Consider the following 118,886-nt stretch of genomic DNA (forward strand, 5'->3'; position numbering starts at 1 on the left):
TTATTGAATTCATTCAATAGATACATTTAAACCTAAAAATTGTTTTTTTTGACATTGCTTATTAATTTTTGCTCTACTGCAAAATAACACTTGCCAACTTATGGCATGGTTTCATACACCGCATCACGTATGTATAAAACTGAAGTATCACAATATATTAATTCTGATAAAAGTCTATTCATAAAGAGTGGATATTACACATTAAACCTGTTTTTATAAAAACAATAAACAACACTCTTTTGATACAAACCCAATAAAAAAAACACGACAACTCGAAGTAGTATTCTTAAATTAATATATATATATTTTACTATTATTATTAGTTTAATATTATTTCTAACAACTCTATGTAGCAAAAATAATATAGTTAAATATGGTTATATATAAAACAAAACATAGTTTAAGGTAAATGAATTATATAAATAAAAAAAATAAATATATTTATAAGTTAAATATACACATCGTAATTTCATTTTCATAAGTATTGAGCTAAACTAAGATAATAGAATATTTAAAAACAAACGATAAATAAAATTAATTTAATGACCAGAAGATGACAAAGATTCTTAAGTAAACATTATATGTAAGTAATAAAATTAAAAATAAAACGAGATTACTATATGTGTGTTACTGGTAGCTTACAGGTGGAGGTGCGAGCAAAGTAGATCCACTTCGTAACTGTCTCTGTAATAAGTAATTAATGCATAACAACATAAGTTTACTGAAAGTGTATAAAATAAAACATTTAATTTACTAATAGAGAATTTGTAAAATTATACTGAAAATAAAAAAAAAAAAAAAAATCAGTGTTAAAATATATTTTGAAAGTAAAAATTGTTTGATTTTAACAATTTTTAAAAATAACTCTTTTTAACAAAAGTACACATCTTAGTCTACTTTTCTACATAATAGCTATCAACATGAAACCCAATTTAACATAGTGAGCTTCAAAATAATCTATACACTTCTGCAGTCAGTTCATTCAATTATTAATTGAAAGCTTCTTAATTCATCACTTGCAAATCACTCAACATCTGAAAATGTCCCATTTGAATTTCCCAGCAAATGGTGTGTCGTAGTTGCAGAGTGTATATGATGCTGGTTATATCTGACAATATAATCCCTTTTGTCAGCCAGCCCAATGCTGATTTTAGGCAGTGCAGTGCAACTTCTGGAGTATATAACAGCAGATTTGTACAATAAGCATTATTTCATGAGATATGTAACAGATCAATAGAGTATTCAACTGATCTCCAAAAACACTGCAACTATAACTTATGAGTAGAAGAAATTTGCTTATATTTTTGTTGTTTTATCATAGTCCTGCCATTCAAGTAACTGGCACTTCATCTCAAGAATGCTGTATAATACACATTTCATTTCTAGTAACAATCAAATTGAGAAATTCAAAATTCAACAACTTTTACTAAAAACATTTTAATATGGAAAAAATTCCCATTTGTTTGCAGCCTTTGGTTAACATGTATAGCACTCAAAACATAGAAATCTTGTATTATAAATCTTGGTGGATAATCTTATAAAAAAACTGTCTTCTAGAAATATCCAGAAAAATCAATGAAAAATCTAAAATGGTGACAATTTCTTTCATCACTATCAAACGTTTTCTGTCCAAGATAGTTAAAAGTCACTCAGAACAAACTTGCATGTTCATTCTTATGTTCAAAATATTTTATTCCATTTTTCTACACTTCTTTTCATTCATCACATTAAATGTAATAAAAATCAACTGTTTATGAATTTCAGCCAGTGTATAATATATTCAGCTAATATAATATGACTTTTTACCTATAATTTTGGGTGCTATATGGTTCTTGTAATTAAAACACTTGCAGAGAGTAATATGATATTAAAGTAGGTTCAAAAAAAAAAATCTGCATATTAGTCTATTATGAATGAGTGAACACCACGTATTCACTTAAGATGATGAAACATCATTATAATAAAAATAATAATTTTCAGTTATAGGAAATATGGCATGTTGTTACTTATTAGGTCTTGTCTTAGTTAGTCTATGAACATGTCCAGATGTTTGAAATATAATCTCATCAATGAACAGAAATTTGTTTAACAATTGTTAGTCACCATCGATTTTACTGAACATGTCCACAACAAAAGTACATCTTTTGGAGTTATCATCTAGCTGAGTATGTGTAACTGAAATTTGTAATTTATAAAACAAGAAATTTTTTCAGAAATTTATGAACAGTGGTTTATTTTTTTAAAGTTAAGTTTATAGCACAATCCACAGTGATTTCTTTGGATTTCTTATATAGCTCTCATATAGTTTCAACTAATTCATCTCTAAAATTGCCAGTTATAATGATTTTAATTTGACAATTTCATTAACTTTAGATCTCAATGGGAAATTCTACTTTCATGCAATGACTCTATTATGACAATATTCATGTTAAATAATAGTCAACAATTCAAATTTAACAAGTCAAAAACACAGTGAACCTTCTTAACTGTCTACATCTCAGCTAAGCAGCATGATGTATCATTGTCACTAATTAGCTGTACACATATCTCAAGCAACTTCACAACTCTACTATGTGAGCTTCTCTTCAATGCAGTGTCAATATTATGCTGTACCATGTTTTGTTCAGATGTTTAAAGAATATGAAACTTTATAACCTTACAGACTATATTATATCATCTGCTTTCACATTTCATTATATTTTTCACATGATGTAAAAATAAATAAAAAAATATATCAACTCTTTTTCCTGATTTAAAAACAGGAGTTAAAATTTGAATTTTTATCTGAATTTCACTGATAGAAACTCCAAAATCCAAGATTTGGTATAAATTTGATGCAGTTATACCAAATTTACCAAATGCGATCTGGTCAGATTTAAAATAAGCTTGATGAACGTAATCTGATGTTAATTATAAATTCTGGAAATATTATAAAGCCCTAAATTTTCAGGAGGATTCAGCTAATTTATGAACTAAACTATGATAATATGGTTCCTTCACTTTTAACAATTCAAATTTAAACAATTTGCTATCTGACAAATTTTATGATAGTACTCATATTTTAAAATGTTGCCTCATACTGAAGAACATGGAGTATCATTCAGAGAATGATTGCTTTCTTTAACAGTTGGGAATATGATTAATACAAATGGCACTAGGAAAGTTTTGCAAAATAACTTTATTACAATTTTTCAAAATAATTTCCGCCACATATTATACATTTCTCCATCTTTTGAATCTAATCCAATGTCAAATTTAAGAAACCCTAACATGTTTTGTCAGAGATCTGGGCACACTCATCATCCCAAGCCCTTAGAAGGTCATCATCGCTTTTAAAATGCCTCCCTTTCAGTCTGTTCTTCATCTGGGGGAACAGTGTAAAGCCATACGGAGTGAGATCAGGTCTGCAGGGAGGGTGCTCTAACAGTTTTACTCCATACTGGCCAAATACTCAGAGCAAACTTTGGAGCAGTGCACAAGAGCATAATCGTGGTGAAGAAATCATGTGTCCATGCTTGGGTTTGGGTGCAGCTTCTGGAGAGTTTTGACAACTTTAGACAAGCATTGCTCAGTATACGACTTCCCTGTAACTGTCTTCTGAGTTTCCAACACAACTCAATACTCCTCCCACACTAAAAAATACAGCTGCTGTTCTCTTATTCACTGATCTGGATTTTCAAACAGTCACAGGGATTTCCTCATCTTTGAACAGCCTCAGTTCATTCTGAACCCTGGTTGGAGTGTCATAGTTGTACAGCCAAGTTTCATCATCTGTTGAAATATTGCTTACAAAGGGAAATTTTCCATTTTCAAACTTTTTCAGCATTTCACCATGAAACATAATGTGCCATCTGATCATCAATCAAGTTATGTGGCGCTCAAAGACTACAAAGCTCTGTAACGTGAACGTGATCATGCAGAATAGCACAGCACAAACTGGTGGTGCATTAATGACAAAGGATACCTCTATTCGGTGGTAGGTCACACACCTGACTGTCTCAAGCATTTTTTGTACTGCAACAATGTTTTCATCAGTTAGACTAAGATAGTTGATTTGACCTTGGAGAATCCTTAAAGGCAAAATTTCCTCTTTCAAACTCTTTGGATTCCACCTAAATATTGTTGTACAATGAGGACAATCCTTTCCAAGCACAGGAGTCTTTCCTCAAAACACTGATCAACACTTAATCTACATGTAAAATTGCCAGTATTCAGTTTTTGACCATGAAAATATCAATTCTTCTTTTCACTAACTCGGCTAAAAAGGAAATGACAGTGAGACAGTGACTAGAGCGGGTACAGTCCAGATTAGAAGCTGTCTAAACACATGTTAACTTGTAATTGCCTGTAATAATCTGTTCTGTCGTATAGCAAATATTCTGTAATGCACTTTGCAGATGTGCGTACTCTGGGCATCTAGAATGTTAGCTTGTGATAATAATACTGTAATACTGATATAATTTACTTCAACCCACATTAAAAAAAAAATCTATAAAACTTACCTTATATTTAAGAGCTTGTTTAGATTGATAATTTATACGAGCAAGCTGTATTCTGACCCAGTCTGGTTTATCTGGAATAGCGTAATGAAGTATCTGCCGCAAACCTAACAGTATATGTTCCAATCCAATAAACATGAAAAACCATTCAGTGGGGCTCATATCTGGTGCTAAACTACGTAATGAAGGTTGTAAACTTAAGAGCCCACAGTTTGTGATCACAGACATTGCACACAATGCTTGAAATGCCCTCTAAAATAAAAAAATAATAAAAACATTACATTTTGCAATCCATATCACTCTTCAAAAAAAATTTTAAAAAGTAAATGTATTAAAAAAGTAAATACTGAGCAATCATCTATGAATATCAAATTCAAAAAGAAAGACCAGGAAAACATTTTCCAAACTTCCCCACAGATGGTTCAAAATGATGGATTTCATAACTAAAAATGTAAAACTTTTGATCTAATTTTACAAAATTTACCCTTTGTAAATGCTGCTTATCTGGGCTTCTAGAATGCAATTTTAGAGTCCACACATAATTACAAATTAATTTAGAATTTCAATCATCAATCGATTTACAATTAAAACTACTGAATAAAAAACAAAAGATAAAAAATACTCTTTATTGGTATTTTATGTAAGTTTTGTAATTTCATACATCTTATTATAAATTACATGATATTTTTTAAACCTTGATTACTGAATATTAAAAAGGGCTGTTTTAAACAAGTTGTAAAAATCTGTATAATCAATGGATGAAACTATAGTTGATGATCCATCATAACAAAAGAAAATAAACAAATATGTTATTTGTTATTAACCTTATATTCCTTATTTTTATTTGTTAACCTTATTTTCTGAAAATAAGGTTAATTTTAAAAAGGATATTTTGTTTCAAGAAATAAATTCTACTTTGGCTACAAAAAGTAAAAATCATGAGAATGGTAATTATAATGTTAGAAACCTAGTTTTAATTAAGTCTATAAAAAATAAGGTGTTACAGAGTGATATAGTTTTTAGACAAGCACATAAAGAGAAAATTAAATTGCTTTGGAAAAAAGTAATTATTCGAGGGACAATCAGAAAGTAAGTTATACCCCCTCTATGAAACAAACACATATTTATGGAACAATTTTTTTTTAATGAACAAAAACTACTTATTTTTTGACATAATCACCAAGTTTTTGTAAACATTTTTCATTCCGTATGACAAGTTTTTAAATTCCATTCTCATAAAAATTTTGTCCAATTTCCTTCAAACATTTAAGGACCGCTTTCTTAAGTTCATCATCATTAGCGAAACCCTCCCACGTTTGAGAGAACCAAACAAGTGGTCATTGCAGGGTGCTAGGAAAGAGCTGTTAGGTGGATGAGACTACACTTACCACTTCAATTTTTGCAGTAACTCCTTTGTTAAATGAGGCTGAATGAGGAGCAGCATTGTCGTGAAGAAAAACAACCCCATCGCTCAATCTTCCAGATCATTGATCTCTAATGGCTTTACGCAATCTTTTTAAAGCCTCACAGTAACATTTGGCATTGATTGTTGCTCCTTGGAGCATAAATTCACTGTAAACAACTTCTTCAGATTCAAAAAAGACTATCAGCATAACGTTTCAAACATTTGAGGATGTTTTCACTTTTTTTGGCGTGAATTTTTATGTCTCCATTCATGTGATACTCGTTTGGTCTCAGAAGTGTAATGAAGCACCCAGCTCTCATCCCCTATGATGATTTGTCTCAAAAACTGTGGACCAGTCCTGGAATAATGTTGAAGAAAAGAAATAGCAGATGCAAAATGTTGATGTATGTGGTTATTGGTCAACAGACGTGGCACCTGTTGTGCACACATCTTACGGTAAAAAAAGCTGATTGTGAATAATTGCAAATACATTACCATAACTAATATTAAGTTCACTTGCAATCTCTCTCATTTTAATGAGCTGGTTACTCAAGATCATTTCATTCATGCGTTCCGTGTTACCCATTGTGTTTGCAGTTGAAGGATGCCCAGCAAGCAGTTCGTCATTCACACTTGTTCTTCTGTTTCTGAATGTTTGGCATCATTTTGTGATCATCAGGTGTGACACTGCATTCTCACCATATACCTCAACAATTTGGTGATGAATTTCACAACAACTGTAATTTTTTTCCCACAAAAATCGGATTACTGAACGCACTTCTATGCTCGAAAAAACCTCTACAGGACATGCCATATTGACAACGATGCTACACATGTACCGAATCGCATACAGAATTACTGCTGGGGGAGCGTGTAGACAACAACACAACCAGTGCTGCTATCACAAGACATTAATATATCCCTTTCAGTTCAAGGGCATGGCAAGGGTGTAACTTCCTTTTTGATCCACTTCTCGTACCTCAAAAACTCTTGAATTATTATATCCTAACAAATTTGATTTTACTAAGGCAGATCCTACAGATAAATTTCAAACAGAAGTTAAGAGAGTTATTAAGAAGTGTTATATTTTTAGGGAAAGTAATGGTTTTATGTTTAAAACTAACGAACAAACAAAAAAATAATGTTTATGTAATGGTTTTATGAGTAATGAATCCATAACAGATTCATAAGAGAGTAAATTATACTCTCTTATTAAAATACATAAGAAACTCATCCTGTTAGACCAGTAGTTTCATATGTTAATGCTCCTGCTATTAAACTGTCTAGGAGGATGATTAATATTATCCAATCTCATTGTAAATTTCAACCAAAATTTAGTATTAAAAACTAAACTATGCTTGTAATTGTATTAAAATTTCTTGTGTTTGTTAATTCTATTCTGCTTTCTTTTAATGCAAAAAATCTATTTCCTAGTATTCAATTACAAGAGTATTCCACTACAAACATTAACAAATTACTGATTACCCAGAAAACTAAGGAAGTTACAAGAATTGAAATAGTTGAGGCACTGAATGTTTGTTTTAATCAAATTATTTCAAGTTTAATGATAACATTTACAAACCGAAGGAGAGATTTTTCTTTTTTTTCCCTTCCCACCACTGTAGCTGAGTGATATAGCCATTTATGTAGGAGGAGGTAGAATCTTGCATAACAAATCTGGAGATCCGTGTCGTATTCCTACCAACTAAACCACCCTCCCCCACGACAACGCTCCCTGGAATTACCTTTGGGAATAACATCAGGGAGTGCATGCACCTGGACATGACAGAACTCTCTCACAAAATAACACTCCCAACAAAAAACTAACATATCAACTCACCTGAAGAGTGCATCTAACACTTGCTGCCCAGCCCCACCCCATAAGCATCGCATACCTGTACAGTGTTATTGCACATGGCACCATGCTGCATAATGTGCTGTGCAACACACCTTGTGCAGACACAACTGGAGGCCCCAACATGGGGGGGGGGGGGCAATGGGGACAGGCAAAAAGCAACCTGGACCAACAATCCAACCACACACATGCCACACAGCCACAACTCACACCATACAATGACGAGGTTACAACCATTACACAAAACAATCTTCTTTCTTACGTTTTTCTTTCATGATCTTCCTAATAAATTCTGAGATATGCACCTACAACCATTCACCGCTCATCATTAAATTAATCACATTATCTGGTGTAATCAGGCCAACCTCCAAGACCAGGCTCCTCCTACTTGACTCCCACCTGGGGCATTTAAACACTATGTGTTCTACCGACTCCACTTTCTCTTCACAGCAGAAACACTCATGCATTGTCCTCTACCCCCTGTGAAACAGATAGGAGTTAAAAAAACCGTGACCGGTGATGAACTGGGTGAGGAAGTAGTCAAGTTCTCCCCCCCCCCCCAATATCCACCCAGCCACCCACATCCGGTATTAGTCGCTTGGTCCAGTGGCCTTTACAGATGGCATCCCACCTGCTCTGCCAACACGTCAATATTTCCTGCCTAGCTTTGCTCCTATCCAGGCCCCGGTACCTGTCACTTCTCTCTGCAGCCACCAGATCCAGGGATGGAATTCTCCAGAATGAATGCTGCCATATATGACACTGTTTGATAAGCAGAGATGATGCGAATGGCCAGTCTCCTCCTCACTCTCTCTAGCATGCCCCTCCATTTGGATACTTGAAGCCCCTTCACCCAAGCTGGCTCAGCATACAAGAAAAAACCTCAGAAAAGGAATCAACCACAGAAGCGAGCAGCCTTTTTTTGGACTGGCCAGCTCATGATGTTCATCATGAGCTGGCTCACTGCCAGAACCAACCTATCTGCCTTCTCCACCATCTCCAATATGAGTACCTGGAAAGTCAGCCTCTTGTTGAGCCAGACCCCCAGCAGGTACTTAACAGCAGAGGCGGGTGCGATGGATATGCCCCCTGTAACGAATGTCACCTTCTCGACCCGCCTGCTGCCCGAGAACACAGAAAAATTTATGAATGATTTAGAAAACAAAATTTGTGCTCATCATTTCTTTAAACATTTCAAATTCTGGTATAGATGCATAGACAATATTTTTGGGTGTTTTTTGAGTAGCTTGAGACAATTAGGAATATTATTGATTTTCATTAACACATTACACAAAAATGTAGCTTTAACTTTGAGGATTGAACAAAATAGTTTTATTGTCTTTTTTGATTTGAATATCACTAATATCAATAACAAATTGACATAAATTGTAAACATATATAAGAACACATCAAATAGCATACATCACAAACCCTCACATACTGATGCTGTCATTCATAGTACATCACTACATTCATTTGTACATAAATTGGCAGCTTTTAATAGTTATATCTGTAAATTATTAAATGTTATGATGTCAGATGATAATTTTGAGAAAGAGGTTAATATTATAAGACACGTGGTGGTGAAACCATTTTGAATAATGATTTCAAACTGAGTCCAACTGATCAACTGCTTCGGAATAAATAATACAAAAGTGCAATTAGCAAATTTTTCAATCATCAAAAGTCATTTCATCAAAATAAATTCCAAATGCTCACTTATTTAGAAATCCATAGAGAAAATATTATTAGAAAATATTTTAGAAACAGAAATGTTGATACTGCTTTCAAATCTGATAATTCTCTAGTAAATGTATTAAGAATAATAAAAAATAAAACTGATAAACTTAAAACATCGGGGGTTACAAACTTTAATGTGATTCTTGTGATAAAGTTTATATTCGACAGACTGGTAGATCTTTTGAAAAACATGTAAGGGACCACAAATTCTTGTTTTTCCAAAAACAAGAAGGTTTTTAATTATGTCTGTCATGCAATTGCTGAAAATAATGTTTTTAATGCTAACATCAAAGTACTTCATTTTAATAGCAAAAACTTGAAACCAAACCTTTTAGAGTCATTGGAAATTAATAAACTTAGAAATTCTATCTACTTTTAAATAATCAATTTAACAGTTCGCTATTGTTGAACTTATGCATGTAAGATTGGCTTATCTTTTTGTTCTATCTTACTGCCCCTTTTTTGAATTGACCAATAGTATTTACTCTACTAGTTAAATTTATATATTACTGATACATGTGTACACAGTGTATAGTTGCTCTTCATCTCTGTGCATTTTATCCCTTTTGGTTTTTGTATTTACCTTTTTAATTCTATGCACTTTTAGCTTTAGTATTCTGTTTCTTTTACCTGATAAAGGTACTGTGTACCACAACAGTTGCTGTGATTTTTAAATAAAAAAATAAATGCATATTTTTTGAGAGGGTAAAAAAAATATATACCATGGATATATCTAATTCAAACCCTTATTTTAATTTAAAAAACATTTAAATTTAATAAAAATGATAACAGTGACAGTTTAAACATTTTTTATCATTATTTTTATTAAAAAAACGAATAGACAAAAATGATGCCAGTATAAAAAAAGGCCATTTTAAAAAAAACACAGTTAAGAAACTGCTGCTGAGCATCAGCAAAGCCTTTCTGTGAAATGTGGGAAGATATTTTATTTTCTCTCTTTTTTTTCTTTAAAAAACCTAAAACTGTAATTTAATATTAAGGAAAAGATTAATAAATATCTTTAATATTTTTGTAGACATTTTAATTTTTTTTTTAAATCTTTCACACAAACTATCTAGAAAAAACTTACATTGGATCACCACAGAACTTCCTCTACAAAATAAGAAATGGGTCATCAAAAATAATAATATTATAATATGTTATACAAGTAATTATTAAAACAATGGAGTATTAACATGTTCATAATATAATAAAATTGAAATATATGAAGTTATATTATAAAAACATTTGGTGTGATTTCATAAATCAATTCTTTATTCAGACACTTCAAGTGGTAAGATTACCAGGTGTATAAATATGAAACTGGAATATTTGTATAGAAAATACATGTTATTGTATAAAAATGATAAAAAAATATTTTATTTGAAATACTGTCCATCCCTAGCTATAAATTTTTCACATCTCTCTGACAATTTATGAATGCCACGCCAAAAAAACTGTTGCACTTTTGAGGCAAAACAGTCATTGAGCCCTTTTCGTACATTTTCATAAGAACTGAAGCGCTTCTCAGCAAGTGCGTTCCATCGATGCAAATAAATAGTCGGGCGGAGCCAAATCTGATGAGTAAGCCACATGTGAAAGTATTTCCCAACTGAACGCCTCAATCGTTTCCTTGACCGGTTTTGCTGTGTGTGATGGTGCATTATCATGAAGCAAAATCACTTTGTGTTGCCTTTTCTGATATTCTGGCCATTTTTCATGCAATGCTTGATTCAAATCGATCATTTGTTGTTGGTAGCGTTTAGTATTAACAGTTTCCAGGTTTTAGCAGCTCATAATAGATCCCTTCTGATCCCACCCTTCTGATCCCACCAACCACAGAACATTGTCTTCTTTCCATAGCAATTTGGCCTTGAAATCGATGTTGATGGTTTGCCTGGAGTTACCCATGATCTTTTACACTTGGGATTTTCAAAATATACCCACTTTTCATCACCTGTCACAATTTGATGGAGAAATGACTTTCTTTTGTACCTGGCAGACAGCATTTCGCAAGTGGTTTCTCACATCAAAATCACCAGTTTTGAATTTTTTTTTTAAACCAGTTAAAGCACTGTGTTTTACCAAGAGCATGCTCACCAAAAGCTTTGACAAGCATTCAATGCAATTCTGCAGCAGTTTTCTTTAAATTGTAACAGAAAATCAATGCTGTCTGCAAATTGTAGTTTGCACATACAAAACTCAACATGATCAACACTAATTAAAAATATGCTGTAATGTGAAACTTATATTGTTTTGAGTTGAAAATCTTTGTCAGTTGTCAAAGAAAGAAAATGGCGCCAATGATGTGGTTTGATGGTAACCACACTGACAGCTAGGGCCATTTATGGGCAAATTCTGGTTTCACATTTACACACCTGATATTTACAGTTCATATTTAGAATTGATTGTATAGTATTAATTCTTTTTCAGATATACAAGTAATTACAGTGAGTTACTGGTCATAATTAGTCAAGAAGTATCAACTTGCTGATTTGATTCTATTTTTTCAGTTACCATAAGGCAAGGCTGCCCATACCTTATGGCAGTTCAACTGTGTGGAGTCCAAGGTTATGGTTTGACACACCTATGTGACCCTACATTAAAGGAAAAATGATACATGAAGGAAGAAAGAGGCACATACTGTAATGGAACAGCAGTCTAGGTATGGATTGGATTGATGAGGTGTCCCTAACAGCAGGCATTTCCCCCTTTGAATTACAGATAGATAAAGATTAAGCTTATGTAATATATGTTTACTATTATACAAAGTCACATAATTTGTTGACTTGTTTAGGGTAATTTGATGAACTAGTAAACAGGTTAGAAAAATTTCATCACTGATTGAAAACTTATTCTTTCCTGAGTGACAAAAGTTTAAATAAGAATTATGTAGATTTATTTGTCCACTCTCATGGCTAATATAAGATTGTTCCTTTACTGTGCTCCCTAGTTTGTTTATTTTATAAATGAAAAATAAATCAGGTAATTACAACTAACAAGTAACTAAAAAAAATTATTCTGTATTTAAGAATTAATTTAAAAAAAACAGTGAAAATAAAAGAAAATATTCTTAAACTTTATTATTTTTAACTGAACTTAATTAAAGGAGATGAGGAGAATTTTTCATGTATGTTCATGAAAATATCTTCTCTTCACCAAAGGGATCAATTCTGAAGATTTTCTTATTTTGTAGAGGAAGTTTCTTGGTAGTCCTGCCATAAGTTTTTTCTAAATAACATGAGTGGAAGATTTTTAAACAAAGAATTAGAATATCTACAAAGATATTTTTTCTTTAGTATTACAGTTTTTAATTATACATTTTTGGTTATAGTTTTTGGTTTTTTTAAAGTAAAAAAATAAATCAAATAAAAATATCTTTCCAAATTCCACAGAGAGACTTAGCTAACACTCATCAGCAGTTTCTTAAGAGTTCTTCAAAATTTTAATTATAATTTTTATAAAGGTACAACAGCTTTCTAACATTTGTATTTCTTACAAATGTTTTTTTTATATTGAGAACATTTTTGTTAGTCTATTATTATTTTTAATAAAAAAAATGTAAACAGAAATAAAATTTTCAAAAATGGAAAAACAATTATCAATGAAAAATCTAATAAGACTTTCCTGAATGAACATTCTTCTTCTTCTTCTTCTTCTTCTTATTATTATTATTACTGTTCTCTCAATTATTAATTCATTTCTTACAAAGTCACTGTCTACTTCAACTCATCCATTCTTATCTGTCCACCTCAGAATCTACTTAACTCAGATTACAAATTAGTATAATATATTAGAGTATTACTATTTACAGATTTTATATGTATGTATAGTATATCAGAATATTACTGTATGATTGGTCACATGAGCAATATTTGGTGGCTGATCAAATTAGTACTCATATGAGGTTTGTCCCAAAAGTAAGTGTAGTGATTTTTTATTTAATTATCTACTGTTGTTACCTGAAATTACAAGTTATCCCATTTGACTATGACCTTTGGAAAGTTACACAGCGGTTCTAATGTTTCTTCCACTGTTCATAGCAGTCCCAGAAGTTATTTTCCTTAAGTGGGTGTAGCTCATAGGTTACAGTTTTTTTTTATGTTCCCATCGTCCCAAAATGATGATCCTTCAACTTCAATTTCAATGCAGGAAAAAAGTAAAAGTTGCATGGAACTAGATCTAGGCTGTAGGGAGGCTGTGGAAGTAAGGGAATGTTTTCTTCATCAGAAATTCTTTAATTAAAAGAGAAGTGTGAGCTGGCGTGTTATCATGGTGGAGCACCCAATCATGTGCAATGTTTGCTCAGATTCACTGGACTCATTTTCGAAGTCTTTCTGAGACATTGTTGTAAACGGCAATATTAACTGTTTGTCCTGGAGGTACAAATTCTTTGTGCACAATGCCATGGCTGTCGTAAAAACATAATCATTGTTGGTCTTCCAGAACAAGGGTCGTATTCAACATTTTCTCGGCCCTCTTTGAAAGCTTTGTGCCACTTAAAAACCATAATTCTTGATAGAGTGGAACCTGACAACTGATCGTGTTGACCATTCATGTATTTTGTAATCCTCTAACGATGCTTAATCTGAATCTGAAATCAAAATCCTAGACAAAATGTGTTCATGCATATATATATATATATATATATATATATATACATGAGTTGCTACCCAAAAGTTCAGGGAATTTGAATTTTGTACCATTGCTGGTACGACCTGCTTCCGCTAGATATGGCTAACATTACTCTTTGTGAATTAGTGTTCCAACAGCTGTGACGGTGAGAGGCTGCATTGTTAACTTTCGTGTGGTTGTGTAACATGTTTTACTGCTTCGGCGAAGTTCTAAATGGCAGATTTTAAAGAGCAAAGAACCTGCATCAAATTTTGCTTCATGCTTAAAAAAACTGGTGCAGAAACCCATCGCATACTTGTGGAAGCATTTGGTGACAATGCTATGAGTAAAAGTAAAACTTTTTTGTGGTACAAACGATTCAAAGATGGACGAACAACAGTCGATGATGATGAGTGTTCAGGAAGACCATCAACAAGCGCAACACTGGAAAACATCGTGAAAGTGTGAGAGGCTATTGTTGCAGATCGTAGACAAACAATCCATGATGGTTGTGCAGTCGTACAAACGTCATATGGGTTCGTGCAACGCATCTTGTCAGACAATTTGAACATGAGACGCATTGCTGCAAAATTTGTATCGAGACTGTTGAACAGCGACCAGAAACAAAATCGCATAGCTGTCTGTAGTGAATCGAAAAATTCAGCAAGAGATGACCCTAACTTCATCTCCAACATCATAACCGGTGATGAGACATAGGTGTACGGGTATGACCCTGAAACTAAGCAACAGTCGTTGCAGTGGAAGTCGCCAAGTTCACTGCGGCCAAAAAAAGCACGCCAAGTTCGCAGCAACGTGAAGTCTATGATGATTGTTTTTTCGATATCAAAGGCATTATCCATAAGGAATTTGTTCCTCTTGGTCAAACTGTCAATGGGATCTTCTATTGTGAAGTTTTGAAGCGGTTAAGTGAAAGCATTAGGTGCAAACACTCAGAACTGTGGGGAAACAACAGCTGGGTTCTGCACAATGACAATGCACCTGCGCACACATTGCTAGCTGTTCGAAATTTCTTGGCTTCCAAAAAGACGGTAGTGATTCCCCACCCACCCTATTTGCCTGACCTTGCCCCGTGTGACTTTTTTCTCTTTCCGAAAATAAAATTTCAATTGAAAGGCTGTCGTTTTAACACAATTGAGGAGATTCAGGAAGAAACGCAGAACGTGCTTCGAACACTTACACCTGCAGACTTCCAGGGATGCATGGAATCATGGGAAAAACGCTGGGATCACTGTATAAATGCCCAAGGGGATTACTTTGAAGGAGACAGTGGAAATTATAAGTTATGGTAAGCTTTTTTATTTTTATGGTAAAATTCCCCGAACTTTTGGGTAGCACCTTGTATATTGAAATCGATAATGAACGTTCATTCATTGAAAATAACAAATGTAATGTTTTTTTAATTCTTCTCTAAATTTTGACTTTTTGAAAATTAAGAGTTAGTAACGCTTTGATCGCTGTTTTTATTGATCATTCCACTTTTCCAAAAAGTCAAATTTTATAGATGAATTGGGAAAGCATTAATTTATCTTTAGTATGGGTTTTTTAAAGTGCAAAATTTTTTTTAATGTTATTATTTTATGAGACATAATTATTACCTGCCAAGCTCCAGTATCTTTGACACGTCTTGCCATTGGACGCTGATAAAGACAACACAGTTTAAAAGCATCAGATCTTATCTCAACAAAGTTATTAACAACTGCCCAAAATGCAGCCATTGGATACACAGAAGAAAAAAGGAAGACATATCCAAATTGTACAAATAATTCCAAATAATCATCGTAAGGGTCCTGAATTAAAAAAAAAACAGAATTAATAAAATAAACTGTTAAAAATAATTACACAACATATAAATATGTATATTTTTTTAAAAAACAAGTCAAAAAATAACCCACATACAGGTGAAATTCAAAGATAGCTAGAATGTAAAATCTTTATAAATGCGTTGAGTTATCATATTTATAACCAGAAATATTAATTTATTTACAAATTCAAAGATAAATCACTTTTTTAGATAAATCACTTAATTGTACCTATTTTAACATAGATCAAGCATCTATGGGGTAAATAACTCCCTGCATAATACACTGTTTCAGAAAATGTTAATTTTGAGAAAGATGTAAAAAAAAATAATCTGAAGTAAACATGACTAGGTCAGGAGTTACTCATAATTGTATTAAATGCTGACAATAAAGACATTGAACTTTATTTAAAAAATTCATTTGATAACTTACTTGGTTATTCTGGCTATCTCTTTTTAAGTACTCTCAAATATTTTTAATGTACTGCCCACAGCATTTTCTCTACTTCTGGAACACTTCCTGGAATTTCACTTATTAGAAAATAGTAACCTTTTAAGGTTAATTTTAATCTTTCAAACAACGAAAAGTCAACAGGAGCCAGGCTAGGTGAGTAGGTTGATTGCGAAAAAAGAGTAATGCATGCTTTACCAAGAATTCATTGATATATAATAACAAGTGTGTATGTGCATAGTCATTGTTTAGCATCCACGCTTTCTTAGCTCATATTATAATCAATTCTTTAACTATCCTTCAGAATGCTGTAACAGCATCAATTAAAATTTCTTGTTTACTGTTTGATCTTGTAAGATGAACTCATGACGATGAATGCTTTTCCAATCAAAAAAAGATAAATAAGGTTATCTTAATATTACAGTGATTTTGCCATACGAGAGGTTATTGGAAAGTTTTAAGACAGGTGCCATTACTGCTCAATAGGAGGGGATAGGTTTGATCGTGGGTGTGGAATGGGAAGTTTGTTTTGTCCCTGAAACATCCTAAAAAGATCATCATGACATCTTTGTTCAGTAGAGTGGCATCCTATGATTGAAGACATATTTTTGGTTCTCAGTGGACTATTGATTTTGCAAAATGGATTAAAAAACAGAACGAGTTTGTGTTAAATTTTGTTTGAAAACCAGGAAATCAGCTTTATAGACTTATTAACTTTTGGTGACTTTTGGGGATAAATGTCTGAGCCAGTTAAATGTTTTTATCTGATTCAACAGTTTCAAAGAAGGCTGTGAATCAGTCGAAGGTGAACCCTGGTCCGGGCAGCCTTCTAATTCAAAGATAATAAAAAACCAACAAAAACATTGTGAAAGTTAGCAATTTAGTGGTCTTTAACCATAGAGTTACAATTAGGGAGATGGCTGATGAACTGACTTTTCTATATGAAGTTTCTATCTGGTTCAGTCAATTTTAACTGAAAATTTGAACATGCATTGACTGTCAGTGAAATTCATTCTGAAATTATTATCAGACCAGCAGTTGAAGTGTCCCAAGAACTGATTAATTGAGCTGAAGTTAACTCAGATTTGTTAAACAGGGTAATTACAGGTGACGAATCAAGGTTTATAGATGTGACTCGGAAACAAAGGCCTTGCAGTGAAAGGGTCCAAGTTTGCCACAATCAAAAAACCCAACAAAGTTGGGTGAGTGTGAAGACAATGTTGGTGGTTCTCTTTGATTCTACAGGTATCATGCATCATGAATTTGACCCTAGATGTTTGCATGAAAATGTGCAGGAGAAAATAAATCAATTGAAGACTTCCAGGCAAATAAGGAGAGGGTTCATATAACCCTTAAGAAAGAGAATTTTCAGGAATGCTTCCAATAGTGGAAACACTGTTGTTGTCAGTGTGTTCAATCAGAAGGGGAATACTTTGATACTTTGAAGGAGATTCATCATAATAGCCTGAAAATATTGCCAGTAAGAAATTACAAGCTCAGTCTTAAAATTTTCCAATCATACCTTGTGTGTATGTACATATATATATACACATACACGCAATATACAAGTATGTATATATGAATGTATACATATACATACAAGTGTGTGTGTGTGTGTGTGTATATATATATATATTTTGGATGTTTCATTTTATCCCCCAGGTGATTTTCTCATAAACTACACAAAATATGAAAAAGATGACCTAAACAAAAGTTACTTGAACTGGAGGGGGAATCTCGTGATGACCTGGAACTTGCCTTTACCATTATTTCAAGTTAACATGATTTTTTCAAACAGAATGAAAATTTTACATTGGAATATGTGGTCACACATATGACCTTGGAATGTCATACAACTAACCATAAGAGTTAGTGTTATATGGATGCTGGATTCTTTTCGTAGATATTTACAAATATTGGTTTCTAAATTGTGAGAAGAGGATTGCCACCTGATACTGTCTTTGAAAGTGAGTAAATTGTGTTAATCGGATACCATATGTCATTAAATCCTAAACCATGAATGTCAAAAGGCTGGCAAAAATAAAACCATCACAAAATGCCATGACTACATTCAAGTACGGTCAATATGACATTTTTCACGCTTTTCATTGATGCTAACAAAAAAAGTAATTCCATTTGAAAAAACCTTGATGGCCTTGGAACAACCTCCAAAGGGGGGACCTCATGGTCATAGTCAATGTCGGATGTCCCTCTCCTATCCACATACCTTCTGTACTCATTTTTGTTTTTTTCAGTAATCTGCGAAATAAATGTCCTGGAATATGAATATTATGTTGTATGACCCTCAAAATGTGTATTAACCATCTAACACTATCTCTGAAGGTTAGCTGTTTCTCCTTCAAAAAAGTTCCAAGGTAATATGTGTGACCACATATTCAATGTAAAAGTTTCTGCTCTTTTCATTGGTGGGGTCAAAAATTGGTCAGTTTCATTTAAAAATTTGTGTCAAACTTGAAATAAATGTCAAGGTCATCAAGAGGTGTCCCTCTCCAGTCCGAGTAACTTTTGTTTAGATAATTTTTTTGTATTGTGTGTAATTTATGAGAAAATCGCTGAGGGGAGGGGGATTAAAATGAAATATATATACATATATATATATCACATACATAGATGTATCATGAAGTTCTCCCAGGACTTTTATAACCTATTCTAACTGTTAAAATAATGGAAAATTTCATATAAACATATATCCTAAAATGCTTTGTTTGTGAGTTATAGGTAGTAAAAGATTTCACTTGGATTTCAGCTATCCTGGTGAAATGAGGTTGAACTGAAATTTTTGGGACATTAATTAAGGGGCAGAATTAGTGATCCTTATGGTTTTTGACCTGAAAATCAAATAAAATAAGTCCCAGAATTGTATCTACAGTAGTTTTTGAGAAATCTGTGGTAAAAACCAATAAATTGGGGTAAAAGCCCTGTTTTTTTTGTTTGATGTATAATAATTTTGTTAAAAGGGTAATAAACAAAAATTTTAAACAAAACTTGTAGAAAATTTAATTTTGAACAACATAGTGTAATATAAGTTGAATAAAACAAAGAAATGTTAGAAAAATTCAAATTTTATTTAGAAACAGTACATTACTATATTTTTCTGAATAGTACTTATTTAATGTAAACAAAACCCAGATTTTCTTTTTTTGGTGACCTGAATAATTTATAAAAACAAAATTTATTGTTAAAAAATGTTAAAAAACTCTGGAAATTACACAACAATAATTAAATAAAAATTAGATAATTTTTTTTTATGAATGACATAAATACAATAAATTATTTAAAAAAATATTATTTCAATGTTGGTAATAAAATAACAACAGCTGATCAACAATGCACAATATTGTATTAGTGCTTAAATCATTCTGTAGGTTACATTAAGTATACTAGGTACTGTAAACTGTGCTGTTGTCAGCAAAGGTTTTCTGTGGTTTTTAGTTTGAACGTGATTACCCCAATGGGAGTCTTACTCTTTAAGACTTAGGGGGTTGGTGTCCCCACAGCTCTAACCTGTGTAGCTTTCCTTCTCATTACACACTGAGCTGCTGAACCTTTTACACATACACCATACCATAAACACTACACAAATTATAACATATCCTTACACAGCAACACAACATCTTACACTGTTTCTTCTTACATATACAATCTGTGGTGTTGTGACACCTTATGAAATGCAACCATAATCCAAGGTGAAAACTTATGCCGATGGGTGGATGGCTCTATATAGTGAGTCAATGTGTATAGTGGAACAATGTTGCCTGGGGACCTGGGTGAACCGCGGTATTTAGCTTTAGCCTCTGTACACCTCTGCAGAGGTGGTCCTGTATTTATCCAATACTTTTGAGACCAACATTACTAGTACTGAAAAAACCCCTATGATAGTTGGTGGTCCATCTGAAAAATCATTTAACCATTTAAAATCATTTTCAAATTAAAATCAATTTAATCATTTAAAATCATTTAAACCATTTAAAATCATTTAGTTGATCTCTCTTACATCTTGCCAACATGGGTGGTATAACATAAGTATAATATGTCACAAAACCTTAAATACAAGCCATGGAGTAATTTTTTGTCGGGACCGTCTAGAGATTGACATTACTGAAGTGGCAGATGAGCTTCATCCACAAGGTGTTGTAGAGGTGAAGTGAATAATGAAACTGCAGAGTGGAATGTAAGAACCTACACCTTCCCTTATATTAACATTCAGCTTTTTGATACCACTGGAGAAGAACAAAGTAGGTTACCTTTTGGTTCGGGTACACCTTTCATCCCCAGTCCATAGCAATGTTTCAAATGTTATGTATATGACCACACTACATCTTGCTCGAAAACTGAAAGATGTGCTAAAGAATGTCACAATGATACTAACTGCGAAAGATGAAAAATGTGCGAACTGCAGTGGATCACATTCAGCTTCCTCCTGAGATTGCCCAACCTTTAAAGATGAGAAGGGAATTCTAAAGAATTGTACTGAGCAGAAGCTATCTTTTTGGCCACACGAAGAGAGTATAAAGAGTCGTTAAACTCTTGTAATCTGGTTAAACCAGACGTCTCATTAGCCACTGCTACATCAAGACGAGCTCCTGAAAATGTGGGTAATCAACAATGAAGATCCTGCAGCAAGTTAAAAAAGCTTGTTCAAATATTATTTGATCAAGCTACCTAAGATTAACAAGAAGTCAGTAGTTGCAGGCAGCAAAAACAATGCTAGTGGGATCCCTCTGAAATCTGTGCCTTTACATACATAAGTAAATACAGCTGGGAAAAAGTCATATAATAAGCTCCCTGTTAAGGGAGTCCACAAAAATACCCCGTCTGGGTTGTCGACTGTGATTTCCCATTTTTCAAAATCTTTCTCACCATCACCTTGTGTACTAGAGGATATAGTTGAGGAACTGCCCAACTCGGAGGTTATAAAAATTAAAAATTCTAAAAATAAAAACCAAATCACCTATAATTAATTTTTTATACATCTGTAATTCTATATCTTACTATAATAATTTACTATATATATATATAAAACTATATCTATAATTACCTTCATTTTGAACATTATACAGTGGAATGTTCGAGATCTTCAGTCCCGCACTGAAGATGTTAAGAGTATTGGTGCGTGTAAAAGAACCTTTAATAATGTGCTTCCAAGAAATGCACCTTCTTTAGCAAGATGCAGAAAAATACTCACTGGTTATTTGTTTGAGAGATACGACTGTCTTGTAGACAGTAGAGAGTGTTGTGGGGTTGCTATTTTTATGCAGGATAGGTTATCAGCTACAAGGATACCACTAGCTACCCTCATACATGCAGTCGCCATAAAAATCTGTCTCTTTCAAACTGTACATCTGCAACCTATATCTCTTGCTGAACTCTGAGTTTGATCCACTAGTTATTAAAAATTTCCTCATCCAAATTCCATCTCTGTTGTTAATAGTAGAAGACTTTAATGCCCACCATATTTCACAGGGCTGAATAGTAAGTTTCCCTCGAGGAAATATCATAAACAGAATGAGACAAGACTTGGACTTCTGCTGCTGAATGATGGATCATTCACATTTATGTCATCATCTACTTTGCCTGACATCGACCTCTCCTTATGCTCACCCAGTTTACTACCTGGTCTTAATTGGTCTGTTTGTGATAACTTTTATGACAGTGACCATAAACTAATTATTATTGGTTTGGTGCTGACTGTGTGGTGAACAAAAGACCACAGAGATGGACTGTTGAAAGAGCAAATTGGAATGGTTACCATATGCCTCCATCACAGTATGATGGTAATGCTGACACCCTAGATCAAATTACCTCTTTTATCTACCTGGTATTTGAAAATGAAGTAGATTCATCCCACAAACATCAGGAAATCCAAGCCTCCCTCCATTCCCTGGTGGAATGATGACTACTAATACATGATAAAGAAATGATGGCAGGCACACCTACAAATGAACATCTAAATTTTTATTGTAAAGCAGTAGTAGTAGTATGGTGTCATATATTCATAGATGCTAGGAGAAAGTCATAACAGAATTATGTAGATATCATCTCACGCACTACTCCCATGTCTACTGTGTGGAAGAAGCTTCATGCAATTTGCGAATCTCAGAAACAGTCTATCCTTGGACTTATTCATAAAAGAGCATTATGTCATCTTCTGCAACCACAACTAACTGGCAGATTGTTTTCATTTGCTGTACCTAACTTGGTCATATACTAATGAATTTCATACATACAAGATACAGATGGAAATAATACTGTTAAAAGTTGGTGATTCGAATTAATCCTTTACATTCAATTAGTTATCGCATGCAAAAGAATTGCTGCAGCTGCTTGAAGATGCTCCTCTAGTGCTGAGATACAACATATACTTAATGGCACGCCTACCCTCCCCAATGCTCTAGCGGCATTTCACACACTTAAATCGTCTGCCTGAGACAGATGGATAGTTTGTGCAGATCCACATTCCTGGACATCAAGATCACCTGATCTTACATCTTTAGATTTTTATGTCTGGGGATGAATGAAAAATATTGTATATAAAACAAAAATTTGTTCTTGTGAGGAATTAATTGTCTGCATTGTGGATGCAGCTTAGCAACTTAAGGGCAGCCCTAAAGAACTAAAAAGAGCAACAAAAGCAGTACAGAAGTGCACCAAGAAATATGTAGAAAATGGTGGGCTCATTTTCAAAAATTTGCTATAAAACTGGTACATAAAATGCAATTTGGTATAGAGAACAGTTTCTAAATAAAATTCAAAGTTTTCTAACATTCCTTTTTTTGTTCAACTTGCATCATTTTGTTCAGAATTAAATTCTCTACAAATTTTGTTTAAAAAATTTGTGTTTATTACACATTTAAAAAAATTATTCTATATCAAACATAAAAAAACAGGTATTTTTATTCTACTTTATTGGGTTTCATACCCACATTTCTCATAAACTACTGCAGATATAGTTCTGTAATATTCGATTCTTTTATTATTCGATTTTTTATTTCAAAAACTACAAGAAATGATTAATTCTTCCCCTTGATTAACGTCCTAAAAATGTCATACGACCTCATTTTACCAGCGTAACTGAAATTCTAGCAAAATCATTCACTAGCCGTAACTCGCAAAAAATTTTAGGACATATGTTTATATGAACTTTTTCAATTATTTTCATGAGTAGAATAGGTTGTAAAAGTCTCAGGAGAACTTTGAGATACTCCTATATATATATATATATGAATTGTATGTATAATCCAACTTGATCCACCTAAGTACAGAAATTAAAAAGTAAATAAGATGATACTTTCATATTTTTTTTTCATAACTTTACAATAGCACTTTCATGGCAACCCTCACATCTCAGTTGTAATTTTTGTTTTCTAATTTTTATATCAAACTACATATTGAACTTGAAGACATTTAAAATATATATAAACATTTTTTGATAATATATGTAATTTCATTTTTTTTTTCAAATTAAAATATTAACATTTTTTTTTTAAATCACAATTTAAAACCTTTTTTAAATATATAAAATTAAAACGTGGAAATTAAAAACTACAAACATAAAATACCATTTCAGAATTGATAAAATTAGAATTAAAATAAATAAATAAATAGGATAAAATATAAAATATACTATGTGTCTTGACTAGCCAATGTTATAGTACTGTATGAATTTAAATTAAATTAAATTGGATTTATGTACCATCATTATTTTTATTTGAATAAGTGCTGCCATCTACTGCAGACCTTATAAGTATGTAATTTTCATATTCTGTTTGCAAGTTTATCAAGCTGAATATATACATATATATATATATATATATATGTAATATTTCTCCAAAATGTCTAAACTTGTATTACTATTTATATTATATTTCTTAATTTCCAATATTTCCAAATTGGTTTGAATATCAGAAATAGTATATTTATTGTTGACAAGGTGATCAGCAAGATTAGATAAACCCAATTTTCCATTTTTATAATGTCTAATATGTTCATTAAATCTGGTTTTAAAAGACGTGTGTGTGTGTGTGTGTGTGTGTATATATATATAACACACACACACACACACACTCTCTCTCTCTCTCTCTCTCTCTCTATATATATATATATATATATATATATATATATATAGTGTTTCATGAGTTATACATTGCCATAAAAAAACTTCAAATGAATTAAACAGTAATTAATTTAAATAATCATACTTAAACTAGACTTGCCTTGGAGATGAATTTCAACCCCAACATAATTTCAAACTCTTAGAGGGTAGGCTGGTTGATCTGGTAAGTCTACGTGAACTTATGTTACAAACTAATAGTATAGGAACAAAATTTTGCTAACTTGTAGCAAAAGACTAAATTCTGTTAAAATCAAATTAATACAATAAAAATATCTATAAATAAATGTGTATACCTCATATATATCCATTTGTGATTCTTGTAAAGCTTGAAGGACACGACTATCATCTGAAGCCAACTCTTCTATTCCTAAATCTTTACCAAAATCATTCTGTTCATTATTTTTTGATTTTCTTTTTACAATATTTTTTATTTCTGAAACCTGAAATAGTAAAACTTCAAATACAAAAAAGAAAAATGTTTTTAAATATCAAGATATATTTTTGAATATAAAATGCTTTTAATCTGAGAAATATTCTCCAAAATTTTCACACTCAACAAATGAAAAAAATTATATTTAAATAAAATATTACATTCTTTTTTCTTCTTGGGTGCAGAATAAAGTGTCATTATCAATCCCTAGAGATGATATTTATATAATATATAAATAAATATTAAAAAGTAATAATTAAAAATGAATTTAAAGTTTTAACAACAACAATATAAAAACACGGCATAGATGGAAAACATCTATGATATATGCTAAAAGGGAAATAAAACCACTATGAAATATAACATTAAAAATGTAACTTAAAAGAAATAAATTATTAACTAGCATAAGCCAAATAGTTTAAATAAACAATAAAGATTATATGAAAAATCAAATTTTTGAATCCAACAGCACGACCTAAAAATTTGACATTAGATAGACATTACAGAGACATTCGATAACATTGTTTTATTGTTCCCTGACATACTTCAGATGTTAGCCCCTAGTTTAAACTTCTGACGCAATGCCACATAACAGACACAGCCCACAAGGATGTGGTATACAATCAGTTGGCAGTCACATCGAACACAAACAGGTGCATCAGTCTGATTCAGAGTAAATTTAATGTGCCCTATTCACAGATAATAACCTCCTCTCAATGATTATTACTGCATGAGGAGCTCCATGGAGACACAGTGTTCTTAATTAGAGGAAGTTATTGATGATGGGGTAGCATTAAATTCACTTTGCCACTCATCAAGTACCACTCTCTGAAGAAAACAGACAATGTCTTCAGAAACAATGTGATTAGTGAAAGGAGGCTGCAAATAAGCCTCTATTGCTACACTATCTTCATGCTCACTGCCTAAAATTCTGATATGATGGGGATCCAGCAGAAGCTCACAGTTGTGTAATGCAGTCATCTCCGAAATGATAAAGTGAATCTCACAGAAAAGGTGTCTGGAGTACATGTCACTAATCATGATATTAGGCTAATTATATTTAAAGCTTTATTAAAAGCATACAACTCTGTGATGAAAACATTAATGAAGCTGGGAAGGTCAAACATGTACATCTGTTGCCAACCACAACTAACAGAATTAGTGTTTAGAATCACCTATATAAACTATAGCATCAGAATTCATGTTCTTGATAATATAAAATCTTTCTTGCAAGATAACAGGATTCGTACAGTTTTTATGATATCTAAAAAGACTAAAGCAATAATTTACGAGAAAAGGCTGCCAAGGGGGTTAATAACTTTGAGTAACAATAAGAACAGGAGGTAATTGTATATTTAACGTTATGCGCTGATGCCTAGTGAAGCAGAAGATCTTGGCTGTTCCTGATATTGATTAAGATGCAGGTTAGAGAACACTGCATCAAAAGTTGGATGATTTGGTTGCACTTTAATGTGAGCTATATACAGAGATTATTTGATATCGTCTATTCCAAATAGATGGCTCACCCTGTTCATCAGTAGACTGATCAGTGGTCTTGAATGAAACACACCTTTATAAAGAGAGATAAATGAATGATGGACTATGAGCATAAAATGATAATGATGAGCATTCTAAGAGGGTTATGGATGAACCAGAGCTCAGTAGAAGTGCAATGTGCATAGTCAATCAGCTCCAATGAGTATTGGTTAGAACGCTCAGCATGTCTAGCATTTTTAATTTTTTTACCTTTAGTTTCTTTAAATGTGTTGCCCATGTTAATCGTTGGTCAAATCACAATCTCAAAAATGTAACCTGCTTGTATAGTTCAACTGGTTCACCATGTAAAAACAGTTGAGGGTCAACATGTTCCCTCAAGCAGGAAAGTATGGGTTATTGTGTTTTGGAGCAGCTATCAAGTATCAGGTGTGTAAACTTGGAAAGTTGGTGGATCACACTTTCATTCTTGTCATACTAGTCAAAAGAATCCTTGTATCTGATTCAGTCTGCTTTCCAAACCACCCATGTGCATGGCTGACTCAGAGGCAAATCACGACTACCGACTGAGATATCAACCGGTCTGTGATTGCTTTCAAAGAAATTTTTTGGAAATGCAGCACGCAAGATGTGGGTGTAGGGATGATGGACAAAATGACAGATTGATGGATGAAAATGTAGCTGATTGAAGATGGTATAAATGGCTGCTGCCCATTGTTCAATAAGCAGAGATCTAAGCTCTACCTCAGCCGATCAACTATAGTGCGTCCCAAAGAACATGATGATGAGTCCCATGAATAGTGATGGGCATTGAAATCACCAATTACACAAGCCCGCAAAATTTGGGCTGTAGAATGTTATTTAACTTTTGAAAATTGATTCCTATGTAATTTTTATCACTGAATTCGAAAATAACCTTCATTTTTTCACAACATGTCACGATATTTCACAAATCGCAATGTCAAAATTTATAAAAAGTTAAAAAATTGCAAAAATGTGATACTATAAAATAGACATAAAACATTCTTTTTTTAATAAATTAATATAATATATTCCCTTTTTTGGCTTATACTATAAGCCAAACAATATTATATTATTTATTCTTATAGCTAAACAACTGAGTGGATAGGGGTGGGTGGGTTGAAGATGATGAGATGGTAGAGCTTGGCCGACAGGTTATGACAAGACTTAACAAGATGTAACATGTTTATTGGCAGCTAACCGTACCATTCACTGTACTTACATTCACCATTGCACTGTGCAATTACTATTAATGCCAGGATTGCCAATGTATGGGATTTTTCCTGAAAAACAGGATTTTTTCGTGGTTGCAGGATTGGTTTGGGAATTCAAATTTTTGTCGGGATTTTTAGAATTTTTGCATCTCAAGAATTAGATTATTTATCAAATTACATTGACATATGGAGTTGTTGATTTTTTTTTATAATGGCAGCACCGAGTAGTAACAATGGTAGGTTTGTTTAATAATTCATAATAATTAATTACTGATAGATTATTTTGTTGAAAAAGAATTAAATTTATGTATAAAAAAATTAAATATTTTTGTAATTTGATTTTTGAACTGAAATTATTAATTTGTTATTTACGTTCCTATGTATTTTGTTAGTATGGCTGATACATTCAATTCAGTATTCTATTTTTAATTATTTTGAGGTTCAAATCCTAATAAAGGGTAGTTATTTTTATACGGATTCAAATACTAGACAGTGGATACCTGTGTACTTTGATTAAATTAACCACAGATCTCAGGAGTGGTCAGCCTGAGTCTGTACAAGATTAAACTTCATTTACATGTCATACAAATGATATTCATCTCATTGGGCCATTGGGGGGGAGGGGGTCGCTTATTGTTCACTAGTTGAACAGATTGCAATGTACACATTAAGAAAATAAATAAAAATGATAATATATAAAGATTAAAATCTAGTAGAAATACATTTTTATTAAGTTTGTGGTGGGTGCTTTGTTGGTGTACAATATCACATAGTTAGGCACATTAATAGAAGAAAGGAAATGTGAAGGCCTAACAAGATGAAAGAAGTTCTATTCATATGCAGATAACAGTGACCTGAAGACCTAAAGGAAGGACTTAAAAAAAAATAATTTTTAAACATAACAAACTAAAGCTATGCATTCTTCTACTTCCTTCTCGTTAATGCACCATACATTAGTAACAATCAAATGCTTATTGGGATCTGATTAAAGAAGAGATTAAAAAACCTGCTAACATATGATCTTGGAAGAAATAAATGGTGCTGGGAATTTATTTTGGCTATAACATGCTGCATTTAGGTTCTATATTTTATAAATATTGATTATATTTTCCAAGCTAAATATGCAAACAATAAATCAACTAAAAATACTGTTTTTTATTCATGCTAAACTTGTAATACTTCAAAAATTTTGAAAATTCAAAATGTATTAAAAAAAATCATTTTAAAGTAGTTTCTCTTTATAAAAATGTATTATTTCAGTACAATCTGAACTGTGATGAAAGCAATTTCTTTAGCTTTTGGGTGTCCTTGCTTAGAACAACTATCTCAAAAAACAGTCTTTATAACTGCAGTAATCTTTCTCTTTTAATAAAAAGCTAATAGTCATCATATAATATGGGTTAAACTACAATCAACCCGGATTTCACATTTTCATATCGTTGAAATAAAGTTAAAAAATCATCATATCTAAGCTAAAAAAGAAAATTATCAATAATCACATCATACCTTATTAGAAGAATATCGCAGAATTAATGGTAAAACAGATTCCTGAATATTGTTTAACAACTGAAGTATAATAAGTAACACAGCCAATTGCTAAGGAAAAAATACATTAATAATAAAAAATAGTACAATAAAAGTAAATGAAAATAATATCAATGTGTTCTTAAATAATCTTACAAAAAAATAAAAATAAATAAATGAATAAAATTTCAAAATTTAGTAATACCTATGTACTAAAGAAAAAGTAACAAAGTGTACTTGCTTTTTACCTATGTTCTCAATTCTTTCTCTCTTTTAGCCAGAAAATTTTGAATAAAATTATACATAAAATAATACTTACATTCTATTAAATCATCTAGTATAGAATATTGAGATAAGACATATCTTACCTTAATTTTTCATGCTACTTTTGTGGAATCCTGCATCCTCAGTCATGATTGAAATAATTCTGTTACTGCATAACAAAAATTTAAAAATAAAATACTAAAATAATGAAAACTGTGCGTTAATTTACATAAGTGGTGCTATCTGTTGCTGTTTTTATAAGACCGTCTCGTAACACTGTCTGATGGTTTATCAAATAGAAATTTTGAATATTTTCCTGATACATTTAATTTTATGTTATCTTTATTAATTTCTAATATTTCTAAATTTATGTTAATATCAAAAATAAAATGTTTAATGTTTCTAATATGGTCTGCCGTATCAGATAAACCTAATTTATTATTTTTGTAATTTCTATGATGTTTAAGAAATCTAGTCTTAAAGGATCTATTTGTTTTTCCTACATAAATATCATAACAATCATTATATTTAAATGGTTACTAATTACTAAATAAATGAAATAGTTTACATATAAATAAAGACATAAATGGTTAGTTATGACATAACTAACATGTATCCTAGTGTACCTATAAACCATAACATAAAAATTTATCAACATCCAAATTTATTAAAGGTATCTCACTATTATAAGACATACATGTCCACAAAACTATTTTGAATTTAATACTACATATTATACACAAGAAAATACCTTACATATGGGATTTCCACTATCAGCAATTATGTCAGAAATATATTTACAGGAATATGAGAGTAAATTATAACATACGCATAAAATTCTTAAATATGGACACATTATGTTGATGATATTCTCAATATATATAAAACCCAGTAATAAACAATGTATGTATGTATGTATTAAACAAATTGAATTCTTATAATAAAAATTTAAAATTCACATTTTGAAAAAGATATAATTAAAATGTTAAATTAGCTAGATCTCAAAATAAACAAGGACAACCAAATTGAAACATCAGTATATAGAAAACCTACATCTCTATATATAACAATTCATAAAAAATCAATCACCCTTGGCCTCATAAAACTAACACTTAATAATAAATATGATTTATAGAGTAATCAAGTACACACATAATACATAATAAAGTTAAATAATGAAATAAACATCATAAACATCATTTAGCAGTAAAAAGTGGATATGATATTATTTTAATTAATAACATATATAAAAAACAACTATCAAAGCAAAATACCTTATAACAAATACATAATAAGGGAAAAAAGCGTGAAAAAATAAACATAAGTGTTTATATACTAATATTATCACTGAAAACATTAATAAAACTTATAAAGAAATATTTAAACCAGCATATAAATCTAATAACCACATAATAAAATATTTAAGAAACAAAAATAATAATAAAATAAACAATCTGTATGTAATTTATAAAATTAAATGTAATGATTAAGATGGTTATTTATATAGGAAAAACAAATAGATGATTTAAAACTAGATTTCTTGAACTTAAAAATTACAAAAATAATAAATTAGGTTTATCAAATATGGCAGTACATCTAATAAACAATAAACATTTTATTTCTAATATTAACATAAGTTTAGAAATATTAGAAATTAATAAAGATGATATAAAATTAAATACATTAGAAAAATATTACATATGTAAATACAAACAAAATTCCAATTTGATAAACCATCAGACAGTGTTTGAGGGAGACGGTCTTATAAAAACAGATTGCAGCATTCATGTAAATTAATACGTGTTTTTCATATTTTAGTATTTTCATTCTTGAATATTTTTTATGCAGTAATAAGATTATTTCAGTCATGACTGAGGTTGCAGGATTCTGCAAAAGTTTTTTCATGAAAAATTAAGGTTTAGATATATCTTATCTCAATATTCTGTATTAGGTGGTTTATTTAATCTAACATAAATGTAGTTTAACAGTACAAAGAAATAATATGAATCTTAATAAAATTAAATTCATTAAAATAAAAATAATCTGACTGTATACAGATACTTGCTCATAGTACCCATACTTGCCTTAGATATTTGCCCATAATTACATGTAAATAATTAAATGACCATAAATAACTTTCTTATTCTTAATACCACACAAAAAATTAGTCAAGTAACCCAAACAGTAATCAGATTTTACAAAATTATACTTTTTAAAGTAGATTTTGAAACACAATTACTGGAAGTAACTGCCATATACCACAATGCATTCACTGAAAAACGTTTCAATCTAGTTGAAAATTCTCTAGTGCTTCGTTTGAAATGGTGGGAATAAAATGTTGAATATTTATTTCAATTCATCAAGTTATGGATATTACTTGAATATACATGTTTTAAAAACCAATACAATTGAACATCAGAAGGAGAAAAGTCTTAAGATCTATATTTTATCACATTTGTAACAAATTAACAGGTTCCCAATAAGTCATATAATACTTGTATTGTTGAGTTTGCTACATGTGCTGTTGCTCCATTCATTGTATCTAAAGTTTCATTCATCAAACAATAGTAATGTTCTTCTTCATGATAAAGCTCAAACAAGGTTAATTCAAATATAAACATGGAGTGAGAAATAGCACTGAATGTGGTGGAGCGTTGCAGATAGTTAGTAGGATATGTATGGAGGGGAGCAACTGGCCAGTCATGCCGATAGGTCATGTCCCCACACCAGAATCAGAATGTCTGAGCAAGGGATACTATGTCCATTTTGCAACAAATTATAATCTGATTTCTTGCCAATGAAGGCGTCAGTCAAATCCTCTGAAATTTTGACTTGACTCCAAGCACAATTCAGAAATGCTACACTGTCAAAAACTCAACTGTCTGATTGGGCCAAAAAATTATGAAGTGGCTGCAATGTAATAGAGAATGAAAATCATGAACATCACTTCACTGATGAAGTTTCTAAGACAATGTCGCAGTCTAACATTTTGGGTGCAATTGGTTGTTGGGGATCAGGAAGCTACCTACACTAGGCCCAACCAATGTATGAGGTTGTGACGTCGCAAGCAAACTGTGTATTAGTACTCGGCCTGAAAACATTAACTTGGATATTAAATCAAAGTATCACTTATTATCATATTGTTCGCAGTAATAACTATCATATTTACATTTACTTATTATAAACAATATGTAATTAATTCTTTATAATCCTTATATGTAATAATTAATTTTTAATAATAAACAAGAGCTTACTTGAATTTTCTTCATGCATCTAATTCAAACTTCTAGCAAGTTCACCATCCTCGGTAAATAAATCACTGCCACTGTCACTCTCATTTTCACTTTCACTATCAAAGTCTACAGATATAATATAACATTCTGTCATTTCATCTATCAGTGGTTCCAGTTTTTCATACTCTTTTTCAATATTTTTTACTTTTTCACAATAGGATTTCCAGTCTTCTTCATTCGTGGAATTAATTTTTTCCGTAGTTAATTTTTCAACATTTGTTAAAAAAAAATGTGTTATGACTCGCCACATGTCTTTTTACGGTTGACCATACCATCTCAACTGGATTCAAATAAGGATGGTATAGTGGGAGTCTAAGAACACGATGCCCATGTTTTTTAAAAAGTTCATCCACGTGATATTTTTGTACTTTAGTTTTATGTAACTTTACTAATTCATATAACTGTGGTTTCAGCATTTTTGAACTATACGGAATATGGGTTTTCTCCAGCCAATCGATCTTTTTTTTCTTCAGAAAAGTATTTGTGCTTTATCAAAACCTGTATTGTGATAAGGGGCATTTTATTAACAATTACTACTGATATTGGTGGAAGATTTGGAATTCATTTTTTCACACACCCATTTCATGAAATTGCCTGTATTTATGTTGTCATGATAGTCGCCACTTTTCGAACTGGCGTTACAAGTTAGTAATGAGTTTGGAATATAACCGATTTCTCCTTCAGCATGAATTAATATTAAATGGTCACCTTTATTAATTGGCACATGGTCTCTCAACAATACCATCCGATCACGACTTTGTCAAATAATGTGAACTTAAAATGTATGTTTCATCCAGATAAACAATTGTAATGTTGCTTTGTCTGTACTTAGCCATTGCCTGCAAACATTCAATTCTCTTACACCTGATATCAGATTTCTCATTAGAAGTTTTCTGTTATTTTCAGTTTTACAACACTTGAAACCTAACTCTTTCAAAATAACAGCTAAAGTTGATTCACTGCCTTTAAAATTTATAGATGACTTACGCTCTTGCCTTATTTTTTTTAAAGTAGGTAATTCATTCTTCTTTGAATGAAATTCATTAACTGTTCTTTTAACTATACCTAAATCAAAACTGTCCAGTCCACTGACAGATTTTGAATGTTATTTATACGTTTTCGGCGTGCTGAAAGAACACGATTGGGATTCTGATTGAAGAATCATGTCTTTTTTCTCTTCTGAGTTTTTGGACCTATGTTCTTGATATCCCACAAGTAGCAGCAGTTCTTTCTTTGCATTTCTGAATGCCAATTATATGTTTGTCGTCAGTTAATTTACCTACTTTTACAGCTTATTTTTTCATAAAATCATAAACATTATTGATAATTTCACATGCTTGACTCCTAAGCGTTTTTTTCTTAACTATGAATTTAAATTCTGTTATAACAAACCGCACTAATAACACAAGAACAAAAATAAAACAAAAAATAATATATTACAAAAAAAAAGCAAAAAACAATCAGTAATTATAAAATAATATGACCGCACAAAAACGTTATCCAAATACCTTCACTGAACACGATATAAACTGGATTAAAGTTTATTTCTTTATACTGTCGCCGAATGGCTTCGATGGCATGTAATTCATAACCTTGTGGTGGCCCTGAAAAGGGCCATTTTTTTGGTGTTAGCTCTGAGAAGAGCTGTTGATTCCAGAAACTGGTCTTCGGTGAAGTCGGGTAGTTGTGGCTCGTCCACTGAAGTAAGACCAGGCTTCACGTCAGTTAGTGGCAATTGGATCCCCACTACAGCATGGCAGTGGTGGCCCCCAAAGCCCCGCAGTGTTGGGTCTGCATCGGACATCTTTCGCCGGTGCGGTTCTCCCTGAGCGATCCCACACTGGGCCAGCTCCTTCTGCTAAGCGTGGCAAGCTGGAGTTGGAGCAGGAAAGTAGCGTCTGCGTGCAGTTGCTCCCTCAGCAGGCCGGCCAGGGCGATTGAAGCCTGGAGAGCTGAAGCCGGAGTGGGAATGTAGTGTCCACATCCAGCGGCTCTCTCGGCAGGCCATCCATCTTCTTCTCCTTGGTCTTCTCCAGGTGGTGGTCGACAATGAATTGCTAATTTACTCTTGTGCCCACTCTTTTATTGCAGCCTGATAGTGGTGGGGCTGCAGTGCTGCTATGGTGGGAGAACTGCGTAGTCATCTGCGCGGTGGTAGTGATGCTTGTATCAGCACGTCTGTATACTGTGCAACAGTTCACATCGTTGCTACAATGTTTGCCCGTCTATATAAATTAGGCATATATGTGGTAACAATATATACATTGTGTACTACGAATGACAGATCTATATAATCGTGACGAAAGACATCATTTCTAACTGCATGCATAAATTTTGATAGGCCTGTACATAATACCATAATGCATTTGCAGAGCATTAAATATTGGTTAAGGAATTGTTATTGTTGCAATCAACATGCAATCAACTCAAGTGGAAAGAATTGAACACACAACACATAAATGTATTGTTTGGGAGCCCATATTGTTGAAAAATTTGTAAGTTTGTAAGTTGAAAAATGAAATAATAATATGTAGTAATAATTATGCACAAAAATAATGTTTTGGAAAACAATAATATGAGATGTCAGCATGTGACGTCTCAAGCTCGTAGTTTCGCTGGGGCAACTACATCTGGTGGAGAAAATATATTTCTATTGAAGGAAACTATGCAGAAAAATAAGGAAATTTTATCTAATATAAGGGTCAAATAAAAATTGATTTGTAAACAAATTCCAGTTTATATTTGCATCACCCTCATAGGTCTGCATGTGAAGGCATGCTCATCTCAGAACACAAAATTTTACTACAAGGTGTTCAACTTAAAAAGTGGCTTCATCACTTAGTTTAGTCTATAAATAATAATCTATTGGCAAACACTTACACCATAATTTAGAGAAGTTGTTAAAAATATATCTATCCACTTCTATACACTTGTCAACGTGTTTGACCATGTCTCTGGCAACTATTTTTAGCTGTACATTCTGTCTACTTCCTGGATGTCATTGGTAATGTTTGTCTTTAATTCTTGCAGGGTGTGTAGATTGCTCCTATAAAAACTTTCTTTTAACTAACCCCACGGAAAGAAGCCTGGACTAGTCAGATTAGGGTATCTTGGTGGCCAAATCCTGTAGAAATGATTCTTCACTGAAAAAATCATGTAGCATCCCCATAGTAGAGTGAGCTGTATAGGAAGTGGCACTGTCCTGTTGCAACCAGCAGTCACGCTTGTCCTCTTGCAGTAAGGCTATGAACATTGGATAATTTCTTGGTAGAGGGCAGTAACCACAGTTTTAAAAAAAAAACAAGGGTTTTGTTTTTATTCATTTTATTCATCGCCTTCACAAATTGTACAACATATCCCTATTTTTTGCAGGTGTAGGGGAGATTCAAAGAAAATGAGCAGGTTTTCAGAACCCCCAGATCTGGTAGTTCTAACTATTAACATACACACCAGGTAAAACCATGCTTCATCTGTGGAACATTTGATCTAAAATGCAAATGTTACCTCTAATGAAGTTCTTGAACCATTGAAGTAGTGAACCTATTTAGCATAATCAGCATTAGTTAGCTCATCCATTTGATAAGAATAACATTTTAGTATTCTCCTCAGTGCAGTGTGGGCTGAATCTGGTGAAATTTCTTTTTCTGGCTTAATCTTTGCAATGTTTTATGAGATTTTGTAACTGCGCTTCAGTGTCTGGTATGATCTGCATGTTTAAAACTGACCTGTGTCAAGCACGTTTCTGGTCTAACACTGAACCTGTTTCAAAAATTTTTTAACCAACTTCTTAATAACACTTTTTACTGGTGCTTCCTTTTCAAATTTCTCCCAGAACTTTTGCCAACACACATGAGATTTCATCTCTAAATAAGTTTACATCATGAATACACATTCTTTAACAGTTAACCGCATTTTAACAAACAAACACATACAATTACGCAATCTTGTTTAAAAGCCAGCTTGATACAGACTGGCAATACTCAAATATGCAAGCAATAAACAGTCCTCCCCACTCCAGCTCCAGTCATACCAACATCTTCTTCATTATTTTATCCAGCTCACTCCAATATGTGCATTTAGTATAAAGAACTGAGTAATGGGCCCTCTTTTAAGTTGAACACCTGAATTTTGATTGAAAATTTATTCACTGAACCAGAACATGCTTTATCAGTAAAATAAACTTTATCCTAAATAGTCATATTATTTTTAATAAAATATGTGAACCATTAGAAGAACATATTGTAATTTTTTCTCTTAGTCTAGTTCTTGTAATGCATTCATTATGTGAATAATGAATATGTAATGTGTGGGGATACACCACACACAGAGTTCAGTAGTTTTGTTACAGGCTGTCTAAAATGTTTTCAGTTATTTTTTAGGTGAATGTTCCAATGAGTACTGGATTCCAAATAACTTTCTTTAGTCAAATCACTTGGTTGCCCAGAAAAAAGTGTTCTAAATAAACACAGGAAAGTTTATTTGACGTTTTGTATAAGATTGCAATTTTTACACAAGGCTCAACTAAAACCAACTTCCTGGGGCTGTATAAAAAAAATCCCTTTTGGCACGCCGGAAGGCGGTATTTTTCACTGGTGTTAAATAGGGGATAAAAAAGATTTCCACCTTAAAATTAAGAAAAACTTCAAATTTACTCAATATGACAATGGTTGCATGTGAAAAAAGTTTCACATGTTAAGCATATGACAAGCCATCTTACAATTCCAGCTACATTTTGGCCATCCCTTCCTGTAACGGTTGGTCATATCAAAAATTGTTTTAGACAAAAGTTTTAGGTACTGTTTAGAGGACTAACGACCACTTTAAACTGATTCAATACTGTGCTAATTAAGGGAGGTATGTTTTGTTTTGTCTTCGAAACCTCAGTTTTTCCTCCCCTGGGCCAATGGTTGGTGATATCAAAAAACTTTACTTAGATACGTTTTAGGCCCATATCCAAAGAATAGTAAGAAAGTCATGGGTTCTTCATCAGGACAATGCACTGGTTCACACTGCATTGTCTGTCAAGATGCTTCTAGCCAAATATAACATCCCTCCCACTGTTAGATCATCTGCCGTATTCAGCTAACTTGGCACCATGTGACTTTTATCTATTCCCCAAGGTCTAATCTGCATTAAAAGGAACAAGATTTCAGACCGTTGTAACTGTGAAAGAAAAAGCAACACGTGTCATGAAAGAGCTCACAAAAGAAGGCTTCCAGCACTGTTTTGAACAACGGAAAATTTGCATGGAGTGTTGTAGGGATAGAGGAGGGATTATATTGAAGAGGGTAATAACTAAATATGTATAAATTTAAGATAAAATATTTTACACCATTGGTCTCATTATTTAATAGCCACATCTCGTATACTTACAAGTATACGAGATGTTACTTGACAAGTAACATCAGTTACCTAACAAAACTGAGAGAATACATTTTCTTTCATTATAAACAACTGCTACATTTGTAGACAAAAATTTCCCATTAATAGTAATTATTTGAATACCTATTTTTAAAGAAGACTAATTGTCTTCTTTAAAAATAGATATCAGGTTGCAGTTTGCAAAAGCTTTTGATCACTCTGCATATAAAAATCACTTAAAACATAAATGTTGGCAACAGAAAGCACATATAAACATAATGAAGAGTGTATACACATATGAACACTATATAAATGAAATTATAATAAGAATAAATGATTATAACCGATGTCTAATCTATATATTATTTTCAGATTTGAATTCAATTCAGATTGGTTAAAACCAGTTCATGTCACTGTTGAAATTCCAATCAGTAATGAAGTTCTTGTCTTCATTGCTTGAGAGTGGTGCTAGTTCACCACAACTAAGTATCAATGGCTACTGAATGAAACTCTTGGTGATTTTATTCACTAGATAGAACTTTGACTATGACAATTACATTAAATTTGCCAGTCATTTTTAAAAATATAAAAACACTAGATTTATGAAATGTAAATAAAAGAGCCACTCTTTTATTTAACTATTACTAGTGTACACAAAGAAAGTGAAAAACAATCAATACTCACACTACGTAACATTTCCATATCTTGAATAACAAATGCAATGTAAAAAAGAGACATAAAATTGTTTACAAATTCAAAAAGGACCAATTTAGTGACACGATGCCTATCAAATTGAGATTGTGTTCTATGATTTTCTGTAAAAAAAAAAAACCATATTAACATATTATTTTTATAGCACTTAATTTTTTTAATTCTGACACTGAAAAAATATGACTACCACATTTATATAAAAAGAATGATATAAAACTGGGTTCTATGAACAGTAAACAGTAATACACTTATGTGTCTGAAATAATGAGTATTATTCAAAGTTTAAAAATTCCAAACTAGAACTGTTTACATGTACCTAAGCAATTTTATATTCTTGATATAAAATTCAATCAATGAAACATCAATCAAATTCTTCATGACAGCCAACATTTTGAAACCATACAATATAGTACTCAATAAATTAACATGCAGACTGATAAATAGTATTCAGATAAATCTATATTATTATGTAAAGAGGGAGAGGGTTTTTGTTTGTCCAGAATAAATAAAAAAAAAACTACTTGATCAATTGCAACCAGATTTTTACCCATGTTTCTTGGCATAACTGAGAAGGTTTTTAGATATTACATCTTGAAAAAAATATCTATATCTATAAGTAGTAATGAAGATTCGCTGGTTAAAGTATCAACTTTAATGAATTGAATTAGTGAACTGTGAACTGTAGCTAGAATCACTGTGTGCTAGAATGGTGAGGTATGAGAGCACCTCATGGGAGGCTACACCAATTATCACCTCAACTGGTAGCAAACACGGCGTCCCTGGGATGATGTTTTGGGTGCTGCTCTTACAAACAATCGTCTGTTTTTAAAATTCAAACGGGGTATTTGTTAGTAGGTTGAAGGCTGACTTACGCATGCATCAAGTACTCTCCATCTAACAGATCATGATTATTTGGAAATTTTATCTAAAAATGAAAAATTACTTTAACAAAAGATTATAAATTAAAACTTGTAAATAATAAATAATCCATTACTATGGTGCTGCACTTCTCATTCGGTATGCTAAGTGGCAAGCTGCTAATTCATGCTTCTTTCTTACAGTGAGCCCCGCTCAAGAAATTTTCCAGTAAAGATATTTTCAATAGAAGTCATATTGAAACTGAAGACAAAATATTTTGAGTGATTCATAATCAATGCCAAGCAAAAACTACTAAAGATAAATTGATTAAAATTTTTATACATGTTCTTCTTAAAGTATAACTGCACACTAAGAAAGGGTTTTTAAAATTCAGAGTTTGAAGGGGTAAAATGGAGTAACAATGAAATTTACTATTTTTTTAATTTCTCGTTAACAAATGAGGATATCAGCTTGATCTTTCTGTGTGTATAATCTTCATGTAAATATTTATAAACCAATTTCTAGATTTTTTGAAATTCGAGTTTCAAGGTTAATATGGCTATTTGATTTTTTTTTTAGATCAGCTACATTTATAATTTAACGTTAAGATATGAAGAAATCAATCTGATTTTTGGTGAGTGCAATCTTCATGTAAATAAACAAATTTCTAGATTTTTGAAATTCAACCTTGGAAAGAATTGAAGAAAAACGATATAGTGCAGGCGAAGCTGTGACGGGGAGTTAGTATAATTATAAGAAACATATATACAGTTTAGTGTTCTGTTTTTGTATTATATGTAAGATTATACCAATCTACTAAATGGTTATCTTAGTGGAGAAAACAAATTATAAATAATTTTAAGAAATTAAACACATACAATCAAGAAGTACACAAATAATTGATCACTCCAGGTTAAAAATCAATTACAGTAAGAAAAATTCCTGAAAATATAAAAACGAAACAATAAACAAATACCTACAACCCTAACCAAATTGAGAGCCATTTAATATTTTTTACAGCTAGTTTCCAATGTACATCCCAGTTAGCAGCTAGGGCCTACAGTACACCCCAAGTAGTAGACTTAAACTGAAAAATAATTGTTTCAAGGTAGGAGCTTTGCTAAACTAAATTTTTTTTAGTACTTCACTGATGAGTAATTATTCAAGAGATACTGTAGACCACTCTTTAGACATATTAATCATGACAAATATTATAAAGAGAAAGCTAAGATGGATGAAATGATATAAGAAAAAGGAAGTTTTTTTCTAAGAATCAGACCTGATAAAATGTGATATGGTAGCCATCATTTATAAATTCCTAACTAATGACATATAATACAAAATTTCTATCAAATTTTGAATAAACACATCACATAATAAACACCTGAACCATATGCTATTGAATGAGGGCAAAATAATTAGCTTTAAGTTCTATTAGGGAATGTTTTATGTGGTCTGTATTAATTAATTATACTCTTGATTGAACTAGAATTAAAAATAATAAAACTACAAAAGCATTTTAATAATAAATAAACATTTTGAATTATAGGGATGAAATTTAAAAATAAAAAAAAATGTAATGCATCTTGAGTTACATATTTTAGTCCCTTATAATCATTTTCTTAAGATTAAAATAATTAGATTACATTAGCTACCACTATCTTTACAGAAAAAGAAAGAACTTTGTGAAAAGAATTAAAGGATTTTTTTGTAATAATCTTTAAATGCCTTTTTTTTACTAATCTCACATAAACTGGTGTTGTATATTTTCATGTCTGATAAACTTTTTATAACACATGAACAGACATAATAATAACAAATATGTTCACAATATAAAATACTGTGTAGATATGTTGATATCACCTTGCACCAAGGCAACATAACACTATGTGAACAAATACTGACATACATAAACCAAATGAAACACAAATTAAACTTTATAGCCAAGTACAAACATAATAAACAAGTATTGACATCAAATGAAGCAGCCAACAAAATGTAATTTTAAAATATAAAAAATCTAAGAATGACAGACACTCTTCTTCATAATACTTCAAACTACACAACCTCACATAAACTATCTGTGTTTAGAAGTAAGATCCACAACTACTCAACAGATACATATCATCTGAAGATCGTACAGAAAAATCAACAGTATAAAATATCCAGAGCACATAAAGATACACATTCAATATCTAAAGTTCTGTTGTATACAATATCTACACTCACACACACATACCAACACACTCAAAGAAAAAATAAATGAAATAAAGATAAATCATTAAGTTAACATATATAAACAGAAAAATATTTTCAGAGAAATTGCTCACAGATTAAAAAAAATCTGAACAACATAACTCAGAATAAGAAGCAAAAGCAAATCATTTTATACAGAACACTGTTGCCAACACAAATTCATTAAATTGACAATGACTTTAATATCACACACACACACACACACACCCACACCCAATTACATTTTAACACACTTAAAAAATACAGCATAGATAAAAAAAACCATGTACTAAACGCACAAAAACATTTTAACTACAACATACTTTTGAGCACAATCTACATGAAGTGTCAGTCTAACACAAAAAATCTTATAACAATAACATCAGCAAAATATTGCCTGTGATGTAATATTTGATCACTTGTTGCCAAGTGAAATATTACAGTATGAATTTTAAAAACGTTATAGTTATTAAATCTGCTTTGGTTTGTCAATTAAAAATTTATGGTATTAAGCAAGACTATAACACAAATCTAACCACTAAAAAGTTTTAAATTTATGAACCATAAGAATTCTATTAAAAAATACCTGATGACTTTTGTTTTACAAACAATAACTAATGAACTAACCATCAGGAATACATGCAATTTTGTATCTATATTCATGATTTTAGACAAAGAATATATTTAATAAATATAAATTTTCATAAAATTCTATATTACCTTTGAGGTAACAGAGGTATTTCTTTCCCAATGTTCAGTTTGGTATTCAGGCTATGAAAAATAGTCATATCACAAGAGACTCTTTGGCCATAATAAATTTTTACATTTTTTATATTCATAAAAAAAGGTTAATTCTATGATAATTAATATAATTTGAAAACTAAAAAAAATAGGAATAGAAGACTAATGACAAAGAATAGAGGTAAAGAGAATGTAATTACAAATAGCCCAGTGAATGTATTATTTTAGTCAGGAAAGATTCAAAGCCCAACATCAATAGTAAATGTTTATACGTTAACCTCTTCAACAGAAGATGATGAATTAGTAAAATGGATACATGAATTAATAAATTATTATTTAACTAAATATGAAAAAATAAATAACACAGGTAGTACAAAAGACTGGGAATGGTAGGAAAGAGAAATAGAAAATATAGGGGAGATGTATATTTTCTCCAACTACATAAATAAAATGAAAGAGGATGTTAGAATTCTGCACTAAATATTAACTGGGGATTGTAAATAACCTTTTTACAAATCACAAAGAATATGCACAAGGGTGAGATGAGATACAAAAAGGTGTTAGACAGAGGTAAGGTTAAACAAGATAGAGGTTAAAACGGTTAAGCGGAGATTTTGAAACTTAGTTATGGACTTTAAAATGTATCCAAGAGCAAATATTTATTCTGACTACACTCCAATTATGATGAAGTGTGGGTTGCAGTTCCAGAAACTAAGAAAAAATGAGATTAAAATACAATAATGCAATTAAAATTAAACAAAAATATGTAAGTGAAAAAGTAATTGCTTAGAATTTGTAATTAGATAGAAATTAAAAAGTATGAGCTAAACTAGAGAAGGGAGAGGTGAAAAAGACAAATAAAAGAGATTTAACAAAAAAATAAGAAATAGAACAGGATTTTTCATAAAGGTAAGGCTGGTTGTATAAATATAGTGGTAATTGTGAGCTTGAACATCCTCAACTTAAATATCTCTTATATTGGAATATGATAGACAATCAAACTAGTACAAAACAGAAAAACATATAGTAGTTGTCAGAAAGTAATCTTTATCTGTGTAGGCTTCATAACTGATAAAGCGCTCAAAGGTTGTTCGCGATATTATTATAATTGTAGTGCACTGAGTTACGGTTAGCTATTCGGAACTACTGTGGCATTTTTGTGATAACTGCGAATTAACCATAATTATCGACACCGAACTTTTGCAATCGATTGATAGGTTAGGTTAGGTTAGGTTAGTCGAGTTGGAGATTCCACTTTGTTAAGATGTGTTTTTGCGCTGTAGTGTTACAGTTTTGGTTCAGTTTTTTGTAGTATTTGGTTCGTGATTTGGTTTCTTGTTGATTGGTGATTTCTAGACATGTTTGTGAATTTTCTTGAGTTTTAGACACTGATTTCTACTGTTTTTTCAAGTTTTTGTGTTTTGCCATTAAGGCTACAGTTAAATAGGATGACTCTAACCTACAAAGTGGTTGAATTTATTCTAAGGCTTTGCACAAGATCGAACACGTTGTTGATGTCATTGCCAAACATGTAAACAAGGACTTGGAATATTTCTGGTCTTAGTTGTCAGAAATTTTTGAAATGGTTGGACGAATTTACGTCCCACTCAATATCTGGATGAATTGGGGATCCCAAAATATCTCCTTGTTTCTGAGTCAATAAATTTTATTGACTCCCCACCCCTCCGAAAATCATTGAGTGGGTTGTCATTGCAACTGGAATTTGGCATTGATCACAATAGTGACATATGCAAAGGCGTAGGTCTCTTCTGCTGGCGAAGCCAGTGGTACAGAGCACATCTAGGGTTGTGGCAGATGGTCAATCCAAGAATGAGGAAGGCAAGGGGATAAAGCGCTTCAGACCAGTGCCCTATTCCTGGAAGTCTTGATGATTTAACTTATCAGCTCAGCATGGCAATGCTGACATTAAAGCAAAATCTGGGGTCTGATCTTTCCAATTCCATAGCCAAACATGATAAGGAGTTGGCCAGAATTTTGAAAGGACTCAAAATTCGGAGGTCTCCCCACCTCTGGTGGTCATCACGCAGGCCACTCAAACTGAGGCCAGTTTTAGAGATTTTCTTCCCAAGGACCTGTCAGACAAGGAGTTGATTAAATTGATCCCTCAAAAGTGGCCCATCAAAGTTATCAACAGCGTTAGGCAGGTTAAGGACCTGTCTGCTGAATCAGGAGATAGATGCACTTTCCTGGATCTGGCCTGTTCACAGTGTGTGGGGGCCACTTAGACATTAGACCCTGCTATAAAACCAGGAGATATAGTCTGAGATGTGCCCATGATTTTGGGGAAGGACTCAGCAGACACTCAGAAGAGCCGATACCCAATTTATTATAACTCAGTGAAGGGAGAGCAGAGCTTCCTCATGGTGTTTCTTCGGGCACTAAGGAGAGTGCTGGACAGTGTCATCACTCTGGTCTTCGTCCTGCCTGGTGGAGGCTGGGGTACCTCCATTCGAAAAGCATTAATATACCTGTGTAAACAAAAGGCTGAATTAGTGAAGGTTAGTGTTCTGGTTCTGCACTAGTGAAGCAGCTTTCAGGCCTGACGGGCATCAAAAGATCAACGTCCAAGTGAGTGAAAGCAGAACCGTGGTGGTGAAGACGGTGGGCAAATCTTACTCTGGACAATGAAGTCTAATGTTTCCTGTGAGGAGTCTGGTGATGTCCTTTCGCTTAGGAAAGGAAATGGGGAAGAACTCTATGTTTGAGTCAAGAGAGTACAGAATGCCGAACAACTAACGATGGTTCTGAGAACAAGGGAGCTGACCTAAAGTCCCGTGGTGGCCAGAGGGCACTGGTACCATGAAAGATGTGGACTCCAACAGGTCAGAACAGGAGGTCAAGGATGTGATTGCACATACTTTGAGGGATGCGGAGGACTTCAAGATCTCCTCAATTAGACCGGCGTTTCGGTCTAAACACCAAACACATTACTTTCATCACCTCCCTTCGTGCTGCCACTGTTTCAGGTGTTGGAACTTTGGACACAGAAGTTCAGAGTGTCGTGGGCCCAATAAGTCTGAGTTTTGTTTCAATTGTGGTGGCAGAGGTCACAAAATTGCCAATTGCAAGGAGCCCAGGAGATGCTTGGTCTGTGGCAAGGAGATCATCGCACTGGAGGCTCTGAGTGCAGAAAGAACAAAAATGATTAAAGTCCTTCTTACAAATGCCAACAGAAGTTCACTAACTCACGATTAGGCAAGTGTAGTGGACATGCAGTGTGAGGCTAATTTCGTGGTTCAACGGAGCTGAATAGATATGTAGCTGCTGGGAACAGCTAGTGTGCTGATTCAAGTGGCGATCTGTGATTTTAGTAAGAGACTGAGCTGGCAGCTTTTTGAGATGAGTGGTTTCACATTAGAGCGGGCAGAATCAGTAATTATCAGAGCATATGTTTCCCTGAACTGTGCCCTAGTGAAATTTGAGGCCTTCATTAACGACCTCCAAGAGCTGATATCTAGGTCATCCAAGAAAATAATCTTGATGGGCGACTTCAATTGTAAGTCTGTTGCGACTGGAAACAATTATATGAACCGCAGGGGAGAATTTCTGATGGACATGGTGGTGGTGAATGGCCTCTGCTGCACCAACAATGCTACCCCTAAATATGAAGCCAGAGGATACACTTCGGTGCTTGATCAAACCATGTTAGACAGTAGATGGGATCATTATTTGTGCAACTGGCAAGTATTGTCGCATGACATTGTTAGCGATCACTTTGCAACACTGCTGGAGGTCTGTGACTCATCATTCAGAAGAATAGACAAGGGACTATCTTCTACACTGTCCCAAAACCAGGCGGAGATGGTCACAGTTAACATCGTAGAGCAAATTAAGGATATAGTTCAATTGACCCCAGCATCCTTGCAGACTATTATGAGTGAGGAGATGGCCAGGATTCCAACTGGTCACAGGGATATCAAGTCAGCCTATTGGTGGACACCTAGGGTCGCAGAGCTGTGTCAAGATTTAAAACACAACTGGAGGTAAAGACTGCCACTTTGCTGTTTTACATTATAAGGAGTGCAGGAAGGTTCTTAACTATGAAGTCAAAAAGAATAAGCGTCAGAAATGGCAGGATTTATGCAAGAAGCTGGATAATGATCCTTGGGAGTGGGCATTTCAAATTATCAGAAAGAGATTTGGGAGATGCCTGCACGTGCTCACAGAGGAACGAACTAGGTGTGTGATAGCAAGGCTTTTTCCTTGTCCTGAGCAAGTAAACATGGATCCAATGTGTTTGATAGGAGGTGTTTTAGTAGCTATCTGGTGTATTAGTAGTAGTAGTAGTAGTATTATCAGGTGTATTAGTAGCTATCTGTGGCAGCAAATTAGCGCATACTTGAATGACAGATGGGTATCCGCAGACACATAGCAGGGTACCTTCCGCTTCAGGATGTTCGGAGGCGTTCCGCAGGGGTTGGTGACCCCTAGCACCGCTGAAGTGCTATGGTAAAGCCAAATGGACAACGACGGCATTAAACTGTCTCAGGTCATCACAAGTGGCAGCCAAATGGAAAGTAATCATGGCGATGGTGTCATCCATACTGCTGAATGTGGCCCTTACATGGGGTAGAACTGTTGGGATCCAGCGGAACCTTTGCAGGCTACAAAAGGTGCATTGTAGGTCTCTACTGGGAGTAGTGGCTGCCTACAGAACCTTATCCTACAAGGTAGCTTGCGTTTTGTCAGGTGTTCCTCCCACTGATCTCCTGATTCAGGAAAGATCAGACAGATTCACTGGTATTAGCAAGACAAATGCGAGATTGCCCCTTGTTTGTGAATGGCAGGACCGAAGGAGTTCCAGCAATAGAGCACAGTGGACAAGACAGTTGGTTCCCGACTTAGAACGATGGATCAGCACAAGGGATGGCGATTTAAATTTTTACCAGTCACGACTAATGTCTGGATGAGGTAAGTTCAAGGATTATTTGTACAAGATAGGAAGGCAGGACTTCCCCACATGTATGTACTGTCACAAATAGAATTCTGTCGATCACACCTTTTTCCACTGTTTGGAATGGAACAAGGTGCGTGATCAAACAGGAACCACTGGGTTAGTTTCAGAGAACCTAATTGATTATATGCTGGTCTCACGTGAAAATTGAGAATGAATGGCCAGGAGGATTCTGCGTACCAAGGACAAAGAAGGATGGCAAAGAGGGTTTTAGCTGTAGGGAAGGACGGATAGCCCCAGCTGTGAGAGCCAGCATACTGAGGTGTGTCGGTACTGAGGATCAGCTGGGGACTCCTAGGGAGTGTTAGGTAGGAGGGTAATTAATGTAAAGACCTGAGATCTGTGAGGGAATCCTATTTTGGAGGACCTCACTAAATTCAAACAAAAGATCTGACCCGTCATGCCAGACATAATGTTGGTAAATGGGAAGGCTTGTTAAAGTAAAGGACACTTTCCTGGGCTGTGTTTTATTTAATTGTTGATCCAGCCCAGGGATGTAGGGATGGAAAAAATAAGTCAGGTTAGGTTAGATCAGGGACTTGACTACACATGGTTCGGAGTTCTGTAGGTCTGACAGAACATTGTTGATGCCTGGATGACTGATGTCTTCCCAACCGGCCACAAGGGCTTTGAAGCACCAGACCATTACGACAGCGATATCATCAATTCTGTTATATGTGACCTCTATTTGGGGAAAAGCTATATGTATTAAAAATTATCTGGCATGATTGATATGGATTCAACGGAGGTCACTTTTAGGAATGGTTGCGGCTTACGGAGCCATGTTGTATGAGGCAGTCTGTATTTTGGTGGGGATCCCCCCATTGACCAGCTGGTGCTGGAGTGGTGCAGCAGATATGAAGGAGTAACCAAGGATGAGGTGAGAGCTGTTACTTTCCGTACCTGGCAGAAGAGGTGGAATGCGGGACAAAGGCAGTCTGGACAAGGAGGCTAATCCCTGACTTGCAGAGATGGACCAACAGAGGTTTTGGTGTGGTGAATCTTCACCTGTCAGAAATGCTATCAGGGCATGGCAATTTTGAAGCCTAATTGCACAGACTATATGATGGAGTTGCCCAAAACAGCTGATAACAACGCTACTGCCATTACAGATTCTGAGGAAAAATACTAATGTAATTTAAATTTAATGTAATTTCACTTTTCCAACTATTGAAACTTGTATTTTTATTAATTATATAACATATTTTTCAACATAGTTCAATTTGAAAAAGATTAAGGTTGAGGACATTCAGGCTCACAATTACCAATATAGTTAATTACTATAAAAAAATATTTGTGTGGAGTGTAGAATTCTAGGGTAGCATCATGGATGATAGGGAAAGCAGAAATGAAAAAATATAAGCCTTTGAAAAGTGGTGTTGCTACAGGGGGTTGTTGAAAATTACATTGGCACAATGTATTGCAATGAAGAGGTCTTAAGATCTATAGAAGAGAATAGAAATTGCGACAAAATCTTGAGAAAAAGGTGATGTAAATTAGTTGGTCTTATTAAAAATATAGGTTGAATTAGTTTGTAATGGAGGAGTGGTAATAAAGGGTTCACAGAAAAAAAGATTGAAATTCACAGCACATAACTGAGGTTGTATGATATATTACAAAAGAGGTTATACAATTAGCACCTGACTGGAATGAATGGCGAATCACATAAAACCAGTCAAATGATTGATGATTAAACAAATGTACAAGAACACACACACATATACACACACACAAAACACTTTTATTATAAGTTACAAATAAATTTAAAAAAAAAAAAAATTTAAACATAAGAAAATATTAATTACCCCATTCTGTAAGGAAGTTGGCAAATTGTCTATAAAGCAAGTTCATTATGTAGATGAGGGCTGCATAGGCAACACTAGGTAGCATATGAAGATAATTAGGTACTTCTGGATTAGATCGAAGCTGTTCCTCAGCCCAAAATGAAATTAACATCACAATGAATGCACCCAACATGCAGAGAACAACAAGTGGCAGTGATACGCAATACATCTGATGACACACAATGACATTACATTTAACAGCTCTTTGTTAGTATGAAATCATGTTAATTTGTTCTAAATACAAACAACAAGTTAATAAACTGGTCTTTAAAAATAGTTAATTTTTTATTTGAATTACAAAAAACAAATTAAAACAAGTCAGAATCACAATCTAGCATTTACTATGACAAAACAAAATAACAGATTCACTATGCTTGAATAAATGTGATGCTCCATAATGTTATTAATTAAATGCTAATTATTTATGTTTATAACAGACAACTGTAAAATGTGAAAACTAAAAAAAATATGTACATATATTTTAAACCAAAAAAAAACACATATAGAGCTAGAGAGAGTTATAGATTCATAGCTAAGTCAACTCAACTGAGTAATTTTGACAACATTAACAAGAAAACACACACATTATTTATGTTCTCATTAATTAAATACATAACACATTAATGTTATGGATTAATTTATTTAATAAAACATATGCACACATTTTTTTTGCATAATAATCAGTCTACATTGTAAGACTTTTCACTATTAAAAATGAACCCATAAAGTTAAATTCTATAAGAATCAGTTAAAATGTTATAACTGTTTTTTTTTTGTGAAAGCGCATGTATTTTTCTTTAAATAACAAAGTTATGTAACTTAAAGCTATTGCTGAATAAATGGAGTCATGGAGAAAGTAATTAAATCACAAAAATTTGAATGTAGATTTAGTTTTGTTAACTCTTAGAGAAAATGTCATTTACATTATACAGAAAATATTCAAACTGTAATCGAAATAATACTGCGAAATAATCTGTTCTAAATAAAATTTAAAAAAACAGATATTCTATATTTTTCAGGACCTACCATCCACAAGAGAGAATTTTTTCAAAGTGGAGTTTACTTTCTTCTATTAAGCTGAAATAAACTAAATGGGTTTTAAACTAAATGAGGTTTTTTTTTGCATTTCACACAAAGTGCAATACAGAATATTAATTTTGTCATGAGAGAAAGATATATCTATATATCTTTTATCTGTCTTGTCTATATTCTTTTATACTTACATCAGTGTTTATGAATCCATTTTTTTAAATAATAATCTTTTAAGAAAATTTTATCATAAATGTTTCTATAAGATGTTACTGGACTACTATTAGCGATATGTCTGGTTTTGTAATAAAATAATTCATTCAAGATGATTTAAAATATTATCTTTAGTGAAATAAGAAGTGAAGAAGGTAAAGTGTATTTTTACAAGCATGTTATTAAAAACTTATATCAAAACAGTTCATTAACACTAGAATGGCAAAGGGTTCTTAAACAAGTAATATCATGTTAGCAATTATTTTGTAATTGTAAATTAACTTATTAAAGTAAGCATGTTGATGACAGAAAAATCAAATTCCATATACCTGTGACAAATGGATTGTAGAATAAAATAAAAAATATCTGCAAATGGAAGCATTTCTGCAGAAAAAAATTCAAATACTGTTTGCTGATATTTTGTAAACAATCATATTAGTTGCCCAAATTAATTTTTCAAAAAGAATCTCAAAAATGGTCTTTAATTCTGGAACGCACGCACCCCCCCACACAGTATTATGTTGACTCCACCACACACATACACACACACACACACACACACATATATATATATATATATATATATATATATATATATATATATATATATATATATACACACACACACACAAATATATATATATATATTTGCGTGTGTGTACACAAATATATATATATATATATATATATTTGCGTGTGTGTACACAAATATATATATATATATATATTTGTGTGTGTGTATGTAACAATATTTATTTATTAAAGATTTTTTTTTTATAAACAATGTTTATTTTATTCATTTTAATACTGATCCTTCATAATAATAAAAAAATATATTATTATTATTTATTGTTCTACAATAATAAATTCTACTGTAATAATAATATTATCTTTTATGGCCATGTAAGATCACTTTAGTCAGTCCATTATCCAAGTCTCTTTGATGGGACTGTTTGGGCCTTGCAATCCTCTGAGTATTTTTTCATATGCTCCAGCCTTTGTGCCCTTCTAGATTTGAAAGTGTTCGTGTTGTGGATTTTTTCTTGTGAGTGTGAAGTAAGTATTTTTGTTCTTGATTTTCTTCTTTAATTTTATCTTTTCTGTGTGTGTTTCTAGTATAAGGCCAATTTCCTTCAGATCCTCTCTTATTTCTCTGACTCATCTGAATACTGTCTTGGTGTTTCAAGATTGTACTGCACTAGCTGTTTCAGATGTCTTGATCATGATATGTCAAAGAATCCTCTTAGTCTTTTCTTACGCATGGTATCAGTGATGAGTTCTCATTGCACATGACTTCGTTGGGCATAATTCACCACTGCCTGTCTTTCTGGTACTTTTTACTGATGCAGGTTCTTTCAATTCTCCTTTCGATTTTCTGGGGTCTGTCTGTCTTTGATTGTTCGTTCACATGGAATAGTGCTTATGCTGCATAAGTGGCTTCTGGTTTCATAACTGTGTTGTAGTGTCTTATTTTTGCATTTATTGATAGACATTTTTTATTGTAAGTGTACCAGATTAATTTTTGAGCTTTAGCTAGTTTGTTTCTTCTTATTTGGATTGACGTTTTTTTGTTTAGGTTGTTTGTTATTATTTCTTCAAGGTATTTAAATTGGGTTACTATTTTGTTTTTATGATAGTTTATGTTTACTTCTTTTAATCGTGCTGGTAATTGGGGCAAAATTTCTCTTTTTGAATGATATTTTGAGGCCAATTTTATTTGCAATATTTTGAAGTTCTAAAATCTGTGATTTAGCTTCGTTGATATTGTTTGCTAGCAATGATAAGTCGCTGGCGAAACCAAAACAGTTTGTTTTGATTTTTCGACCTATTTTTACTTTTAGGAGGCATTCCCTCATTACTATTTCTAAAGTGCAATTGAATAATAGTGGTGAGAGCCCATCGCATTGGGGCAGTCCTGTTTTGATCTCAAATGATTCCAACAGCTCGCCTCTGAATTTTACCTTTGACTTAGTGTTTTTGAGAGTCAGTTTTATCATGTTTATTAATTTGGTATGTAGTCCAAGATATCTTCGAATTTTTAGTAGGGATTCTCTGTGGATGCAGTTATAAGCTTTCTTGAAATCTACAAGTGTTTCACTATGTCTCTGTTTCTTTTTCTGTTGTAATCCATTATTTGGTTGATACTAATGATCTGGTCTGGACTGCTCCTCCAGGGTGTGAAACATCCTTGGTATTCTCCTAGTTATTTCTTTGAATTGTGAACTGATCCTGTTGAGGATGATTCTTGAAAGAATTTTTTATGTTGTGTCTAGGTATGAGATTTCTCTGTAATTGTTAGGGTCTGTTTTGTTCCCTTCTTTGTGTAGCGATTGGATGAGGGCTGTTGTCCAGAGTTCTGATAGTTCTTCTTTGATCCAGATGACAAGCTGTTGATGAAGGCAATTTTTGCTGATCTTCCTGCATGTTTCCAGATCTCTACAAAAGTCTGATCTTCTCGCACTGCTTTGTAATTCTTCATCTCACCCAGTGTTTGGTAACTTCTTTTATTATGGGAGGGTTGATGTTTTCTGGTAGTGTTGTTATTGGGGTGTTGGTGTTGAAGTTTAGGAGTTCTGTCCGTTCTTTGCAGTTTAGGAGTTTGTTGAAATATTTAGCCAGGATTTTAGTGTTGTTTTTGTTGTTATGGGGTGTATTTATTGTAACCATTTCCATTCTTTATTAGTAGGATTGAGGTTCATATTTTTGGAGCTGATTTTTCAGTGTTTTGTAATAGTCTGTCAAGTGTGTTTTATTGAATTCTTTTTCTATTGACTTCAGTGTGTCTTTATGATATTGTCTCTTTAATCTCCTTAGGGTTAGGTAGTTTCGTTTCTTTGTTTTACTAGATTTTGAAAGGATATTTCTGAGTTTTGGGATTGGTGAAATAGCAATGCTTGATGTCTTTTTTTCACTGTTTTGTCACATTCACTATTCCATCATTGATGTATTTTATGGGATTTTATTGGGCCTAATTCTTCTGCGATTTGTTTAAGATTGTTGACTACATCTTCAAGTGTTTCAGTGATTGTTATTTTTTTGGTTGCTTTTTGGTAATTCTCATTCTTGATTAATTGGGTAGGACCCATTTTTCTTTTAGTTTTAAGGGGATGTTTTTGTTGCTTTCTTTGGGGAGTAGATTTAAATTTAATTTTGACTACATAGTGATCTGAGCCTGTGTCTACGCCTTGGAGGAGTTTTATGTTGTAGATATCCTTGTGGTGGTGTTTGTCCTTGAAGACATGGTCTAGTTGCTATTCTCCTCTACTGTAGTCAGGGTATTCCCAGGTTTTGACTTTTTGAGGTTTCCTCTCGAAATATGTGGATTTGGAGGTTAGGTCCTGAGTTCATCAGAGATCGATGAGTCTTTGTCTGTTTTTGTTTGTGGGCCATTTTTCAATGATGATATCTTCTTTCTCAGCCTAGTCGAGCATTGAATTTTCCAGTCAATTGTTTAATATGCTTTTTGGCGATGTTATTTATAGTCACGTCGAGTAGATTCCAGAACATTTCTGTTTCTTTATGGTGTTTAGGAGAGTTATTTTTACTATTAGTGGGTGTATGGGTGTTTATTATAATGTAGATTTTATTAGATGCTTTTAGGGTGAGTGTTGAGGTTGTTGGAGATTGTGACTTGAATTCTTGCATGGAGTTTATTATTTGGAGGATGACTAAAAAGCATGATCCAAACTGAGGGACATTTTTTATCACTCTTTTCCCAGATATACATTTGTAGAGCCTATATCCTTGAGATTTCATGCTGTACTGGTCGGTGTTTCTTATTTCCTGCAAACCTATGATGAGAATTTTGTGTTGATCCAGTTTGTTTGTGTTAGGCCAGTTATTATTTTTAGTTTACATTGTGTGTGAAAATGTGGGCAACTTAAAAAAATTTTTTTTTGTTATTGAATTATCATTAATCGTAAACATTTTTTTTACAATCAAAGGTTAATAATTATTAATAAATCAATATATTTAAATTAAAAAAAAAAAAAAAAAAATTAAAAAAAAAAGATGAAGTGTGATTTGAATCGATGTGCCTTTCCTTGTAAGATCCAAATATTTCATTAATTGAAATTTTATTTGGCTATAATTCTGGAACCAATGAAAATAAGTACCACTTATGATATACCATTGAAAAGCTCTTAATGAGGGCTTATTACTGCAGTTAAGAAAATGTCCAAAATCCAAATGTTTTTGGATTTTGGGCTTTTTTGGACACTTTTGGTTCAGTCGATTGCAATCAAAAGGAGAGGTGCACAACTAGATGTTACAACAATCCTAAATCCAAAATTTCAATATCCTACGGCTAATAGTTTTTGAGTTATGCTAGATACATATGTATATACATACATGTGTACGTACAGATGTCATGCCGAAACTAGTCAAAAAGGATTCAGGGATGGTCAAAATGGATATTTCCATTGAAATCCGAAATCTTTTTGCGAACACAATACTTCCTTTACTTCATACGAGGAAGTAAAAATAAAAAATATAAATTGAAGAATTCATACGAAATAAAGTGTTTACAAATAATATTACTAGGTATTCTTTAAATATTATATATCATATAATTCTATTTAAAGTATATTTAAGATAAAAAACACACACACACAAAAATTATATATATATTTATAAATACATATATACATTCGGCCAATCCACCAAGTACAGAATTAAAGAAACATTCTTACCTTTTTTTCCTTTACTTTATTTCCTTTACATAGAGCACTTTCGGGCGTAAGCCCATCCTCAGTAATGTTTTCTAAATTATCTTCATTTTCATTTACACATATGAGTATAAATACTATTCAATACCTTTACACTTTGGTTACTTTTTATAACCTTGGTTATTGAGTAAAATATAAGAAATTTTAAATATTTACAGAACATTAATTTTTTGTTCATTTTTAAAAACATTTAACATTAAACATTTTTAAAAAAATTTAAAAACATCTACTAAAAATTACAATAAAATTAAAATTTTTTACTAAAATTTACCAAAATTTCTTTCAGTATGTTTTTTTATATAATGTTAATACAGTACTGTAAACAATTATTCAATTTATTTAAAATTATATCAAACAAATTGCCAACTTAAATAATTTTTATCAGAATGTTTCTAACAAAATCTGTCTGCAGATTCATGAGGCTAAATTCAAGTTTATATAAAACTTTTTCTAAAATTTTATTTTTTATTATTATTTTATTATTACCAGAAAAATCATGTTTATTTTTTTATTATTATAATATTTTAAATGTTCTATTACATAGTTATCGGGTGTTTATAAGCAGGCTTATATTTTTTATCATTATATCCATCAATTAATTTTTCTATAATTTTATTATGTAGGAGTAATTAATATAAACATTTTCCTTGCATTTGTTTTAATTTATGGGTTTGAATGTAGTGATGTTTGTATTATTTAAATATTTTGAATAATATTATATACTATATATATAAAATAATTTAAAAAAATAAAATGTATGAATAAAAAATAACCAAATATGTACATTGTACTTAGCATGCAAAGCAAGCAATCAAGAAAAAGTGTTTTGTATGCATGTTTCATAAAGTAAAATTATACTTTCATGTTTCAACTAACTTTAAAATAAGTTTTCCATCGAGGAAATTGGGGCTGAAGTTTGCCTGTAACTATATCTACACCCATAGTTCCATGAAAATTTGGTCTAGGCTCATCCATACTGCTTGCCATTCCAATTGTGCCCCAAACATATGCTAATTCACTACATTTTCTTCTCCACATCTATTAAAACAAAAAAAAAATTATAAAATTCAGTAAACATGAAATTCTAAATTTAGAAAATAAATTTTAGATTCCTTTTTGCATTTATTTTGAAAATTAAATTTTATAATAGAAGTTTATTAGGGTGTTTTAACAATTATGGTAAATGATATGAATAAATATGGTATTATTAAAAATTTAAGGTAAAATTGTTTGTAATTACTGGTACTGTATAATTTCTATTGAATTCCTGAAACCAGGAACACCTAAATTATAAAAGTATTTAAAAAAAAAAATACATTTAAAATTTAAATGTAATTAAACCAGACAGACTTTTATTGTATTGGATGCTGCCAATATAGTAAGTACTGGAACTATGTCTATTACTTTCTTTTTCTATTTAGCCTCTGGAACCACTGTAAGGTATTACTTTAGAGGATGAATGAGTTTGATATGTATGAATGTAAATGAAATATAGTCTTGTACAGACTAAGATCGACCATTTCTGAGATGTGTGGTTAATGGAAATCCAACCAGCAAAGAACACCGGTATCCACAATCTAGTATTCAAATGTGTATAAAAGTAACTGTCTTTACTAGGATTTGATCCTTAGAACTCTTGACTTTGAAATCAGCTGATTTGCAATGATGAGTTCACCACTAGACCAACTCGGTGGCTGTTACTTGTACTTGCCTTAAAGAAAATTCTGTTCCAGCACTCAAGTTTACAATGAAGTGTTAAACTGTAAATTAACACTTTATTTGTTTTATTTTTTCTACCAAGTCTTAAGAAGAGACTCCAAATTTACTTACAAAAGATTATATAATTTAAATTAAAATATATAAAAGAAACTACAATTTAAAACAAGACATTAATTAAAGTTTATAGGCATTGGTAATGACAAAACTATTGCCCAAAGACTGAAGCTGTTAATTAAAGTCCAAAGTTTATTTGGCTGTAACTAAATATTGGTGATGAATTAAGGCATAAAATACCCTAAATATAGTATATGAAGTTAAAATTAATTCATATTCTAAAAAAAAAATTGTCGCTGTGATGGATATTAAAAGAAGGTTTTAGCACGCATGTTAGTAATCTGTAAGTATTAATAATCTATACAATTATTATTATTAATAAACAAAAATAATACTACTAAGAATACTTCATTTCCAAAAAAAAATCAAAAAACAAAACTTATCATTGCATTAACAATTTCAATATTATGAATACATTTCTGGAACAGTGCAAATCTTTAATACCAGTTTTTTTTTATTAGGATCTATTTAAATATTTTTTTTATATCCACGGTTCGATACAGAACACTATTTTTCATACCAGTTTGCATTACTGTGTAAATTGTGTAAAAAATGAAAGGTAAATGAAAAAAGTTGATACCTGTTTTGGATTAAATGTAAATTTACATAAAAACATTAAAAAAAGAAGCAAGGTCATTCATATTCAGCTGTTTTGGATCTATGTCCATTACTTGCCTTAAAGTGAATTCTGTTCTGGCACTTAAGTTCATGATGAAGTATCTGTTTAAATTAATACTTAACCTACTTATTTTTTTTTTTACTAGGTTATGTTCTACTACCTCTAAAAAAACAGATGCAGATAGTATATTGAAGACACAGAAGAAGGCTAACGTTTCAGGACTCATAAATAACTGGTAGAATCCAAATATCATTGGAATAAGCAAGAATGTGGTATAATAATCAATGAATTGGAAATATAATGCAACAGATTCACCGAAATATTCTCTTATTTGTTCTGAAACAATAAGATAAATTTAATAAACAAAATTCTGAAATAAAAAAATGGACACAATTATAGAACTGTATTTTTATTATGCAAATCATGTTCAATGCAAGGAGTGAAGTAGCAGTAACAAAGAAAACTAATAATAAAAGATAATTTCAGAGAAACAAGAAAAAGTCGCTTGGGGCTAGATCTGGTGAATACAGTGATTGGTCAACCAATTCGAAGTGCAATTTGTGAATTTTAGTCATAGTGATCGTCGAAGTATGAGCAGGCACATTCACCTGAGGGAAAAGAACTTTCTTCTTCTTCTTCTTCAAATGTGGTCGTTTTTTTTGCAATTTCTACCTTCAGCTTGTCAAGTAATGATGCATAATACTGACCAGTTATTGTTTTATCTTTTTGAAGATAATCAATAAACAAAATTTCATCTCAATCCCAAAAAACATTCGCTATCATCTTCCTGGCCAGTGGAATTATCTTTGCCTTTTTCATAGCAGGTTCACGCTTTGCAGCCCACTGTTTTGACTGTTGTTTCATCTCAGGAGTGTATTGGTGGATCCATGTTTCATCTACAGTTATTAATAGACAAAAAAAATCTGACTTGTTTTGCTTAAACTGTTGGAAATCTTCATTTGAATGAATTTTTGGTCCAAAGTGAGCAAATGCAGCACCCAATGCACCCAATTCTTCAGTTATTATATGACAAAAACGTTCTTCCGATATGCCGATAGCCTCTGCTATCTCTCTAATCTTAATTTGTCGGGAACTTTTTCGATGATATCAGTGGTGGTTGCAGTTTTTGGCTGTCCCGAATGCTCATAGTCAACCATGCTGGTATGACCATTTTAAATTCAGCTGCCCATCTTTTCATGGTGGCAAATGATTAGACAGAGTGCCCCATAAACTGCGTCCAACTCAGTTTTAATTTGTGTAGGCATATTGCCTTTCAAATGTAAGTATTTAATCAAGGCACAATATTAAAATTTTTCCATTTTTACAAAAACACTCACAATAATTTACTCATACAATTATCAAACAACAACTGAGCGTCCAAAATGGCTGAAATTTTAGTAAGTATCTTTTAATACATGTGTGAATACATTCCCAAACTTTTGTTGATGAGGGCATGTTGAGGCTCAAAACTTTTCAGACAACCCTTGTATATATGTATATATATAATATAAAAAACCTACTTTACCCTTAAAAAGTAAAGAAAATCATACTTTTTAACTTTTTGAATTCAGCATCAAAATTAAAGTAACTAACAGTTAACTAATGATTAATTTGGTGCTGCTTTCCAAAAGTAGAAAATTACAAAAGAATTTTTATAACCTATTTGTTACTTTTTTAGAGAGATCTTTTTAATCGATTCTACCATTTTTTAAAAGTACATTTTACTTTCTATTTTCTATTAATGAGAATTATATTTTTGAATTATTTAGACTTTATAACTACATATACTTAAAGCAAAATAACTTCTATGGCAGAAGAAAACACAAACACACACAAATAAGACAAGTTTGGTTACTATGAAAGATATTTGAACACATAATTTAATTCAATTTATGCCAACCAATCCAAACATTATTACTTTCTAATAATGAAATGTTTCACAAAAAATAGACATTCATATGTGTAGTAGTCTTATCTGTTCAACAGAACATTACAGCAATGAGAGATACATATACTAATATCTACTGAGCAATGAATGTATTAACTAAAAGGGAATAAAAAGATCAGTTTTTCTTCCAAGATATGTTTGACTTTATAATAATATCTTCATCATACAATTACAAATATATAACTATAAACAAGACATCATGTAATGATACTTCTAACCCACTTAAGATCATCATAACTTAACTGTATAAAATTTAGTTTTACTGTGTTTTTTCTAAGTAGTAAGAAGAGTACCAATATATATTTTGAAGTTGAGGTTCATCAGATTAAAAATTATTCAATAGTTCTGATTAAATAGTCAATACTTCAATTTCTATTTATTTATATACAAATAATTATAGATTGTTGAATAATTAACATAAATAAAAACCATATTGTACAATCAGTATATATTTACATTAGAAGATTTTTGAAGGTCTAATTTTTTTTTTTGTTTAAGCCAGTAATTAATTATGCTAAACAAAATTAGAGAAAAGTCAATAAAAATTTATAATACAAACCAAATGGTTGTTTACTAAACATATTCATGAACCATGATCTGCCAAGCTTTTTAACTACTTCATTATCATGTAAAGGAAATACTCGTGTAACTAGTCCGTAGTGAAGACAAGCTGATACTAAAACAAACAATAATAATAATAATAATAATAAAAAATCTTTATCACATATTCTTTATTTTTAAAGACATATAACACTCAAATTTTTCAGAATCTATGATAATCTTTAACAGATATTTAATACACATGTAATAATACTCTAATTTACATTAACCATTAACATTCATTAAATATGAAATCTACATTGTAGAATCTAGTTATATATAAATAAAGTATAAAAGTTAGTTACAAAAATGTTCAAAAAAGTTATAATTATTTTTTTTTAAGTCATTTGATTGTTCTATTGTTCTGATTCTACTCTAAATTTTTCTCTCTTTCTTAACCTCAACATAATTACTCTATCCTAAAATATCAGTTATCTGTTTCATATAATCCAATCTTTGACTTCCCCTGGAATTTTTACCTGATACACATCCCTCTATTACCAAATTTAAAACTCCACATTTACTATATAGAGGCCATAAAATCTAGAACCAATGATGGTAAAATTTTCTGATTACATATAGGTTACAGCATGATGAAAGGTAGCCAGATGGTGAAAGATGAAAGGAGAAAATTCTATGTTAAATCTGAGAGGAGATGGATTTAAGTTACTATGGAGGAGAAAAAAAAGAATTTCAATTAGTGGTCAAAAATGAACTCTCATAAATTTACTCTCCAAAACTGATGCAGTGGTAGTAAGGTTTATGGGATGTGATCTGTAGAAAACTTAATCTCATGTCAATGTTGCATGATGAAATGGTAACAGACCATGTCATCATCCATGATCTAATCAGTGGTCATCCTGAACACTTTATGCAAGTAATGAAACCAGCTCATTATTCACAAAAACTATACTGTTGCTTGGATGACATGTTTCCTGGAGAATGGGGTGGAAGAAGGGATTTCACTGAATAGGAACCTGACTTTAACACACAGACTTAGCTACTCGGGGAATTATAAAATCTGAGGTGTATGCTATGAAAATCTGCGATTTGCATCCCAGATTTGTGTTTAGTGCTTCCCCAGAAAGTGCATGCCCACCATTTTTTGACCAACAAAATTCATTTCTTTTAACGATTCTGCCACAAACTTCTCCCCAACCCTATTCATTTTAAAATCTCTTTATTTTGTATTTTATCAACCCACATAATTTTCAGCACCCCCCTATAATGAAGCCATATTTTAAAGTACTATGTTATATCCTTTCTGATTTCTTTACAGTCTATGTTTCACTGCTAAATTATTACACTCCATAGAAATATTTTAAAAACTATTCTTAATACTAGCAATTTGTTTTCTGTATTAAAGTTGTCTATTCTTTCATGTGCCAGCTGCTTTTTAACTTTACCCCCTTTCATAATACTTAAGTTTTCATCCTTCTTTTTACTACATTTCATAACTTTTGTTTTATTATCATTTATTTCAAATTAAATTTTCCGAGCATACCAGAATTCTTCTAATTTTTTTTTGTTTTTCAAATAAATAAATATCAAAATCTTTAGTTTCTGTTTTTCAATAGTTACTCCACTCTCATATTTTTCCTTCAATTACTGTACTGCTTCTTTTAAATAACAATCTGAGAAGCAAACAGGGTAAAACTTCAATCTTGTATTACTTCTTTTTGAGTCAGAGTGCCATTTTTAATAGATACAATAACCTTACAATTTATATATATAAAAAATTAAATCAATTTTGTCTGTAAATATTTTGTGGCTGCAGTACTAGGCATACATTAACCAAACTTTATACGACCCATATCCACACCTTCAGGATTGTTTTAAAAGAAAGAAAGAAAGATTCAACAGTTAAAACTAAAAAAAAAAAAAAAAAAAATGGTCAAAAAATCATTAACATTTGACACTGACCCTCATTCAAATCAATTTTTAAGCAATATCAGAAAGTAAAATTCATGCTTTCAAATGACATTTTTTGGTGCAAAAAATCAATCGCTAACAGAATTCCAATCAATGTTTCGCATTCAAGGACAAATTTATCATCAGATGGGATTTTTGTTGCCTATGAGTGGTAAAAATTCAAATTTTTTACAGATTTACTACAATGGAGACTCTGAATTACAAGCCTCAAGAGGATGTGATGTCATACCAAGACTCAACAGAGAATTAGTAATCAGCTTGCAATCTTTTCTTCATGAACATCATCTATCAGTTTGTTCATTCAAATTGGCTTTGGAACAAATGAGTCTGATTCTTTCAAAGTAGTTATTCGACCAGATAAGATACCTACTGGGGAACATGAAAGAAGGTTCAATGCTCCAACAGCAGATGAATTTGCAATAGTAACAATTGGAAATGAATGTACGTCCAGAGATATTGTTCTACATCGATGAGATAGAAGTTTACAGCAAATTTCAGAAATGCACAGATCACATGACTGCCTTCAATATTCATTAATTTTTTGGAACAGGTCTGATGGATACCACTTCAAATATGTTCAAGCATAACCACTACCATCACTGGAATACTGATTACCATCACTACCACTACCATTGGCATACTGACGACAAAGAAAATATCATCTCAATCATTTTATTGCTCTCGCTTAATGATGAGAACTAACCACGACAACTATATTTTGAAATATAGACAATTCTTCTTAAATCAATTAGTCATAGATATGCATGCAAAATTCAAAAGTGAACGACTATTGTAAATCAAACTGAATCAAAAATGCTTACGATGTGAAGATACAACATACATACACCTTCAAAACTTTCTTGATTGGAATCAGATGTTCCAGTTCAAGATATAGGTAAGAAGATATATTTACCATCATCATTTACAGGCAATCCATGACACATGCATGAGTTCAGGCAGGATGCCGTGACTTATGTTTGAAAACATAGACATTCAGATCTATTTATTACCTTTAAATGCAACCCAAAATGGCCAGAAATCAAAATTCTTTTGAAAGATAATGAGTAAGCTTCTGATTGCCATGATGTTATCCCCAGAATGTATAAATAAAAGCTTTCAAAATTGATGGATGTTATCGTTTGCCATAGAATTTATTCAAATGTTGTTTGTTGAATGTACTCCATAGAACGGCAGAAGCGAGGTTTGCCTCCTAATTTGGCTAAAGAAAAAGGTTCATCATAATGACATTGATTATTTCAGCAGAGCTATCTGACATAGAATAATATCAAAGAATATGATGTATGAACCGTGCAGTCAGCTAAATCCAAATTTAATGTGCATGAAGAATAACAGATGTAGCAGCGCTTCCTATAAATGTTTTTAAATTCAACAAAAACAGGAACAGATGGTTATCTGTTATATCGTCAACGCTGTCCTAAAAATGGATGATTTACGGCCAAATTACATATCTGAAAGCAATGTTTATCAAAATTGGATTGTAGACAATAACTGGATTGTACCATATAATCCACTATTACAACAACGTCGAATACTGCAACTCAGTGAAATCAATCAAATATTTGCAAATATGTGAACAAAGGTAGCGATATGGCTGTTCTTCAAATATGTAATGAAAATCTGTATGATGAGGTGCTTCAATATCAAACAGACTGTTATATAAGCTCCAATGAAGCTTTTTGGTGTATTTTTGGATTTGTCATTCATGAAAGATATCCAGCAGTAACCCATCTTAGTGTTCACCTTTAAAATGGTTAAAGAGTTTACTTTTCATCTGATAATATACACCATGTTTCAGAAAAACTGTCAGATACAAAACTTACCACTTTCTTTAAACTATGCCAGAGCAACAGTTTCGTAAAAACTCTACTATATTGCGAAGTACCCACATACTATACATGGGATAATTCAAGGAAAAGATTTTTGCATGCTGTAGAGGAACACTGGTGTATTTCTAAATCATCAGGAAGAGCACAATTATTGAAAGAATACAGTCTCATTGTTTGGGATGAATGCACAGTATCCCATTGGAAACCTTTACAAGCACTTAATGAAACATTACAGGATTTTCAAAACAATACATCTCTTTTTGGTGGGAAAGCATTATTACTTGCAGGAGATTTCTAATAAACCCTACCTGTTATACCAAAATCAACAGCAGCTGATGTAATTGATGCGTGTCTAGAATACAAATCTTTGGATATAAGTTATGTTGCTATCGCTTATAACTAAAATGTGAGTTCATCTTTCAAATGACTGCGAGGCTAAACAATTTCCGATCAACTACTAAGAATGGGAAATGGAATTTATCCATTTGATAGTATAATACTATACCTTTCCCAATAATTTTTGTGTTTGTGTACAATCATCAAATAAATTAATTGAAAGAGTTTTCCCAAATTTTGCTGAAACTACAAAACTTATCACTGGATTCGAGAAAGGGCAATTTTAGTACCTTACAATGAAGATGTTAACATTATAAATTCTAATATTATGAAACTCATTCTGGGACCATTAAAGATTCTTCTTTCTGTGGATACTGTAATGGAGCAAGATCTGGAGCAATAATGGAGTTAGTTCTGTATCCAACAGAGTTGTGAATTCCATCAGTATCAATAGAATGCCACCACATCATCTGGAGCTAAAGATAGGAACTGTTGTGGAATCTGAAGCTACCAAAACTTTGCAATGGGACTTGATTATACATCAAATATTTATCAAGAAATATCAGAGAAACATTTCCAACTGGAAAAAATATAGAAGATGTTTTCACACCAAGGATTCCAATAATTTCAACCAATCATCCATTTCAATTTAAAAGTTTGCAATTCCCTTTAAGAATATTATATGTAAGGACCATCAACAAATCACAAGGACAATCCCTAAACACTGCCAGATTACTGTTGGAAAGTAGTTGTTTTGGTCGCGGTCAAATGTATGTGGCATGCTCAAGAGTTGGTTCACCAAGAAATTTATTCATTTAAGCTGAGAATCACAGACAAACAACATAATTTACTAACTACCTAATTAACTATGTGGAATAATAATCTTTTTATTTTAATATATTGTAATATATTTTATTTGATTTTACTAAATTGTATTTTACTTTATTTTTATTGTTCAGCGACATCATCCAACATCCATGCGGTGTCGATGGCAACATGTATATAAGTCAAAATAAGTTTTAATTAATTTGATTATATTCATGGCTAATGGAAATAAAATCAATCAAAAAAATCTTAAGAGAAATTGTGGTTTAAATTTTTCTTTTTCAATATGTAAATCATTTACTCCACAAAAAGACTACTGCCAGGGTAGAGAAGCCGGCCCAGTCAACTTTAACAATAAAAATATAATCCTTTCCCTCCCGAAAGGACTAGTAATCTATAATAACATTTAAATTTATCAATTTGAATTCATAAATAAAAAAATAAAAATGATTCATAGTAAAAATAATAATCACAATTTATTACCAATTCAAAGTAACTGATGGTTTAATCAGACCAAATAATAACAAAGAAAATTGTAAAACTTACAAAAAGTAGTAATGGAAAATTTTAAAATGACACACAAAAAGATTTTTCATTTTTTTCTGTTAGTACTATGCAATGTGAACTTCAGTCTATACTGTGTTAATACGTGAATAGTTCTTCTTAAAGGAGTTTCTTCACAGAATTTTAAATAATCAGGTAATTAAACAATACTACACCCTTAAAAAAAAGACTCCATTTATCCAAGAACATTTTTGTTCCAAGATATTATTATCCTTCCTTCTATAGAATGGGCATTAGACATTTCTATTTAAGCGACTGAAAGTTGATTTTCTTTTTAACAAATATAATTACCCGGTATAATTCCAATCAATGAATACAGTTGAATGATTGTTTCCAGACCACACAACTTAGAAATGATGATACAACTCACCCCATGAAATCACCAAATGTCATAGCATGGGATTTTTCTTGAGGTGCTATTTTAAAAGCAAGTTATTTAGTCAACTATCCCCATAAAATGTTGAAGGACACAAAGTTTGTCATAAGTAAATCACAATTCTATGGATATGTTACTCTGTAAGATGGTAAAATAAAATCTGAACTTTATATGTAAATTGAAATGGTAGCCACCTTCAGAATGTAGTACCTAGAACTTAGAATGTTTTAAGACTAGCTAAATGATATTAAATAAACTGTTAATCTATAATAAAAGTTATTTTTTAAATATATACATAAAAAAGTATTACATTTTTTAAATTATTTGTTTTGTTAACTCACCTATTACAAATATACAATTTATTAAGATATACGGTGCAATCTATGGTATTCTTAATTAACTGGTAATAAGATTTTATCAAACACCATTAACTGTTTTAAATAATCTTAAAATTACAAGTTTTTTTTAGTTTGTATTATGATAAGGTATACTGCTTTCTAAATTAAAGTTTAATCAAATTTTTCTGCTAACCTATATTTATAATTATGTTTTATAAAAAAACTAGAAAACTTACAAAAGTTTTAAAAGAAACTGAAAACTTACAAATAGATTGTCCCTCATACAAATGAATATTTGGATATCCTGGTATTCTAGTTTCATTTTCTAGAGCACGTATATTTTCAAGTTCATGTCTAACTAAGCTTTGTTTTTCTGCCATTGAAAGAATATCAGTAGTAGAATTTTTTCTTGAATTTACAAATTCATCCATTTCACTTACAGTAAAATCTCTAATAGAACCTTTCCTATCACGCTTTCTTATATCTAATTCTTCAGCTAATTCCAACAATTTATGTGTTGGTGCTGAAATATGAAGCATCAAACCTGCCTAAGAAGAAATATAAATAAAATCAGACACATTATTATTTGATAAAATAAAATTTTAACAGTAATAATAGATTAATAATACTTAAAATGAATGGCAAGTGGTTGGAGTGCAATAATAAAAAATTCTGGATTCTGAATCCATGAAATGCATTTATATAAATTAAGCTGTAATGATTGCACTGAATATTATATCACACGTATAATAATTCACACATATTAAGAACATATACAAGCACCATACCCAATAGAATAAAATTTTACAAATAACCTCATAGAAGCATAGAAGGTGCATGCACCCTTCACACACACACACACACACACACACACACACACACACACACACACACACACACACACACACACACACACACACACACACACACACACACACACACACACACACACACACACACACACACACACACACACACACACACACACACACACACACACACACACACACACACACACACACACACACACACGTGTGTGTGTACAAACTAATACAGGCAAATTTTAAACACAGCAGAGAAAACCAAGATCTCATTTTACTTTACAATATGGAAATTTTCTAACATGTTATGTTGGAGAAAACAATATATTGAATAAATAAGCACAACATATATATAAACTGAAAATTATTCAAATACATAAGGAATTTCTTAATCTTTCTAAAACAATCATCATTTATAATAATGATATAGAAACTCTATAAGAAGGCACTGATAATTAATTCCAAAATGCTTTTATAAAGCATGTTGAAGTAATTTGAAAATGAGTTCTTGTAATTTTTAATAGTTTTAAAACAAAACATGTATGAGTTATCTGTAACTCAGTATTTTATAATTCAAAAGAATGTTAAAATACATTATTTATGGTTTATTGTTTTTGAAAAAAAAAGTAACAATTTTAACATTACTATAATATATAACCACTCTCCAAGTTGATTAATCATTTTTAGTATATGTTTAATGTTTATTTATGTTCTTTCTCTCTCTCTCTCTCTCACTCTATATATATATATATATAAAGAGCATAAATTAATAACACAATAATTTTATTGTATGTGTTTACATACAGTTATACATCAATTTTTATGTATATATAAAATGTATATATATATAAAGTAACTGCTAATGGCAGTTACTTTTCTAAGGGAATAAACAGGTTACTTTTTTCAAGTTACATTGCCTGATAATCCTCTCCAGAAATATATTTTACTAGTGAGTAGATAAAAAACATTTTTATTAACTGTAACAATGCACATAAGAAAAGTATTATTAACATTGAAGAATATTTTTCCAGATCTACATGTTCTGCAAGAAAAGTAAATTTTATAGTACGATTATAAGCAAACTGCTGCTTCAGGAAAACGTACATCAGGAAATCTTATAAAACATTCATAAACAATATTCAATTATCTGAACATTATGATAATTATGGCTTACCTGTATATGTAGTATTTTGCTGAAGAAGGAATTTGGTTTAACATTCCTACAATATTTCCTTATATTCACTTAATTGCAGAAAAATTAGAATAAAAGAGAAATGTTTATGCTGTGATGTAATGAGAAAAAAATAATTCAAGGAGGGATAAATAAAATTCCATATTTCATTAATTGTAAAAAATGTAAAGACAGCATCCATTAAAATAATAACAATTATTATTTAGTTACCTTTGATAAAACTTAGAAATAGTTACATAATGTTTACCTCATTAGAAAGATGTGGTTGCCGTCTAATAAGTAATTCAGCTCCTCCATTTTTTCGATCATTATGTATTTTATTAACTAGCCATTGAGCAGTTTCAAATTTAATGTTTTTAGCTAACAGCATAACTATATATGTAGGTGGAAAACAAACAGTCTTAATTTTATCAACTTTAAGGGAATCACAGCCTCTATATTTTAGGTCCTCTGACATGTTCCTAAAAACAAAAATTAATAAAGAAATTAAGAATAAATTACATAAAAAATAATCAACTATTATTCACAACTAACAAGATCTATTTGATTAGTATAATAATCATTAACAACTTCAAAGGCTACCACTTACTTTAGCAAATAAGTGGTAAACAAAAAACTCATTTCAAAGGAAGAAGTGTAAGGCTATTCTGCTATAAGGCTTATTATACAATGTTATTTTTTTCAAAGCTACGAATAACACAACAGATTTTTTAAAAATTCAATACAACTGGTGATAAGACCATTTTGTATCATTTATTTATCACATTATTTTACTTTTTTTTTTTTTGTATACATTATACATTACTCTAAAAATTCATATAAAAATATTATTATATTAAATATCAACAAAATAAATGTTTCACACACAATTGCATTTTATATATATAAAAATTACTTTCTTGAATGAGACAGAAGTTGGGCTCAGGTAAAAACAATGGTATGAAGGATTTCACAATAAAATTTTACTATTACAAAAAAAATTTCAATAAAAATAATTTTTTTTTCTTTAGTAATAAAATTAACTTTGAAAAATACTAAACCTTAAAAAATCTATTCAATCTTTACAATTTGATGATGCTGAAGTAAACATTAAATAAAAACTACCAATGAGATAATTATCCTAATTTGTTATGAACTTTAAAATGTCAAAATTCAAAGAATTAATGAAAAAATATTATTTTATTTTTCAGTCTTGTATTATTTTGTTTAAAAATGATCATTTATTTATATTATCATTCAAAAGTAATCCAACTGAAAATAAATCTGCATCCTAAAACTAAGAAGAGAAATGACAAAGTGTGAACTAAGGTTTTCTGGTTTATGTACACACACACACACACACACACACACACACACACACACACACACAGAGAGAGAGAGAGAGAGAGAGAGAGAGAGAGAGAGTGAGAGAGAGAGGGGGAGAGAAAATTTTCTCTTGCAATTTACTATTTAATTTACTTAAATTTTAATACAAAAATACTTTGAGTACCAGAATGATATCAGTCCTGTAACAACTCCATAGAATTAAAAACTAATTAATATTAATCAATGATAATGACACAGGGTGAGCAAAATAAAACCGAACCCATAATAAATTGCTACCCAACACTATTTATGAAAGACTCTCACAACTAGCGCAACTGGTGGATGTATATATTATTACTGATTGTAAGGTGGTTATGTTTCAGTGCAGTATACGTTTTGTTGCAGTGCAGTATTGCGAATGCAGTTGTGTTTGTGTAAAATGTCTTTATTTTCACACGCTTCGAATCGTTCATTTCATCCTCTGAAGCAATACCTATGATGGTCCTGGAGGTTAAACAAAAAAAATCCCTTTCGGCACGCCGGAAGGCAGAGGTAGATTTCACTGCTGGTAAGTAGGTGATAAAAACATTTCCACCTTAAAGTTAAGAAAATTTTTAAATTTATTCAATATGACAATGGTTGCATGTGAAAAATATTTTCACATGTTTAGCATATGACAAGCCCCATCTTTTTACAATTCCAGCAACATTTTTGTCATATCAAAATTGTTTCAGACAAACGTTTTAGGTAATGTTTAGAGGACTAACTACTACCTTAAACCGATTCCATACTGTGCCTATTAATGGAGGTATGATTTTTTTGTCTTCAAAACCCCATTTTTTCCACCTCTTGGGCCAATGGTTGGTGATATCAAGAAACTTTACTTAGATAATTTTTAGGCCCTTATCTAAAGAATAATGAGAACTTTAAACGAATTCGATATTTTAATTAATCAGAAAATTATAGCGATATTTTGTTTTTTCGAAAAAGCCCTTTCATTTCTAACCCCATGGTCCGATTTTGCCAATTAACGAACTCGACCAATTTTGGGTCGTTATATTTTAGGTATCAATTTGAAAGTGATCGGCAGAAAATTACAGTAGTTATCATGTCCACAAGAAAGTGAAATAAATAAGTACAGATATATATATATATTTAAACTTTTGAACTGATAGTGATTTTGGGGTCTGGGGGATGTGAAATGTGATGATATGTCAAAATTTTCCAGAAGTTGAATCATGGTACCCGTTACAATAGGCAGCTGAAATCTACTGAAAAAAAATTAACCCTTATTTATTCCAGGAGAGAATGGCTATAGATGAGGCCTAAATTCATTCAGGATCGTTTGAAGAATCACGTCAAGTATTCATAAACATATTTCCGAATGCCTATATCCCATCAAAGAGTAACATACACGATTTAGTTAAAAAATGGCGTAGACAGATTCAAAATAGGCAACCTTTCGTTTGGTCTCCACAGGCCATTGTCGATAATGAAAGAATTACTGCCAGTTCAAAAAAATCACTACGCAGGTTATTCCAACAATCTGGTGTTAAGAACACATCTTGTCGTAAAATTCTTCATGAATTAAAATTGAAACCATACCATGTTAGAACTCTTCAACAACTGAAGGAAACAGACAAACCGAAACGACTTGATTACCACAACTGGCTTCTCGAAAACATTGTTGGTGGACAGACAGAGTTGTCCTCTTGCAATTTTTTGGGGCTACTTGAGAGAGTTTGTGCTTCTAATCCCCACAATATTGATAAACTTAAGGTGAACATTCAATGAGAAATCAACGCAATTGACAACGTTTTGTGTCAGATGGCTCTCAATATGATCAGTTGAACACAAACGTGCAGCGAGGCCCAGGGTGGTCATTTTGAACATCTTTTGTAACAATAAGGTAAATAAATGCAACAATTAAATTACATTTTATGTTTTTCTCATTTGATTCATCCGTATCATTCATAAAATTTTATTCCAACATACGTTACGGGTTCGGTTTTATGTTGCTCATTCTGTAGATAAGAGAATTAAGTTTAAACTGGTCAAAATGATTTTTGTCTCACGCATACCAACTGAACTTAATGCAGTTTTTTATCCTGTTTTCAAATATGTATTCGGAATTTCTCCTTCACCCACAGAATTTTTGCTATTTTAATTTTTAAAAGCTTTTTTCATTCATTTGTCCATGTCAAGTAAAAGTTCCTACAGCAATGTAAATATGATGGAACGAAATGAGCTAATTCAAAGGGTAGAGTTGCTACTGTTGTGCAAGTTGAGGTGTGTACAGACATGTACAAATTCATCAGAACGATGCCAGTAATGATAGTAGTGAACCAGAAAACATGTCATTGTGAGTGCTTTGTGTGTCTGAATTCTTGTGTATTACATATTTACAACTTTATTTCTTTTAATTAGTTGTTAAAATGCCTCGAGTTTGTTTAATTCATCCTAACAATTTTTGTTATGTATGTGATGAAGTGATGGTCAACTCCCAAAGGTGAAACCTTACTCCATTAATAAAAAAAAGTGTTATGAACTTTATTTTAGGTGTAAACTTGGGGACCAATAAAGTCCCTGGATCCCACACATCCGTTATTTATAGTGTTCTAGGCTTCTCAATGCATGGAGGAATGGCACAGGCCACATGCCATTTGCTATACTTATGATTTGGAGGGAACTCAAGGATCACTCTTCTGACTGTTATTTCTGCTTGGCAAACATTAAAGGGATTATGTCAAAATCAAAACAAACAGTGGTGTACACTAACTTTCAATCTGCAATGAGACCAGTTCCACATTACGAAGAACTGCCACACCAAAGCCTCCAGAACATGTGACATTAGATTAAGAGAGCTCAGAGTCTGATGGAAGTAAGAAAAAATTCTGGTGATACAACTTTTGAACAAAGTAGTTCATCAAAGTCTCATTTACTGACTCAAGACAATCTTATTTCATACATGATTTAAAGTTATCCAAAAAACAATCTGAATGCTTGCTTCCTGGCTAAAAGGATGGAATCTTCTTTAAAAGATTAGAATGATATATACTTATCGTAATCATCATTCTGAATTTAAAGACTATTTTTCTGAAAAAAATGTCTTAGTGTTTTGTAATGATACTTCTTCTGTTATGAAGATACTTTGTTCTGTAATGAACATATCCCAACAGAATGGTACTTGTTCATTGATTCCCCTAAAGTTGGTTTAAATGGTCTGCTTCTGCATAATAGCAATAAATTCCCATCATTACCTGTGGCTCACTCTGAAAGTATGAAAGAAGCATGTGAAGACTTTAAATCTATGTAGGAAAAGTTTCAATATGCAGTGTATGAATGGAATATTTGTAGCGATTTGAAGGTAATTGCACTTATTCTTGATCTGCAGCTTGGTTACATAAAGTACTGTTGTTTTTTGTGTGAATGGAATAGTAGGGACAGAAAAAAACATTTCATTAGAAAAGAATGGCCTAAATGCGAATCACTCATTCCTGAAAAAAATGTGAAACATGAACCATTGTGTTATCCTGAAAATATGTATCAACCTCTGTTATATATCTAACTAGGATTAATGAAGAATTTCGTCAAGGCCATGGACAATACTCCTGGTGTCATGTACTTAAAATAGAAGTTTCCTAAAATTACTGATGCAAAAATTCAAGAAGTAATATTTTTGGATCCACAAATACGATCACTAATACATGATGAACAGTTTGAGGAACTATTGAATCTACTGGACAAGGCAGCTTGGCAAGCATTCAAAAGTGTCACTGAAGAGTTTTTTGGGAAATCAAAAGGCAAAAAATTACTGTGATTTTCTTAATGATCTTAAACATCTTATAAAAATTTGGTTTGTAATATGTTCTTAAATGTACACTTCCTGCATTCGCACCTAGATTTCTTCCTGGAAAATTTTGACGCAGTGAGCGATGAGCACAAGGAACAAACACTTTCATCAGGAAATTTCAGCTATGGAAAAGAGGTATCAAGCCAAATGGAATCCTAATATGCTGGTTGATTATTGTTGGACCATCACAAGGGATGTTCCGCAGTAAAGCTTGAAATACAAAAGAAAATATATGTAAAAATTTTTATATTTATGGTCATAAGTATTTTCATAACTACTGCTCCTTCTTCATATGGTAATATTTATTAAAAAGAGAAATCAATAACTTCAAAATGTAAGAAGGAAAGATCTGTCTCCAGGCAGTCAATTAATAAAGTGATTATCTATTCCTAGTAATGTACCAGTTTGAAGAGTTTATAATTAATAATTTGGTAGATTATTTAAAATGAATTATTAAATTAGATCTATAATTTAATCCAGTTTTCATAGTCAAAATTTAGAAGTTCATTTATTATGAAAAATTTTCAATATATATATATATACACGTGTATTTTCTTTCTTTACATGAACATGTATAAAGAAAAACTTGTAAAAAAATATTGTTGATATAAAGGACAGGTAATGAAAATAAAAACTGTGATAATTTTATAAAGATCAACAACAAAATTTTCTTTTGTTGTTTTTTATGTAAGAATTGAAGATCTTATAATACTAGATTAAATTATTGACTGACAATCCAAAGTAAGTGATATGCAAATAAGTCAATGTATTAGACACTCTTTCAGACTATTTTATTTTATTTCACAAAATACAGTGCAGATTTTAAACCTCAAATTATATATCATACATTGAAAATATCAACATAAAAAATATATAAAATAGCTACTTTTATAATTTAATTATAGATACATAAAGGAGTAATCTAGCCAGACCAACCTAAAACAAATTACTTGACTAAGTCCACAGCTTAAATTATTAAAAGGTGTATGAGAAAAGGCTGCACAAAAATTGTGGACATATCTTGAAAAAAAATAATACAATTAATCCTCCTGTCTTTACAAATCTTACAATTTTAAATATATTACAGAGATTGTATATGATAAAATAAGTACAGAAACAAAAAAATATTATGGTAAATATAACAAAGTAATCTCTGTTGAACATTTTCATACATAACGTAGTTACTTTTGATTAGGGGACCAAATAATCATTGCATATTCTAATCTTGCTCTTATAAAAATCTAAATAATACCAATGACTATTTCAAATTTTCTAAATTAAAAGTATGTTCTCTTAATCAAAATCCTAAGAAACTATATTCTGACTGACAAATAACAATAATATGCACTTAAACTTTTGAAAGCTTATTTAAAAAAATTATCCCCCTAATTCTTATTGGCATTCTATACACTGATGATAGAACCCTAAATCGTCTGAAATAGTACATTAATGGTTGAAAAAATTTACTATGTAGTCAACATGGTACTAAGATTCTGATCAATGCAAATTCTCAAGTCCTGTTACTTTATACATTTTTCATTTCATCTCAGCTTTAAACTGAATGGCACAGTATCTTCTTTCCTTTTTAAAATATAGCAGAGATTTTAATCAGAAACAAGCTGAACATTCCTGAATAAATAAAATCAATTAGATCTCAATAAGCTTAACCAAAACATACTAGTAACATGGACATTCACCTCAAAAAGTAGTAAATAAGCTTTTAATTTTGACATGATACAGAATCCTGCAACATCCAAAAATTTCTTCACATAACTTACACATTCACTAGAATTTTCACGGACATGGTGAATTTCAAACATATCATTTCAAGAATAATGATTTAAGATGATATTTTATTCTTATTCATTAATTAGTTTCTAAGACATTAATTTTTTACGTTGTTGACCAGTATAGTAATACTGTCAATTATATTATTTTTTTAAATTCAAATTTAAATTAATTTGTTTTATAATTTAATCAAGCTTATTATTTATACTTTAGAACATATTTATTTAATCTTCTCTCAATTACCAACTTTTACTGCCTGCATCTATTATCTTATCTATCAGTACAAGTGAGAAAAAAAAACATTAAATTAAAACAAACTGTAATAATTTTTATAATCAAACAACTAACTGTCTGACTTCTTAAACTTAAAAAGAGTTTCTCATTAAAAAAAAATTATCTGATACTTTAAATACATTAATTCATAAAATTGTCAGATAATAAGAAATTTATGCATTCAAGTCACAAATAACCATTAATTAGCTTTCCTCAAGATAACATGTAATAAATATGAAGTTTAATTCAACTTCATAAACACTATAAATGGATTCAGAAGTAGCCTACTTTGAAGTTAATTAATGCCCAGAATATGCAAGTAATACATTTTTTTAATAGATTTTGATACTTTATGACTGGATCACATACAATAATAATGCAGGTGGACTTTCCTTTAAAATAACACCTCATACAGAAATATGTATCATTAAGTCCAGTAACAATTAAAATTAATAACTAAACTGAGCCAAATATTTGGGAATGTTGGTGCACCTGTTAAAGTAGCACATTTACACTAAAATCATAAAAAATTTAAATTTAAATGTTTCTTATTTTCAAAACTAAAATTGATAGTGGAAAAAATTGATAGTTATAGATATACACATATAACATGCAACTATACAAAACAGCACTACAAAAAATACAAAATAAAATTTGTTGTAAATCTTCTAATCAGATTTGGAATATTTAACCAGAAACTATAAAAGAACAACCATGTCAATTAAAATTAACTATAATAACTTAGTAACTCAGTAACTCTAATAGTGATTTTATTCAGTCTTTTAGTAATTTTAATTATACACTAATTTAAAAAGTTGTTTCATTCAATTTTCAGGCAACATATGATAAGAGTTGTGTTTGAGACTACTTTGCATTATACATTTTTATGAAATTTATTTACAAGATTTATGAAATAAGTAAATATAAAGTAAGTAAATAAAACAGGGTGGGAATTTTTCAAAAGAAAAACATCATTAAATTTTTTACATATTATTTAGTTTTGTTTTATTATGTAATTTTTTATTTATTACTTAAAAACTCTGCTAAGTTTTTTTGTAAAACAATAAAAAACCTGGTTTGATGGATTAGGTAAGATTCTAAAAATGTGACAGATAAAAAGTTAATGCAATTACACTTGAGAAAACACATTTGTTAAGCCACTCAATGTAGACTATAGAAGAAGCATTAACAGTGTTGTTTACTTCAACTTGCAGCCACTTTTTACCTAACTTGATTTACATTACTAAGATGTAGTACAGTGAATGGTACTAGCAGATAAGTAGAATCTACATAATTTACCTAGTATGAAAGGGAATTTTTAAAAGAAACAATAAAAAGTTATGACACACTTACAAACATCTCAGGGAGTAGTGAATTACAAGTAAATTATCTTCATTTATTTCCTTATGTAATAAACAATGTAAAACAAAGTAAAAATATAAACTAAAAACGTAAAAGATAATATGTACAAATTAGCAGCAAAAATATTCAAACATTTTTTAGAGTATGTTTAGAAGCAAGCTATAAAGCAAAAGAAAATAATAATAAAGTAAAACAATAAAACATTCACATGATAAGAACACTTATTGATATTTTAAATCAGTTATAATCAACATAATAAGAAATCTCAAATCTCCAGATGAACAATATCCATTAAGTAAGCTACAGTTGATAAAATAGTCAGATTTATTTTAACAATTCAAAGAAAAGTGACCATTTTAACAGTGTTCATATTAACATGCTATGTTGAAATGCATCAATATCAAAAGACATAAAAAAAGATTTTACTAAAACATCCAACAACTGTATAACAACAGATTTAGATATGTGCATAAGTAAACAGGTAAGTACTACTTTATGAATTCTTGTAGCACTCATAAATATAATTTCATAAAACAACTTTCGTCTTCTGGTAATTACTAATCACTTCAACAAGCAAAATAAAAAAAAAAATGTAATCTAAGAGCTGGTTATTTAAATAACTGGGAAAAGGTAATAATTATTTTTCATTATTAATTTTCATAACAGATTTTACTCAAACTTAAAATTATAATACATAATTATACAAAAACAATTCACTTAACATTAAACATCTAACAAATAAAAAACTAAACCTAAATATATTGTATTTATCCTAATTTGTCAACAGGTTGAAAATCATCAAGGCTTATAGAATGTTTCTTTAATATTTCAGCAAGTGGATCAGATGGAGTATTTGATTTTTCATCAAATTCTTTTCCAAGAGCCCAAAGACTTTCTAAATCATATTGAATGCGAGCCTTTTTATTCATTATATGAAGAGCAATGTTACCTGAAATTCCAAAAATTAAGAAATAATAACTGACACAAATTAGCACAAAATTAATCATTCAATGTTTTGAACAAATATAAAACCTTATTTTTCAACAAACCTTCAAATAATTTACCTAACAAAACCTTAATACCATAAACCTAACCTCAAAGATCATTAGCTGCATTAAGCAAAAAAATAATTTTACAGACAGAACAAATAAATAAAAACTGGTATAAAATACATAAATAAACATTTAAATATATCAGATGATGATTACTACAATTATTCTGTGTTCAGAAAACAAAACAAGTCTGTTATAATTTTGTAACTAAGAATTAAAAGAAAAAAAATTATACAATGAATGTTTTAAAGATTTCTTGGAACACTTAATTATGCCTTTTTATTCAACAACATTATTCAAATTAATAACTCCACCTAACTATTTAATATAAGGAATTACCAATTTATCTTATCAACTGTCTATCGATTATCAATTTACCAATCTTTTATTACAATTTTTTTTTTTTACAACTAATCATGTGTTTTCAGAGGAATCTCCATTATCACTTCTTTTAAAAAAAGCTAATATTTTTAAAATCAATGTGCCAATGTAATAAAAATAAAAGAATAAAATTTATCAAAGTCACATTAGTTGGTCAATTTTTACATGTAACAAGTATATTATTTATAGAGTGAGTGCCAAGCATAATAAAGTAAAATTTTTTTATTTTTTTATGTTGACACCTGTAATTTTAACAGATAGTTTTTTATAATAAAGAATTGAAATGGAGATATCTCTTAAAACATGTGAAGTAAATATGAATAAATCAATCAGAAGTATCTTCTGCTGTTTATTGTTTTACTACTGTTATTGTTACACTTTGAAAAATTGAAACAGAGGTGTTCACATATGGATATTTGTTTATAAAGTAATGAAAACCTTTTGTAATATATTAAAATTACAAAACAGTTGTTTTAATGTGTTGTATTAGTAATTAATACACCATTAAACCAAATTCATATTTACATTAATTACAAAACATTCACTAGGCAATCTAATTAATCACATGCATGGTATTTTATCTATGATATTAGCGGAATTTCTTTGCTAACAATGTGAAATTTCTGAGTGAATTGTAAGGTGATCAATTTGTTGATATGACCAAATTGATTTTGTTTGCAACAAAATCAAAATTGCTGTTTTGTTTGGACTTGTCACACGGTTTTTGTGAATCAGTGAATTAATCACTAAAGTTACAATAATTTTAATACTTATGCCTATATACACTCCCACTTAAAATTTAATATTACATCTTGGGACTGGTTGAAAATGTCAGAAAAACTTTCATGACATAAAAAATGTACTGTTAAATCTTTCTTTGGGGCCAGTAAATATTATTCATATAGATTAATTTTTAGTAAATTAATTACATTTCTGTGTTTATACATATATACTGGTATATATCAAATCAGACAATGCAACTATTTTTACAATACACAATAAAATATGCTTAAGGGTAAGGACAATGTGATTCATTTCTATTTCTAATAAATTACCTAACATTCTTAGATATCTCTGATCAATAGTTTAGACTAAGAAAGAACCTTATTGTGGTTCAGTTTCTATTTTTAACATCCTTCAACCCATTTATTTAAAATTAAATTAGAAAAATGTTATTTACAGAAACAATATTAGTCTACTAATTAGTTCATAAATAATATTAATTAGATAACGTAAATTTTTTTTGTGTAATGATAATCTAACACACCATATTCATATATTTAGCAATTAATGCCTTTAATTTTTTTTTGTGTACTTATTTTATTTGCATAATTGCAAAACTATTTTAGGATAAAATATCTTTTTATGAAGTACTAGTAGATCAGTAAATGCTTTGCTGTTGCTAGATTTGAGTATATATAGATTATATGAACACAATTGAAAGTTTGATAAAACATTAAAAAACTGAACATTACAAAACTTCACAAAATTTAACCTTTAACTTTATCCCTTTTTTCGCTCTTTTTCTATTTCCTCTTTCTCCTTTCCTCTATTATTTTCTCCCCTTTCTCTTTTTCCCCTTTTCCATTTTTTCTTTTCCTCCTTTTTCCAATTTTCCCTTTTTTCTATTTTTCCCTATTTCCTTTTTCCTGTGTAAAAAATTTGTGCAGTAGTTTTTTAGCCTTCAGCAGACATACATATGAATACTGCCTTTCATATATATATATATATATATATATATATAGAAGAAGAAAGTCTGTTTGTATATTTGTTTGTTTCGTAAATATCTGGACACCGACACGCCACCTAGCAAGTATGGTTTGTGCAAAAATTTTTCTTTTCATAAAACTAATTTATATTCTGAATATGAACCAAATTGATCTATAAATACAACTTTTATAAATATCTCAACCCCAGCACCATCTAGCAAAAATATTGCATTTTTGCAAAAAAATATTTCTTTTCGTGAAACTAATATATATACTAAATATGAGCCAAATCGAAACATAAATGAAATTTTTCCAAATATCTCAACCCTAGTGCCATCTAACGAGCAAAATCAGACCATAAATACAATTTTTCAAATCTCAATTCCAGCTCCACCTAACGGGTCCAAACTAATTCAGAAACCTTCATAGATGTGCACACAACTCACCAAATTTTCATCCCAATCGGGTGAATGGTGTAGGAACACATATGGGACAAACAAACATTCATTTATATATATAAAAGAAAGGCTATAACTACTTATCTTTATTGTTTGAAATTTTTCAAATTGTCAGATCAAGGGTTTTCCATAGTGTACCTTACCCCTCTAAGCATGAAAAGAATTCAAGCTTAGAATTCTTTTTTATTATTTATGTGGCAAACCCACCACTTCCGATGTGATTTATCAGAAATGATATCAACAGAATATTTATGTATTAAATAGTAAAAAATAGTAAAAACAGTGTTAAATTTTGTGTTGTAAATTTTGAGGAACACTGTTAAAAGTTAACTTAAGAAAACTGTTAAGAAGTTAAAGTTTAAATTTTGGGCAGAAACATAGAAAAATATGAACAATGTATGCAACATTAATAAACAATTTACATTAGGAAGAAAAGCCTTTATTACAAAAAAATTTATTACAATAATTTTGCTAAAAAACTGAAGAAAAGCGAGGTAAAAATATTGCAAAAGATATTGAAAATTAAGTAGTAATCTTTTCAAAATGAAAAAAATTAATGATGAATGGGAGAAAAAAGAAGATTATGGGAAATTTTTTCCAGATAACCAGGATTTAGGTTGTACATTAAGCCATCTAGGATGAGTTGAAGTAGTAATGGAGGAAATATTTAAAAGGTAAAAATCAGAAGAGGGAAAAGCTTAAAATATGTAGAGCAAACAATTAAAAATGTAGGATATGATAGCAGAATTCACAGATTACTACAGTTAAAAGTGAAACTTGCTGAACAGTGTTCCAAGCTGCAACAAATGAGTTTTGTTCATCCTGGACAAACAATTATCCTTACTGTAATTGTTTAGTGACTTTAGACAAATTATAAATGTGCTCAGTAAATATTATTAAGATTGCTTGATTGCTTGCTTCTAAAAATTAGTTTTGAATTTTATTTTAACAAAAATTCCACGTTTGTAACCCTTAGAAAAGGGTTACATCATAAGTACAGCCTATGAATAATTATAGTAAAATACTTATACTCAAATATTACTTCAGACAATTCATTGAATGAAATATTTTTAAAAAATGAAACCTAAGAATATATATATTTTAATACGTGTATGTTGGGTCAATTGTTACTGTTTTATTTTGAATGTTTCCAAAGTATATATAACATTTTCCTTATTTAAATTATCATTACATAAACAAGCACAATATGATGTGCATGTTTATTTAATATTACAAATCATTTGTTGTAATTACAATTGTTCAAAAAAAAGAAACACATAACATATGACCAACCTACCTTTTTTATTTTATTTGGGATTGATTAATAGGTAAAACCGTGAGATAGGGAATGGAGACTTTTTGTCAATCTACAACTATGCTTCTTATCAGACACCGATATGTATAAATATGTATTGGTTCTATCATCAATGTAAGTTCTTAGCATGGAGGATCTAGAAGGAACAGACCTATACCAAAGAAATAATGAGAAAAAAGGGATTAAAGATAAGGAAATGAAGTAGGAGGAGAAACCGGACTATCCATCCTTTCTTTTTCCTGTTTAGCCTCCGGTAACTACCGATTAGATAATTCTTCAGAGGATGATATGTATGGGTGTAAATGAAGTGTAGTCTTGTACATTCTCAGTTCGACCATTCCTGAGATGTGTGGTTAATTGAAACCCAACCACCAAAGAACACCGGTATCCACGATCTAGTATTCAAATCCGTGTAAAAATAACTGGCTTTACTAGGACTTGAACGCTGTAACTCTCGACTTCCAAAAATCAGCTGATTTGGGAAAACGCGTTAACCACTAGACCAATCCGGTGGGTTAGACTATCCATCCAGAATTGATCAAGTAAACTGCCATCTTACCCAGGACCACCAATACATTTTAGTTTAATTCTGTAAATGAATGCTGAATTATGAAACCCCATTTTTATATTTATAATATTTATTTCAGTGTGGTTATGGTGCATTTATTGAATCTCTGTACATGCATCCACATATGAAATTATAATGTATTTCATTATTTAACTATTATCTACATACGGTATGTTTAATGCATTTACTAATAAAATTAATGATAATAATTACTTCATTATATAAATCGCAGATATATAAGTAATACTGATTGTTTAAATAATACAAATGACTGTGTGAAAATAATTATACATTAAGTAATTTATAATGATGGATAGTTTAATTATTTTAATCTAATCATATCAGTCACCAACTGCAAACTTGGGTTAAACCTCCATGAAATAAGTTGAAATTACAAGATCAGCATAAAATAGAAGGAAAGAAGGCATATATTTTAAATCAGTCAAATAAGTGACAAAATGCATTTTATAGGTTCTACTAACTCAGTAACTAACCATTTTCCTCATAATAATAGCAATTAAACTACTGATAAAAAAGTTGTATTTACCAAGATCAATGGCATGCCAATCTTTTGAAGTTTCACCTTCTAATTTTGGTATTAAATCAGTTTTATTTCTTTTAATTTTATATAACCTTCTGACAAATTCTGCCAAACCAAGCATATGTTTAAGTGATCTTCCAGTAACAACTACTATATAATCGACATATCGTAAATAACTAGGTAATGATACAACAAAAATATCCTTTGCATTCTCTCTTTGAAGTACTTTTACTAAATCTTCAATATCAAAAACACCACTAACACCACCTGTAATGAAGACACAGTATTAAAAAAGTTCAATGATAAATAACAACAAAAAATTGCTAGACTTCGAAATTAATAAATGCAATAAATACAAACTTAGATGGAGTATAATGAACTCCTGTTCATCCATTTTGTTAACACATTAAAAAAAAAATGAAGATATAACACATCCTTTTAGTATAATCCAACTAAAAGTGAAAATGTCAAAATTCAGAACATCAAAGGACTATAAAAACAGTAGCATCAGTCACTGAAGGTAATCACAAAGAAGGTTGAACACATTTTAAAGTAAGATTTTTTAAAAACTTTTTATTAAACAATTTGGTTGGTTCACTGTGCCATTACAAAAGTTCAAATTTCAAATATCAAAAATCATACAATTAGAAAATGAACTATGCTAAACAATTACTGTAATGACAGTAGTTTATATTCAAGAAACCATCACACAAAAAAGTAGAAATCAAAAACTAAATTCACATTCTGGATGTAAAAAAAATCATCTGTAAGTTTGTTAAATGAATTAAGACAAGAAATATAAAAATCTCATTTTGAGTTGATCAAAACTGCAAAAGATTCGCTTAGAAAATCATCTCTACCACTCAATTTTTCAAAGGTCTAAATTTATTGTATTACAAGTAACAAAATTAAATTTTAAAAAAAATCCATATAGACGTTTTGAAGAAACATATTTACTGCAATGCCCCTTAGCGGTTTATAACTATAAAACTAATCTAAGAACCTGCTCTTAGGTGATACTTATGTACTGCACCACAACAAAATCGGCTCAGCCATTTTAGAGAAACACATCAACTGCAGTGCTCTCTGGTGGACTATAACTATAACAAATGTATAAGAACCTGCTGGTTTTTTGCAATACATTGTTATGTAATGTAAAAAATCACACTGAAATCAGCCCAGTAGTTTTTGAGAAAAATGTGCACATATACACACACAACTTCTACCCTAAATGCATATACCATTTCTGTTCCGTTGTGGGTAAAGAGAAGAAAGCAACAGACCACAACAGCAAAAGAATGCATAAAAAAGAAAAATTAAAAAGCTCCCCCTCTTAAACAATAAGGCCTGGATATGTTATTTTAATTTTGTCTTAAATTTTAAAGACTTAAATCTTAACTATGCTTATTAAAAAAGTGTGTAAATGATACTGATATTTGTATATAAATTATATATCATAATTATGAGAATAAAAATATTTTTAATATATCACATCAAATTAAAATGAATGCAATGGAAATATTGCTTTTAACTTTTATAGATAATACAATTTAGAGAAAAATTAATCTAAGATATTAAAAAAATGCAGCACACTAACAAAGTGTAGTGATAGTTGCGGCAAGTCAATGAAAAAAATACGACCTTTGAATCTCTCACCTAAATAGTTATTTATGATAAAACAGTAATGTAAATTATAAAAAAAGGGAAATTAGGTCATAAAACTTTATAATTCTTATAATAAAACTGAAATAAGACTTCAGCTACAATTAACTTTGCAATATAACAATTGAGTCAACCTCCATAGCAGTGTGGTAGCAACTATCCATTTCAACCAGAGGATTCTGGGTTCTAATCCCAATCAAGATTGATATTTCTCAGATGTTTCAAAATTCATTTAAAATCAAGTTACTGTATTTGAGCATTGGACTGTTAAATAAATCATTAAAAAACCAATTTTATTTTAACATAACCAACTAAACCTAATAGAGGCAAAGATTTTTGTACCAAAGATCATAAGGTCAATTTATAGTTTGGGCTTATCATATTTTATCAGCTATTATTTCATGTTTAATATACATTAATCAGACCAACAGTTGTTAATTGTGAAACAAAGCCATCGCCATCAAATACAAAAAATTATTTTAACCCAGGAAGGAATATCGACAAAATAATTAACAGTAAGCAAATGATTTAATGAAGAATGAAACTACTCATGAAGACACAACTTGATTTTTTAATTCCAAAGAATGAAATGACTAGTACTAATTGCATTCACCAAGCTTACCCTCATGTTTTAACTTGTGTCCTTCTAGTCCAACACTTCCCATTGGATTTTTTCTTTGTCTAATTGATGTAAATGCCCAAACCATGTTAACTTTGTTTTACCCACTTCTTCCAGAAAACTACACATACCTAAATTTTTAACTTTAATTATTTCATTTCTCACTCTATTGCTTCTAGTTTTCACAATCTTTTATCAACATAAATGATGTTTAATATTATCAAAAATTAAATTTTGTAGATTACACTGGTCACCATGATTTTTGTCTCACGAGTAACAAAGAGTGTACTTAATGCAATTTTTTTACCCTGTTTTCAAATATGTATGCGGAATTTCTCCATCACCCACAGTTTCTTTTATTTTAATTTTTTTTAAATATTTTAAAATGTTTTTGTGTCCACTTGTCCATTGTCAAGTAAAAGCTCCTACAGCATCGTAAATATGATGCTAACTCAAAATGTGGTATGAACTAACTCAAAAGATAGCGTTGCTACTGTTGTGCAGGTTCAGATGTGTATAGACATGTATAAATGTGATCTAGTGTAGCACACATTCATCAGAACGATGCCGTCGTGAGACAGTAGTGAACCAGTAAACACGTCATTGTGAGTGCTTTGTGTGTCAGAATTATTGTGTGTTACATATTTACAACTTCATTTCTTTTAATTAGTTGTTAGTTACAAAATGTCTAGAGTTTGTTTAAATCATCCTAACAATTTTTGATATGTATGTGGTGAAGTGACGCTCAAGTCCCAAAGGTGAAACCTTACTCCATTAGTTAGAAAGTGTTATGAACTTTATTTTGGGTGTAAAGTCGGGGACCAAACAAAGGCTCTGGGCCTCACATATCTGTTATCCTGTTCTAAGCTTCTCACTAATAAACATTAAAGGGATTATGTCAAAATGAAAACATACAGTGGTGTACATTAACTTTCAATCTACAATGAGACCAGTTCCACACTGCGAAGAATTGCTCACACTAAAGCCTCAAGAATATGTGACATTAGATGAAGAGAGCTCTCAGCGTCTGGTGGAAGTAAGAAAGAAAAAAAAACAAATTCTGGTGATACAACTTTTGAACAAAGCAGTTCAAATAAGCTTCATTTACTGACATGACAATCTTAACGATCTCATACAAGATTTAAAGTTAGCCAAAAAACAGTCTGAAATGCTTGCTTCCTGGCTAAAATGATGGAATCTTCTTCCAAAGATTACAAAGATATATACTTATTGTAATCGTCATTCTGAATTTAAAGACTATTTTTCTGAAGAAAATGGCTTAGTGTTTTGTAATGATACTTCTTCTGTAATGAAGATACTTTGTTCTGTAATGAACATATCCCAACAGAATGGTACTTGTTCATTGATTCCCCTAAAGTTGGTTTAAATGGTCTGCTTCTGCATAATGGCAATAAATTCCCATCATTACCTGTGGCTCACTCTGAAAGTATGAAAGGAGATTTAAATCTATGAAGAGATCATAGAAAATCTATGAAGAAATCATAGATTTAAATCTATGATTTAAATCTATGAAGGAAAAGTTTCAATATGCAGTGTATGAATGGAATATTTGTAGTGATTTGAAGGTAATTGCACTTATTCTTGATTGTAGCTTGGTTACACAAAGTACTGTTGTTTTTTGTGTGAATGGGATAGTAGGGGCAGAAAAAACCATTTCATTAGAAAAGAATGGCCTAAAAATATTTGTGGGTTCACAAATACGAATCACTAATGCATGATGAAAAGTTTGAAGAACTATTGAATTCACTGTAGAAAGCATCTTGGCAAGCATTCAAAAATGTTACTCAGTTTTCTGGGAAATCGAAAGGCAAAAAATTACCTTGATGTTGTCAATGATCTTAAACATCTTATAAAAATGTGGGTTGTAATATGTCGTTAAAAGTACATTTCCTGCACTCGCACCTACATTTCTTCCTAGAAAATCTTGGCGCAGTGAGCGATCACCATGGGGATATTTTCATCATGAAATTTCAGCTACCGAAAAGAAGTATCAAGGCAAATTGAATCCTAATACGCTGGCCGATTATGATTGGACCATCAAGAGGGATGCTCCACTGGCAAAAATATAGCAGAAAATCATCATTTCTTACTTTTAAGGTGAGTCAAATATTTGAATATTGTGTAGTTAAGAATGCAGAAATTATTAAAATGTTTGAAATTATAAATGTCTGTCTCTCGGAAATCTTGCATCATGGGGAAAACCCCATGTGTGAATTCAGAAGAAAAAATACTATCAGATTCATGTATTTTTCTTTCTGAAGCAAAAAAAATTCATTTTTGTTCCCCAGTGTTACATATAAAAAAAGCAACTTAGTTTTTCTTGGTTTGACTAGGCAAAATGACTAAATATATGACTACATAATATATAATATGAAAAATGACTAAAACTAATTCTTGAAGTTGGAGTATGTGGTGTCAAAATAAAAGCTTCCTTATGCTAACAAGCCTTGAAACGTTTGCCAGTTATAAAGGAAACATTTATGCCATTTTACAATGTAATTAACCAGTATAGTGAAATGGGCTGAACAGGCAGGCAAATTCTCATTCACACTGACAGTAAAACAGTGTGGAGAACTAGCCTTTTATTGATTTAAATTTTCACTACTTACATTTTAGTACTACTACACCCTACACTTTCTCTACCCATGTAAGATATGCTTGGAAAAAAAGATTTGAATGCATTTGATCAAAACAAAATATCAAAGATAATAATGAGAGTAATGACACTCTTAAAAATAAGTGTCAGTTCTATTTATAGCCCTTGAACCTGCTTATGGTGTGAATAACCTATCATATATATGATAAAGGCATATACAACTAATCATGCATAATTAATTAATCTAATTAATATCTAACCATACAGTATTTGATAATAATGAATTACAAAACAGCTACAATCAGAAGCAAAGACCACCCCCCTTCAAAACAACAAGTCAATATTTACCAACCATCTTATAATTCTAAACCACAAATCCACAAAAAATCAATAAAATTCTTGATATTGTACAAGTACTCATAAACAAACTATATTGTAACATACTTAAAAAATATGAACAGTCAACGATGATGGTAAAAAAAATAGATTCCCTTCAAATTAAAAAAAAACCCACTATAAATATGTCTTCGTCTAATCTAACAAAGGTGCACTGTTATGATTTATGAAGGAATTAAATATTCCCAGTAAAATAGTGTAGTAAGTATTTTCTGAATTGAGATTTTTATCAGAAAAAATTAAAAAATTTGGGTCTTTACTACATAAATACTATTGTAATTCTTCCCTTGAAAAAAAAAAATATTTAATTCATTATCTTATTGTAGAATACGAAATTGGTGTCCCATAAAATAAAATAGTAAGTTACTTGTAGCACTATTTTATTAGCAACAGGTGTGATAACAATGAGATATTAGGGCAAAGTAGAGTTGTGTGTGAAGTACAACAGATATTTTAGCTGCAGCAGTTGAAATGATGTAAAAAATTTCAAACATGTTTTCCTAGAAATCATAATTCTGCACTTAAGACTTTATTTTACTGGGAGTGCGGTATATTATATATATATATATAAAACCAAGCAATTTATGAAAAATACTACTCTTATACTATTCAGACATGGTGGCCTGTTTATAAGTTTATTAAAAATCACAACAAAGATTTGCAATTAATCACAAGAACAACAAAAATGTATGCTTTTTATGGATAACCACTCCAAATTTGAAAAAATTAACTGATATTCTGTTATTCATAATGATATCTTATCTATTTATTTGAGTTACAAATTTTAAGTCTTTCAGTTTTTTTTTTTTTTTTTTGATAGCTTGGTTTGCTTGTTCCATCAAAGTGAGTGGTGATTTACACAAAATTTCCAAAACCACACAACATATATAATGCAACTGAATACCAGAGAAAATATTTATTAGATTACATAATTTTAAGGGTGTTTAATCATGCTGATTAACAAATAAACACACGTAACATTAACAAAATATTACAGCAATCTATCTTTTTATCAGTGAAAAGTTGAATGATGATTATAATAAAATATTAAGAAATGGAGAGACTAAGAATAAAATACCCAAAACTACAATAATATAAATAAAGAAAACTTACGTTCTAAATTTAATCCAGCAAATTCATCATATTCTTCTTCTGCTTCTTCTGAATCTTGAATTCGCTGCCTCTCTTCAACAACATCCAGAATAAGTGGGGCATTTTCATCTTTAAAAAGCTCATATTTACCACTTTTCAACACAGAAACACTAACCGTATCACTTTTCACATTTTGGGGTTCTTGTTGCAATGATTTGTCATCACCATTTTTATGACAAAACGTTCTATTAGGGAAAAAACAAAAACCAGATTTATTTAAAGCAGACATAAATTCCGTATCATAACTGCATGAGCGAAGTGGCAGAATAAATCTTAACTTCGAGTAACCTAAACTGGTCATCAGAGATTTCAACATCGTTAAAGCAAACAAACGAAGTTAAGGTTAGCAAATAAGTTGCAAAAGCGCAATAAAATTAGCAGCTCATCGAATACAAGAAAAACCAAATTTTTTGTTTTCAGAAGGATAAATTCACAATATGACTAAAAGTAACCAATATATAAAAAAATAACAGATTACCTCGCAGAAGACAGGCACAGGTGAAACAATGAACAGCTGCAAAAAAATTTCAGATTTGTAATGAGTCGTTCTTTGGAACGAACTGAAATAGTTATGATGTTGGAATTCACCATTACGTATACGAATAAAAAGACGCTAATTGCATCACGTTTTTTAAATTCATTACTTACAGTTCATTATTTTTGTCCAATAAAACCAATAAATATTATTAAGCAGAAACCATAAATTTAGTTTATTAGTGAAAATCGAAGAGGAAATAATATTTATAAAGATAAAACGAAACGATTTTTTTGTATCCAATTTGTTATTAATAGATACGGTGTTTGTTTAAAATGCATTTCTTTTATTACTATGTTGAGATCAACTATAAATAAATAATTTTAATGCCTACAAATATCCGCAAGATGCAGGTGTCTAAAATAAAGCATTAAAAGCTATTTAATAATAAAGCATTTTTTAATTTAATAATTTTTTATGTTCATGTATTTTTAAATTAACTAATTTACTTATTATCGACTACTATCTCATTTATTTATTTATCATATGGGACAATCTGAAGCATACTATTTTAATAATAATTATAATAATATGTGAGTAATTTAATGCAAGTAGAATTTTGTTATGAGCAATTCACTACATAACCCGAAGGTTATGCGTAGCAGTGTAGAATTTACATGTTGTAGCGTATGAAAAATGTATGTCTGACCGGGATTCGAATCCGAAATCTTTGGATGAGAGGCTGAGACTCTACCACTCCTCCATAGAGGAAGGCAGATAATACTTATGCTTTTGTTTTAGTATTAAAACTCAGATATTACACATATTTTTATAAGAAAGATATTTAAAAAAATTCTGAACAGAATTAATAAAAGCCAAAAAAAGGAAAATAATTATGGGTAGGTGCACACAATTCATTACATTTCACTTTACTCTATGGACAATACAAAAAATAAAATTACCCTTGGACCAAATCTTAACATATAAGAGATAAAAGATTTGAGGTGGTAGCAAAATTTAAAAATTCTACTATAAGGAGAATGAAAGAATTTTCAGGTTGAAATACTTGGGGCAAAAAAGAGCAGTTTCTCATGGTTCAGTTAGGGAAACATGGAATGTAAAAAATGAAAAGGATTTTTAAAAATTATCATTAACAATGACATACACAATAAAATTGTTTATATAATATAAATTTGTAACTTTAACTTTTTATAATGATGCAACACTTAAACTGTCTACTAAAATGTTCATAAGAACTTCAAAATATTTTTAGTTGTCTTTGTGACCATTCTTAGTAACTGGTTTGCTTGGCATTTCTCTCGCCTACACTCATTAGGTCACCCTAAAGCATAATACCGAATGTTTGTGTCAGAAACGGCTACTGAGCCTCGAAAGATTTTAGCGACTAGTGTCCTAAATAGCCCCTAGAGCTTACCTAACAGCGTGAGCAGACTAAGCGTAGTGCCTTACACTACCGGCTTACGTGTCCCAAGCGCTCACTTGTCATACATTTACTAAAATGGGTAGGCGCACCCCGTCAACTATTAAAAATATATATGACATCCATAATAAAATTTTCGCCTAGGCAGCTATTCTCTGCAACACCTAGGTCGCTGAATACCAGCAAGTACCTGTCCACCATATTAAGACCCTTGGAGCCCTAACTGGCTGGTAGTCAGCCATATATCTCAAGGTTAGCTTCCTACAGCAGTGCGTTAGGAGTCTTTCCCTTAAGTAAACTACTGATGTCGGTTGAACATAGCAACTGCATCTAGGAACTCCCTCACATTCCGACAATGCGGCTCTCGCCACATGGACTCGCCGTTAGTGAGTGGCCAATTTTCCCCTTGACCTCGAAGTTTCAGGGTGGCCCGGTCTCTGGCTTCCTCAAGAGCAGGGCAATCAAACATCAGGTGTTCATTTAACTGGACCTCTCCGCAGACGCACAGCTCATCAGCTGAACTCGAGGCATACTATCGCCCAAATCCCGTCTAAACTTGTACAGAGATCTTCCCTTAGTCGTGATGTCCCATTCCAGCTGCCATGCTTCCATCTCAAGGCTCTGAAGCCTCTTCCGGAGGCGAAAGATAAGCAACTGTACGAAATTTAGATCCGGTGAACTCTGATCACTGTTCCGGTACTTGCCCGGCCCGAAACCGCATCCCAAATAACTCGGCCTCCCTGCCTCTTCGATATCCCACATGGCTGCCCGAACTTTCACCACTAAATCGATTGGGAGAGCCTTTCCCAATATGATGGTAGCCTCGTAGGAGTTTGTTTTAAAATCAACAGTGCATACAATTAAGGCTGTGTGCTGGGCACACAAATTTTGAACAAGTGCTCTATTCATATCCAACCTATGCGCCCAAACAGGCACTGTGTAAGAGATCATGCTTTCGAAGATATCTCGGTATACCATGTACATTTGTTGGCCAGACAACCCATAGTCCTTCCCAGCAATCCTCCTTTGTGCATCACAGAGACGGCGTCCGCCGCTACTTGCCTACTGTGGTTGCTAAACAGCAACTTCTCATCAAACAAAACACCTAGGTACTTATGAACTCTCACTCAGCTGATTACACAGCCTTTATACTTAATGTGCGCTTGATCTTTCAGCTGTGGTCGTGAATTACCATGAACTAAAAGGAGACAGTCATTGGCAAAAGCCTGGGTCATGACCCCTTCTGAGAATATCAATCCCAAAAACCTGTCAAATACCAGGTTCCACAGTAGGGGACCAAGAATGGAACCCTGCTGGTCCCATTCAGATTTTTAGGGTTCAGGACAGATTTTTCCACAGCTAAGTGCGCATCTTTAAACAGAGCTGTACAATTAGACAAATAGTCACGTACAATGGCCTGCAGGGCTATGGGAACACTGCAGCGTTCAAACTCATAGAGGACAGAACTCCAACACAAGGAAGGAAATGCTGCCTCTATGTCTATAAAAATTGCCAAAACATATTTACAATCGGCGCTTTCCACCGCGGGAAGAGGATTTAAGATGCAATCCTCGGTGCCAATCCCTTTCGTGAAGCCATACTGGCCTCGATTTAGAAAACTGTTCAATCAGTAAAACAGTATCTCAGTAACTGGTTTCAGTCAGTGTTATTGCTAGCAGTTCTTTTAATTAGACAGATTTTAATTAGACATGTTAAGAATGTAGTTGAAAATTATATTTGATTTTAATAGCACTTTTTAATCTATTATATCGCTCTAATGTGATTTAAATTTTTTATGTATTTTATAATGTTTAAATGTGTTAAGATGTAGTCCTTTTTAGCATATGTGTTTATGTGCATGCACACACTTGCGCGTTCATGTTTAGAATATCAAGATTGTCAATTTTACTGGATAGGGTTTGTATATGGTTGGCAAATGTTAAATGTATATTGCTGTGGAGGGCTTTTAAGTTTTCACTATACCTCTTATGAAATTATCCCATCCAACCAAAGTAAAACATTTTATTTTCATTCATTCTGAACGGTTTATTTTATTTATTCTAGGAATTGAGTTTGTTTGATGCTTTTATCCTGTGTTGTAATGATTTGTTTTATTCTGAAAGCTATAATGTCCATAATCTAATTTTTTAAAGTTTTTGAGCTATTTTCTCTGAATCTTTGTGTATGTTAATGAAATGTATTTGTTGCTTCATTTATCTTTGTTTTTATTTTATTTGTATCTTTTTTAAGCAATGTGTTAATGGGTGAACCATTATATCCATTTGTGTTTTCTAAGTTTTTTATAGTGTTGAGATATAGTCATCAGATGACATTGGTCTATAGATTACACTTCAAAAAGTAGATAGTTTTTGTGAAATTGGGTGGTTTGAGGAGTAGAGATGAGTGCCAATCATTGCTGGATTTTCTGCATATTTTGAAAGTGTTTTTTTAATAGAGAGGCTAAGAAAATATATTTGTTTATTTGTCTACATTTGATGTAAAGTTTAATTTGTGGTGTATTTTATTTTATGTATATTGATAGCTGTTCACATTACCTTTCATTTCCTTGGTACAATAGAATGGTGCACCAATTTACCTATGGTCAAACCATATATTATTTTGTGAGCAAAATGTTTTGTTGTTGGACAGTATGTGTATTATATATAGCATGATCTCAGCTGGGACGCTGGAAGTAAGAGACCTATAAGAAAGTCATTAGATTGTCTCTTTATTTGTTTTAGAATATAAAGTAATTTGTTTTGTAATAACATTTAGCATGCTTATGATTTCTAACATGTGTTCTTGTGATCATTTTTTAGGCTGTTTTTAAGAATGTAATTTTTTCATGTAGTCCTTTTTGTCTCAAGAATTTGCTTGATCATGAAGAACGTCATTAAAAATCATATACGTATAAATATTAACATATTTGATAAAAAACAGCAAATTTCAAAAATAAAATTAAAAACTTCAAAATAACCCATAACTTAACATCTGCATCATTGACAAAAAGCCTGTTTAATAGTAGTACACAGTGTTCATTAACTGGGTGAAATTTTCTTAAATAAACAAATGTTGCAGATGGAAGTTGAATACAGTATTTGAAACAATTATCAAACCTACGCTTCTTGCTGAGTGAGTTTTTATCTTGATTTTGGCAAAACTCAGAGAGGACATTTAAAAATTTCAAATTTATTGAACAAATTATTTTTGGATACAGAATTTTGCAGAGTATAAGAGAGATTTCTTTTTTGCAGATTTGCAAAACAGCATTTTGATAGTGCTGTAATACATTTCAAGCTCCTTCTTTTGAGTGTGTGTGTGTGTGTGTGTGTGTGTATATGTCATTAGTAACATTTCACTCTCCGATTGGTAGAATGTTATTTTTTAATTTTCTGGTGACCCCTTCCTTAGTAGTCCCCACCCAAAGATCCAAACGGGGTACTAGTTTACCTCTGGAATGTTTTATCAAGGAAGGCGCCTCCATCTTTGTTACATGAAAAAGCAGAGTTACACTTTCTTGAAAAAAAAGCCATAGTTTTTCATTGCTTTCAGCTGCGCAGTACTTCGAATATTGAGTGATGTCGGTGTGGACGTTTAAGTCTGACCTACCCCTTAACAACTATTGAATGAGCTGCTACCCTCTTTCAGGAATCATTCCTTAGTTTGGCTCTCCTAACAGATACCTCTCCAATATGGTTGTACCTTCAGTTCAGCTACTCTGTATCACTGAGCACTCAAGCCCCCTCACCATTGGCAAGGTCTCATGATTCATAGAGGAAGAATTAATAATTCTCCCTAATGAAAAATTTAAATAAATAAATAATAAAAATAAATAAATGCGGTGAATAAAAAAAAAATAAAAAAATTAAAATAAATATAATTCTGTATAGTTTTGGAGGTTTTACTCTTTTGGGAACCAGTAGCACGTGTTCCATATACCGAATTATAAGAATGGTGTATAGTCCAGGCAATATGGATATATTTGGACTTTTTATGTGTCCGTTAAAAAAGATGTGCTTAAATTTTTAGTAAAAAAAGTGTTCAAAAATCGCAAAAATATCCATTTTTTCTCCTACTTCCCTAGATAACTCGATAACTGTTTATTTTAGAGAAATGATCGGGAGAGTAAAATGTTTTGTTATTAAATTTTACACACATCATCGGTTACAAATCGAAAAATACGTTATTATTAATGAAAAAAATAGCAATAACTGTCAAAAAAATGAAAAAAACGAGATTTTTTGGGAATTTTTTTCGAGTACTTATATTATACGTAGGAACTTCAGATTTTGCCTTAAAGAACTTTTTTATATGAAAAAACAGCATGTCGGTTTCAACAACATCGGTATGACAATTTTTGCACAATAATTTTGCATTCAGCTTTAAAAAAAATGCGACTTTTCCAAATTGTGTAGAGCCTGAAATAAAGTCTCTAGATAATTGAATTTTAATCACATATAAAAGAGCATTCAAACTTTAAAATACATTTTGAAATATTTAAATCGGTTAATTAGGACAGCCTAGGGACTCACTTAACCGCCAGTGAGTCCGCGCCGCCAAAGCCGTCATAGCAAAACTAAGATCAATAATGGATACAGTGGGCCCCCTCCTACGTTAGTGCGCTTCCAAAGTTGAGGCATTTTAGATGCAATAATGCGACGGCCTCAGTCAGAAATCTGCCCTCACGTCGGTGCTGGGTGACCTTCAGGCCGGGTGAGCAGTTCCGCAGATTCCAGGCCGTTCCGCAGATATTTTAGACGAAAGATGATAACAGCTGTAATAATAAATACCTTCAGTCCTTGCCCTGAAGAAACCACGCTCTCTCAGAACGTCCCGGACAGGTAGCTGCGCAATTGGCCAGATGACCGCACCCCGATCCTCAGCGATAACCCACTCCAGCCGCAAGCGAGGAATGTAGGGCTCAGATATGAGCGCAATATCAACGCTTATCTCCGAGACATACCTTGTCAGCAGGTCAAGCGCCAGTGCTGCAAGTTCATATTAAACTAAACAATTTTCATTTCCATCAACAGGCTGAGGTATGCCCAATTCTCTTCCGGTTCTCCTTGTTTTTCTCACTGTTTCCCCTTCGGGCATGTGGCACTGCCAGTGCGGTCCCCCTCCGCATTGCGTGTAAGACAATTCGGTGTTTTGCTACATTCTGCAGCGTGATTTCCGTCTCCCCCGCAATTGAAACATACAGCCTTCCTGTCTTCACCCCTGCAGTTCCTTGCCAGATGTCCTGTTTCTAAACGGTAGCATCGCAAAAGGAGATCAACAACATTTATTCTACAGTTCGCAAGCCCAATCTTCAACCTTCCCTTTTGTACGATGGGTGCAACAATCAGTGCCGGGAGGCGACATATCGCCATTCCGGTTTCTCCAAAACCTCGTCTAATTGTCACTCTCGTGTCAGCCGACAACTCCTGACCGGAGGCCGTAGGCAGTCCCTGTAAGATCTCGCCCGGCTGTATGCCGTTCTCCAAGTCCCGTACCCGGGGAAGGGCCGTCCTAGTCTTCATGAGAACACTACCACCTTTTATAGTTGACGAAACTATCTCCTTATGGGCGCCATAGGTTTTCCTTTTCTCCTTAACTTTAATCCCCATATTGCCGCCAGCCTTCCTTATAGAGAGAATTTCTGAATCAGCTGGGACCTTCACCTCCATCTTAAATGATTTAAGGAGGTTTGCATAGATCGCCGTCGTTTTAAATACTATAGTCTCCGTCCTATTCTATCCTCAGGGGGAACATCACTACTCAATGCAGCTGAGAGTTAGCCAACCGGCACAGTAATATAGAAGCAACAGCCGGTCGCTCTTCCTTCACATTCAAGGATCTTCCGGACCAAGGTCAACATTATGCTCGTATATCTCCACTTTTAGCGGTTCCAAACGGCCTCCATTGTTATCTTTGATTTTTGTAAAAACCTTCACTAATGCCTACATAAGATCTCCGCCATTGTCTGAGTCCACGTAAGCCACATGGACTTGTTGGAGACTGGGGCCTCCCACCCTCCAATTTTCCTATCAGTCTCGTCTTCAAAGCAGCCGACACGACATTCCCAGCTTTTATTTCGGATTTAATCAACAGCCAGGCCACTTGTGGGTGTCTGGGAATCAGTGTGTCCATCGACCTAGGTTCTGCCAATGCGTGCATATTAATAACTGCAGCCTTATTGAGTGTCTCCTCAATTTTTCCGGGATCCCAGGATGGGTTCTGAAGTCGACATCCCTGGATGACTTTCAGAAAAAGTCGACATCTGGGACGCCGACACTCCGCTTCCAAAGCATCTTCAATGGGACAGCCCGTAGCAACCCGTGGCTGCGTTGCCACCTCTGTAGCCAGTTTCTTGCCAATGGTAAAAGAAGTACCAGTGACCATCCTCCTCAGATCTTTCACCGCTGTGCTAAGTTCCGTTTCTAGCTCCTTTGTACTCTTCTTTACGTTATTATCAATATTCTTTCTCAGGTCTTTCGCCAACCGTTTGAATCTGCTAACGAGAACCTCTAATCCAAGGGGCACCTTCCTCCTCCTGTTCCTCCGTAGAGGATTGCTTCGCTTTCAGCCTTCTTGTCCTCTTCCTACCGCCCGTAGCAGGCCAAGGGGGAAAGCCTTCCAGATGGTCAGCCTCCAGTGTAACACTGGTAGTAGCAAGACCGGACTCAGGCTCCATCGTACTCTCGGACTCTTTCTCTGGAGATTCCTCCATAGTAGTAGGTCAGACGCACCTGACCTAATTTAGAAGAAAAGATTCAATTTTTTACTTTCTTGTACGAAGTAACGGAAGTATTGCGATCGCGAAAAATTTCGGTATTTAGATTTTAATGGAAATATCCCATTCCTGAATCCATTTTGACTAGTTTCAGCGTAACGTCTGTACGTACGTACGTATCTCTCAATAACTCATAACTCAAAAACAATTAGCTGTAGGATGTTGAAATTATTGATTTAGGACTGTTGTAACATCTAGTTGTGCATCTCCCCTTTTGATTGCAATCAACTATACCAAAAGTGTCCAAAAAATCACAAAATCCCAACAAATTTGGATTTTGGACTTTTCTTAACTGCACTAATAAACCCTCATTGAGAACTTTTCAACTACACCATAATCATAAGTGGTAGTTATTTTCGTTGGTTTCAAAGTTATAGCCAAATAAAATTTTAATTAATGAAATATTTAGATCTTGCAAGGGAATCTTACATCGGTTCGAATCAGACTTCATCGCCCTTTTTTTTAACTTTTATTTTTTAATTTGTGTTTTTTAACTTTTTTTAAATTTAAATGTATTTATAATTAATTATTAACCCTTGATTGTAAAAAAAATTACAATAAATAATATTTCAGTAATAACAATAAAAAAAAAAATGAAAAAAATCATAAGTTATTACTGAAATAAAATTTTATGTACTTTTAAAATTGTGTGTGTGTAATTTAATAGGCTTTATTACATATGTGTGTATGTAATAAGATTTGGTGAAACATCTGATTACTCTGGTCAACATGATTTTTGTCTCACGAGTACAAATATGTGTACTTAATACAGTTTTTTATCCTGTTTTCAGATACGTATTCAAAATTTCTCCATCACCATAGTTTTTTTGTTACTTTAATTTTTAAAATATTTTAAAAGGTTTTTCGTCCATTTGTCCACTGTCAATTAAAAGCTCCTACAACATTGTAAGTATGATGGAACCGAATGAGATAACTCAAAGGGTAGCGTTGCTACTGTTGTGGAGGTTTAGACGTGTTTAGCCATGTACAAACGTGATCTAGCGTAGCACATATTCATCAGAACGATGCCAGTCGTTACATAGTAGTGAACCATTAACAACGTGAGTGTGAGTGCTTTATGTGTCTGAATTATTGTGTATTACATATTTATAACTTTATTTCTTTTAATTAGTCGTTAATTACAAAATACCTAGAGTTTGTTTAAATCATCCTAACAATTTTTGTTTTGTATGTGGTGAAGTGACACTCAACCAAAGGCGAAACCTTCTCCATTAGTAAAAAAATGTTATGAACTTTATTTTGGGTGTAAAGTCGGGGACCAAACAAGGCCCTGGGCCCCACATATCTGTTGTTTATCATATTCTATGCTTATCACTGCATGGAGAAATGGCACACGCTACATGTTATTTGCTATCCCTATGATTTGAGGGAATTTAAAGATCACTCTTCTGACTGTTATTTCTGCTTAACAAACCATTAAAGGGATTGCATCAAAATCATAACATACAGTGGAGTACCCTAACTTTCAATCTGCAATGAGACCAGTTCCACACTGCGAAGAATTGCCCAAACTAAAGCCTCCAGAACATGTGACATTAAATGAAGAGAGCTCAGAGTTTGATGGAAGTAAGGAAGAAAAAGAAACAAATTCTGTTGATACAACGTTTGAACGAAGCGGTTCATCTGAGCCTCATTTACTGACTCAAGAAAATCTTAAAGATCTCATGTGCGATTTAAAGTTATCCAAAAAAAAAAGTTTGAAATGCTTGCTTCTCGGCTAAAAGGATGGAATCTTCTTGAAAAAACTACGAAGATAATCGTAATCGTCATTCTGAATTTAAATACTTTTCTTAAGAAAATGGCTTAGTGTTTTGTAATGATTGTTTTTCTCTTATGGAGACACTTTGTATTGTAATGAACATAACCCAACAGAATGGCGCTTGTTCATTGATTCCTCTAAAGTTAGTTTAATCGCTCTGTTTTTGCATAATGGCAATAAATTCCCATCAATAACTACGACTTACTCTGCTAGTATGAAAGAAACATATAAAAACTTTAAATCTGGAAAAGGTCCAATATGCAGTGTATGAATAGAATATTTGTGGTGATTTGAAGGTAATTGCACTTATTCTTGATCTGCAGCTTGGTTACATAAAGTACTGTTGTTTTTTGTGTGAATGGAATAGTAGGGACAGAAAAAACCATTTCATTAAAAAAGAATGGCCTAAATCCGAATCACTCATTCCTGAAAAAAAAGTGAAACATGAACCATTGTGTTATCCTGAAAATATGTATCTACCTCCGTTACATATCAAACTAGGATTAATGAAGGATTTCGTCAAGGCCGTGGACAATACTTCTGATTTCATGTACTTAAAACAGAAGTTTGCTAAAGTTAACGATGCAAAAATTAAAGAAGGAATATTTGTGGATCTATAAATACGATCACTGACATATTAAAGTAGTGTAATACGTCCAGGTTTACATGTCATTTTCTTTGTTGACTATTTAATGTATATTTTTTCATTGTTACTATTTAATATATTTGAGTTTATTTGAAGTATGCGAAATTGTGTATTTATTGTGAATTTAACGTATTGTCTTTGTTGCCTAATTGTTGATTATTTAATGTATTTTCTTTCTTTGTGACTATTTAATGTATTTTTTGTTGGTTATTTGTTTTTTGACATCTGAACCTGGACGTCTCTGTCGTGGTATACATTAAATAACTGACAGGAGATTTGCAATATCTATATAATGGTCTGATTATTGGATTTATTTGATGTCGTAAGGGGCCTTTATTAGTAAATTTAACAACAAACGAATCTGTAACATACGCCCAGGTTCTGCCTCAATTTCCACGATTCGTTATTTACTGTATTTTGTCATTACATGCACTTTAATAAAAAAAATAAAATATTTTCAGTGTTAAAAAATTAAGTATCTAATGGCACGGGCTTGACGATAAATTTATCTCTATGTAGGTAGTTCATTCCTTTTTTTCATATGAATTAAATAAGATATTATTACATTTGTCCTGCAATCTTTTTTCCATCGACTAGTTGTTTTATTAAATTATCAGTTAATGTTGTGTAAGCAACTACATTGTCATATATTAATAAACAGTACGCGATATTATTGGCTTGAAATTCTCTTCGGTTTAAACTTTAATTTTCAATCAATAACTTTTACAGATTCTTCTTGTCGCAAACAATCAATCACATAAAAAGGATATTTGTTTTTATAATCTGAAACACAACAACATTATTATACACCATCATACGATTCTTCTGTAAATCTTCATACGGATATTGAGTTCAATTTATCATTATTTTAATATTTTCACGTTACCTGAATCAAATTCTGTCGCATCTTTCGTAGCATTACCTTTTCTATCAGTTTGAAGACCTACAGTAACATATCGCGGTTTATCTCATTGTGATGATGTTGTCACGTTTCAAATCAAAGAATTTGTTTGAGGAACTAATGTATTTTCATAAAGTTCCCAATTTTTTAAATATGTATTTAAATATGGTATAACCCAGACGATTTCTGTTAATTCTAGTTAAAATTTATGATCTGAATCTGTAGCACGTATCGCGTTCACGTCGTCACTACTACGTTTCAACACTAATTCTTGTCTGTTGTTTAAGATAATTCTTTCATAGTCTTCAGCAAAACCGATCATCATTGATAATGGTATACATAAAGTAAAATTACCATTATCATCAATATCTATTTAATTTTGATCATTAACCCAGCTCTTTCAGATGATGAAATTAAAGAATTTGTCACTGAAAGAAAATTTTTCACAATCGTTGTCACACCTACATTTCTTGTCATGGCTATTTCTTGCCCGTTAATAAGATACTGTATCTCGGCGAATAAAAATGCACTCGCAAAATTAATTAATTCTGAAATTGTTGATTTTTTCCCGTTAGCACCTACAAGCTTTCCACAAACAAGCAAGAATCTATCGCCTTGAGCAGTATACACATCTGATTGATTTACTAGTATTTTAATCGACTGACGCACTTCAAGGTTGTTTATAAACGGATAATGTTTATAGTATTGTTTATATATTAACGTTTCTTCAGGAATGTGCAATTTTGTAACTTTAAATAATTCATCATAGAATCTATATAAAAAAAAATTAATTTTTTATTTCAATAATGTATTGTTTTTAACAACAATTTCAAATTCAAGAGCTTTTAATTTTTTAATCCTCTCTTTAGTCAATTTGTAACGTTTTTTTAATAAAAAACTCATTATCATTTTCATAAGTAAGAGGCATTATCTATCTATCTAGAGAAAAATAAAAATTCAATTACAATAGTTTATTTACATTGTCTCAACACTAACGACAAGCTCACTCGTTCACCGCGTAGATTTAATAAATTATCATTTTCGTCAGTCGACCGGTACAAGTTCAATATTAATTGGATATTCTTCAATCATATCACCTAGATCTACTTAATGGAAAATCAAACAAAATACGATCTTGATTTTCGTTTTTATAACTACTCGAAATAATATTACATTTTATACGTATTACATTTACAGGAACTATATTTATCTTTCCATCTGATACGAGTGTTACATTTGGTTTGAGAATTCTCGATCTGTAACCCAACAGACTACCAATACTACAATCTTCATCTGAAAAATCTATTCATATAGTGCTTTTAATTTCAGTCTGTAATATATTGCTGTTCGCCTTCAAGGGGGAATGGAATGGAATGCAAAGTTGGCGGGAGTTTATTACTCCCTACTTGTCGCAGAACCTGGACAGAGTCCCTTGCTGCTGGATGATTCTAATCGGGCGTGTTTTTTTAAAAAGGTTATTTTAATTGGCGGGTCTAATTTTTCAAGTTTTCTTTATTATTATTTAGTATTTTAAGACGGATTTAATTGCATTCCAATCCGTTGTTGAACCAGCGTTATCGGACCCATTTTATGGGCCGACCGTGGAAGGCTAGGCTTATGAAGCCTGTCCTTCCGACGTAATTCCCCTTCAGACCGTCTACTGAAGTCCTTTCGGTGCTAACGCTACATAGGCTAGCAGGAATACGCCACAAAGGGGCACTAACTATAAGGAGGGAGCAATGCGACCCCTTCTCCGGAAGAGTCGCAATTGCTGGTTTATTTTACTCTACTTGTAAGTTTTTGTTAAAAAGGAGAGGTTGTGTAGAAGCTCTTCATCCGCTTCAGCTATGGCTGCCCTTCAGGACGCATCTCTGCTGGGCTCTGTTCCGGACTCCAATCCGTGATGTTGAGACGAGTAGTGGGTCTTCCTTCTTCTTCTCCCTCTTCTTCTTCCGAAGACCTCTTCATTCTTCTTTGGCCTGCACTTTCCAAGAATTGGTAGTAACCGAAGTTACATACCGTTAACCTTGAAATTCCCGAGGCCCCGAAGGGCTGAACGGGGGAAAGTGCAGGTTTCTTCCTTCTTCCGTGCTGTCCGTGGCTGCTGGGCAGGTGGCTGCTGGGCTTGTGACTGCTGGGCTGATGGCTGCTGGGCTCGTTCCCTCTTTCTTCTTTCTTGAAAGGAAAGGTAATAGGGAACTTACAAAATGGTGGTACCTATTCGCGATCGCGGTTTTGGGGCGGCGGTTTTCTTAGAAGAAGTAAACAGAAATTATTCACTCTACGTAATTATTAACCTTCAGACACACGTGTGTCCGGGAAGGGGTTGGGGGGACCGCGTGACCGCAGTGAAGAAACCATTTGTTTGTTGTGGTGGCTGTTGGTATCTGCAACAAAAGAAACAGAACACACACACACGAGAAAGAAAAAAAAAATAACTTTTATTTTATTTTAGAATGGCAGGATGAGAGGAAGGAAGGCCGTTTCCTAAGACGGCACGACGAGTCGTTCCACATCCACGTTTCGCCTTCAAGGAAATGCTACTTTTTAATTTTTTTCATTTCACTCTGTATATATTCAGCAATATTTTCAATCTCATAATTACTTGTTAGTACGTCTATGTAATGTTTTTTAGTTATCTCATAATTATTACCATTATTTTTATCTTTTTTGACATTTTTGTCGAACGCGAAACACAATTTATTGTTTTTATTCTCTTCAACATTTGGAATAGCGTAAGCTGTCATCAACTGTATTAAACCCAACTCATATTTACCATTCGAAAGGTAGATTGGAGGAAAAAATGATTTCTTAATCGCTGAACTATTACCATCAATTGATAATAGACACGACATAGCTATTTAGGAGAAAAAAATAAAACAAACATATAATTTGTTCACACATGAAAACTCTAAACATAATCGCCCGCAATTTACATCATCAGCTTGAAATCTAGTATGACTGTATGTTACATAGATTCTCCGAAATAATTCATCAATTCTGTAGGAGGTTGAATGTTACCTACACTATCAAAATAATCTACATTTTTATTGATTTTTTTTTAAAAACAAACCCAGGGTGTACTAAATCCGTTTTAAGTGTCTGAATTGACTATAGCGCGTTCATTTTTTCTAATCTTTTTCGGTAAAACGCCTAGCTCTAAAAAACACCTCTAAAATGTGAAATTCTCAACTGTTTCGCGTATTTAATCAATTCATAATTATATAAAGCATGCTTTGGTATTGAATCAATTATTATTATTTTTTTTTAATATCACGACCTTTCTTTAATTTTAATTTCCCACCTGTTCTTTTAAGCTTCAATCTACCACCGAATTTAGATTTAAGTTTCATTGCGTTAGTTACTGCGTAGGTAGCTACTCTTTCAGTTAAGGCTACTATCAGATGCGATTTCGCGTTCCCAAGCTTTTTCAGCAAGTACTTTATCAGCTTGAGATCGTGTTTTATTATCTGAATATTTTAGATAAGTTATATTGTGCAGTTTACAGGCATCGTCCAACTTATTGATATCTTTATCATCACGCTTCAATCTGTTATTTAATTTCGTGCCTGGTCCACAATAATTGCAATATGGAATATGAGCTTCAAATGGTAATAAATCTACAGTTTTATTCACTACAGAACCTATACCACGTCCTTTTTTCTTTATCTTCATATCTATATATAAAAAATTTTTATTTTCATTCAAATATATTATTAATATGAAAGTGTAAATGATTCTTTAATTAACCGACGCCGGAATCCCGACCGCGGCTTTTTTCATCAGCTCAGATCTGAGCCCATGGAACAACTTAATTTTTTCACTACATTTTTGCAATAAACAGTACAATCTTTAACGACAACATTTTCAGTGTTAATGATTCTTTAATGTATTTAAATTTGGTATCTCGAATTCGGGCCAGCAAAATATTTCTTATAAAGCAAAAAATTCAATAAATTTATCGATAAAATAGATTGTATATACTAAACTGGTTGAACCAAACCCATGACAATTACGTTCAATTTTATCGAGCGTTTCACTTTCAATCCACGATACGCGTTCGTATTTTGATATTACCATTTGCGCGATTCTCATACCTTTTTGTATCATAAAATCTTTATCACCTAAATTTATATGGATGACATTTATTTCACCGCGATAATCGGTATCAATTATGCCCGGCGAATTGGCGACTATAATTCTATATTTAGCCACCACACCCGATCTAGTCTTATTTTCTTCGAAATTTTTCGGTAACGATATAGCGATACCAGCTTACTTAATACCGCCTACTTTCAAAATTACATTGATTGTTGAAAATAAATCTAAACCTGCACTTTGTTCGGTAATATATTTCGGCAAATAACAAAATTATTAACTTTCTTAATTTTAGCTACATTAGACATTTTTTTAAATATCTATATTAAAAAGTTAACAATGTAAAACTAATACACTATGTTTTATGTTGTCTTTTTAATTTTGTATTTTCGTTTTCGCAAATCATTTCTGCAATCTTATTTTCTACATGTATAGTGATGGTATCTTTCAAGAAATCTTCTGTAACGCGACCATTTAACTCATGGTCTATATACTTTCCAATTTTTGTTTTAAGCGGCTCGAATGCATCTTTCAGGAACTTTACAGTTTCGTTTGCAGCCTTCAGTTTTTCATTCTCTATATAAGTTTTAATGATTACGTCATAGTCTATTATAGCCTGATTTAATCTTTCCAAACCTACAAACTTTTCATTGTGAATTCGTTAACATTTGTTTAGCTCGTTTTACATTTAACGCGTCATCATCGTTAATTGGATCTGATACATTACACAATCTATGTTTTGTTATATCACAATTTCCCTGAGTTGACAAAGAAAAACCTATCCTTGGAGGGCTTTTAAACGTTTCATTGAGATGGTTAAACATATGTTTAGCTCGTTTTAAATTCATCGCGTCATCGTCGTCAATCGGTTCTGAAACATTACACACCCTATCCCTTTTCCCTTTTCCTTCTTGTCCTTTGCAACCTAATCTTAACCATGACATTTCTATGTATATATATATATATATATATATATATATATAAGAAATTAAATCAAATAATCTATTTGAATTCAACGTCGTTCAATTCTTTAATTATGGATATGATTTCATATGAAACGATATTGTTTCCACCGTCATATTCACCTACAAATGTATACAATCTATCTACCAATTCGATTTGATCATCCCAATATAAATAGACTGGATTATAATTAAATTAAGCATGTAACAATCCGCTACCACTAAAAGATGTGGATGATGTTTTATATGGTGAAACAGATCTAACTGTTCGTTTTGGAGAAAACATTTTCTAATTATTTCGTTGTATTTAAAGGGTTTATTCGTTTTTACTGTTCCACTTTCACTCAAATGCGCACCAGTACGACGTAACATTTCACCATAAGTTTGCATATCTATTGTGTGAACTTTTTTTAGGTCTGGATTTTTATAAATTAACAACTCTAAAATACCAGGCGTTGCATTATACAAGCATCAACTAAATGGATTTTATCGACTATAAATTCAATTTTAGTGTTACCCAAAGTGCTAGTGTCTGTATTTTTATCATATTTCACACCATATACATTATCCAATGATACTTTTAGTGCTGTTTTTAACATTTCTAAAAATGGTTTTACAACATATTCACTTGTAATTGTATCTTGCGTTTCAGAAACTTGTGTAAAAGGACATCTACCAAAATAGTTATATATTTTGTAAATTTAAGGGGTTCTTCACCTTCATATGTACTTTGAGTTTGTTCACATGGTAATATTATTTGTGAAGATAACATTGTTGAAGACATTGTCTTCTTCGTGTTCTTCAGGATCTGAATGCTCTTGCTCCAACAAACGTTGTTGTTCACAGCTATCTTGATGCTTTTTTTAAATGACCTGATAATCTATCGCCCAGTTCACGTCCTACTCTATCAATATCAATTTCACCATCAGTTTGAGGTTTGTTTTGGTTTATCTATTCTTTTATTAATTTTTTAATAGGATCTATTATTGGTTTAAAGCGTTTAGAAAATAAATCATTTTCTTTAGCCAAACCCATAATGAATGTTGTATGTATACGTTTAAAAACTTTATCAAGTTTATCAATTCCAACTATTTGTTTCTCCCTCTTATACATGGTTCAATAGAAAAAAAAAAAATTCAAACGATTAGTTTATTCGCGTTAGACGTTGCATTCGATCAGCGTTTGATCAGCGTTCAATCAATGATTAAAAATTTATCAATACCATTTCTATAACGACCTTTATTTTTATTAGAATCCTTTATCAATAACTAGAAAACAGTAATGGTTCGCGATCCAAACGTGTTCGCATAATGATTTAAAATCATCAAACGACATGTCAACGTTTACGTATTTATTGTGTGAATATGTTGTAAATTTAGACCGTCTTGTCTGAGTAATATTAAAAACTTACAATTATCTCGTATGTGTTGTTCTGGTATTTTAGAATACGTTTGAGCTAAATAAAAAAAATCTATTTTATTCTGATGACCTCTAGCCAAGTAATCATTAATACTGCTTTGTTTTTCTTTGATTACATCGTCAAAAATCATTACTGAATAAGATTTAACAGCTTCTGACTCAACAGTCAGAAAAGGATCAGGATCAACACCCTGATCGTTTTCACAATATTCATAATAACCCCTACTTCTGAATTTAACATCATCAATTCCGATAATTTTTTATACAGAGGTTGAGGTTGATTGAGGGATTTTGAAAAAATGTACAGATTTTTAAATCGTAATCTGTTTTTATGAATTAAAAAATTAAAAACAACATTTGTTTTGCCACAGTTTGAGAACCCGCATTCAATATATCTTACAGTGTTTGGTAACAAAGAACTATCTATTTCGTCTGGATATACCACATCCTAATGTTGCATTTGCAATGGGAAACTTTGTTTTCTGTTACATTTCATTCATATCTCTTTCTATATAAAATATTTAAAATTGAAAATCAATAATTTATTTTCAGGAAAAAAAATACGCCTAACTACTCATAACAACAAGTTGATATATTTAAATCAACTCTACTGATTGGATAAATAAGAGTAAGTTTTGGCAAATCATAGTGTATCTGTTGTTTAACATAAATTTCATAATCATAACATTTATCTATTACATTGACACAATCCAAATTACTATGAAAGTGTATTTTTAAATGTATTTTATCCACTTCATCCACAAAATCAAAATCACGTAATACATAATCAATAAACGACTCAATTACATATTTAATATTATGCTTATGTTGTTGAAAATTAAATGGTTCTTCATCTAGAAAAAAATGAATATTCAAAGTTAAAATTTGAATGAAAATAATCTAAACCACCATCTTTATATCTTTATAAAAATCCTCTAACCATTCCTTTAATTCTACACCAAAAATTTTATTTTTACGAAAGCTTCATCTCTCACTCACTCTCTCTCTCTCTCTCTACATATATATATATATATATATATATATATATATATATATATAAATGTTAAGTTCGTTTGTATCAAAGATTGTTTTCATCTATTTTTAATAAATCTATCTATCTATTTTTAATTTGTACAGTTTTTTAATAAATAAGAGGCTAATAAATCAGATGGAAATGTAAACAAAGGAAAACCAATCAGATCAATGCAAGATGGCCGCTGTCAAACACTACGACCAATAACAAAGAGCCCGTATGGCCGTTGCAAATGTAAACAAAATCACAACTGATTAAGTAACAAATTTCTTTGAATTATATTTAACAGCTAAAACTCTGTATTTTATTAAAAAAAACCAAAAAAAAAAAACACCAAAACAAAAAGAAAAGCCACCAAGAAGGATGACTTACAGTAAATAAATTAAAACACCCAACTTTCTTATAGCCCAGATAGACTTAAGACTATGCAAACAAAAAAGCCGAAATAACCAAATACACAGAAAATAATATCCCTACATAATGACCAAAAAATCCTTTGTTAGGTTATTTTTTTTACATATATATGACTAAACAATCGTTTTTTGGTAATTTAGCGTTCTTTGCTATGTAAAAGCAAAGAACAAAATTCACAAATCTTCAAAAATTATTCCTTTTGAACTAAGCCACATTTTGATATCATTGTTTTTCTATAACACAGCTGGAATTCTTTTCGTTTAATTATAAGAAACGTTGTCGAAGACAATAACCGAATTCTCTTCCAAAGGACATAATACACCGCTAAACTATTTCTAAATAATTCAAATTCGTGTAATTTTTTACGAATCGCGTTTTTATCAAAATCTCACCTTTTTCTCAATTGACCTGCGGGGTTTTGTTTTCTTTGGAGACCGTAATTCATTAGTAGATTCATACTCGAGAATCACTTGTACACTGAAGCAGCACAACTTCTACTTACGTTAGCAGTTTATTAACATCTGAAATCAACGCCGTTTGATTATTCTGTAATTTGTAAGCATTACTCTGCTTTTGTAAGCATTTAAAATGATGTGTTTTTTCGCACGACTTAAGGGCTTTTTCGCATTTAAAATGTTAAGTTCGTTTGTGTACGCTTCAAAAACTCAAAATCTTCTGCACCGATTGAGCTCAAATTTTAGCACGATATATAACCCGCATCAAAGATTGTTTTTATCTATTTTTCGCATCAGTCACATACCCGCGACCGCGAGAAAACAGTTTTGTTAACGGTCAGCTGTGTACCTGTGACCGCGCCATCTGCCGGAAGCGAGGGGAACACTCGCCATACTAGCTAACGACAACCGCAGTCACATGTGAAACAATACCTGTTCCTAATTACATTGTTTATTAACAAAAAAAAAAAAAACGTATCTACTTGCATCTGATTCCGATTATTATACAATCTGAATTAAATATTCACTTTAATCGAAGTACTTTTGTGTGATCGTGTCGTGATTGAGCTGCGCCTTTCACCAAGCTCTGAATTTATTAGAAAACGCCCAACAGTGGAATATATGTATTAATGACGCGTGCAACACTGCACATCCAAACCAAATTCGCGCATTATTCGCAAAAATATTGACCGCTTGATTCCCTTCATCTCCCACAGAGTTATGGGAAAGATATCGATCGCATATGGCTGAGGATATTTTGCATAGAGTACGCCTAGAAAATACCAATATGACCATGGAATTTACAGAAGGCATTTACAACAAAGCATTGATAAATATTTAAGACAAGTGCTTAGCTATTGCAAATAAAGTTCTTAGTCAATTAGGAATGCCAGCATCCACCCGAGCTGCGATTGCTTCATTTGATGTGGATTTATGCCGTGAACAGAGTTACAACATTGGTGATCTTCAGTCATGTGTCCAATCAAACATTCCCAAATTAACGCGTGAACAGAAAGGCATTTATGACCGCATAATGCAAATGATAAATGACGGAGTTGGGGGGACCTTCTTCTTGGATGCGCCAGGAGGAACTGGGAAAACATTCCTCATTAGATTGATTCTAGCAAAGGTTCTATCAAAAAATGACAATTATCCTGTTGCGTTATATTAATCAGCCAAAACTCTGCAACGGCACGCGACTTGCAGTTAAGAAATTGATGAATAACTTAGTGGAAGCAACGATTTTAACGGGGCCTTTCAAAGGTGAAGATGTCCTCATTCCTCGAATACCCATAATCCCGACCGATACACCATTTTAATTTAAAAGATTGCAATTCCCAATTCGATTGGCATTTGCAATCACAATCAATAAAGCTCAAGGTCAATCTTTAGAATTGTGTGGTTTAGATTTAGATGCGGATTGCTTCTCACATGTTGCGTGTTCCCGAGTCGGCAAACCAGATAGCATTTATATCTACGCAGACAGTGGAAAAACAAAAAATATTGTATATCCACAAGTATTGCAAAATTAAACTTCTATGAAACTTATGCTTTGTTTTGTTTCTCATTTCTCACCCATGCACCCACAATGTGCCACAGCGAAGCGTGGCGGCAAGAGCTAGTATATTTATATATTATATACGTATTTATATATTTTTATATATATTTCAATTGCTTGTGGACACCATAACTGCCGTAATTTTGCGCCAATCACTTTCAAATTTATACATAAAATATAATACCCCAAAATCTCGGTCGAGTTCGTTAATGGGCAAAATCGGACCATGGGAGTGGAAACGGGGGGCTTTTTCGAAAAAACAAAATATCGCTATAATTTCACTATTAAGTAAAATATCGAATACGTTTAAAGTTCTTACTATTTATTTTTGGATGAGGGCCTAAGTAAACTTTTTGATATCACCAATCATTGGCCCAGGGGGTCGAAAAAATGGGGTTCCGAAGACGGGGAGTCTGAAAAGACTTCAATCGACACAGTCAGCCGATGGTATGTCAGGAGATAAGGAATCAAATAATATAACAGGGGGTTCTAATTTTGTAGTGTACAGTTTCTTATAGTGAGGTTTAAAAGAGAAGGTAATTGTTTCTCTAAGGTTTCTCTATTCTTAATAAACAAGTGCATTGTAATGAGTTGCAGCTCTCCGAAATCTATTAAAAAGCTTAAGAGTGATCCCCTGTTGATTAAGGTTATTGTTGAAGAACAGATTCGGAAGCTTCTGGCCCTAAGTTAAGTAAGGGTGAAGAAGCGATAGTGGAGCTGCACAATACACTAAATTTCAGCAAGGGAGTAGTACTTTGCCGTGACTTGTGTACACCACCGTGGGTGGTGTAGAATTATCAGAAATATCAGAAGAACTATCACCGCAATCAGTCACTTCTGTACAAACGATAATGAGGAAGGAGAGTAGTATTGATGTATCAACGTCCTCACTTATTTCCAATCTTTTCTACGCTATCTGTCCCTGAACGTATAAAAATTGGTTACCTCTCTCCGTGTGCGACCATACAAACAAACCCAAGAAGCTGCTTTCAGTGTCAGAAGTTTGGTCACAACAAAACTGGTTGCACAAAGGAACAAGTATGTGCCCGTTGCAGCCACACAGGACATGACGATAGCACAGCGCTTAGGTTGAAAAATGCATTATTTGCAAAGGTCCACGTTCGGCAAGGTCTCGGGAATGCCTTCTTCATAAGGGAAAAAAAGCTATACTGAAAATTTGTACTGAGCAGAAAGTGTCCTTTCCTGTGACTTGTCGGAGGTACAGACAATCCCTCAACTTAAGGAACCCTGTACAGCTCGATGTTAGTTTTGTCCAAACTCTTTCTAAAATTTTGCAAAAGGTGAACGAGGGCGCATCGTGTAAAGAACTGACCAATCTGGTCCAGCCTTTATCAGACCAGTTAATATCTCTCACTTATGGTATTGAAGTATTGAGTACAAACAAGAAGAAGGATATTTTTGGTGGAAAGACCGACAAGGGTTTCCTGAAAACCACTTCAGTCGGTACTCCACCAAATAAAATTTCCGCTGCACCACCTAAGCAGCAAACTACTACGATCGCAGTGAAGAGATCTACAAAAATCATCGCCTGGTACGGTATCTCCGGCCTGCCAGGCTTCCAAATCCCCACCATCATCTCGAGGTCTCTTCGAGAATATGGTAGTGGATTGGTTTGACTGGCATTTCTCCCGCCACCACCCCATTCGGTCGCCCTAAAGTATAAGACCGAATGTCTGTGCCACAAACGGCAACTGTGCCTCGAACATTTTAGCGACCAGTATCCTAACATAGCTCCTAGAGCTTACCTAACAGCGTGAGCGGACTAAGCGCAGTGCTATACACCACCGGCTTACGTATATCAACCGGTCACTGTCATATATTCGCTAAAATGGGTAGGCGCATCCCATCAACTACTAATAATATATATGACATCTATAATAAAATTTATTTCGTCTAGGCAGCAATTCGCTGCCACGCCTAGGTCGCTGATTGCCAGCATTCCACCATTTTATAGCCACCTGTTCACTATTTTATAGCGCTTGGAGCCATAATAATTGGTTGGTGGTCAGCCATACTCAGGGTTAGCATCCCTCAGCAATGCAGTAAGAGTCTTTCCCTTAAGTAAACTACGGATACCGGATGCCGGTGACAAAGCAACCGCATCTAGGAACTCTCCCACACGGTCGGACAATGCGGCTCTCGGTACATTGACTTGTCGCTTGCGAGTGGCCAGGGTGGCTCGGTCACTGGCCCCGCCAAGAGCAGGGCAGTCAAACATCAGGTGTTCATTTAACTTGACCTCCCCGCAAACGCACAGCTCATCAGCTGCCAGGCAGAACCGAAACAGATATTAGTTCAAATTAACATGGTTGGTGAGCAGCTGGGCACCCATTGCCTTTAGAAACGAACTCGAAGCATACTATCCCCTAAATCCCGTATAAACTTGTACAGAGATCTTCCCTTAGTCGTGGTGTCCCATTCCAGCTGCCATGCTTCCATCGCGAGGCTCTGCACCCTCTTCTGCAGGCGGGAGATGGGCAACTGAACGAAATTTAGATCTGGTGCATTGTGATTAACGTTCCGTTCCGATACTAGCCCGGCCCGAAACCGCATTCCAAATAACTTGGCCTGCCTGCCTCTTCGCAATTCCACATGGCTGCCCGAAGTTTCACCACTAAATCGATTTGGAGAGCATTTCCCAATGCGGTGGTAGCCTCGTAGAAGGTTGTTTTAAAAACACCAGTGCATATAATTAAGGGTCTGCGATGGGCACTCCTTAAATTTTGAACAAGTGCTCTATTCATATCCAACCTATGCGACCAAACGGTACTATGCAACCTATGCAACAAATACCTAGGTACTTATGTACTCTAACTCGGCTGATTACACAGCCTTTATACATTATGTAGGGGTTTCGACTTACAATAATTTGTCTGCTCCCTTGAGAAGCATAAACTTCGTCTTGGGCACAGAAATCTGTTGACAGGCAGTAGATGGTAGAATATATCCGTGTTAAGTTGGTCAATCCCCTATTCCTTTTTCAGTGCCATTCGAGAAACCGCTTAGTCTTCATTTACGAGATCCATAGCCCTTACGCCAGGGAAGGGTGTAGCCCCCGCCCTAACGCGACCTCTGCTTCAGCCTCCGGAGCATCTGGAAACAGAGCATCCAGGAACGCCTGGATGTCATCACAGATGTTAAAGTGTGGTCACGACCACCAAACCCGCATCAAACACTGGACAGCATGTGCAATGGCTTTGGCCGGTAACATGATTTTGCGAGCTGTCAGGGATTGCGCTGCAACTTGCGAATTGAGTCTTGCCATAACTTGAGTCTGGCTTCCTTGATGGCATGAACAAACTCATTACGGGCGCGCCGGTAGATCCGCAGACACTCAGCGCGCTTGTCATCAACGATAATCCCCATTAGGGAGCGATGCTGATATATTCTCCTAGCGAACCTAACTCTCGCGCAGCACGCTGAGGTCAGATAACCTCCACTTTTCCCGGGTTTCCGCCTGCGTTTATTAGACGACTCCCCGCAAGCAGCGATCATGATAGCTCCAGGCATTCCTCCATCAGCGGACCGACCATTACCTAAGGGTCTGTCCACTGGCCGAGGCCGCCGTAGGATCCTATCGCAGCCAGTTTTGATGGCCCGGCCGAATTGTTCAGCAATCAATTTCACATCCTCTGTGTGCTCCATGCGCGATTCCTTCCCCTGCAAGGCAGCTGCAGCCTGTGCTGATCCAGGCTCTTTAGCTTATAGCGACCCAAATCTGCAGCTCTTAGACCGTCTCCGTAAACGATCTCATAGGTTATAAGCCAATGATCGCTGACACTGGCCTCGGGCTAGATAGTCCAACTACTTGTACTTCACAGAAAGTCGCCCATCACTAAACTGATGTCGATGTAACTTTCTCCCAGTTCGGAAGAGAAAGTTGGCGATTGTTCTGCATCATTAATCAAGTAGAGGTTCCTGGCTACCACGAATTGTTTGAGACCAGCGCCTCTGAGATCAGTGAATGGTGAATTCCAGGCGGGAGACTTGACATTAGCGTCCAGAGCAACCAGTACCCCTCGTGACTCGCACAACGGTAAATTACTCATCCGACTATTGGGGCATCCAAAAGATACCCAATGAATCTGAACCAGCCAAGACCGCGGAGAGCGGCCGTTCTCCAAGAGAATGAATAAAATCCATTCGGTGGAAGCCGACCACCCTGCCCCCGACCGCGTACGACTCCTGGACCAAGAGGACCTCGAAATTGTACTCCTCAAGGAGCCTCATGACTTTACTGGTGGCCGCTCGAACATGATGCAGATTCAACTGCCCCAGGTGCAAGCGTTCAATATGGTGGAGTCTGTCCTCAAAGGCTTCCCCCAATTCAAGCGTCGTCATAAGCTGTGTTTTTAAAGCTTTCGCCCGTGCAATATCATACGCCCTGCATTGCCTACCCCAGACCCGGTGTCCAGCATCGCTGCCTTTCACGAAGGTACAGGCGGCGCACTTGGCAGGCGCAGAGTTGGCAGGTGCAGACTTGGCAGGGCAATCGGTTTCCTTGTGCCCCGGAAGAGCACAGTGACCACACATCTCTGACTGCACTCTGCAGTGGAGAGAGGTGTGATCAAACCCACACACTTGTAGCATCGGGTGACCTCTATACGGTCGACGACCTTACATGAGGTCCACCCAAAAAGCAGACGTCCGCCGGCCACCAAGACTGCCGGATCTTTGGCGAGGTCTCCAACACTCAGTGACTCTTTTGGGATTCCTTCCTCCCCAGCTGCTTGACCACCTTGGTTCCCCGAAGGAAATCCTCGACGGACATATCCAATGTAGGATTTTGCCCATGCACGGCCCTGAGGATTTCGAGCTCCTCCACCCTTGACACATCGTATACCAATATCTGCGGCCTCCGCTCGGCCAGCAACTGAGCCTTTAGCCCGTTCCTTGTAAGAATGTCGGTCTCCAGTAGCTGCTGCGCCTGCCGCTCACTTATGATTTCCAAGATGACACCGTGGTCCCTTATTTTAGTGACTTTGATCTTTTCTCTCCGCGGGTCCAGGACCGTTGCTAACGATGAAGCCTCCGGACCAGATTTTAGAGGAACCACCTTAACGGTAGCCAGCTTAATTTAGCCGCCGGCGCCTGAACTGGCAGCGGTGAACTAATTTGCTTAGGCGCAGGCCCGGAAGTTACTGCGGCGAAGGAAACAGTCTTTTTAACCTTCTCCTCCAACCGTCTAATAAACTTGTGGAGCTGATCCAGAGCCTCACCCGTCACCGGCTTGAAGCCCCTGACTCCCTCCACAATATGGTCCACCTTGCCGGACAGTCGTGAAACGACCGAGTCCAAGGCAAGGTTGGCACCTTGGAATCCCATGCTAGGATTATATTCATTCACTGATTTAATAGTTGGGAATATTCTTACAGCACTTTCATCTGAAAATTCGTCTGTTAAAGGTACCCTCCTTCTTTCGCAAAGCATTTTCAATTGGCTAGTTGTAACTTCTCCAAAACGCAAGTTATTTAATAAATCAATGAACTCTATGTCATTTCTTTGTCTCATGTTTATTGTTAGCTCATAAAATTAAAACTGATGCCACAGATTTATTTCTGCTTCGTGCCAAGGACGTTGAACAAAACACCAATGGCCTTTAACTGAAAGCAGCTGCATTGTATCATCAAAAAGGAGCACATTAACTCTGCTGAATAACTTGTCGTTATTAATTAGACAGAAAATTATGTAATAATTATATTTTTTTAAACTGGAACCGACATCAAAAAGTAAGAAATAATTTCGTACAAATACTTAATTCCTTAGACACTCTTTTGAATCTGCATCAAAATATATGATGATACAGAGTGTCCCATATAAAACGCAACCCAACCTTATATTGGTAAGTATTGACATAATAATAAAAAGGCATGTGCAAATGTAAATGTAATTTTTATTATTACCATCCATTACCTTACATTTAGAGTAAATGTTGGAAGTGGCCGCTATCTTCTTGAATACAAGCTTCAATTCTTTGTACAGCGTTTCTTACAACTTTTTTCAAAGTTTGTGGCTGGGTATTTAATACAGCTTGTTCAATATTGACTTTCAATTGTTCGTGGTTTGTTGCTGTAGGCTTTTTCTTTGAGGTAACCCCATAGAAAAAAATCCGCCGCAGTCAAATCTGGAGATCTTGGTGGCCACAAGCCGCCTCGACCGATAACACGATTACCAAAGAATTCCTCAACGAAATCAGAAGTTGAACCTGCGTAGTACGATGTCGCACCGTCATGTTGTGGCCAGCCTGTCTTCCTCTTCCATGAGTGCGATGAACTGAAATAAAATATCCTGATATCGTTCTGCATTAATGGTGTACTCGAAAAAAATAGGAACGATTATTTTCTTCCGCGATATCGCGAACCACACGCCCAACTTCTGCGAGTGTAATTGTTTTTCGTGATAAACGTGGGGATTTTCAGCACTCCAAATTCTACTATTTTGGTTGTTTACGTAGCCATCCAAATGAAACCATGCTTCATCTGTGAAAAATAACGAATCCATAACATTAATTCCCTCACGCAGAAATCGACGGAACCATTGACAATATTGTAGCCGTTTTTCTTTCTCGGGCTCAAGAAGTTTATGAACCGTTTGAATGCGATAAGTTTGTAATTGTAATTGTTTGGTCGCCCGATGAACAGTTGATTTAGACAAATTAATTTCAGCAGACAAACGTCTGATCAATTTATTTGGCGAGGCGAGTAATCGGTCTTTGATTTCAGTGACCGTATCTGTATTCAACACTGACCCAGATCTTTTGTGTTCCTTGTTATTAACAAAACCAGTCTCTCTAAATTTTGCAACTAAACTTAATACTGATGTTTTGTTAGGAGCTGGTTTATCTAGGTACTTATGACGAAACAAATCTTGCACTGCAACCACTGATTTCGTACTGAAGTACGACTCAACAATGAAAACACGTCCATCTAGTCTCTAGCAATACACTGAACGTTATGATTGCATTGTTGTTACTGCGTCGCCGCGATGTTCAGATGTTGGACGAGTCCATTTCAGTAACGAGTAGGGGAGTAAGCTTGACTTTTGAAATTTCATGGATGAGTGATTGATGGGTTGCGTTTTATATGGGACACCCTGTACTTGTATTAACCTATAGATGGTATGTATAAAAATACGTAATAATTGTATTTTGGTTCTGAACGAAAGTGTTTACAAGA

At 32.5% G+C, this 118,886-nt stretch overlaps 2 protein-coding genes across 2 annotated transcripts; both read right to left on the reverse strand.

Annotated features, from left to right (window-relative positions):
• Positions 1-524: 524 nt before the first annotated feature.
• Axs (Abnormal X segregation) lies at positions 525-90,255 on the reverse strand. Its single transcript, XM_075356033.1, has 13 exons — positions 90,212-90,255; positions 68,930-69,143; positions 66,935-67,217; positions 60,411-60,527; positions 58,064-58,239; positions 56,328-56,489; positions 49,444-49,651; positions 38,803-38,933; positions 29,183-29,272; positions 24,811-24,957; positions 15,730-15,921; positions 4,503-4,751; positions 525-684 (listed from the first exon to the last, which is right to left on the reverse strand). Exons 2-13 carry the CDS (start codon positions 69,137-69,139, stop codon positions 628-630), a joined length of 2,022 nt encoding a protein of 673 aa, XP_075212148.1. The 5' UTR covers positions 69,140-69,143; positions 90,212-90,255; the 3' UTR covers positions 525-627.
• On the reverse strand, positions 74,616-90,205 carry RsfS312 (ribosomal silencing factor RsfS-like protein, 312). The gene is made up of 3 exons (XM_075356034.1): positions 89,695-90,205; positions 83,294-83,554; positions 74,616-78,212 (listed from the first exon to the last, which is right to left on the reverse strand). The coding sequence occupies exons 1-3, from the start codon at positions 90,047-90,049 to the stop codon at positions 78,031-78,033; spliced, it is 798 nt and encodes a 265-aa protein (XP_075212149.1). The 5' UTR covers positions 90,050-90,205; the 3' UTR covers positions 74,616-78,030.
• Positions 90,256-118,886: the final 28,631 nt, after the last annotated feature.

This window comes from Lycorma delicatula, chromosome 2 (genome assembly GCF_047948215.1).
Source record: "Lycorma delicatula isolate Av1 chromosome 2, ASM4794821v1, whole genome shotgun sequence".
Classification (NCBI taxonomy): domain Eukaryota; kingdom Metazoa; phylum Arthropoda; class Insecta; order Hemiptera; family Fulgoridae; genus Lycorma; species Lycorma delicatula.

Bases quoted from the DNA above. Each gene is read 5' to 3' on its own strand.
- Axs (XM_075356033.1), bottom strand. From the start codon at position 69,139: ATGTCAGAGGACCTAAAATATAGAGGCTGTGATTCCCTTAAAGTTGAT. The intron at 58,240-60,410 runs GTTTGTATTATA...TTATTGTTTCAG, and splicing joins GTTTAGTAAACAACCATTTG to AACAAATAAGAGAATATTTC. The intron at 29,273-38,802 runs GTGAGTATTGAT...TTTTTTCCTTAG, and splicing joins ATATGGAAATGTTACGTAGT to CAATTGGCTGTGTTACTTAT.
- RsfS312 (XM_075356034.1), bottom strand. From the start codon at position 90,049: ATGTTGAAATCTCTGATGACCAGTTTAGGTTACTCGAAGTTAAGATTT. The intron at 83,555-89,694 runs GTAAGTTTTCTT...TCTTCATTACAG, and splicing joins TGCTGGATTAAATTTAGAAC to GTGGTGTTAGTGGTGTTTTT. The intron at 78,213-83,293 runs GTAAATACAACT...TTGGAATTTCAG, and splicing joins TTGGCATGCCATTGATCTTG to GTAACATTGCTCTTCATATA.